The sequence below is a fragment of the Archocentrus centrarchus genome, chromosome 6 (assembly GCF_007364275.1).
Source record: "Archocentrus centrarchus isolate MPI-CPG fArcCen1 chromosome 6, fArcCen1, whole genome shotgun sequence".
NCBI classification, from domain to species: domain Eukaryota; kingdom Metazoa; phylum Chordata; class Actinopteri; order Cichliformes; family Cichlidae; genus Archocentrus; species Archocentrus centrarchus.
The window spans coordinates 26218634-26322542 of NC_044351.1; the positions used below are offsets into that span (position 1 = coordinate 26218634).

General features: G+C 39.8%; 5 protein-coding genes and 1 long non-coding RNA gene across 15 annotated transcripts; 2 read left to right on the forward strand and 4 right to left on the reverse strand.

Moving 5' to 3' along the window:
• Positions 1-7508: 7508 nt before the first annotated feature.
• On the reverse strand, positions 7509-9088 carry ascl1b (achaete-scute family bHLH transcription factor 1b). The gene has a single exon (XM_030732184.1). It carries the CDS (start codon positions 8912-8914, stop codon positions 8303-8305), a length of 612 nt encoding a protein of 203 aa, XP_030588044.1. The 5' UTR covers positions 8915-9088; the 3' UTR covers positions 7509-8302.
• Positions 9089-14695: 5607 nt separating this feature from the next.
• irf7 (interferon regulatory factor 7) lies at positions 14696-19849 on the forward strand. 2 transcript variants are annotated; one of them, XM_030731310.1, is made up of 10 exons: positions 14696-14837; positions 15190-15343; positions 15979-16150; positions 16235-16335; positions 16486-16540; positions 16626-16742; positions 16851-17050; positions 17530-17731; positions 17846-17961; positions 19198-19849. In XM_030731310.1, exons 1-10 carry the CDS (start codon positions 14764-14766, stop codon positions 19378-19380), a joined length of 1374 nt encoding a protein of 457 aa, XP_030587170.1. In that variant the 5' UTR covers positions 14696-14763; the 3' UTR covers positions 19381-19849. The 2 variants fall into 2 exon arrangements, with proteins under 2 accessions (XP_030587170.1, XP_030587171.1); XM_030731311.1 differs by having other exon boundaries at positions 16489-16540; positions 19198-19380.
• Positions 19850-20131: 282 nt separating this feature from the next.
• On the reverse strand, positions 20132-39075 carry phrf1 (PHD and ring finger domains 1). The gene is made up of 19 exons (XM_030731509.1): positions 38980-39075; positions 38147-38267; positions 37921-38034; positions 34233-34429; positions 34007-34090; positions 33756-33889; positions 33547-33638; positions 33133-33311; positions 32275-32407; positions 32021-32139; positions 31692-31885; positions 30114-30236; positions 29512-29666; positions 25696-27595; positions 24415-25601; positions 23829-23905; positions 22907-23053; positions 22062-22190; positions 20132-21954 (listed from the first exon to the last, which is right to left on the reverse strand). Exons 2-19 carry the CDS (start codon positions 38232-38234, stop codon positions 21787-21789), a joined length of 5220 nt encoding a protein of 1739 aa, XP_030587369.1. The 5' UTR covers positions 38235-38267; positions 38980-39075; the 3' UTR covers positions 20132-21786.
• Positions 39076-41901: 2826 nt separating this feature from the next.
• LOC115782138 (uncharacterized) lies at positions 41902-43193 on the forward strand. The gene is made up of 2 exons (XR_004020117.1): positions 41902-42077; positions 42468-43193. It is a non-coding gene; the product is annotated as an uncharacterized LOC115782138 (long non-coding RNA).
• Positions 43194-45147: 1954 nt separating this feature from the next.
• Positions 45148-87286, reverse strand: rassf7a (Ras association domain family member 7a). 6 transcript variants are annotated; one of them, XM_030731616.1, is made up of 7 exons: positions 87165-87286; positions 81064-81193; positions 51862-52054; positions 50256-51175; positions 47108-47264; positions 46913-47020; positions 45148-45306 (listed from the first exon to the last, which is right to left on the reverse strand). In XM_030731616.1, the coding sequence occupies exons 3-7, from the start codon at positions 51962-51964 to the stop codon at positions 45275-45277; spliced, it is 1320 nt and encodes a 439-aa protein (XP_030587476.1). In that variant the 5' UTR covers positions 51965-52054; positions 81064-81193; positions 87165-87286; the 3' UTR covers positions 45148-45274. The 6 variants fall into 6 exon arrangements, with proteins under 6 accessions (XP_030587476.1, XP_030587477.1, XP_030587478.1 ...); XM_030731617.1 differs by lacking the exon at positions 87165-87286 and adding an exon at positions 85806-85824; XM_030731618.1 differs by lacking the exon at positions 87165-87286 and having other exon boundaries at positions 51862-51964; positions 81064-81290.
• Positions 87287-93166: 5880 nt separating this feature from the next.
• On the reverse strand, positions 93167-102797 carry lrrc56 (leucine rich repeat containing 56). 4 transcript variants are annotated; one of them, XM_030732117.1, is made up of 13 exons: positions 102666-102797; positions 102311-102483; positions 101741-101828; positions 99975-100035; positions 98020-98116; positions 97590-97697; positions 96115-96289; positions 95832-96032; positions 95556-95623; positions 94823-94965; positions 94214-94419; positions 93733-94066; positions 93167-93545 (listed from the first exon to the last, which is right to left on the reverse strand). In XM_030732117.1, the coding sequence occupies exons 2-13, from the start codon at positions 102473-102475 to the stop codon at positions 93419-93421; spliced, it is 1773 nt and encodes a 590-aa protein (XP_030587977.1). In that variant the 5' UTR covers positions 102476-102483; positions 102666-102797; the 3' UTR covers positions 93167-93418. The 4 variants fall into 4 exon arrangements, with proteins under 4 accessions (XP_030587977.1, XP_030587974.1, XP_030587976.1 ...); XM_030732114.1 differs by having other exon boundaries at positions 97500-97697; XM_030732116.1 differs by having other exon boundaries at positions 97500-97697; positions 102742-102776.
• Between the last annotated feature and the right edge of the window lie 1112 nt (positions 102798-103909).

Here is a 103909-nt window from a genome sequence, read left to right on the forward strand (position 1 = left end):
TAAGTATTGTGCTTTCCGAGGGGGGCGGTGAGTCAGTCAGGATCATCAAAAGCAGGCCAAGCCTTTGGCCAGATCAAAATAATTAACTGGAGAGGTCACAAGCTAATGAAATGAAATGGAGGGCTGAAAGGAAGCCCTAAATGGTGCACACTAATCCTCCCTCTACCTTGTTTTAGGGAGGGAGGGTGCGGGACTCTAAGCCTGGGCATCTCTGCTGATAATAATGCACGGGGTGCAGGGGGACCTGAGACTATGGATGTGTGTGTGTGTGTGTGTGTGTGTGTGTGTGTGTGTGTGTGTGTGTGTGTGTGTGTGTGTGTGTGTGAGAGAGAGAGAGAGAGAGAGAGAGAGAGAGAGAGAGAGAGAGCTGCAAATAATATTTAACTCAACATACAATCACATTTGTAAAATTATTCTAAAATTTCCAATTTGTATTATATGCATAGTTTATAGACTTATATATTATACCTACAAGGGCTGAAAAACAAGATTAATATAACAATATGAATAAGAGGTAAATGAATAAAATGTGCCATCAGTGCTGTGAAACCAGACAAATCAAACAAAACATCGTTCCTCCACCTGTGCGTAATATCTTCTCTTTTTTTTTTATCCTAATCCTGCATGCACTTTCATGTTTCTATTCAGTCTTTACACACAAACCTTTCATGACTACAAGCAAGGGTACACTTTGCTTTGACACCATAAAGAAGGCACATCTATTGTGTCATGCAGAGATATTCACAAGCCACATAAAGAAAAATATCTAAGTGTCCTACTGTCTGTCTGAATCAAACAATAGAAGAATGAAGCATGTGATCTAAAAAGCTGAGGGCGAAACATGTCAGACACTGATGAAGCCATGGTGTGTCACTGTGAACAAGTTCTCCAGGGGCAGGCTCAAACCTGCCGAGGACCCCGTGGGACATGTCTGCATGCATGTATGCAGTTTCTGCGTTTGTGCGAGCATTTGTGTGAGCAGGGAGGGGAGAGAACTTGTTTAAGTAGAGCGTAGAAAAGTGTTTGTTAGAGCTGGAGGTGCAACCTTTGACAGACACGCAATTGTAAATATTTGCACACCAACCCACACGTAAACAAATGTTAAGACATTACATGTTGCTGAGAGATGGAATGCACCTGATCTCAGTAAACACATAAGCACGCAAACCTTTCTTTTCTCATTCATGACTTACTAAGTTATTATCACAAACGTGAGCACAGAACAAGTGCGGGTGTGGTGCAAAGGAGCTCCCAGCAGATCTCCGTTGGAGGAGATGCATTTGTGGTTATACTGAAATTAATTCATTGAGCACAATGTGCTGAACTGACAGAATGGAAGTATTTAAGGACATTATTTTTTTTTTCTTTTAATCAAGCAGTAATCACTACAACTGTTGAAGCCAGTACTTCCCAAGTTTCTACAATGCAGTTCCACTGTTGGTCACTAGATGCTGCCTCAAAGAAAACTTGCTTTTTTGTCTGTCCTGTGTGCCACTATTTGTCCACTACACGTACCATAAACCTGAGATTGACCAGCCCTGTTCTTCTCTGTCATCAGTTGCAATTTTTGTACCCACATCTGCACTAAAAACTCTCTGATGTTGCATTCTTCTAGTCATCACCAACTTGTTTCTCATGACTTCAAAACACACTTTTCCTTTGTGCCTGTGGTTAAATTAAATTCATCCTGCACTTTACAGGAAACCATGCAATGCCGCTGTTTAATGGAAGCATTTTTAGTGCCTTCATTTGTCAGCCTCTTTCCTTCACCTAACCCTAACATCAGGCTGAGCTCTGCTCTTCATTTCCTATCAGCCCATACAAATCTAAAAGAAAAAAAAGTCTCCCTCTCAAGCTCTATACAAGCAGTCCACTCCAGGCTGTGGGCTGCAGTCTCTCTGAACCATCATTACAGTCATTAGGCAAGAATAAGCTCTGTATCACAGGAGTCCACCAGCATCCAGTTTAACCCAGCACAATTAGCACATCCGTTGGAGTAGAATTACCCTGTAAAATGAGAATGCTCTGGACAAAAGAGGCAGGAGAGTTGGAGCTGAAAAAAGAGGGTAAGTGTGAGGGAAAGGGGGAGAGAGGAGAAGAGGAGAAATAAGGGAGGACAGGGTGAGATTAAAATTGTTTGAATTGAGTCCACGCTCGCCCCATTCATTTGGTATTCTGCTCAAATCAGGGCTTTTGTTCAGCCCGGCGTAAAGTAGTGTCAATCATCTCGACCCGTTTTTGTAGAATGGGGAAATTTATTATGAATTTGCTCCTGCAAATAATGAGGACTACCCCCTGCCTGCTCTCCCTTTCCCTCCTCCTTCTCCCTCTAAGCTACCTCTTCTCTGTCCCCTTTGCCTCCTCCCCCATATCAATGCTGCAGAATAGGCAATAGAGAGTGAAGTTAGCAATCTCAGGGCCACTCGCACTCTGGACCCACATCAAAGTGACAGAGACGTCCAATCAGATTTGTCTTACAGGCATTACATGATGAATATGGTGCGGCCGTAGCACAAAAGCGTCTTTGTGTCTCCTCCAAGCAGAGACTATTCACAGCTCGCCACAGCCAGCCAGAGTGGAAGTAAATGGCCAAAAGGGCCCAAGCCAGAAAAAAAGCACCCAAACTTGTGCAGCACAATGGCCCATGCAAATCACAGCCCCGCCGCCTCCACCCAATCACACATCCCTACCTCCTCCATCCCTCCAACCTTCAGGCCTGAGCTTGGTTCTTCCTCTACTTGGTCGACTGAAGTTTAGGGCCTATTCACACACATACAGACGTGTCAGTTAAAAGTGCTGAGGTGAATGGATGCATGCATTCAAACTTATTTTCTCTGTTCAGTTGGAAAAGAAGACTTCGCTTTCTTTTAGTCTAGAAAGACAGAAGAAAAACATGAGTCAAATGACTGGCTTTTTTTTTGCCAGAAAGTAAAAGTGACTTGGCCACTGTGGGCAAGATTCCTACTAGTTAGACTTTGGGGGTGGAGAAAAGGATTTCCAGCATACTTGTGTGGCCCTGTGATATAAAACATGACAGGCTCATTTTGGCAAAGATGAGGACCTTGTATTATCATGTATATTCAAGTGGCATTTCAATTTTATCTTTAGCACATCTTCCAGCGATATTCAGAAGAATAGGCTACAATGAAGAATTTATAAAAATCAATAGTAACATTTCAGTATGAATCACCAGAACTGTAAAGAACATACACTACTTTACATTTTCTCCTGCAGATTCAGAAGTAGATGGGCAGGCAGAGTTTTAAAGAAATCATAGCCACAAGCAGCAATAAGGAGAAGGCAGGTCAGCTGGGCACTCCATGAAATGTTGATTGGATCATCTTAAAAGCTAGGTTGTAAACACAATTAGCAAAAAATGTGTTGCTTATTTCAGTCCCCCTAGTGGTTACCTGAAGCATATCTGAAGCATACAACCTCAGGAAAGGGTTTGGAGTCCATACACCAAGTTTAGTGTTAGTGAGTTTGGCTGCTTCAGCATCAGGTTAGATTAGAACAACATTGTGGTGTCTGAAAAATTTTAAGCCTCACATCTATGAAGAAGACATGTTTGCCAACTGGGGTTTCCCTCTGTATTAGATCAATAATTATTTAAGAGGAGCATATCAGCTGTTATTAAGCGTTACTGTTTTCTGCAGAACCGTCTGGTCGTCCATTTCTGAAGATGATTTACACCAAATTTCTTAAAGGCTGGGGGAATTCTTAATGTCACTGGGGTGCTTTGACAACAGCTTAATGCAAAGAATCCAAGAAGTAATAAAAATTATAAACACTTCTGTTGCAGCTTCACTGCTTAGACCCCCAAATATGCTTAATGGAGCATACTGCATCATTTCTAAATTATTTCTAACATACAAAGCAAGCTAGCACAGGACAATAAACAGGTCTTTTTGTTGTAATGGAATTTTGGCTTATTATCATACCTGTTAGTGTTTATGGGTTGTTTTGTTGTGTTAGTAATGAGTTACTGTCAAAGTGTTACTTTTGACACAGTGCTGTGAGCGCACTGGTGATGGTACATCACTGATCCTGTGATGTGTGTTTTTTTGGTTGCATCGGTGCTCAAGGGGTGGGAGATTAAGGGCTTTGCTGGCTTGCTTGTTAGCAGAACTGTCTGCAAAGCTTTGGAAAAGTGAACTCTTTTTTTTTTTTCTTTTAAAGCAACAACAATAAACAATCTTTCTACCACCTAGCTCATGTAATAGCCACAGGGTATTTTAACCAGCCTCTTTATTGAAGTGTGTGTGTGTGTGTGTGTGTGTGTGTGTGTGTGTGTGTGTGTGTGTGTGTGTGTGTGTGTGTGTGTGTGTGTGTGTGTGTGTGTGTGTGTGATGTTTCTATGTTAAACAGAAACACATCTGTGCCTCTGCTTAAACATTAACACCTCCATAAGCATTGCTCAAAGTTGCACACCATCTATTCATCTGTCTGCAGCCTATTACACTCATCTCTGATTATATTCTCTTGTCTAATGCTAAAATCCTTATTTTTGGTACTGCTTTTAGATTTGTGCTTTGTTTATCATATCTGTCTTGATTAAAATATTTTACAAAAAGAAAAAATTGGTCTAAAGTAAAGCTTTCAGCCATGTCCTCGGCTCTGAGCCCTGACTGGATGAGCCATGGGTTCACCTCTAATAGACACTAACTATGACTGGGGTATAATTACTTCAAAGCGTGCATCAATCCTCCAAATAAGTTTTTTTTTTTTTTTTTTTTTACTTTCATTTCAACATAGTGAAACAGTATAAACAACCTGCTTATTCATTTGTTTATTGTGTAGTCAACTTAGCTAGTGACCACAATGAGAAAAGTTTCAGAAGTTAAGATGAGAGCTGCTGACTTGAGTTGAATGAAATTCCTGCTTTACTACTACTGAACTCATCAGATTTGGAAATAAAATTTATCAGAGGAAGCCCACGAGGATGGACACTTGCTGTGTGTCTTTTAATTAATCTACGTCAGATGGCAAAAGGTACCAAAAACAACAGCGAAACCATAAATGCCTGTTTTCACTGCAGCCCTTATCCTCACAAACATCTGCGCAAGTCATCACAATAGTAAATCCTGTTGCACAAGATAAACTAAACATCAGACTCCTTTAGAGAGAATTAATGTTACATGAAAAGCAAAAATTTAATCCTGTTTTTTTTTTTCCCCCACATTACTTATTTCAGTTAATTCAATTACAACCGACATGATTAAAAAAAAACAGGACAAACTAAGTTATCTCACATTTTAATGCAGCTGGGCCACTTATTTTGATATGCTGAAATACTATTTCAATAGCCCACATTTTTTTCTCTCTGTTTTGATAAATAGTGATGATTAGTTTTTGTTTGGATTCATCCCTTTTGATTCAAGAGACAGATAATGAAAAAGAAAACTGTTTGGTAAATAGTGTCAGTTAGACTGTAATTGCGTATCGTCTGCCTCTAAAATGATTCATGTTGTGGGATAACAAGGATAAACGTTTTTGCCGAAGGGGTCAAAACATTTGTTGCTGGATACCCGAAGTAGTTCATCAGTGCGCAAGATACGCATGCAAATGGGTCATGGAAAATGAGCCAAAATCCACCAAGTGTTCTCACTGCTGCATTCAGAGCAACAGATGACCTCTCATCACTCTGCTCCTGGCCAGTTTATCCCTATATTATACGTTCGCATTTGGCGTCTCCGTGGCTTAAGCGTAAATCATGGCTTTGCGCACGAAAACGCACGCATAAATGGGCTCCATGTGATTGATATTCAGCAGTGGACTATGCCTAAATTAACATCGCCCTTATGTATTGTCAAAGTGAAAATGAGCCATGGACAAAATGACATGAATAAATCTATTTTCGCCCCCCCCCCCCCCCCCCCCCCCCCCCCGTCCTCCCTATATGACCGAGGAGAAAATTGCATATCAATCTTAGGAGGACATGAAACAAGCGCTTATTTTTACTTTGTGCCGTGGCCTCTGCCTGACACTGAAGGACATAGCAAACGTCATTTCATACGAATAATAATGGACCAGCGGGGTATTTTGCGCGTAACATTGATTTGTGTCTTTGAGTCGTAGTCGTGACGTAGGGGGTTATAATGCAGAGCGTAATTAATGCCATTTATCACTTGTTTGATTTTGTCACTGCCTCCACCGACAGAGATCACATTCGCGAGCCATTAACCAATGGGAGAGCCGGAGCCCTTTGTCACCGAGTACAGGCACGTGGCTTACACCTGCAGGCTCTATTGTGTGTGTGTGTGTGTGTGTGTGTGTGTGTGTGTGTGTGTGTGTGTGTGTGTGTGTGTGTGTGTGTGTGTGCGTGTGTGTGTGTGTGTGTGTGTGTGTGTGTGAGTGAGAGAGAGAGAGAGAGAGAGAGAGAGCGAAAGAGAGAGAGAGAGAGAGAACGCGACATCTCACTCATCTTTGAGTTTGTTACTTTTTAAAGTTTTTTTTTCAGATATAAAAGTTGTTTTGAGCTACAGCTATCTTGTTCACGTTTCTTTCTTTTTTTCAGTAATATGTGGAGTGATAAAAAGTGATGTAAAGTCTTCTCATTTTTGAATTTACTGTAAAGGTAAATTCAAAAGACTATACAAGAGCAGCTTCTCCTATTCCCATTTTCCACACTTTGAAAGAGCGCCAGGTGAGAATAAACTCGTTATATATCGTTCTGCTTCGTTGAATTTGGCAGCAGTGTTTATTTACAATAGAAGATCTTCAATAATTCGCATAATGAGGCGCAAAGGCGCGCACAATAGTGCTCACAATGGGGCGTTGTGCGCCCCATTTTGCAGGAGATGGGCTTTTTGATTGGCCTGTGTGCGCCTTGAAAAACACAGTTGGGGATACAACTAGTCTACAACCCCAGGTTTCATTTAGATTGATCTCAATCGGGCAATAAGAATTTTGACCCCGTCTCATTGTCTTGCTGACTTTCCCCAGGCTGTATTTCAAAGTGTCTATACCCTTTGAGTGAATTGCCACCCCCGCCCCCTCCTTTCCCTTCGCTCCAGGCACTCTGAGCCACTGGGTAAAGGCAGAGTACGCAAAAGAAACAATGCAATGCATGAAACGTAATATTAATCTCCCTGCCCTGAATGCAGACAAAGCGCAGTGGAAAGTGCGCGTTTATAATGGTTAGTGAGTGTTCACCCAGCTGCGCAATTTTCTCCCGTGTGCCCAACCAAGTCGAGAAAAGGTCACGCAGGGGCTTTGAATAAAAGAGAAGCTCCCTCGTTTGCTCAATTAATGCCGCTGCTCACACACACACAGACACACACACACACACACACACACACACACACACACACACACACACACACACACACACACACACAGACACACACACAGACACACACACAGACACACATACACACGCACACACACACACGTGCAATATTAGCTAAAGAACCAAACCACTGCAAAAGCATATAATATAAATAGATTAATCTTTATTTATAAAACTTGTTTTACACAAAATATATCTGTTAAAATCAAATATTTACATTTTAGGCTACGGGAAACTGAGAAGAAGTGCATACATTAATAAATGTCTCCTTGACAACTATTTAAAAAAAACCCAAAAAACTACAGTCTGTCACAGGCAGTAGCCTTGATATTGCTGCCCAGTCACACAACTCATACATGCCAGCTCACCGCCTCGCTGACAGCTGGCTGTCAAAACACTGTCAGAAAAGTGGCAGTGAACGTTCATCTACAACACTGTTTGATTCTATGTACAAAAATATGTCTTCGTGTTAAAACAGTTTGTTGTATGATACAGCTTTGTTATGAAAGGAGAGGACATGTACATCTCGAAAAAAGTCTGTTGACGCATCTTTTAAGTTATACATCTTCAACAGACGTGGCAGCAGAGGAAGGCAGCCCGGGTCTGATGAACTGCTAATCAACAGATCCTATGGACAGCACCGTCCCCGCAGAGCCTGCTGTGTCACATATTAATTGCACTTATTCAAACAGTTTTTTGTTTTCTTTTGTTTTTTGTTTGTTTGTTTGTATTTTACTTCCACGCGTCAACGTGTCAATGAGTCCAATTCCCTCCTTCCTGTGAGGACTACGCTCTATGCAACAAGATGCTCCCTCTCTCACACATACACATTCTCCCTGTTTGTCACTATTGCTTTGCTCCTGCAGAAGCAGCCCGGGTGAGGGAGGCAACAGATCACTTGGAAGCACAAAGGGCAAGACAGATCTGATGCCTTTATCGAGTCTTTGTCGGCATTTCTGGAAGAAGCCAGACACTTTGATGCGCACAAGTGCGATTTATTTACTGGCAGCCTCAGTACCTGTCAAACCAAGTTGTGAAGTCCAATAACTCCTGTTCCTCGGAGCTCAAAGGCTCATAGCCGCCTTCATCTGATGAGTAGGTGGAGTGAGGTGACTCCGGGTCAGCAGAGTAGCTGTTGGAGAGTGTCGGTGATGGCAGTCCACACTGGAAAGCAGCCGACACTGCGTCATGTTCGTCGAGAAGTTGCTGTAAAGCCCTGATGTACTCCACCGCAGACCTCAGTGTCTCCACTTTGCTCATCTTCTTGTTGGCGGCGCCGTTTGGCACATGCTGACGCAGCGTCTGGAAGCCCATGTTGACCTGTTTGACCCGGTTCCTCTCTCTTTCGTTCCGCCTGGCCACGGCCACGGGCTGCTGCTGAGGGATGGAATAGCCGAGGCCATTGAAGCTCAGACGACGCTTGCAGCGCAGGAGCTCCGGCGAGCTGGAGCGCTGTCTCTTCAGCACCTTGGTTTTGCTTTGGTACCCGGCAGCGTTGGTGTTTGGGTGCACAGCGGACACTGAGCAGTCCTGAGCCGGGGCATGCAGACTGATGCTGGCGCGTCTTTCACTAAGTCCAAAGGTGAATGCAGTCTGCGTGGTAGTGATGGTTGCAGTTTCCATCTCGCTGACAGTACTTCTGCCGTGATGGATGCAAAGGACAGCCTCAAACTGTGGCACAGGAAGAAGAGGAAGGGTTGGCAGTGTACAGCTCTCGTGTCCTTCGCGTGGGGACCGTGTGGCTAACTCTAGTCCAAGTCTCTCTTGACTGCTTACTCCACGAGCCGATCTGACCCAAACTTTGGCAGCACTCCTCTTTTTCAACACGCGCCTCCAACACACACCCCACCCACCCCTTTTTTGAGACGCACGCTTCGTCGCGAGGCCCCGCCCCCGCTGTGTGATTCTTCTGCACACCGACTCCCCCGGGCCAGGCGCGTGGCTCCGGGAGCTCAATAAACAATCCCGAGCTTTCACTGCGCCGGGAGCACGCGCTGGGCTCATTTACATTCCAATGTCTCTAACTTGAAGGCCCATTGGTCGATTCAAACGGTCTGCAACCGTGCGAAAAGAAAGAAAGGGAGAAAAAAAGACAGAGAAAGAAGAGAGAATGAAAAAGTGAATGGTTTGGTTCTTTGAAATGCCTTTTGAATTTGACAATGTACCTCTGGCAAGTCTTCAAATTATCAGTCTTCCCCCTCGACCATCTTTCTCCCCAGCTCTTTACAATCACAAATACCAAGGACGATCTCTGCTGTATCCAGGTTACAGCTTTACAGGGCAAAATAAACTGCAAGCGTGTCTCTGAACACAGTTATAAAACTCGCAGGGACGCGATTCATGAAATGCTCTGGGGAAAGAGAATATTACTGTAACCGCGCTGCAGGTGCACTTTGCACTATATCGAGAGGTTATCTCAGAAGAATCTCTCTTCAAATCCAACGCATCTCTTAATTGCCTGTCTGCGTGTGAAAGTAGATTATCGCGTGTTATAAAATAAGCTCCTTTACGGTCTTGAGGCTTGCACAGGCTGGTCAAACCCAAACGTGCTGGTGTACGGACCCAGCAGTTCAGCACCACAGCTTGACTGGGCAGTTTAATGCAACACTATCCATTCTTCATCTAAGTTGAACCTTTTTATTTATTTTTGTTTCATTGGAATTTATCAGCAATGGCACATATATTAGAAATACATTCTGTGCGTGCAAAACTTTCCTTACCAGCAATGTAACACTAATAATTCAGCATGGAAACAGACTGTTGTTGTTTTTACAGTACATTTGCAGCCTCTGGCGGTGAAAGTTAGCAATTACACTATCCAGCTCCAATTTACACTTTAAACGGAGATTCCCTGACAGGTTTTTCCTGTGGACTGAGATTGCGCCTAACTCTTTCATATATAGTTGCATTTACAGTAAGTCATGTGGGGTTTACGAGCTCCTCCTTCAAAGGTTGGCGCAACTCCGAGGCATGGAAAGGTGAAAGTTTGTTTCAATTAGAAAAACACCTTTATCAGCAGTGGGTGTGTTAGCATCGTGGCAAAGTGGATTATTGTTCGAGATTACTGGGAGAGAATCTGAAAGTGTACACAGGTCCTGTTATTACTGCATCACTCCGTCATTTGCATTACATCGTCATAAATGTTTACTCAAAGAGTTTTTTCCCCTCACAAAAACTTAGAGTCAAACCCGATTAGCCGGAGCCTGTTTATTGCCTCACACTTAGCTGGAACGCATCGGTATCAAGATGAATTCACATTTATTTTATTGTAGTTTTTTAAATGAAATTTTATTTAACATGTTCTCATTAATGGCCTATATAAAACGATTAAATGAGTTCCGTCTGAGATCTTTCAAAACAAAAGACCTTGTTTTTGTTTTTTTCCTGAGTGATCCCGAACCTTAAGTTTTGCGCTGTTTATCCCGAAATCCTAAATTGTTTTATGTATTCATACGCATTCCCCAATTCATTAGAACGGGTGGGTATGTATGAATAATAAGTCATATAGTATTGCGTTAGTTATATTTTGGTACAGCCTGCTGCAACAGTGAGCTAATTTTATATGCCTGTTTTCCATGTAATATAATTTAATCGCGTGGTAATAAAGCTAATGACCTGTTTTTTTCCGGCTGAGGGAGTTCTTTGCGTGGCAAACTCGAACTGCTTAGGTTTCACTTGTCCTTATAAACAGCAGGGGGCGCCGAGTGAACACGTTGTGCAGACGCACGGTCATTGCCACAATTGAGCTACAGCATGCAACATGATAACCTCAGCTTAGGGGAAGTCCATGCTGTGTGCTGCATTCTAGTGTCTCTGTATTGTATTGTAAAATAAATGAATAAAAGACTGGCATGTTGCATCACGGCCGTCTAGGATTTTAGTTTCTGTATCAAGTAAACTGCTTTCATATTGTGTCGTGTTTTTTTGTTTGTTTGTTTGTTTGTTGGGGGGTGGGGTGGAACCTACATTGCATGTCGTTATTGCTCAGCAAAAGCCAAAAGACAGGCATTAGGAAAATCTATTTGAAATCACCTTGGAGCAAAACACCAGAATATTAAATATGTTTCAAAAGTCATCATTAAAAGGTCATTCAGTTGGGCAACAAACCAAAAGACACACCGGACCACTGAATATTATTAGAGTATTATCAATTAACCAGCAATGACACATAGGCAGACTTTAAAGCAGATCTGGAAAAAGGTATACAATAAATTAACTACATTAAAAAAAAAGTCATGTAGAAAGAATGGATTGCACTTGCCAGAACTGTGTATATATAATGTAATGCAGCTTAATGAATTGAAAACAATGTTATCAACCCAACTTCAATCAACAAATGTTATCATATCTCAGTCTCAGAATATAAACCCACATTTTTTCAGTTTCAGATGTAACCTGCTGAAACATGAGGACTTCTGATTCACCGGTAAGGGTGTGTCTGTTAATGGGAAAAGCAGCAGGTTTTAAAAAAAATAAAACTGTGACACTACACCCCTATGATTCTGTTTATTATTCTTATTTATAATGGGTTAAGACAGCAGTGCTCCATGATAAAGTTTGTGTGGGTGCGTGAGATGGCATGTGAGATACAGAGAGAGAAAGAATGCAAGATAGAAAGATGAATGAGGAAGAAGAATGTAGACTCTATATTTAGAATTCCCAATAAAAAACCCCCTTTAAAAACATAAGTTTGACTTAAAGTGCACCTGCTCAAGACAAGTTTGCCTTTCAAGGAGAAGCTGAGTGCTTGTTATCTCACTTGTGTGCTGTTTGTCACACGTGGGAATGATCTGCTGTTGTGCTGGGTCTCAAAGTAACCAACAAGTTGAAACTACTAACACTGTCCTTGAATCACAGATAAAACAGGACAATAGGATGTAAACCTCTGTGTGGTGCGTCAATCAAAATGCAAGGTCCTTCCTGAAGAACTGCAGAGAGCCTTGTTTTTGTTCTAAGATTTACAAGGACTGCACACTGAGCAAGTGAGCAAGAAAAGGGAAGTGCTCCATTTAGAGGACAAATCGCTTCCTTATTCTTCACACATATGTTCGGCTGTGTGAGCTATATTCCTTAAAAAATGAAAAACACAATAACGCAGTCTGTGGTTGGAACAAGGTCAGGTGGTCTGATGATATGAAGTATGTAAAGAACACTAATTTAGCACAGAGCACTTGACATTTTGTACTGGGATTTTGTAACTGGAAAGTTACAAAGGGTCCCCAGGAAGACGAGGGGAAGAAAATACCTTTCAGTCATTTTTCCCTGCGCAGTGAAATTCTAAAAACCTAACGGCAGAAAGAGGAATGATGCCTTGGTTGGATCAAGTAGCTCAACGAAGGTCTAGTTTTCAGTAAGGCAGATTAAAATGCATCCAGCTGAGACATCCCCACTGCAGTCTCACTTAATGTCAGGTTATTAATATTCTGTCTGGTGGTTCAACACCTGCAGAGGTTTCACTCAGAAAGTATCAAAAACACAAACGCATCGCTTTTAACACAAACCACGGGGCATTTACTAGAGGATTTATTTTTCTGAACTCACTGGAACTGGGTGGTTTCAAGGGGCACTAATTTAGCAAGCAACAATTTTAAAAAGCAGTGAAACCATTTATTACTCAGAAAAATGTCAGGTGTCATCTGAGTAGAAACTGTTCACAAGATGTTTAGCAATGCCTGCATATTATCATTGATACATGTGGGTTATTAAACCAAAGACAACTCAAATATTCACTCACACAATGTATTAAAACTTCCTTACTGTAATATAATATCAGCTGTGCAATTTGGGTAAGTGTATTTGTTTGGTCATTTACATTACAACACTATGGCTCCTACACTGTGTGAATTATTAAAACCCACATATTGCACTGGATGTACAATAACAGTTGTTGCATTCATTCAGCATCACATGTGTGTACAAATCATTGGATTCTTAATATACCAGATTTTTCATACTGACTGAATTGGCATTTTTATAACCCTGAAATACATGGCTCATAAATCCAAGGGCATAATATATAGAGCATAATATATAGAGTCTGTAATGGATCAGTATACAATTGCTGATCCAATGTATGCAACCAGCCACTTTGTTAGGTGCAACTATTCACTTGCTTGTTAATGTAAATATCTAATTACCCAATTGCATGGCAGTTACTCATTTACAGTAGGCATGTAGACACAGTAAAGACAACCTGCTCAAGTTCAAACTGAATATACGAATGTTGAAGAAAGGTGATTTAAGTGACTTTTAACGTGGTATGGTTGTTGGTGCCAGACGGGCTGGTCTGAGTATTCAGGAAATGCTGATCTTCTGGGATTTTCCACACAATCACCTCTCTGGCTTAGAGAATGGCCCAGAAAAGGAGAAAATATCCAGTGAACAGCGGTTTTCTTGGTGAAAGATAAGCAAAAGAGAATCTCTGAAAACACAGTGCATCAAAACCTTGAAGCAAATGGACAACAGCAGCTGTGTGCATCTGAAACAGGAAACTGAGGCTACAATTTGCATGGGCTCACCAAAACTGGACAATCAAAGAATGGAAGAATGCTGTCTGGTCTGATGAGTCTTAATTTGTCAGAATGTGGCCTAAACAACATGAAAGCATAGATCCATCGTGCCTTGTATCGACAGTTCAGGCTGGTGGTGGCGGAGTAATGGTGTGGGTGATATGCCAACACTTTCTGTCTCTATAATTCATAATTTTTTTTTCATTAGGTGGAAGTAAAAATGCTAAGTTTCTGCTGTAGGTTTTTTTTTTTTTTTTTGCCACAGGGGATTTTATCGGCAGTGGAGGGGGCCAGGAAATGGGGGAAGATACAGGGGAAGACATGAGGGCAAATTGGCGACAGGCCGGGACTCGACCCGGGCCGCCCGCACCGCAGGAGGTTTGTAGTGATATGGAGCTGTTACTACTAAATAAATATGAGGATGTCTTTTTTTTTGTTTGTTTGTTTGTTATTTATGGAATTTTAAAAATAAGGGGGCTACCAGTGCAAAATAAGGGCATGCTTAGAAGTATCCACTACTGAACCAATTTGAACCTCTGACATAGGCCAGCAATGATAACACTTTGAATAAAATGTCATTTTAATGAGATACTTGTGATTTCTCATGAAATCACAAGTATCTCATTATCTAATTATCTAATGAGATATCATTGATAATTATCTAATTATCAATGATATTTTGTGTCTCATTATCTAATTATCTAATTAGTCAATGGGCAAAAGCTTTGCGAGTAAGCATTTAACTCAGATGATGTAATCCCGATGACGAAGTGATGCAATAATAACGCTAAACAAGACCCGGAAAACGACTTTCAGATTCTCTGCCAGTATGAAATTCCACTATGCCAACCCGTTAACACGCCCACGACATCCGGTCGTCGAAGCAAACCCCTCACCCTTCCGCGCCGTGGAATTGCCGCACTGGGTTGCGTCCTCCCTCTGAAGGAGGGACTTGAAGTATAAATGTTCGAAGACATCCTCAGAAACACCAGAGCGTCAACTTCAGAGAGAAAAGCCACGCACGGTGAAATGCAAAGGTAGGAAGAAACACGTCTGGTTTTTCTTCCTTGCACAGTTTAATAGTTCATAATATTGTAGTTTATTGCGATCTAGTTCCTTGCAAAAAAATATATACGTAGAATAAATCTGCTACATCTGTGTAGTGGACTGAAAATGTCTAAGTTTTGCGTGTATGTGTGTGTGTGTGTGGTCGGAATTGTTTGTCCGGAGCTTGCTGAGGATTACAGGCTCCTGCACGGATGTTTGTTCACTTGGGCCGAGTTATACAGGCTGTACGAGTATGCGCTTAAGCCGCTCCTCATTTATCTTCTTGCCTCTCACGAGTGCTGTCGATATAGACCAGCACTGACCTATCCTGTTTCCCGTCAGCCTTCCCAAACCCCAGTTCTCCAGCTGGCTCATAGAGCAGGTGGAAACGGGCCAGTACGCTGGGCTGCGGTATGTGAGTTCAAACAAGTTCAGAGTCCCCTGGAAGCACAACTCCAGAAAAGACTGCAACGACGAGGACAGTAAAATATTCCGGGTAAGTTTATTGGCAGATTAACCCGTGTTATTATAACACAGATGTTATCTGTCACAGCGTGATTACACAAAAGGCTTTGTTGAATAAGTTATTTATAAACTTACATGTCATTAAGTCTGTGCTGCTCACAGTTTTATTTTTGTTTTGGCTTTTTTTTAACTGTCAGACTGGTGTTTGGCTTGTTGCCAACTTATCAGAGGCAATTATGGCACCGCAGCTCCAGTAGTGACGTTTCCACTTATCATGAGTCAAACACTTATGGGCAAAGTGCAAAAAAAAAAAAAAAAACACACACAGCTAAAATGGTTAAAGGTGGTAAAATAGAAATAAATCACTAAAATATACAAATCCTGTACTAAAGTTTTTGATACATTTACTCTGCGAGTTCACTTGTTTTTGTACTCACAGCACAACTATAAGCCAGAACCAGTGTTATACAGATTTCAATTAAGTGTCTTATTTTGATGGACAGCCCCTTTTGTTTAAAGCAGCGCAGGAAAATACAATTTAAAGAGTACAATATATCCACATGAGGTGCAGAAAATATATATGCCTCACAAAATGTAAAGTAAGTCGGTATTTTCTACCCAACTGTTAATATGTTTACACCACTCTGTATTGTATTTGCTTCACAGGCTTGGGCAGTAGCAAGTGGGAAAATTAATGAGTTCCCCAATGACAAAGCCAGGTGGAAAACCAACTTCCGCTGTGCTCTGAACAACCTCTCTGTGCGCTTCAAGATGATAAAAGATAACTCAAAGAATTCTGATGACCCTCATAAAATCTATGAGATTATCAACACTGCACGTGAGCTAATTGTCACTTAAAGCACAATTCAGTCATTTTGAGTTTGAACACAACATAATGTTGATCTTTCTTCTTTCCCTGCAGAAAACCAAGACGGACTCGCAGCACAGGACTCCCTGGAGGACTCTGACATGATTACAGATATCTACAGCTCTTCCACAGAGTACCTCCCCTCAGGACATGAGGTTCGGTATCACACAGCGCACTTTCACTTCTGTTAGTTGTCTTTGTGCTTCTCTCAAAATATTAACTCCTTCACTACCTCCCCCCCCCCCCCCCCCCCCCCCCCCCCCCCCCCCCCCCCCCCCCCCCCCCCCCCCCCCCCCCCCCACAAGCAGCCTGATCTGGTTTCTGATTTAATGGCCTTGGGTCTTGACAGCCAACCAATAGGTAAAGTTTTTGGGTGTCATTTGGTTTTATGTGGTTTATGATGAAGGTGAATTGTAGTTAAATATGATTTTTACTGTCAAAACAGAGGAGCAACAGTGGACAGAGAACTATGCTCAGCAAAATCCAAATGTCCTAGGAAGCTATACTGTTCCAGTTGAAAACAACCCGCAGCTTTTACCAGATCAGCCAGCCTACTATGAGGGTATGATTCAACAGGTTCCTGTACTAAGATCAAAGTTTTACTAGAAATGTTTACATATAGTTACCTGAGAATTACTTCGTAAAATAATTTGAATTTTTTGTTTTACAGTAAATCCTGCACCAGTCCTCGCTTCACCTCAGCCAGGGTTAAATGACCTGGAGGTCTCCATCCACTACAGGAAAAGAGAAATGCTAAAGATGACTTTGACCGCTGCCCATCTCCAGCTCCACTACCACTTTGAGGCCCCCGACTACGATGGCTACAAACTCTGCTTCCCCTCTACAAAGGATCTGCTGGACCACAAACAGGTATATAATTACATTAGCTGGTGGCGGGTTTTACACAGTTGTATCATCCAAGCTGGAAATTAAGTGTATGTGATGTTTACTCAGACAGGAAAGAAAGCATGACTCGAATTGGTTTATATTATACTTCCATTAAATATTAAAAGGTTTGCCTTGCTTTTCTTGCAACCATCTCTGTGTTTGAGATTTATAGGTAAGCAGACAAAAATCATAGCATAAAGCAATGTGTATTAATATATCTAAGTAGGTGTTGACCATCAAAATAGGATGAATGGATTCCCCCCCTAATTTTAGAATTCAGAATCAGAATCAGAATCTTTATTGTCATTGTACACAGAAGTTGCACAACGAAATTTAAAATGCATTCCTTTCTAGGTGCCTCAGACAATAAATAATAAAATAATAAAAATATGAGTGATAAAAATGATTACTAACAGTATATTTAATGTTATTTTTTCTAAACACAACCTTCTTATTACCAGATTGAATACACCAACCGCATACTTAACAGCATCCAGAGAGGTCTGTTCCTGGAGGTGCAAGAAACTGGTATTTATGCCTGGAGGCAGGACAGATGTCATGTGTTTGCCAGCACCAGTGACCCTAGTGTGGCTCATCCAGCCCCGGCAAAGCTTCCTCCGAACACCATGGTGGAGCTCCTAAGTTTTGACAAGTATGTGAATGGTAGGTGTAGATCTCTTGCTCATTTATGCATACACAGCTACAACTTACTGCTGCTCTTATTACTGTTACCTTTTTTTAGCCTTAAATAAATTGCTCCACCTGAATCTGTTTCAGAGTTGAAACAGTTTAAGGAGAACAATGGTAGATCTCCTGAATACACGATCACCATGTGCTTTGGAGAGAAGTTTCCGGATGGAAAACCTCTGGAGAAGAAGCTTATTGTAGTGAAGGTAACACTACTTCCTTTTCTCCCACCTCAAAGACACATTTGGTTTTTCAGTCAGCTATTCAATTTAATTTAGTTATATTTGAATTTTCTAACACATATTCACGAAAAAACCCCACACACGTTTGGGTACTTAAACTGATTATTAAGATTATTATTATTTTTGTTAGGTAAAGACCTAACAAAAATAACCCAAAGATTCTCTTTAATGAAGCACCTGAGAGCACTGTGAGGGCAGCCACCTTTGTCAACAAGTTAGAGAGAAGAGGTTTTAAAATAGAAACTACAAGCAATAAAATAATAAAACACAGCTGGCACGTTGGCAGTAAATGCAGATCAGACCACGAAAAAATGTACCAGAGTGCGCGGTGAGTAAGAACAAGACAAAGTACAGGAGACGCAAGGTGCAAAAAAAAAAAAAAAAAAAAAAAAAAAAATTAATAGTAGAGCAAAGGTGCTCTGTGCATAATGGAATATCAGCAGTTAGGGGGTTTTGTAGTTTACTTGTTTATAGCAATTACCCATAAGTGCTTACAACTGGATAACTAAGACAAAAGTTATCCTGGTCATCCAGACCTTAGTGTCTTGATGACATGCTTGTAGTTTAACTACCCAAATTCTTTCACCGGGTTCATAGATAAATAACTGGGTGTCATCTACATAGAAAAAAGTATATGCAGTGCTTTTTAATAACAAATGAAACAAACGCAATATTAATGTGAAAATATTTTTTGAACTATCTGTAACGAGAGTAGGGAGCTGGTGGAAGAGATGGACAAAGCTCCTTCAGGTGGAGGTATGCTCTGGAGATAAGAGGAATGAAAGTCAGTAAAAGCAAGACAGAATACATGTGTGAACAAGAGGGAGGCAGGTGTAACAGTGAAGATGCAGGAAGTAGAGGCAGCGAAGATAAACAAGTTTAAATACCTGGGGTTGACCATTCAAAGCAACGAACGATGCAGGAGAGGGGTGAAGAAGAGAGTGCAGGTAGGGTAGATTGGGTGGAGGACTGCTCAGGTTTTGGAGACAAAGTTAGAGAGGCAAGGCTGAGATGGTTTGGACATGTACAGAGGAGGGATAGTGGATAAACTGGGCAAAGAATGTTGAATACAGAGCTGCCAGGCAGGAGGAAATGTTTATAGTTATTATTGTTTATCATTAGCCATCAGTTTCAATGTTTACTTTGTCATAAGCAGTTATGCAGCTCTTTAATGTTGTAAATCTCTCTCTATGCCTTCAGGTGGTACCTCTAATCTGTCGACATTTCCATGAGATGGCCCAGATGGAGGGAGCTTCATCTCTTTACAGCTCCAACGTCAGCCTACAGATCTCACACAACAGCCTCTATGATCTCATCAGCTCCATCTTTCCCCCGCCAACAGCTGAAGACCCAATGCGGGAAGCTGCACTTTACCATAACTAGATTTGAAATTTGCCGTTTCACTAGCTTTTATTTGAAAACTCATTTACCATTACCCAATGAATGTGTTATAGCTGCCAATACTGCCATTTGCCTGCTCTTATTTTATGTTCATATTGATGTTAAATATTTTCAATCACTACATGAGCAGAAATGACTCATCCACTGCTGTACTGTTATGTTACTAACCTCAGAGTCCGAAGATTGCTTTAGAACTGTCAAATTGTCATTCAATATAATGTACTTTTAATTGATATTAGTATATATTAACTGAAATTAATGCTCATGATAATGTTCAATCCATTCTGACATGCTGTATATCTTATATTTATAAACTGTTGTACATCTGTGTATATGTATATAATACTGTATGGTAATATTTTTGTGTCATACAGCCACTGGCTATATATGAGAAACTGACCAATTACTCTCCTGTTTGTCTTGCACTTTTCATACTGAATAAACTGCCATTTCCACAACTTTGATGTGTAACTAATACATACAAGGAAGTTATATATAAACTCTAATAGATCAATTTAAACTTTATTGTAGAGTCTAAAATTGTTGTAAGCAAAGTTTGTTTTAATAAGCTTTTAAATAATACCCTATTAACTGTCAAATTTGATCCCAAAAAGATAAACACAAAAATAAACTGGAAAATATGCCTTTCCCTTTCAAAAAAAAAAAAATACAAACATCAAAAGGATCAAGTGCTTGAATTAAACTGAGACAAACCCCTCTTTATCATCAGTGATTTATTTTTGGCATTTCCTCAGAAACACCTGGACTGTTTTGATCAAGTAAATACAGAGGGAAAAAAAAAAACATACATTCAGATAACATGAGCACCTATTTGTTAAATTCTTCCATTCCAAGTCCCTGGCTTTATATAGCACAATTGAAGATGATGACAAGAGTACAAGGCAGGTCCAACAACCCAATTCATCAATGTTTAACAGCTGACAAACTAGTACAGACAACAAAACAGGGAACAACCAATAATTAATTTTTTATGAATGCCTTTGTTAGAGAAAGCAGTATATATAAAAGTATACAGACTAAGCTTTAGGCAGCACTGCTCAAAATTAAAAGGTATGCATTTAACTCTAATATATGTCTATATACTGGAAAATGTTTTGACTTGTGACATTTACACTGTTCTTACTAAACCATAAAAATAATACCCATGAAGTTAGTTTAATACTCTTTTTAGTTAACAAAGCAAACAAAAATGCTTTCTAATTCAAAGGTTGGACATGTTGCACCACATTTTTGAAAGACAGTAGAGGTTTCCACCTTTGCCACTGAGAAATTTGTAGTCCTCACTCCTGAGTAAAAGCTATTATTACTCACTATGGAATTATATCCTTTGTTTAAAAAAACAAAACAAAAAAAAAAACATCATGCTATAACAAATGAAATCTCACCTATTAAAGGAAATAATGTATTTTATATTACTTTTACTCCTTTGGCACAAAAACCTTATGTTCTCTGGTTTTTTTTCCACATTTCTGTCATGGGTTGAAAAGGAATAAAGCAGAAAAAAAAGGGAACTATTCGTTCCAAACTATTGAGCCAGAATTCATCTGCACTACACTGGACTGATCTGAGTTCATTGGACATGGATATTAGAAATGTGACAGAAAGGAAGCAGAATTTAAAATATTAAACGTAATTCAACTCAATGAACAAGAGCAATTTATGTCAGTCATTCAGCAGGCAACATGGATGAAAGGAACATACAGGTGGATGTATCAAATCTATATATTATTTACAACCAAATCTAAAATTATTTAGAAGTCTACTGACAAATTTTCTACAAAAATTGCATAACAATGTGCTCTTAACATGACAAATTTCTTAAATATGCATATTCTGCATATTTTTACCACTTCTCATCTAAGAAATTGAGTTTTGCCAATGATAAATACCCCTTCCCTCCCACCAAAAAACAAAAAACAACAACAAAAAAAATCCATAGAAAACTCAAAACACATTGCATCCTCCTAGTGATACGCCCGTGGAGAAAGCTACCCGATTTGTATCTCCATGGGAGGGTCTCTGAGCTTTGCCTCTTTAAGGCATAGTCTCAAAGTCTCCCATTAGGTTTCTGAGCTGTATCGCACACACAGAATAGTTCTTGGCAGTGACAGTCCAAGCAAGAGACACCAATAGGTACTGTTAAAGTCATCAATGAATAAAGTTTGTCTTCAAAATACTATTAAGATAGAAACCTCAACATTATAGAAAATGTTCCATCTTGAAACTGAGAGCAAAGGTCAGTTTACCATTTACAGTTTGTATGTTTAGAGTTTGATAAGACCCAGTTCAAGGACACAAAAAATAACAGCATAACATATGGATCAGTGTTTATTCTGGGTATGGTTGTCCCTGCCTGTATCTCCTGCCTCATTGCGGACTGTCGGAGGTTTTCACTGCTTCAGTCTGTACGTCTGGGGCTTTTCCTAAATCCTCTCCTTTTTTATGTTTCCTAGCATGTTTATATTTGTCCACATATGCCTTGACCAGATTTCCCACTTTCACTGGGTTGATTTCTCCGCTCTTACTGTGGCACACCTGAGCAAAAGATTATTTTAAACTGTTACCAGAGGCAATGAGAAACTCCTCATCACTCCTAAAGCGAACAATAATAGGCTATTCATCATTTTAGTGTTCCAACTCACCTTCTGGACGGCTTTGCGAAGAATCTCCTTGTATTCGTCCTTGTTGATATCTCTCCTTTGGTAGAAAGGTTTGATAGCTAGCTTAACTTCCTCTATAGCTCTCTCCTGCATGTGCAGCTTTTTCAAATACTGTTGGCAGAAGTAAAGCATTTATGACATGAGATAATTTTTACACACATTCATTTTGAAACTAGAAGTTCCACCTTGGAGTTGCATGCTTTTGCTAGCCATTCAAGTTTCCTATTTACACTCATGTTTGCCCAGAATCATAACATACGTACTGAAGACTGAAGGAATTTACTAAAGTGTATTAAGTTGTCATGTCATTCAGATGATTTTGATAGAAGCTTAAAATTCTTAAACTCATGTTCAGGCCAGCAGCATGGAAAATCTGCGCAACCAATTTTCACACATTTTCCAAGGTGTCATGCAAGCATGTCCAAACATGAAGCATCGTGTCACAATATTCATCTTCCTAATTTAAGGGACTGGCCAGAGAAATGGTTTTGCACAACATAAGGTTAAGCTGAACTTTGGTATTTCTTGCAAATAAAAGGCTACCCTTCCTTCCATTTATTTTGTTGAGCCGTTTTATGAGTTATAAAATTATGACCCCAAAAATGATTTTATGAAGTCACAGGCACCGTCACCTTTTACTATTAGCATCTAATCAGTTCATCCATATGTCCAAGTTAACATCGGAGATTAATCTGAAGAAATTCCCAACAGCTTTCCTAAGATAAAGTTGGGCGCAGACAACCCAAAAACAATGATTTCAGTACAGAGGCATAAAATTAAGGTAAGAGTTATAATCAAATATTTAGTTAATTTTAAATTCTATTAACCTTGTCTTTCCTTGACAAATCTCCTTCTTCTGCCTCTCCTTGTCCAGCAGCTGATAACTCCCCAGGATGAAGGCCATCAGATTTAGAGGTGCTGAGTAGACCATCAGCACCCTTCTTGGAGGGGTCACTATCATCTGCAGTGATATCCTGTAAAAGCCATGAGAGATTATACATTGACCACAACTTCTATCATATAAGACACAGAAAACTGTGGTCATGAATTTACAATTAAGCCAAACTCCAAATATACAACTATCCATATTCTATTATAATTTTCTTTGACTCAGCAGTACATGTTTTATCTATGTGTGCGCACTGTATTTTATATGTTGCTAGCTTCTTGCACCCTGCTGTTATGTGCTGGATTGTCTCAGGGGTATTGCTGCACAGCCTGCATCTGGGGTCTTGCCTTGTGTGGTAGACCCCAGCTTCTATGCTCAGAGCTTATATATATATATATAATATATATATATATATATAATATATATATATAATATATATATATAATATATATATATAATATATATATATAATATATATATATATATATATATATATATATATATATATATATATATATATATATATATATATATATATATATATATATATATATATATATATATATATATATATATATATAGCTAGCTAGCTATATATATAAATGGGTCTAAAAATCAATGATATTTTGTGTCTTACAGACATGGAAAATGTCTGTAGGACATTACTGTTTACCATTACACACAGAGACGTTCTACTTTCATTTATTCTGAAAATGCTTCAGTATCAGTTTCACTTTCTGTCACATGACCGAAAACAGCACACTTGCCTCTTCTGGGTAAATACTGCCACCTTCCTACCAATACTGCCATTGCAGAAGGAATAAATTTAAATACTGCAGTCACAAGTAGCTCAGACCTACCTGACTGAATGCCTGGACTGTCAAAGATGGCCTGCGAGCCCCTTCCTGCTTCAGCTTCAGTTTATACAGTGCAAGCTCTGTGCAAGGAGGAGAGAAGGAGAAAGAAGGGAGGGTAAAGGGGGAAAAAACACACACACACACACACACACACACACACACACACACACACACACACACACACACACACACACACACACACACTTAGCTACGAAAGGTACACAGCAGATGTGTTCTGAAAACTCTGCTCACCGGAAAAAAATAAATAAATAAATAAAAAAAATAGGTGACCTATTATGCACATTTATAGCCATATTTTTATGGCTGGAAATGTAAAGTGTAAATGAATATATTTATGGTTGAAATAAATATTTTTATATTGTTTATTCGCATATTGAAATGCCTTGATCAAAGACTGCAAAACCACTTGTATCCAGAGTATGTTTGACAGAAAATAAGGAAAAGCACAATGTGCTCACTTTATTTGAACTTCAATTTAATTAATCACTTCATAAGACACTTAAAAAATTAAAATGAAATTAAACACATTAGTTAGCATGACAGAGCAATGTAACTGTACACCACTTACTGCTTGCAGATTTCTCTGGTTGACGCCCCTCAGGCTCCTGTATGTTCCAGGTAACCCGTTTCACTTGTGTTTTGGACTTTGCTCCTGCTATCGTTGATGCCTGCTCTGCCTCAATCTTCCCTTCCACCACTTCCTTCTCCTGTTTGACAGCAGCACCACTACTCTCTGTGTGCTCAGATTTCATGTAGTCCAAGCTGTCTAGCATCACGTCAATATTAAAGTCATCGTCAGAGTCTGATGGCTGCTGAACTTCTAGTTTTACAGGGACAGCCAACTCAGTATTTTGATGTTTAGCCACTAACACTGGCTGAGACTGAGAGACTGCGATCTGGTGGCTGTCTGCTGCAACAGGTGTGGTCAGTGTAGAAAATGAGGTATCAGGAGGTGAGCTGCATAGAGAGCCCGGCTCAGATTTAACAATGGGAATTTCGCAAGTCTCTGTCTTAATGGGGTCTTCGAAATCAAGGTTTTCGCTTACTGACAAAGAAGAAGTGTCTGTTTCTTCTTTCTTAATTGATGTACTAACAGGAACATCTTGAAACATATCAAGAGATGCCCGTTTTTCTTTCTTAATGTCTTTTCTAGCCTTTGTTTCTTTTGTCACTTCTGTAATTGTGGACTGACTTCCTGCACCAAGGACTTTGTCCTCCTTTTTGACTTTCGAGGTGAAGGAACAAGAAGCCCCCTCCTTCACTTTAGCTTCCATTTTTGAATCTTCAGTGTAGCTTTGAGTGACATCTTTCGCTTTTTTCTTGTCTTGCAACTGCTTTGTGCCTCTGGAGGATGAAAGAGAGGGCGCCAACGTTTGGTGTGAACTTTTGGATGTTCTTTCTTCTTTCCTTCTCTCTCTTGAGCTGGATCTAGACCTGGGTCTCCTCTTTTCTTTAGATCGTGAGTCCACTTTGTCTCTAGAAGAGAGGGATGAATGTTTGTTGTGCTCTCTCTTCCTTTCCCTGGATCTAGACCGGGATTCTGACTGACCATGCTTACGGTCCCTTGATCTAGATCTAGATCTGGTCCTAGAACGTGACTTGGACTGGGATTTTGAGTGAGACCGGCCACGCCTATTGTCTTTCGAAACACGTTTTCTATCATGGTCTCTCTCTCTTTCATCATTTCTCTCCTTGCTCCTTTGTTTATGCTTCTTCCTCCGTGAATGCTCTCTGCTGCTGGAGCTCGAAGCAGACCTAAAAAAAAACACAACAATTAATAAAGTGAAAGTCAAAATAAAACACTGCATTATTGGTATAAAGTACATCTGAAAAACTGTTACAAATTTACCTGGATCGCCTCCTCCTCGTTTCATCTTTTGATCGTGACTGGGACCGCTGTCTCTTACTATGAGTCCTATCAGGGGACTTGGGTTGAGAACTGCCTGAGCTTGAGCGTGCCCTCCTCCTCTCTCGAGACCGTGATCGTCTGGAACTCCTTTCTTTCTCCTCCCAGTCTCTTTCTTTCTGCTTTCCTCCCTGGCCTGAAGTATGATGATCTCCTCTTCTGCTTCTGTCTGTCTCTGATCCACTAGAGGGCTGATCCTTCAAAGCTTTGGAGCTTTTCTTCTTATGGTCTAGATCTCTTGATGGGGACTTGGAAAAGGATTTCACATGTGATTTAGTTTCTTCCTTTTGTTTTCTTTTGACAGTAGCAGAGTTGATTGCTGATGAATCTTCCTTATCTTTCGGGAGAGATCTATTGGGAGTTCCAGCACACTGTCCAGTCTTTTCTTCTTGAGTCTCTCTCTCAGTCTTAAAACGATCCAGGGTTTGATGAACAGGTGGTGTGGTGCCTAGGGTCTCTGAATTCAAAGAACTTTTTAATTTGTCACCACAGATTTCAGATTCACCTGCTTCATCACAAGGTTCTTTCTTAACTTTAATGTCAAGTAATACAGTTTGATTCTCAGTCTTTATGTCTGTTAATCTTGATTCGTTTTCGACTCTGACACTGTCCTCTGAGAGTCTGACCTCAGATGTGGTTTTCTGAGCTCTCCCTGGTTCTTCCTGTGAGATCTCAATCTCTGGTGTTTCAGTTTTCACCTGTACCAGGTCCTGCTTGTTTTGTGTTGTGGTTTCGTTACTTAAATTAGGAGACTTCCTTTCAAGTGTGACATGCTGAGAACTGCTTTCTAGGCTTGTGCCCTCAGCTTCATCACCTGAGCTGCTAGAATCTGACAGAGTAGGATTAAAGGGATCGTATATATTGTCTTGTTCCTTACTACTCACACTACGTGATGCCAAAAGCATTTGTTTATCCCTGTTCAATTGTCTCTTTTTAGCTTCATCATCCTTTTTCCTCCAGTGTTCCTGCACGGTGCTTCCACTAGAAGAGGATGATGCAATGCCTAGCCGCCTTGATTGCCAGGGGTTCCCACTAGAGTTAATGCGGAAGCTAACTGATGATGATGATGATGATGATGAGGATGATGATGAGGCATATCGTGGCTGGCTGGCAGGACACCCAGTGGAAGAAGATGAAGAAAATGAATTGGAGAAAGTTGATGAAGAGCTACCTCCATCAGGCCTGTGCCTCTGGGCTTGCCCATCAGCCTGGCCCTTTTGTTGGTCTACACTTTGCTGCCTTCCTTTGTCCCCAGAAAGGTTATTCATGCCCGTTTCAAGCGTGCCATAACCATTGCTATTAGGTGTATAACTACTACTATGACCCCTGCTGCTGCTACCTTTATGACTACCACCATGACTAGTGGCATCATTTGTCACACCACTACTTTCCCTTTTTATTTTTGGTATTCTAGGAAGTTCTGACACATCTACCCACATGGGTTTTGTAGGCGCTTTTTTAGGTTGGCTTTGTGATGGAATCATTCCCTTGCTTTTGGAGCTGGACTCTGGGGTGGTACAGACAGATAAGCTTTCCCTAGAGGCTCCAAATCCGTTGGTTCCCCAGTGATTAGAAGAGGGTGTGGGTCTGTTTGGACGAGGTGGATGCAAACCTGGATGCACTCTGAGATCAGGATGGAGAGGTGTTTGTGTGTGACTAATTGACGAAGTTGCGAGGGAAGGTAACCGAGATGAGCTCTGGGACAATGGTGTGCTCACAGAGGTACAGGAGGGTCCTGGTTGAGACGGAGAACTGTCTCCTAGATTGGCTAGAATCTCTGGGTTGTTGGCATCTCCCGAGCTACTGTTTTTGCTACTGCCTGGCATTAATACAGATGGCATCACTGTAACAGAAAAAAATTTCAAACAAAAACAAACTTTAGTTTTCTTGCTATAAATCTGAACATCTTAACATTTTACGTTATCTCAAGAAAATACCATATTATGGAATTATCATGGTACTTTTTATATCAGTTGCTAATAATTATTATCCAACCATCCATTCTTAAATGCTTGTCCAATTCAGGGTAGCGGTGGGGATTGGAGCCTATCCCCACAGTCACAGGGCGAGAGACAAGATAGCCTGCCTGGGTGTACCCTGCCTTATTAATACAAAAAATGTAATGAGAACAGCAACCATACTTTCTATATTACTTAGAAAAAACAAAAAAAAGAAAAAACAAAGGAACACTTTTTAATCAGAGTATAGCATCAAGTCAATTAAACTTTGGGGATATTGATATGGTCGGTTAAATAGTAGAAAGGGTTGTCTGTCAGTTTCACCTGTTTTGGTGTTAATGAAACTAAAAACAGGTGCACTAGAGGGGCAACAATGAGACAACCCCCCCCAAATCCCCCCAACAGGAATGCTTTTACAGGTGGAGGCCACTGATATTTTTTCCATCCTAATCTTTTCTGGGTTTTTTCCCCCTAGTTTTGCATTTGGCTAGGCTCAGTGTCAGAACTGGTAACCACTAATGTGAATGTCTCTGAGCAAGCAATCAGAAACAGACCTCATAAAGGTGGCCTGAGGGCCCAAAATCCTCCAGTGGGCCCTGTGGTCACTGCTCAACACCGTGGAGCCTGACTGCCATTTGCCACAGGATACCAGAATTGGCAGGTGCACCATTGGCACCCTGTGCTTTTCACAGATGAGAAAAGGTTCACCCTGAGCATGTGATAAACATGAAAAAGTCCGGAGAAACTGTGGAGAAAGTTAGCGTCCTGTAACATTGTTCAGCATAAACAGATTGGTGGTGGGTCAGTGGTCTCGGGACGTATATCCATGGAGGGATGCACACACCTCTACAGGCTAGGCAATGGCATTGTGATAGCCATTAAGTATTGCGTTGAAATTCTCGGACCCATTGTCAGACCCTATGCTGGTGCAGTGAGACCTGGGTGTTCCTTTAATTTTTTTTGAGCATATACCAGCCTAACTAAGAACTATGTATGGAAAATGAGAATCTGGAGACAGATACATCTTTGGCAGGTAAGGTCCGCGCTGAATGGGACAGAAAAAAAAAAAAAAAAAAAAAAAATCACTCGCCAAATGGGAGAGCAGTGGACGCAGTGCTCCTGTCTCACTTCAGCATTTATTATTTATTCATCTGAAAGAAGGAAGGCACCTGAGAGAACAAAGGCATCTGCAGTTGATTTACTAGTGGATAATCCCCCTCGCTCCCTTGTTTTGAACGTTTGGCTGCTGCTAACCATCCAAGGCCCTTCCTGTCTTGTGTTTTCCCCCAATGGCTGACTCACTGGCCAGCCTGCTTTTGTGGCAACCCTCAAAATGTCTCCATGGAGGATCTCAGCAGTTGGGACAGAATCTAATGCCACCTTCTTGGACTGCATTTGGCAACATGGTCCACATTCTGTTCTGGAGATCAGCTATGAGGTAGAGGGCTATTCTAACCAGAACCTGTATCTTCTGAACTGGTGTAGATCTGTATCATGTGCTGCTAAGCTCACACAAGGCTGCAGAGCACAACAAGGACTACTATTTTACAGGAGAAGCAGAAAATTGCCTGAAATTGCCTGTTGATTTATCAAAAATAAAATACATAAATTTAAATATAGCAGTAAAACATATAAAAGGCTGTATTTAAGACAATGTGCCCCCCCCCCACACACACACACCCTCCCACAAAGAGAATCAATCTAAATATGTGGGAAAACACTACACACAGGTACAAAGTACATACATTTCATAGTTGAAGAGGCTTTTTTTTGTTTCCAACAATGTGCCATATACACTTACTTGGCTTTGTAGCTTTAAGCGAACCATCTCGATTAATGACAACATCAGAACTGTCCATCAAGAGCATGCTCTGTCCTGACAGGATGCTGCCCAGCAGATCAGGCACAGGAGCTGCCTCCACGACACCTCCTGACTGGTGGACATCCATACCCCTCCTGGTATAGTGTAGCAAACCTTTAATAAGATTTCTGAAGTATTTATGAAACTAAATCTACATCTTCATCATTCATGTACTGAATGTGTATTAGTTTTTTGGTGCACTGGGGTAAATGTGCATTCTTTGACTGTTTTTGATTACTTTGCTTTATATATTAAATATAATTTCTAATGAAATATAATCTATACAATAAATACATAACTTATAAGAAGAGGATTAAGATATATTTATTATTCTGTTAAGTTTTTAATAAACAGCCATTTTTGTCATCTGACTATACACTGACTAACAAAATAAATTAACCATACATGACTGAGCATGTGTAAAGTGGACAAGTACCACAGACCTGGCAAAAACCACCTACAGGGCAGGTTTTTGTTAGTGATTCTGATTTTCGGCCATTTTTAACCCAATCCACCAAACCACAGCAAAAACGAGACGGTACCTGGAAAGGCTTGCAGTGACTGGTCGAGCCACAGGCTGATGAGAGCGAAGTGCCGAGCAAGAGATCCCTCGTCTCTTGGCCTCCAGTAGTGATGAAACGTGAGCCTGCTGTTCATCATCCTCACTGGTCAAATGGAGACCATAATCCCCCCAAAAATTTAATACATAAAAAATGTACTGCTTAATAATTCTTACTGAATTCCAGTGACATACAGGTTTTAGAGTATCATGAAAAGTTAAATATTTCCCATCAGATATTTAAAAAAGTGAAAATTTAACATATTCTAGACTCATGAGGTGGAAACAATAGCGTTTTCGCTTTTAATTTTGATGATTATGGCCAACATCTCAAACATTTTAAATTATTAGAATACTTCATTTCAAGGTTGAGTAAACTGCTGTATTGCTTAGTCTCATTCAGTGCATCCAACCACAGTCTGCTGACTTGACAGTTTCCTGTACAGAAATCCATTGTCATTGCACATTTCCATGCAACAAAATTCTGTTTGACAGCTCTACTTTTTATACAGCAGCATATAAATGAGAAGATATAAATTTCATGGCATGTAAATATAAAGGACATGAATGAGAACAAAAAGAGAAAGAAAATGTCAACAAATAATACAATAAATAACAAATAAGATAATAAAGGCCTAAACCTCCATAAAGTGTGGATGTGGAGTAAGGTGCAGAATGTGAAAAGCAAAGTTCAGCAAGATACAATGTGTAAAGTCCATGCTCTGGTTTACAGCAGAGCATTTATGGCTCTGTAGAAGAACCTTTGTTTAAGTCTCTCTCCGTGCCCTTTTGACCCTGAGCCTGACAGAAGGGAGGGTGTTCGTCAAAGGTGTTTGTAATCTAACCTAATTTTTTTGGGCTTTTTCTCAGCCAGTGGACTTGGTCCAGGGATGAGAGGGGCACAGAGAAAGTTATCCAGCTGATGATCTTTGACACCCTCCACAAGGTGGGTAACCCAAAGAAAGTCACTGCTGGAAAAGCTGTCTGTTCTCAGGGTGCTGTATCAAAGCATATTAATAGAAAATGGTCTGTAAGGGGTGGTAGGAAAAGGTGCTACAAATGTCACACTCCTCTGCCATTCCAGCCAATTTGTCTGACCTGAAATCCATAGAGAACCTATGGCTTATTGCCAATAGGTAGCTGATAAACACCTGACCCAAAATACAGATGAGGCATCTATCAAAGCAACATCTCAGCTGTGCCACAAGCTGACTGCTTCCATACCACACTGCATCGAAGTTTTAATGTGTTTGAATAAACACAATTTTAAGTTGGACACTTTTGTATTGGAAATTCTCTTTTGATTGATCTTAGGAAATACTCCAATACTTTCCATTAGAAATATTCTAATCGTTTTCTGATTTCCATGAACTATGAGACATAATCATCAAAATTAATAAAAAGACTATAAATATTTTACTTTACAAATACTGAATATAAATTTATATGAAAGCTTCCTTTTTTGAATTAAAGTACAAAAAATTTAACTTTTTAATGATATTCAGATCTTTTTATATAGACCTGTATGTAAGTACTATCCAAACTAAAGAAAGCCTCTTACCAATCCACAAATGGATCCAAATCAAATGCATCTCCGTAGATAGAGAGGGATGCAGCTCCTATGTCAGCACGCATGCTGCTTAGTGTGTGCTCTGATGGCCTATAAACTGTCGGAAGTGAAGAGCTCTTCTTGTCTTTTACGATTCCAAGACTATTAGCAATACGGCTTCGTGGAGTGGCAACGTTCTTCGCCATCTAGCAGACAAAGAGAGTTTTGCTTGAAATGTTTCATATGGCTACAAAAGAAAATGTAGTGTTTGAAATGAAAATGAAGAATGATTAAAATCAAATAATTTAAATGTTAATGTTTGATCATGATAATGCTCTCACCATCTTTTGCCTGGCTTTATTCCTCCTTATTTTCCGTCTCCTCCTCTTGGCTCCTGTGCTAGGCACTTTACCATTTTTAGCAGAAGATGTCTTCCTACTTTTCGCCTTTCTCCGCTTTCCTGTTCAACCAAATGAATAAAGTATTTTCTCAACAGAAGCAAGCGCTTCAGTTTCTTCACACGTTATCTGATCATGTGTGTGCTTTTAACTGAAGTAATTCATTCCTTCATATTTGTGAATGTGTCCTTACTTACTAGTCTTGCGTTTACGGCTAGATGGTACACGAGGTGTTAAATCCCGTATATAGACATTAGTGTTGAGCCCAGCAACCACAGCATTAATTGTTTCATCCAGCCAAGTGGACTGCATCAGATATGTGGGGGCCAGCTATTGAGAAAAGGTTTGCATTACTCCACTACTTTGCTTTCACAAACTACTGTTCTGCAAACTTGACTCACAAACACAGACTGCTTCTTAACAAAAGCATATCAGTTAGCATTTAAGATGTTTAGAAGTCAAAAACACATGCCATCATTTCTGCAGTCAGTAGCACTTAAGTACTTTATCCAGATACACAACTTAACAAGAGCAGTTTCAAACTGTATACCTCCACCAAGACTGAAAATTTCCTCTACACCATGCATGAATTTAGTGCCTGGATTTGAAGGAATATCTGCAACCAGACTAGTTTGTGATATTTTTCCAAGATGATTTCACCCAATTTTTCTTTTTTAATCTGAGTTGCATTTGTGAATATATCATGCAATGTGTCCAATTGTGCCCCATCTTACAATAGTAAAGAATTTTTCCAAAAATTTCTTGACTCCAAAAGGTATATACTTCCAAGGTGGACCAAGCCCAATTTGGCATGCGGAAAATTTTCAAGCAAATCGGTCCATAACTTTTTAAGAAATCCTGCTAACAGACAATCATTCTGATCTGATCACATAATCTTCTTGGCGAAGGTAATAAGTGTTTAAAATTAAAAGTAAATGTGGTCCTCACAACAATGAACTTTGACATATTAAGTTGCAAGATTCAACACGGCATGCATGCTGTATAAATGAGTTAGAAAATAAGCCAAGACAGAAGCATCACGCTTCATGCCAAACCTGTGACGTGCGTGCCTGTGTGATCCGATGTCGGTTGACATTGGCTCGAACCCTCTCACTCTGCTGGGTACGGGCAATGGCTCTGGTGGGACCAGCAACATGGGCTCGCAATCGACTGGTGGCAGGACGCGCAGTAGAAGGTAGGCTGTCGGCATCACTGAGTTCCTCAGCTGAACCTCCTGAGATTTAAAAGTTTGATTTGTAAAAGGATGTTTTTGGGTGCTGAAGAATGAATAACATACACATTTTTTTTTTAAATAGGATTGTTTTCTTTTTTTTTTTAAATATATTTTTATTGAAAGAAAGAAAGAAAGAAAGAAATGTATAAACACCAATTACAGAAATAATGGATTTTTAAAAGATAAAAATAAAATATTTAAACCAGTAGAAGATGGCAATAACTGAAAGGTTTACTTGAGTTACGGTTGTTGGCTTCACACTCAGGACAGAACCATTCCTCTACAGGAACAGAGTCAAGAGGTGGCGTGAGGCATTCCATGTGATATCTATGGAACAAAAAACAAAACAAACAAAAAAAAAAAACACTGTACTGATAAGTATGCATAAGTGAGAAAAAAAAATTAAGACAAAGTATGTATTTAGTATGACAATGTCAACCTCACCCTGCATCACAACCATCGCAGAGCAGCAGGCGGTCCTCTCGGTCACTGCCCCCACAAACCTCACAGTTGGTCTGCTCCAGATCCAAATCAACTGTTTCCTCTTGACCTTCCTTCACAGGCTTTTGCACTGTTATCTAAAAGAAGCAATATTCATAATTGCATATGAGCAAACAGCCCACTCAACACAATGTACATAAAGTAAACTGAGTTAATTACTGTTCTACAACTTATTTAAGCATAAACTCACTCACCATTTTCTTCACTTTGCCTCCATAACATTTCCTAAGGTATATGCTGTTAAAGGCAATACGGTCAACAGGACACGAGTTTGCATTCTAAATGGAGAACAAAAAAACACTACAACTGAACAATTCATCTTCCTCCAAAATTGCAGAGTAAATATCAATTATTAAAAATATAAAGCACACTTCAACAGCAAACTTTTTCTTTGTTCATACGCCATAAATTCAGACCCACCTTGGCCCATTCAAGGATGCAGTCGAAACAGAAGTAGTGCTCACAACTCTCTGGAGTTGCAACAGGTTGACTGTTGAGAGTGTTAAGGCAGATGGGGCACTTGTCTGCATCCTCATCTGAGCTTATCATTGCAAGGTCTGCAGAGCTTCCCTCAAAACCTCCATCCTCTGGCTGAGCATCTTCCTCCTCTTCTTCATCTAATAAAAATGTCCAGAAATCCATTATACATAAATTGACAAAACTATGTTTACAGAGTATATTGCAGAAGTGCACAGAGCAGTATGCAAAGTATCAATGTACATTAGACATGTATTATGAATCTAACAAGCTAATTTCATTTTGCACCTTTCATCACAATATCTTTGAGTGAGAACAAATTTAATCATAACAATTTATAAAACTGGATGACAAGTTGAAAGACTGGTAAAATTAATAGAGCACAGAAAAAAAAAAAAAAGAAAGGTCACTGCCTTTCGATGTCTGTACTATGAAGTAAAATTTTAGAGCTTGGTGATGTAACTTCAGGCGTAAGCCTGGGTTTCATGTGTTCTGAAAACAGTTCATTCTGAACTGGCTCCTTTTGACACAAAGGAGCAGCGACTCTACTCGGAGGTTCTTCCTGATGTCTGTACTCCTTAGTGTATCCCTATGGCTGAGCCCAACCAACAGACAGAGGAAACTCATCGCAGCAGCTGCGGGCTCCTGTTCCTGAGCTCATAAACATAGGTGAAAGTTGTAACATAGATTGACTGGTATAGCGAAAGCTTTAGCTTTCAGCTCAGCTCTCTCTTCACCACAATGGTCCAGTACAATGTTCACATAACTGCAAATGCAGCCCAGATCTGCCTGTCAACCTCACTCTCCAATTTTCTCTCACTTATGAGCAAGCGCTCTTTTGCTCTGGGAAACAACTCTCCCCCAACTTGGAGAGATCAGTCTACCATTTTCCAGCAGAGAAAAATGGACTTTGACTTGAAGGTGCTGACTCATATCCCAGCCTTAATATGGCAATTAAATCCAAAAACAGGGCATTTAAGCCTTGTACTTGTTGACCTTAAACTGTTGTTGAAATTTTTCATTACTCTTATTTAAACGCTATTTTTATTAATTTAAGTTTTTCTCTGTTTAACAAAATTAGAGTTAGGGTAAGAAACATGTGAAGAACACATTCATTTAATGTATTAAGAAAGGTATTATATAGTCAGATCTCCCCCTGCCTTAATGATAGTGATCAGTCTGTTAAATTATACAGTCTGTATTTTGGCCAGATTTCCTTCCTGGCTAGATTTTTAACATAGTACTTTCACAGTAAAAGCACTTAAAACGCACATTTATTCATACAGCAATTCTTTTTTAACCTAGGATAAGACTTACATACTGTACAACTCTTCTATCACATACACATTGCAGTGGTATTATGCATTTAAACTCATACCTTTATATTTTTACTAACTTTAGAGTTTCTCTTTGTAAATATGCCACTATGCTGCCAGTGGGCCTGTCCATATTTGTGACGGATCACATAAAAGGTACAATCTTTTTTTTTAAGTTATTTTAAGATATTTAATAGAAAAAATTTTTTACTCATAAATATACATTGATTTATGTGTAATTATGTCTTCAAACAAACTGATCCATTGTCATAAACTTGGAATTAATCCATTAAAAATACATGAGTCGGCACCAGTTTCAAGTTTTTGTCAAAATTTTCCCAAGTGCTTTTTTAACAGAGCCCGGGATTTTCAACATAGCATTTCTAAATATAATAGTTTCCTTTTGAAAGCATAAATTATTTCTGCTGGCACATAACAATTATTTCAGAAAAAACAAAAACTACCAGGGTCAATATTATTAACTTCCTGAAAAATTGACCTTTTTATTGAGTCACAGCATAAACCACTGCTGTGCAATGATTTGCTTTACCTTTGTAATGGTCAAAGTTTGTAAAATCAAGTTAAAACTGAGGGTTATCTTCCAATTTACACATATTATAAAAACTTCAGCAAGGGTTTGAGCTGTTACTTGAGAAAGCATCATGCTAAAAACAAAAAAACAAAACAAAAAAAAAAAATCAGTCAATACCTAGAACCCTGCACAGGAATGGACTGCGAGGTTGAAGTCCAAGAAAAACTTCATTTCTGTAGAAGACAAAGATCTTCATGCCAGACTGAAGTATGCTAAGGACAGCCAGGAGAAAGATTATCTGCACTGGAAGCGCATCTTTTGGTCAGATGAAATGAAACTAGAGCTCTTTGGCTACAAAGACACTGCTTGTGTTTGGAATAAAAAGGAAGAGGCTTACAACCCGAAGAACACCCTCCCCACGGTGAAACACAGTGGTGGGAGTATTATGCTGTGGGGATACTTCAATGCGTCTGGAACTGGACATCTCATCAAGGTGGAAGGAATCATGAAGAAAGGAGGATGTGTGAAGATTTCGAAAGAAAACCTCAAGCAGCCAGCAGCAAAACTGGGTGTGGGTCATTGCTTTGTCTTCTAACATGAGAGCAACCCAAAAAATATGTTGTTCCTGGTGAACACAGCTACCCCCAGAACACTAAAGTGAACATTACTGACTGGCCTGCACAAAGCCCTGACTTGAATCCTGTTGAAAATCCATGGGGTAAACTGAAGATCTCCTCAGGAGACATGTGAGACCCATCGTAAACTACAACAAATGACTGCAGGCTGTTATGCAGCATAAAGAATACACAATTAACTATTAGCATCGGTGTTTAGTTTTTGGTTTTAGTGAAACAATTTTGTTTCTGTGTGCAAAGTAAAATAATATAAGCATCCAAAATAACACTAGGATGTTTAGAAATGTGTTAAAAATTCCTTGCTTTGTTTAACAACCTCTGGGAAATACTTTTTAAAAAATTAATTTTTATAGGGGTGCCTATAAAAAATTCTGTCATGAGGCTGGACCCACTTCAAATAAAGTTTCACTAATTTACACACTGTACCTGTGTCATCTCGCACCTTGATTATTGTAATGCAGTATTAACGGGCCGTCCAGCCTGTGCTATTAAGCCATTACAGATTATCCAGAACGCAGCAGCACGTCTGGTCTTCAACCTTCCAAAACGGGCACATGTCACCCCACTGCTCATTGAGCTTCATTGGCTTCCAGTTGCTGCTTGCATCAAATATAAAGCCTGCACGATTGCCTATAAGGTAATGACAGAACAGGCGCCTTACTACTTTCACTCGCTCCTAAAGGCCTATGTTCCATCTCGGCCTCTGCACTCCTCCACTGAATGTCGCCTTGCTTTACCCAACATCCACCTAAAGCAATCCAGACTGTTCTACTCCACAGTTCCCAGATGGTGGAACAAGCTGCCTACCTCCACCAGAGCAGCAGAGTCCCTCGCCATTTTTAAAAAACTCCTAAAAACGGAGCTTTTTAGAGAACACCTGCACTAAGACAATTACCTCTGATGTGTATAGACATACATTTTTAATGTGCCATTGTTTTTTTAATGTTTAACTCTTTTAATGTTTTATTTTTGTTTTAGCTTTTTGTATTACTGTGTCATCATTGTAAGTCGCTTTGGATAAAGGCGTCTGCTAAATGTAATAAAGTAAAGTACCTTTAAGGTAATCTGCTTATGATATTCAAGGTAAATATCAGACCACACAAATGCTCAGCATCTCCAATATAAATTACACATTGAGTTACTCCTACCATCCTCCTCTTCATTCCCTTCATCGTCCTCTTCATCATCTCCATGTATGTGGCCATCCTGTTCTTCCTCCTCACTGTCAGATTCTCCCTCCTCTTCTGAGTCATCTGAGTCATCTAAAAGTAAAGATTAATCTTAAGATACACAGAAAATGCATGTATGTGTGACAATAAAATGCAATAATGTAACTATTCAATCATGGGCTCCAGGTGGTGGTAAACAGACTACCTGATATGGCCCACAGGGCAGCTCTTTTTCCTCTGCTGTGAGATGTACTGCGATTGATCAGCTCATCTTGGCTGTCATCTTCATCCATGGCTGACCATCAGAAACAGCAGCAGCAACTTCTCTAACATAATTATTTAAAGATTTAACACAAATGCAGACAGTGATTTTTTCCCCCCCATACTAAAAGGGATTGTGATAATTATTTTTTGCTGATAACATGTAAGCGAATCTATCCACTCAAGTATTTCTGGATTTCCACTTTTTCCCAATCAGAAATTGAAAAAAATAATGGTCTCTGAAATGTATTACTACAGTAAGGTGACAAATCACTTTTCTTAAGTGCCGCAAATGGCATATGAGTGTGTATTCAGTTATTTTTGAGACAACATTTTACTGTTTTTTTAACTACATGTACACAAATAGAAAAGGCTTTCCTAACACCAGCTAGCTAACGGACAACCTATGGACTATGCAGAAGGTACATTTGTAAACAAAGAAGAAACTAGTCACCAAACACTGTTTCACCTTTGCCTCGGATAAAATATACATGCAGAGCAAATTCAAACATCCACTTTACAGCTATCCGCTCCGACAAAATACATGTCACTTTTTGTATGGCAGTACTTACTTAACAAATGCCGCTAGCTAGTAACATTAGCTTCAGTGTAGCACGCTAGCTAGCCCTGCAATGCTAAAATTAGCAAATGTCAAGTACAAGATGGTTTGAAGTATTTGCAGAAAGCACTCAGTATGTCCGTAATTTATTCAAACTCTATTTAACCCACACAACTACGGCGTCCTATTGAAACGCTTAGCAGTAATAGCAAACCTACCCTATTCAGTAGTGTGCTGTATATGTTCGGACTGATTTGAAGTCTCCACGATTGTTGACTGACACCGCCGGCTGGCTACAGACGGAAATGGCCGAGTGCACTCAGAAGAAAGTGGTTCTTAAAGAGACAGAGTCCTCTTCTTTGAGATATGCCACACAAAGGTGCAGCGCTAACGGAGCGCAACTGAGCAACGCTCAGCTTAGAGGTAGGTTGTTTTAAGCAAGAAAGTTAATAAAGGCAAAATGAGTGGTCAAAGCTGTCATAATGATATCTACGGCCAGGTTTAGTCATGTCTGTGCCAGCGCATAACCCTCTTTTTGCAATCAAAAAAGCTGCTGTTGAGGTTTACCAACGAGGCGAGTGTCAGTTTGTGACTAAAAGCCAAAGTATCCTTTAAAAAAAAAGCGTACTTAATGTGCAACCCTGTTACTGAAACCAATTTAGCCTGGAAAATGAAGAGACAAAACAGGGAGTGACATGACAAAGAGGAATTGACATGATGGAGTCACGTACCAACACCCTATAGACCAAAGGTCCGTCCTCTTGACATATTTTTTGTATTTTTCCAGTCTTTTCTGACTAGATTGAGTCTGACAACATTTCTGATATCCAGAGCATTTATTTATTACATGTATATCATAATTTACAAATAAAAGTAACATCCGTTCAACCCTGTTATCCTGTGCAACCCTGTTACATCAGAGATGTTTTTCTTAGCTCACAAGGGTTTAATCTATTGCCTTTGTAATAATCTGAATTATTACATGACTGGCAAAAACTTGAAAATAAATGCTAAAATTACTAATAAATAAATAAATAAATCTGTGACTACTGAAAAGCTGGGCAAAGTATTAGAAAGTAGCTTCAATTAATATAAGTTTTATATGAAATTGCATGAATATTAAATATGGCACATTTTGTAATTTAACTTAATGGTCAAGAATTTATTACAGAATATTTTTAAAATGGACTTTTTCAGATTCTGGAGTGTTACAGGGTTGTGTTACAGAGTTGCACCAAGCATAGCACACAGCAACTAAAATATCTCATAAAAAGTGTACCTTTGATGCCCGAGCTGGACAAATTCAAGTTTTTGATAGTTTGGTTTTCTTAAATACACAATGAAAAAACATAAAATAAAGAGTCTTTTTTTTTTTTTTTACAATTTTTTAATTGCAGCACAAAATATTGCTCAGAAATGAACACACCCTATGAGGGAGTGTGAAGGAGCAAGTAACATCCTAACAGAAATAATACAGTGTAAGCACAGATTTTAAATCTTTTTTGTCGCAGTTTCAGGTGGTGGAATAGTTAGTCATATAGCAGCTCTCCTCATATATGCCTGTAATTCTGACTTTAACTCTATGAAAAGTGGTGAAATTAAAATTCACCAGAGAGTATGTGAGGGACAGCGATGGCATCAAAGTTAGAGAGAGTGGGCAACCATCCTGAAAAAGAGAGCAAAGACACATCCAGGGAGAAGTGAGCTTAAAGCAGGGGACTGTCTAGAAGGGGAATGGTGGGGGTGATTTTATGTTCCTAAAATTAAGTCTGAGATTTGATCACTTTTTTATTCATAAATCATGCAAAGATTATGATTAAAATATGTGACAGGATGGCATTTTCCATGGGCACACTGTACCCTGGCAATAATAAATCAGAAGAAATCCCAATAAAACTGTCTCAAGTTTAACAGTACAATTTCAGTAGTTTTAGGTGTACATCACCTTAAGTGGCACGAGGTCATCGAGAGGTCAAGTGCTTTAACTCCGTTTTAAAACTGATTTCTTAATTATATTGATTCACGTCTATGCATTACACAGTAAAGGTGATATTTTAAGGTCACTTGCACTAATTCATCAAAGTGTAGTGGGGTCCACCTGTTGGAAGACGGTGGGGTCTGTGCTGGATTGTATTGAGGCTCCAGACTCTGTCCCCCCCTAGTGGCCAATCAAAATCAAGACAAAATCAGGTGTTACATAATACAATGTGTGTAATCCTGATTTTCTACTCTGTGTCACGGGTTATGTGTATCCTGGCTGTGAATAATCCTATAGGGGCTTTGCCAGTCTAAGGCCAATTACAAGAAAACCGAAAAGTCAGATAATAGTTTAAAAATGGATAAATTCTTTGACGTAATTTTGTGTGGTTAAAAAAAAAAACTATTTTGATAATAATACCATCACAACACTGTAATATTGCTGTTTGATTTGTTTTTTTTATGGGGAGGTAATGTGATGTAATGGGGTAAATTCACATTCGTATATAAACTGTTGCTTTAAATCGCTATGTGCTATGATATTATGTCATTTGTGAGGGAGTCCTCAACTCTCACGGCGTAAATAATTGAGAGTTCATCCTCGTCGTCGTCCTCCTCCGCCTCCCCGTCATCATCAGATCAGGCTGTCATGCAGCATCCTTGGTACGTGCTCAGCCACACTCGGCTCATGGCAACACTGTACACAAGCGAGCCGAGTTCAACCACTTCACATTGTAGGGGTAGGGGTGTCTTTTGTCAAACTGGCTTAAAGTACACGTATGCCACCTCCAACGGCAGCTGTAGCATCACAAGGCGTCTATTTAAGGGCAAAGAAATCTGTTTCGCATTGATGTTTGCAATAAATAATCGGTCAGGGCAGGAAACTGTTAACAACATAATGGTTCGTTCCTAATGTACGACGTGCAAAACTGAACGCGCCGCACCCCAACTATAACCAGAGAACTCAGCCGAACAAGCGCTCCTGCAAAACCCCGCCTCTCTAAGGTCGTGATTTGCCAATTATCTATAAAAGGCGGATCACGCAACACTAACGCGGCAGTCCATTGGCCGAGCGTGATGTCAATTCCTTCCTAATTTGCATAACCAGGTCGGGTTGCAGATGCAGAGGAGTGGGCAGGGTAGGGGTAGTGCAAGTGAACTGAACTTCTGCGTCGGTGTAGGCTACACTATATTCTTCAATGCACCTAACTTTAATCATGTGCAGATATTTCTAATTGAGAAAAAACCAACTGGATGTTTGGATTATTGGTAGACTGCGACTTAGGCGGAAAATTGAAAGATTTCCTAAAAAAATATTCCAAAAGAAAACTTGGGACTGGTAAGTAGCCCTTCTTTATCTGCCACTATTCTTTATTCTGTCTTTATGCTGTGGCGGAATAGGCCACATATATCTAACATATCATTAGATGTTTTATTTGCCCACAAATGTCTTAAGGGTTGCCAGGTATTCAGTTGTAACTGTACGTTAACAGGGAACTTTTTTGATGCCATCCGAAAATAAAAGCATTATTATATATTTCCGTAATCCATAAATTGTAGACAGGAAGCCAAGTGTAATTTCTTATTCTGGAGTAGGCTAGTTTTCAGGGAACAAAAGAGAATTCCAGATATTTGTCAATGTAATCAAATTATTGTCATCTTATGTGTGTAGATTACTGTAAATAATTCACCTGCTTATGACACAGCATTTGTGTTTGTTACTCTACAGATTGAGCGCGCTCTGAGGTTGTCTGTGTAATATCTGCAGTCTAAAAGCAGGTAAGCCACTGACTAACGCACATTGTGCCAGTTTCCAGTTCCACTGTGCGTGTGACAGCGGCTAACCTGGTTTTGGGAACACCTCTCATATTCTTTGACTCGTCCGAGGCCCAGCCAGAGCCGGATCAGACAGACACCTGTTTACGGTCCTTGATCGTGGCCCCGTGAGGACCGCCTGGACATGAATGCCCTCCCAGTGGTCTCCATGTGTACTGTAACCTACTTCCTACTGTGTTCATGCAGTACCTAATTTAGGACCATGTGGCGTTTGCACTCCCTCCTCTTTAATGCCATCATTTGAGACTGCTGGTGAGTGTTTTGTTTCAGTTTCTGTTTCATCTGATGGGTTTGGATCATATTCATGTTCACTGGTTACCAAGTTGAGGTCAGGGGGGCCTCCAGGGGTTCTTCAGGAGGTTCCTTGGGGCCCATAAGCAAAAATGAACACTGCTATAAAGAAACCCAGTTTCAGGACAGAATGTCTAATATTATATAATACAATATAATATAGTGATTCCTCCACCCCATAACTTCATATGACTAGAACCAGTTTATTACTAAATTCTATAGAGCAACACAAATGGTACCATGTAAGAAAATATAAATGGATTGTATAATTACAGTATGTGCAATGTATGCTTGTAAGTATCCAAAGTAAAGTTTCTACTCAAATCAACTGTGTGTTGTGCGTTTTAGTGCATTTCTTGGTATGAGGATGTTTTATTTCCAATCAGTGCATAATGACTCACTGTGACACAAAGGAATAGATAAGTGCAGTATGTCAGACTCATTAACTCATGGCCCCATTCATCATCATAATGTGTGGACGTGCAGATTCTCACTTCCATCCCAAGGAGGTTCTTTCCCAGACAGCTGGTGCCTGCTGCAAGCACACATTGAGTTTTTTTTTTTTTTTTTTTTATCTAAAAATCATCAAATGTCAAGCTTTGCATCGCCTTTTATGTGCATTTGTTTGATGAGAAAAGACTCCCTCAGAATGCCATCCTGAAACATCATTGTAATCTGTTAATGTGCCCTTATGAGATTGGAGCCCTCAGGGTTTAGATATGAAATGGATGGATGCTTCACTTTGCACGTGGGATGTCTGGGGGGAGGATACATGCATAACATTAGCCTGTGATCATTAGCCTAACCCTAGTCTTAAAAGAAAAAGAAGTGAAGGTACCTGAGGTAACAATTTTTTTTTTTTAAACATTATTTGAAATGACTGGAGTATGTATGTGAATGTAGTGACAGGTGGGAAACTAAAGTTTTTACTAGAATAAGATTGAATGTGTAGTATCTCCCAATAGCCACAGGTTGGCATCAGTGTCACACCAGGTTTTATGCTTGTCCAGACACTGGGACCTAAACAAGGATTTGAAGCTTATCTAACTCTTGCAAAGCCAGACAGCTCTAAATCTTCTCAGTATAATCCAATTCCACATAATTGATTGTAATATCAAAACCTGCAGTCTCATCTAACTCTCCATAATTCACAAGTTGACAACATTGGCATGGAACAGAGAAGGCAGATGTTAAAAAATATCGATGTTTTTGATAGATGGACAGTTTCTAACATACACCCAGGTGGACAGAGACAGAAGAAAGAAATATTTGCTTCCCCTGTAATTATACCTGCTGAGTATCAGCACAAGAGAGTATTTATAGATGTCCACAGGGTTTCAGTCTGGGGTTAGCCAGAGAGTGAGAAAAGCTCACGTCACTCAGTGTGTGACAGCCGGTGTATTTATTCTCCAGAGTAAACAAACAGGAAAGGGGTGGAGCACAAATGTGTTGTGCGTTGTTGCACAGAGTGATTCTTATCGCAAATTACATAATACCATTTGGTAAGTCTGTAATTTAACAACACAACATGCACGGACTCACTGCACCTGACGTTGTTGTAGTGAAGTCCAGTGTTTAGCAACGAGATGTCCTCTATTGGCAAGGAAAGCCATCTTATTAAACGGCCAACGTCAAAGCAGCGTCAGCTTTATTTACAGCTAAACAGACTGTCAAGCAGTTCTTGTTCTTGTTCCTATATTTTCAGTTTCTTATAGATGTACTGTGTTACTGCATCCATGACCACACACTTTGTGAACTCTTGATCACCCACCTGTACATACTGGCTTGAAAGTGCCCAGAAATTATTATGTAGTCTCACAGGCTGCAACTGCACCACCTGCTATGAGGAAAGCATGCATATTTCAGTACCTATAATATATTAATAATACATTTCACATGCTTCATGCCACTGTAATTTTTAGAAAGTGAATTCCTGATGGACTGCAGCTTCACTCCAAGTTACTGCACCATTTAAACAAGTGTTATTATAAATCATAAAGTGTTAGAAATCATGAAGAGTATATGAAAACCAATCAGACAATAAAAGATTATCTAAAACACAGTGCACATTTTATTATATTTAAATACATAGGTATAGTAACAATTTTTCTAGGTCAAAGATTCCTAATTATTTTACATTTCATACAGATACTTTGTGGTGTTTACAGTAGGAAAACTCTGTAAATATATTTGTCTTATGTATATATATATATATATATATATATATATATATATATATATATATATATATATATATATATATATATATATATATATATATATATATATATATATATATATATCATGGTAGGTTGAAAAAATAGATGAGTGTTACAAAACAAAGAGTTAAATAAGAGGTGATGGTGACAGAACAGTGAACAACTTTCCCTTGGCCCTGTGGTCCATGTTTTATCTCCATGACGAGTCTCGGGATGTCAGGACTGCAAGACACACAAAAATAAGTGGGGATGATGATCCCTTTGTATTTGGGGGGAAAAAAAAACAAAAACAAAATAATAATAAATTAAAAAAAAAAAAAAAACAACACGAGAGACTTGGCTCAATCACATTATTCACACAACTCTATGAGAAACGCAGATAGACCCAAGACCAATCATTGGGTTATTTCCTGTACCCACAGAACTTGTGCACTATGACTGGAGTTTTGCAATCAGAAGAGCATTTCTGAAACATAAGCAGTTTCAAGCTGTGTCTATAAAAAGCACTGGGATGTATTCTGTTTCCAGAGGAAAAAGAATTTATATAATCCCAAAAATAAAACTTCAGGCAGCAGAAGGTAAAGAGAATGCACACCTCAACACATGTCACTTTGACCTGTCAGCACAGATGCAAACACAATATAATGAAATGTTAAGCGCTAAGACACAATAAATATTGGTTTAAGTTGGTTTATATGGTCATTTATGGATGACAGCTCCCATTATTTGATTGAAGATTGTTATTGGAACCTAGGTGTGTATGTAAGCTCCTAAATCTACAGCACACTGAGGCACAATGCAGATTGTGACAGGTCAAATGCTGTGTGACGAAAGCAAAGGAACCAGGCGCATCCATCCCAGTGGAGGCAAAGAAAAGCATCTTAACAAACCCTGGTCCTGTGGAACTACTTTTGAAATGCATCTCTTCTTTTAGCATGGAGTTTGACAAAAATAGACTTGCAAAAGATATGAGCTCACCAAATACATTTCACCATCTCCAGAAAGAGAGCAGAAAGATTACATTTCTCTGTAGGCACACAGGGACCAAGGCTTCACATGGGAAGAGAATGGGACAGTGCAACACATTTTGCAGAGCCCTCATAAAAGGCTCTTGCTCTTTGGTCAAACATCACCAAAGTACAAGGCATTGTATAGATACACCCCCTGTCATAAATAGTATCTATACATAAAAGGCAAACTGAAATGACATTGGTGCCATATATTTTCATGTCAAGAGTAAAAAACCAACACAATCAAAATGCCTGCCACAGTACTTCCCAGTGTGATTGCTGTGTTATGTGGAGATACTTTGAAAAGCAGCTATTCATAGTCAATTATTGACTTGAGGGTGGAAAGGCCACTCAGTTATTACAGAGTAGGGGAGGGGGGTTAGCAGCAAATCCCTAAATGCATTAAAGTATAACAAAAGCAGCTACTGTTAGTCCAGAAGCAGTAAGAGGGGGAGAACAGGGAATAAGAGAGATATGATAGAATAAACAGACCCACAAAAATTAAAGCATACAGGAATATGCGACAAATTGGATGATGGAACATCTAAGAATATTGTAAAAAGTTTGGGACAGAAATCTAGAGAAGACTGAGAGATAGCCAAAGAGGTCTTTATGTCTTTAAATGTAGAGCAGAGGGAAGCTGCTGAGAAGCAGCAAGGGCAACCACCATAGGGATCCGTCAACTACCCAGTACCAAAAACGACAGGTCTAGCCTGAAACCCAATCAAGCTGGGGTAGAAAATATGGGGGCAAAGAGCAAGGCAGGAGAGGAGCAGGGCAGTAGACTTGGGAAGCAGCAGGGTCTCACACATACACACCCTCAGGGTTGAGACTGGACACCAGAGGGTTTTGAAGATTGCGTGGATGTCCCAGGAACTGCTTTGCAGTAGGACGAGGTGGAAATTCAACCGAAGTTAAGTTGTGGTCTGAGTGAAAGGAAGAAATATCTTTAGAGGACATTAAATAGGTATACCATGTTTAGTTTAAACCAATTTTTTTTGTCTCCATACTACCATTCTTGTATCCATCCTGTAGAAATTGCTCCAGTTGCTCCTGAAGCTCTGTGCGTGAGTTGGTGTGACCAGGCAGGACACCTGTTTGTTGAATAAACTGCTGCAGGTTACACTGCCTCAGCTCCTTATTCAACTCCTCCAGCTCATCCTGCTTCGCCTGAGAGGTAAAGAATATGAATCAGGGAAGAAAATACAAGACAAGTACTTCACAAGTAAAGGAAAATGGGTGCGGCATATGAAAATATTATGACTTGTTAAGTATAGTGGATATAATGCTGCATGATAATTTCCATCCATCCATCCATTCACTTCCGCTTATCCTGGTCAGGGTCGCGGGGGGGCTGGAGCCTATCCCAGCTGTCATAGGGCGAGAGGCAGGGTACACCCTGAACAGGTCGCCAGCCTGTCACAGGGCCAACACAGAGAGACAAACAACCTTGCACACTCACATTCACACCTATGGGCAATTTAGATTAGCCAATTAACCTAACCCCAGTAAGTGCATGTCTTTGGAATGTGGGAGGAAACCGGAGTACCCGGAGGAAACCCACGCAAGCACGGGGAGAACATGCAAACTCCACACAGAGAGAGGGAGAGGCCTGGGCCAAGGTGGAATCGAACCCAGGCCTTCCAGATGGTATTCTATCTGTGAGGCAACAGTGCTAACCCATGCGCCACCGTGCTGCCTGCATGATAATTTATCACTGCATTTATAGAGTTATTTTTCTTGCTTTTACCACAAGGGGGCAGCAGACTCTAAAGGTCTATTTTCAAGTCACTGATTAAGATTACTGCCCACTGGGTCACCATTGGACTCTTTCGGCTGCAATGAATCATCAAATCATCACAAGTACTATAAGACTTTTTCTGATTCAATCAGATTTAAGCAGCCTGAGGAAAACTTATAAATAGATAGAGACCACTGCGTATTTGCTTTATACCCTTTAAAGTTATCTTCACAGATGAGATGCCTGGTGGAAAGATCAATCAGCGACAATTACTGAAAATCTGGTAATTAAGAACATTCCATCGAAGCAGTGGCATCACCTTTAGGGCCACAGACTGAACTCTGATGCACACAAACAGGCTAGTAAATCAGTCTTAATCGACTAACCATTTTGTGCTTAGTCAATGTGTCAAGACACAGTATGGGGAGCAGCATCAGTATGCTATGCCCCCCCCTTCCACAGTGCCTGTGTGTGTGTGTGTGTGTGTGTGTGTGTGTGTGTGTGTGTGTGTGTGTGTGTGTGTGTGTAAGTAATTGATGTTGGACCGAGGCAGCCTGGTGAAGCAGTTCACACCTGCAGGTCTCTCTCCATTAGTCTGATGACAGGAACACTGTGCTCATCATCACCGACACTTTAAACGCTCGGCTGGCTGCCTCAACCGATCAGCTGACTGATGACTGACATAGACCCCCGTTCCATTACTATGAACATAGCTTTATTATACCCTGTCAGGTTAATATTTCATTTACAGGAAATACAGGCTTCTCATTTCCTCCATGCAATTACTGTCTGGGTGGCAAAATGCCTTGGGGGTTACTTTTGGATCATAAACACTCGCAGTACTACTGGTTACCTGTTATAAACCAGTCATTTCACACAGCCAGGTACAAAAAAACAAAAACCTGATCTCTCTGTTCTGCAGCAAGTTGATTTGTGACAGATGCATCTCCACTTTATAGGCAGACATGTTAATGTCTGACTATAAAGTTTCCTATTTCTTGTGGCCTACAGGACAAAGAATAGGACACAATGGGTTTTCAGTCCAATTGAAAAATTGAACTATCATTGTGACTATTGCAAAATTTAAGTCTCACTTCAAACAGGGCTAGGCTTTTACTGATAGAGCCACATCTGTGACAACCAAAAGAAAACTGAAATCACAAAGCACCCAACAACAAGCTGAGGCTGAGTAGTAGATCCAATAATCAACCAACAATACAAGATGTGTGGTGTTCCAACCACTTCTATGGCTGCAGGTATATAAAGCCACCTAGGCATGCAGACTGCTTCTACAAAAATTTCTCAAAGAATGGGTCGGTCTCAGGAGCAACTCAGCCACAAAGTGGTAGGCCATGTAAAATGACAGCGCAAGGTCAGCAGATGCTAAGGGGCATAGTGTGCAGAGGTCGCCAACTTTCTGCACAGTCAATCATTACAGATCTCCAAACTTCATGTGGCCTTCAGATTAGCTGAAGACCAGTGTGTAGAGAGCTTCCTGAAATGGATTTCCATGTCTGAGCTGCTGCATCCAAGTCTTACATAACCAAGCACTGTGCAAAGCATGCCACCACTGGATTTTAGAGCAGTGGAGACGTGTTCTCTTTAGTGACTGTCTGGGGGTGGGGTGGGGTTGTTTTTCAGGAGATGGGCTCAGCTCCTTAGTTCCAACTTTGTGGGAACAGTTTCGGGATGGCCCCTTCCTGTTCCAACATGACTGCACACCAGTGCACAAAGCAAGGTCCATAAAGACATGGATGAGCGAGTTTGGTGTGGAAGAACTTGACTGGCCTGTACAAAGTCCTGACCTCAACCCGACAGAACATCTTTGGGATGAATTAGAGCGGAGACTGCGAGCCAGGCCTTCTCGTCCAACATCAGTGTCTGACCTCACAAATGTGCTTCTGGAAGAATGGTCAAAAATTCCTATAAATATACTCCTAAACTTTGTGGAAAGCCTTCCCAGAAGAGTTGAAGCCGTTAAAGCCACAAAGAGTGGGTCAACATCATATTAAACCCTATTGATTAAGAACTGGATGCCACTCAAGTTCATATGCATGTCAAGGCAGACGAACCAATACTTTCGGCAATGTAGTGTAGGTCAGTGCAATATAATCACAATCAGTAACCACATGTTTAGAAAGTATAATGCATAAAAAATGACACCTGCCAAACCAGTTAAGCTAGGTTGTAAATAGCTCTCCTGACAATGAAACACTTTCAGACATGGTACGACTGAGCATTCAAATTACTGCATCATCAATATACATCAGGTTTCTTGATGTAGTGTTTGCTGTGAGTGTAAAACTTGGATACAGTTTAGAGTAACACAAAAGAGGGTTTGTACTGCACCCCTGAAATGACACCAGAAGGGCTGATGTAGATTTACAGCATTTTTCTAAAACAGAGCCCTCTCTCCTTACCTGCAGCAGAGACTCTGCTTTCTCCAAAGCCCTGTCAGTCTCAGATAGCTGTTCCTCTAGTTCTGTCCCATGTCTCTCTTGACTCCATAGCTCTTCCGTTATAGCATCAAGTGACTCCTCAGGCCCCTTGGCTTTCCCTTGTGCCTGGGTTTCCCGCTGGATCTCTTGCTCTAGTTGAGCAGAGCGAACTGAAAATTCATGGAGTCGCCGTCCACAGTCATCTAGCTTTGCATGGAGCTCCCCAAGTTTCCTTCTCATTCCTCGCTCCCTTTCTACCTCTGCTTTAAGCTCCTCCTCCCAGTACTGCTCATGTGCGAGTTCTGCCTGGTTTCTCCGCATTGCTTGCTCCAAAACACCCATCTCTTCTTGCAAGTGTGCATCAGAGACTGGTGAGGGACATGGAGATGGGTAGGGACGCTCCCAGGTGTGTGATTCCCTCTCTAAGGCTTCTAGCTGGGCCTCAATGGCCCTCAGTCTCTCCTGTTGCTGAAGAACTTTCCTGAAGACCTCATCTTTTGAAGGTAGTGAGGGAGAAGGGGATGACACATGAGGAGACAGAGGGCTGGATGAAGGAGAGGGGGAGGCTCTTTGCTCTGGGGAGTCCCGAGGAGGCCTATTAAATTGTTTGGCCTTGGTTTTAGGAGAAGTGGATGGCCCCAAACTAAAGGTCAGGGCTTTTTTAGGCTGGCTACGTTTTGAAGGCTCTGGTTCAGGATGCTTGGGCAATGGAAGGGGAGTAGCTCTTTCTTGTTTTGAGTTAGGTCCATCACTGCTGCTGGGGCCCGTGCGGCGCAGAAAGAACTGAACTTCATTGCCATGTTGGCCTAACTTTGCCAGAGACTCTAGAGGCCTCTCTGTGGCCAGCAGCTGCCTTTCTGTGTCCCTTAGACGCTGGATAAGAACATAACGGCCTGTCTGACCTGGGACAAAGACAGAGACAAAGAATGATTATAAATAAATCTAAGAACTAAAACAATTTCCTAGCATAAAATATTACATACAAAGCTGAAAAAACAGCATCACACTATTTTTTTCCCTCAAAAATGACATAGTCAAATCTGCTGTATTCTTAGTTACTTTTTTCTTTCAGTGTTAATAAAGCAGTGGGGGTTACTTTCTCATACCAATACTAAGTAATGCTGAGTGAATAAATGACATCAGATGCATTATGATGATGCTGATACCTCTAAATCTCTGCCTCTGTGGACTGGAATAAAAGGCAACTGCGTAAGATCCACACAACATATGAAAAATGTTCAAATAAACTGAAGTTTCCACAAGGACCTTGAAATTAGGACAAACCCTCCCTAATGACTTGGCAAGCAGCTTGCTCATTGAAGGAGGAGAGTGCTAAAACTGGAGTTCTGTTCAATCCTGCTGCAGCGTATAGCTTGAATAAAGCCGGAGGATATAGGGACAGAGCGCCGGCTCAAATCCAAACTGACCTGCTGACAATCTAGCAGCGTACTCAATTTCGGTCAGTGGAGAGCGAAAAGGTTAATAAAGGACAGGATCGGTGCAATTCTGCAATGTATCAGCACATTTGTTTTGTCTGCACCAAAATCTAAATGCCAAACTGTTATCTAAACAAGTCTGAGGTACTTACCAATGGCCTGTGCCAGAGCAATGACCACATCCTGGCAGGAAGTCTCCTCAGATAGACCACATACAACCCGTACAACTCCATCCACCCACACTTTGAGCTCCATCTGGGATCGACAGGTGAGGGATAAGAAGGCCTTCAAAAACAGATCAGTTCAGCTTGGCTTTACTCAGCTTACCACTGCATGGCACTACCTCTGTAAAAAGATTGAACAGCAGACATGAAAGTAAGAGGAGTGCTACTCAAGGTAAAAAAAAAACCAAAAAAAAAAAAACCAGCATACAAAAACTTGAGTTTAGATGTTCTTATGTAATCCAGCACCAACATATGGCACACAACTTGTTGATAACCTAAACATGATGCATTGTAAGCAGTCGTGCAGTACATAATGACCTCACTTGCTGGACATTTTGTCGAAATACCAGTTTACACAACAAACTGACATCAAAAATGTGCTGTGCTGTGCTGAGTCATGGATCAAACAAATGTAAATTTGAAGATTGCCAGCTGACGGTTAGAGCATTGTGACGTTTTATTAAGTTCCCAGTGGTTAGTTAAGAGCCCCACAGTATCGTGTGGACCTGGGAGCATAAATGCCAATCTGTAACCCAATTAAATGCTCTGCTGCCCTCCTTCAAAGCCGTTATGATAGCTTAGTGCCGAGGGGAACAGACAGGGAAAGTGGAGCAACTCAAGTGTGTCTATGTTTTGAAGAGGGTGTTTGGGAGAGTACAAATACAGGGAAACATAGCAGGAGAGATAGAATAAATGTGTGTATGTGTGTTCAGTCTGACGGGCCTCAGCAGGACAAGAAGTGGGTTTCACCAAACTTCCAGAGTTGATCAGCAGGAAGCCTAAAACGTGTTGAGGCAGCAGGTTTTACCTAAAGAAATTTCATTATGTTCAGTCCTCTGGTCTGTCTGTACTTTTACAGCTACACTTCAAAACAAGGTAATAAAATACTGTCATACACATAAAAACTGAAAGGCCTCAGGCAGAGTTATCTGCAGGACTTGGCACAGTAAGTAAAATTTTGTAGCCTAGGTGGGTAAAAGGCAACTCTTCACCCACAGTCTGACAGATGGTGTTCTCTTTCTGCCTGTCTCTGTGTTTCAATGGGAGGTGTTTAATACAGAGCCCCACCATTATCTTGTCCTTCATTCAATGCATGGCTTTGCTCCACTGGGTATTGGGAGCTGCTTTGGAGGAATGCACTGACTTCATCTTCCAGCCAGAAGAATTCCTGCTTTTCTTAACAAAGCCCTTGCCCCACCTTTCCTCTGAACTGGCTTGTCCACACCACCATTACTTCTCCACTGTTTAGATGCCAAAACAAAAACTCTGCTGGGGAGCAACAGCCTATCTGATATGGCAACAGCATCAGTGAGACCAACTCAATGTGGCACCGGAGGGGAGGACGACGGTGCTCCAAGAGTGAACCCGTACAATGAGATCATAGGAAATAAAGTAGCAGATAGTGACAGATGATCACATCAGGTAAAAATTCATTTGAGTGAAACGTGTACGATGATTTCATCTGGAAAGAAACTTGATATGAGAAGGGAGTGCTTATCAAACTCCAACACAGAAATGTTAACCCAACTGGAGATGTCAACATTTTTCTTTGAGAAGGCATACATTGTGCTCTTTTGTAATGCACAATCAAGCCGAACTGGTTGAGTCACAGAATGAATAGACAATCATTTATTTTAGCTGTAAGCCTTTTTTTTTTTTTTTAAACACATAGAGGTGAACAGAAGAAACAATCTTCAAACAACGAAATGCAACGTTAGAGGCTAGAACCAAACTTTCCCAGCTAAAAATGTCACTCTCCCATGATGTTTAGCTCTTGTTCCTCCTGGCTGGTGAAATGTGATAAACTAACAGGAAACAAATGGGCCTGTGAGTTTCAGGTTGCTGTCTATTCTTTTTGTCAAAGGCAGAACAACACTGACAACAAGACATCCACCTGACCCAGCTCATTTTCTTAGAACAGCTCTGGCGTACTGTGTCAGTTCTCATGAAAATACAGGAGGAGAGGCACATAAAGAAACGCACCATCAAAAACATAGACTATAAACACCAAAGATAAGGGCTGGGATAATGCTTAGAATAATCCACAATTCAAAGAAAATGCATTCACCAAAGGAGGATGAGTTTAATGCAGAGCACTTAATTTCAGAGTAAACATGCAAATGCTGTGGACAAACACCAGCTGCAGTTTGCTTTGCACATGTTCGCAGTCACTAAACATATTAGAACCTGATGTTAGCCTATTACAGACATCAACATTTTAAGATTAGGCTTAAAACTTTCCTCTTTGATCAAGCTTATAGTTAGGGCTGGATCAGGTGACCCTGAACCATCCCTTAGTTATGCTGCTATAGGCCTAGGCTGCTGGGGGGGTTCCCACAATAGACTGTTTCTTTTCATTCACCTTATTTACTTTGTTTATATTCCACTCTGCATTTAATCATTAATTGATATTAATCTCTGGCTCTCTTCCCCAGCATGTCTTTTCTCTCCCCTCAGCCCAACCGGTTGCGGCAGATGACTGCCCCTCCCTGAGCCTGGTTCTGCTGGAGGTTTCTTCCTGTTAAAAGGGAGTTTTTCCTTCCCACTGTTGCCAAGTGCTGCTCATAGGGGGTCGTTTTTGACTGCTGGGTTTTCTCTGTATTATTATGGGGTCTTTACCCGCAATACAAAGCGCCTTGAGGCGACTGTTTGTTGTGATTTGGCGCTATATAAATAAAATTGAATTGAATTGAATTGAACTGCCACATACACTGTCTGACATATGCATATAAGAAAATGTTTTTGTTTTATATATAGTACAGAGTAATTGCTGAGGTTATTTAGAAATGTGTCAATAGTTTGGCAGGCAGAGTGACTCCTACTCCATTGTTTCCAATAATCACATGGAGCAGGGTAGCATATCACAACTGAGGAAATGGTGGTATGGAGTCAATCACTCAAAATCATCCTTTATTTATTTCATTTACTTAACTTTATTAATTCAACATTGTCCCTGATAAGGCAAAAAGTACAAAAAACCCCTCCTGGAAATCAGAAATGAAGGGAGGAGCACCGGGAATAAAACACAACAAAACTGCAAATGAAAAAGGATAAATTTACGCAATTACAATCCAACACCTTAAACTCAGATCGACCCAGCCTACCTAACTCTAAGGAAAAAAAAACACATCCCATACCTGACCTCTACTTTACCCATGGCCCACACACCCAAAGTAAATGGGTTGCAATTTTAGCTGAAACTGACTGGTCACAAATCCCCTGAAGAGAAATACATAGTAATCAATAATCTCTCACTCCAAGCTCAGATAAAAACACATTCACAAAAAAGCCACTTGAGGAGCTCATCTGCTGAATTTCACAATGAAAACAGTCAAGTCATTCTTATATGTCTGATGAAAGATAAAGAAAGACAGTGAGGATGACTGACAGTGCATAAATGAGAAAGGCAATGAATAAATAAGAAAAAATGCTGACAAATTAAAAAAAAAAAAAGAGAGAGAGTGGTAGCAAAAATGTGCCATTCCTACCGTTATCATCACTCATCCATCTAGCAAACCGGCTTTGCATCTATCATCACCCGGTATATGCCCCTGTGTTTCTGGAATGAAGGTCTTCCAGCTGCTCTGTGAATTTTACTAAAAGAAAAAGTAGCTACATCACAGCCCTGAAGATACACATGGCATGATCTGATTCAAGCTGTAAACTAATGGGACCCTTAAAAGCTGGCCAAGTGCCAACTGTACAGCTGGTTACCTAAAATAAAAAAAAGTGCAGTACAAACATTTCAGGTTGCTCAGACAAGAATCAAGTGGGATTTTTTGAAAAACACCCAATCTCCAAATGTTTAATTTTTTACCCTTACATATGCAATAATGCCTGCAAAGTCATAAAAGCCGACATTCAAGCACCATGCACATGGTTTAATGCACCCTGGCAGACACACCTCAATTTCCTTTTCAATCGTCTGAACAGGTCATTTCTGTTAGTCATACACAATATTAGGAAACGCGCGGAAACAAAAGCTTTGCAGAAAAATTCCATAAAGGCTTATTAATGTACTAGAGCTACTAAATGCTTGAGGCTACACAAGGGTGTGTAATGAGTATGAGTGTGCATGCAGGGGAAGTACACAAACCTGTGTCATGCAGATGCAATGGTCAAAGGTTGGTAATGCATGCCCGTATGTGTTTGTGAGTTTACAAGAAGACACGCCATGTATTCCTATCTTTATGAGAGGCTGCTCAGGCTCTGAGCAAAGGCAGTACTATCTCTGCAGCAACACAAGTCTGAGGAACAATGGCAGGCGTAAAGGGCACATCACATTTTCAATGGATTGTGGCAACAAATGCATAAGCAAACACAACAAATGCATACAAACACTTATCCCTATCAGTATCTGCAGGGAAAATAAGACCCTGCCCCAGGCTTCTTTACGTGTATATAATGGGATAAATATTGGTGTTACAGGACAATGAAAGGCACTAGGATAAGCTAGGCCCTCAATGCCGCTCTGTTCCAGGTTGACAAAGAAACACTCAAAGAGACAGTAACACACTGGCACAGAACAGCCTGGTCTCATCTAAACTGCAGAGAGACAACTGTTGTTCTGGTTCTACACTCCGCAGACAATGTTGCCACTTTTGTGGCCTCTGGCATCGCTGAGTCGTCTGACACACCAGCTTTTATTGCCATTCTGGAGTGTTACTGCTGATAAGCACTGTTAGCACTAATAAAATGGAAAACAGATATTTTATTTCATCCTGCCATGCATCCCTGTTCCCTGATTCTTTATCACACCACCTCCTTTTTCAGATTCTAGTATCGACCGTGTCAGCACAGGTGATGCTGCACAAACAGATGAGACCAAAAACAAAGAGAAAGTTCCATGACACGATCGCAGTTTCAAATTGCACAAAAATTGTTCATAATGGCAGAAAATTGTACTTTAGCTTCAGCAATTAGAACTGGGTTTGTATGTGGAATATTTTATGATGACTCACATGGGTATTCTCAGTTTCCTCTTATTTATACAGTTGGAGAAATCTCTATTTGCTTGCATACTGGCTGCAAAAGAGTTGCAACGGACACACAAAATAACTGGAAATGTACTTAATGTACACTTTAAACTGTTAATATATTGACTGATAGTGCCAATGTAAAAGCTTATATTCCAACACAAGAAGTGTGATGGGAAAAACAACTGGATTAAAAAAAAGAAAAATTATTAATAGGTAAAACTTTTTGCAGTCCCAATATGTTTCAACCTCTCTTCTTCCACCTGTGCATTTTTGAGTAAAAGTTGCCTCCAGGACTGAACTGTACTGATCCCTGTACAAAACATCTGTGCAATCCTGGACCAACTCAGCCTTCAGGTACATCTAGAAGGTATTTGGGGAGTTGGTTTAAATTAATAACGCTAACAAGCCTAGCCTAGCCTCATGTATTTATTAGCAGTGACTGCATCTTTGACAGATCTTCTTCCAAACCTTCCATGATGAAAGCATGAAAGAAATACTTTCTCCAACAGATACCGGTAGCTCCTTTGCATTAGTTATTATCAGCAGAGACCCAGTGCCAGCGGCAGACAGAGGCACACTGGGTATTGTGAGAAAACAGCTGTAGATGTACTACTGTTCTACTGCACACATTAGAACTTAAGTTTGCATGTAGACGCAACGATCACATGGTGGATGATTAAGTTTGTCTTAAAAACTTAATCAAAAAAAGGGTCAGTTTGTGACACGTGGACAAACTTCTATACTTGCTTGCAAAACCATATTTAATTTTCATGCCAGCATCAGAGTAGCCTTATGTGCAAAAACTGTGTGTGACATTCACTGCGGTGCTTCTTCCTCACAGTCCAGGGCCAGGCTCCAGCAGCCTCTCCAGATACACTGCTTGTTAATTAGACTGAATGATCGTCTGGTTCTCTGCTAGCATAGCTTCAGTGAAGCTCCAACACACCTGATGAATAATGCAGATTTTCACAGTACATTGTTTGGCAAATATTTCTCAGAAAAAGTCCAAGTGCTTGTTACTGGCAGGCTCTTTTGAAAATGTCCCCTATCTGACTGTGTTTCCGCTCTATTGACATGCTAATGACTGAGTGCAAAAGAATCAGAAACAGCACTAATAAGCTTTGGTTGTCATACTTGCATACAGGGATCTGTCACTGCAGCCTTTAGCCTTCTCCATTATAATGATTGCCTAATCCAAGTGTGAAATCTCAGTGAGAGTGGATCAGTGGTTCATTAATACAGGCAGCACCTTTGTCTCCAAATCAAGGGCAAATATAGGGAACAGGGAAGAATTAAGCTAGTTACTGAAAGGTTGCCAGAAAAAAAAGAGCTTCACTAAGGTTGTTATACACCTTTAAATTTTTAGATCTCATGAAAAGTTGTTCCTAACACATATTAGTTATGTTATCAGTTTTGCTCTTGTTTGAACGTTAACCCTAAATGACATAGTGCAACTCAAGCTCTTTACACTATATATAGCAATAGAAAAATTAAAATAAAATACAATCTGTCCTTGCGCTGAGCATGCAACTGATGATCAGTGAAAGTTTACAGCTTAAAGTCAATTACTTCCAGTTGAAGGAAGCCTTGACATGGCTGTTGAGTCTTGCCATCACCTGTGGCAGTCAATACCCCTGCAGTCACACTGTGTAAAAACAGCACTTAGTGTAAAATCCCAGTCATCATGAATCACCAGCAGCACTCACAGTAACAAATGGTAGCCCGGTCATAACCACAAAAGAGAGCATATATAGATGTTACACAATGGACATTTTTTAAAATTCAATTCTTGAAAGTACTGATTCTCACCCAACGCCAGCCTGGATAGGCTCCAGTCCCACAGTGACCACGAATTTGAGAAGGGGTAAAGAAAATGGACTGATGGACCAAGAAAGGTTTTACTCTTATTATTCTACTCCGGCAGTCTAAAGGACTCAACTCACAGGTACATGCCCACAAGCATGTGACCACAATAGTTTACACAAGCTTGGTCAAAATAAAACAATACTGCATTATTCACCGCACCAAGTGAATACTTACTCATACCTGATTTGGCAGTCATCATTCACTCATTTGCTTCAACCCTGGTAACCGAGTAGAGATGAGTACATTAGAGGGGAGGAATTTGTTTGCTCTGACTCATAGATCCACAAAGCCAGCATCTAATTGTGAGAATGATAATAAAGTCCCTTGCACATAGCCAATAAGAGGTCAGGCAGCGCTGACCTCCACTGAGAGCTCAGCTCAGGATGAGTGGTTTGGTTGCCTGCAAGCTGAGCCCTGCAAGCACAGGAGTTTATATTGTTGGGTGAGCCCAAGAAGAAGGCTTTCTGACTGCTGAATGGGTACCCATGTGTAATTATATACTCCCAATCTGACTCAGCAGTCCTTGCCAGGGAAGGAGGATATCACTCTGTTCCCAGCCAAACTTATACAAAACACATAGTAGTGAAAAACACACTTATATAGGTTGTGCAGTAAGTACATGGTCATATATAGTTTATGTACAGACAAACAGAGGAGAACATTCAGTTAAGAGATGGACAAAATAATAGGTTACATGAAAATAAGTACAGACACCAGGCAGCCTGACTCAAAAAATGATTATGCTTGAACCCACTAATTTAAGGAAAGCAATTTACACAGTACATAAGTGGAAGATTTGTAGTCTTTAATTTTCCAGCACAAGTTATTTATAGTTTTTTTTCTTCCAGGTGCATGTGTGCAAGTTCCACACTTACATCCGGCATGTACCCCTGCATGTGTCATTGAGGAGGAATGCTATCCTCCAGTGTCACAAGTTTGAAGCTGAACTCATTAGTAATTTAAAGGTCGCTTCCATGTCTGCTTATATAAATTATTCAATCTTGTTTTTTTGTTTTCTCTTTTGTTTTTCTATGTTCTTGAAACAAATTCAAAAATAAAGCCTCAAATATAAAACAGGAAAACAATAATTAGGGCCAAAGCAATGCAGTCTTTATTGAGACTGACTACAAACTTTTAAACACTTGTCAATAGTTCAGTCTACTTTAATTCACATGGAATTCCTTTAATTCCTTTGACTTTAGAGCTATTCAAGGAAGGCTATTTTGTCAGTGACTGAGAGTGGTGGTGTTTTTTCATCATTCTTTAAGTCCATGCAATCTATGATGCAACATACACTTGTCAGTCCTTATCTGAAGTGAAGAGCTGAAGGGATTGTTGCCATTAGCTCACCCCCCCAAGGTTATTAAAAAATAAATAAATAAATCACACATATACACGTGTGTGTGTGTGTGTGTGTGTAAATCTCAGAAATCTCAAAGCACATCAACATCATCTACACACCTGTCTGTCACAGGTCTGTTTGACTATTAGGTAAGACAGTTATAACTTAAGGACAGGGCAGGTGTGCACTCTTGTACAAGGATGGATAAGTAATAGTACAAGGAAAACACATAACTCCTGCACATATATCTCTCTGTTTAATATGTGTTTTCACAGATGAAAGTGAGGAATTCGACCCAGTCTCCTTCCAGCAGGTGGGCATTTTACATATGACTACTATAGCTAATGCAATCCATTCGCTGCTGGTTTTGATTAGGCTTGACTTTAAAACTGAAGGCTGGGCCCCGACCATGACAATCTTTGAACGACAGCCAGAAAGTTTGAGAGGCAACCACCAGCTGTACACATTAACATGTTATTCCACTTTCAGCTATGCAAAACATCTATGCTGACACCTTTACAGTATTTACCTAGGGAGTTTAAACATGCCTGGCCCTTACTGAGGAATACAGGGCAAAACAGCCACAGAGTGAGAGAGACCAAGGAGACCGTGTGTGTGTGTGTGTGTGTGTGTGTGTGTGTGTGTGTGTGTGTGTGTGTGTGTGTGTGTATACACCTCAAGGTAACATATTGCAGCAGACATTGTTCAATCTTGCTACAGAGATAAGATCGGCCGGAAAGGAGATTCATTCCACAAATGCGCTGTTTGTGTGTGGTAAGATAAGGGATCTGAGGGATTAAACAGGTAAGCACTTTGGTATTTACAATGCGTCACAAAACTACAAACAATGTTCACATGTATGTGGTCTAAATTATGAGAGTCAAACAAACATCAGTGGAGTAAAGAACAATTAAAAGAAAAAAACAGATCTAGAGCAACTTAGGGAGGTCCCCCAAGACACATTTTTGTAAGCCATCCATCCATTTTCTTTCGCTTATACGGGGCTGGGTTGCAGGGGCAGCAGGCTAAGCAGAGAAGCCCAGACCTCCATCTCCCCACCCACCTCCTCCAGCTCATCTGGGTGAACCCCAAGGCGTTCCCAGGCCATCCGAAAGATATACACTCTCCAGCATGTCCTGGGCCTGCCCTGGGGCCTCCTCCCGGTAGGACATTCCTGGAACACCTCACCCAAGAGGCATGCAGGAGGCATGCAGGAGGCCACCTCAACTGGCTCCTTTCAATTCAATTCAATTCAATTCAATTTTATTTATATAGCGCCAAATCACAACAAACAGTCGTCTCAAGGCGCTTTGTATTGTGGGTAAAGACCCTACAATAATACAGAGAAAACCCAACAGTCAAAATGACCCCCTATGAGCAAGCACTTGGCGACAGTGGGAAGGAAAAACTCCCTTTTAACAGGAAGAAACCTCCAGCAGAACCAGGCTCAGGGAGGGGCAGTCATCTGCCGCGACCGGTTGGGCTGAGGGGAGAGAAAAGACATGCTGTGGAAGAGAGCCAGAGATTAATATCAATTAATGATTAAATGCAGAGTGGAGTATAAACAAAGTAAATAAGGTGAATGAGAAGAAACAGTGCATTATGTGAACCCCCCCCCAGCAGACTAGGCCTATAGCAGCATAACTAAGGGATGGTTGAGGGTCACCTGATCCAGCCCTAACTATAAGCTTTATCATAAAGGAAAGTTTTAAGCCTAATCTTAAAAATAGAGAGGGTGTCTGTCTCCCGAATCCAAGCTGGGAGATGGTTCCACAGAAGAGGGGCCTGAAAGCTGAAGGCTCTGCCTCCCATTCTACTCTTAAGTATCCTAGGAACCACAAGTAAGCCAGCAGTCTGACAGCGAAGTGCTCTATTGGGGTGATATGGTACTATGAGGTCTTTGAGATAAGATGGTGCCTGATTATTCAAGACCTTGTATGTGAGGAGAAGAATTTTAAATTCTATACTAGATTTAACAGGGAGCCAATGAAGAGAAGCCAACATGGGAGAAATATGCTCTCTCTTTCTAGTCCCTGTCAGTACTCTAGCTGCAGCATTTTAGATCAGCTGAAGGCTTTTCAGGGAGCTTTTAGGACAGCCTGATAATAATGAATTACAATAGTCCACCCTAGAAGTAATAAATGCATGAATTAGCTTTTCAGCATCACTCTGAGAAAGGATGTTTCTAATTTTAGAAATGCGCAAATGCAAAAAAGCGGTCCTACATATTTGTTTAATATGTGCATTGAAGGACATATCCTGGTCAAAAATGAGTCCAAGATTTCTCACAGTGTTACTGGAGGCCAAAGTATGACCATCCAGAGTAAGTATCTGGTTAGACACCATGTTTCTAAGATTTGTGGGGCCGAGAACAAGAATTTCATTTTTATCTGAATTTAGAAGCAGGAAATTAGAGGTCATCCAGGCCTTAATGTCTTTAAGACATTCCTGCAGTTTCATTAATTGATGTGTGTCATCTGGCTTCATTGATAGGTAAAGCTGAGTATCATCTGCATAACAATGAAAATTGATGCAGTGCTTTCTAATAATACTGCCTAAGGGAAGCATGTATAATGTAAATAAAATTGGTCCTAGCACAGAACCCTGTGGAACTCCATAATTAACCTTAGTGTGTGAAGAAGACTCCCCATTTACATGAACAAATTGGAGTCTATGAGATAAATATGATTCAAACCACTGCAGTGCAGTACCTTTAATACCTATAGCAAGCTCTAATCTCTGTAATAAAATGTTATGGTCAACAGTATCAAAAGCTGCACTGAGGTCCAACAGGACAAGCACAGAGATGAGTCCACTGTCAGAGGCTCTAAGAAGATCATTTGTAACCTTCACTAATGCTGTTTCTGTACTGTGATGAATTCTGAAACCTGACTGAAACTCTTCAAATAAACCGTTCCTCTGCAGATGATCAGTTAGCTGTTTTACAACTACTCTTTCAAGAATCTTTGAGAGAAAAGGAAGGTTGGAGATTGGCCGATAATTAGCTAAGCCAGCTGGGTCAAGTGATGGCTTTTTAAGTAGAGGTTTAATTACAGCCACCTTGAAGGTCTGTGGTACATAGCCAACTAATAAAGACTGATTGATCATTTTTAAGATTGAAGCATCAATAATTGGAAAGACTTCTTTGAACAGTCTAGTAGGAATGGGATCTAATAAACATGTTGCTGGTTTGGAGGAAGTAACTATTGAAGTTAACGCAGAAAGATCAACTGGAGCAAAAGAGTCTAAACAAACACCAGCAGTGCTGAAAGCAGACGAACATGAAGAATAATCTTTGAGATGGTTATGAATAATCTTTTCTCTAATGTCTAAAATTTTATTTGTAAAGAAATCCATGAAGTCACTACTAGTTAACGTGAAAGGAATACTCGGCTCTACAGAGCTCTGACTCTTTGTCAGCCTGGCTACAGTGCTGAAAAGAAACCTGGGGTTGTTCTTATTTTCTTCAATTAATGATTAGTAGTAAGATGTCCTAGCTTTACGGAGGGCTTTTTTATAGAGCAACAAACTCTTTTTCCAGGCTAAATGAGCATCTTCTAATTTAGTGAGACACCATTCCCTCTCCAGCTTTCGGGTTATCTGCTTTAAGCTGTGCGTTTGTGAATTATACCACGGAGTCAGGTACTTCTGATTTCGATGTGGGAGAGCAGCAGCTCTACTTTGAGCCCCTCCCAAATGGCTGTACTTCTCACCATATCTCTAGGGGAGACATCAGCCACCCTTTGGAGGAAGCTCATTTCTGCTGCTTGTATTCGCGATCTCATTTTTTTGGTCACTACCCAAAGCTCATGACCATAGGTAAGGGTAGGGATGCAGATTGACCAGTAAATCGACAGCTTTGCTTTCTCACTCAGCTCCGTGTTTGTTAACTGCTTCACGTGAGAGTGCTTATTTTGATAAGAAATGTGTAAATACATGTGAAAGTGTGACGAGACTTTTCTGACATGTTGTGTTTTATGTCTGTTGTAGTTTTACAATTTGAGTATATGTGGATGAAGTGGCAGTTCAATTAAACTTTCATGAAGGAAAGCCCCGCTCCTCATTTACTCTTGTTAGCTATCTGTCAGTGCTTTGTTTGGACACAACTGCCAGGACAGAATATGAAGGAATATTCAAAGCAGCAAGCAGAAAGACAGAAACACCAAGTATGAGATATATCAAAATAAAACTGAAATAACATTTATAGCATGTTCTACTTTTGAGGGAGCTGCAGGTTTTACCCACATAAGATACTCAGGAAACTTAGTAAACCTGAATCTTGGTGCAGGGCCATAGTCTGAGGGTATTCTGATACTAAAAACATAGATGCATCTCTTTGGGTGAAATAGAGGATCAGTTTTGGTCTCCTTGTCACAGGGTTAAAGAAAGCAGAGTAAACCAAACTGTATGAAACTCACAAGAAAAAATTTCTATGTACCAGCTCACCAGGGATGCACGAAACATTTACTGCTACTGCTTACTGGATCATCAGACTAATTATTTTCTTTAGTTTTGGATCTTTAATGCAGATAAGTTTATGCTTACACCTAACCTGTTTTTCTATTTAAACCTTCAATCAAAACAAAGTAGCAATCTCATATATAATCTGTAATGTTTTCATGTTTAGTGTATTTATAACAGGTTTTATAAGGAAATCCTCCAAGACCAAAATAATTTTTTAGCTACTACATACGCATGACCGATGGTGGTTTGTTCTGCATGTTTTGTGCTTGATCTACCACATCAACATTCAATGACAGGTCTACCGTCAAGCCTCTCAGCATGACAGGCATATCTGTCAGATCCACCTGCCTCTCTCCAGTCCTATATGTTGATTTAGTATCTCTGATCCCAGAGGCAGACATTTTCTCTTTCTTGCTGGAGTCTTGACCCCCCCCATGGACGTTTCCAGGTCCCCTGGCTGAGGCACCATGTTATTTACTGCCCAGAGAGCTCTGTGCGCGGAGAATCAGCACAGCATGGCTGGTTCAGCAAGGGAGTAACTTGCTGCTCCGCTCACACTCACACATATTCACAAATCCACACAAACACAATCAGTCACATGACCATCCTAGTGGGAATAAGATGTTTACCACACTGTAGTGACTATACATGGTAGACTTGAGATGCATTGACAGAGATACAGACAAAGATGTCCATTAAATCTGCAACAGTAACCTGCCACTGGTGTCAAACAGGAAACACGATGCAGTTGGTTTGACGATATCAAAAGAAGTTTATCCTGATCGGACATGAAAGCATCGACTCAGATGAACTTTACAGTCAGCTGGACTTAGGTGGGAACATATCCTGAAGTGGACCAACTCTGCCTAGAGGAGATGGTTTTAGGTAACCTCTGACCTGAACATATAAGATGAATGAAAAGAGATGGAGGCTATGTGTGTCACACAATGACCTCAAATTATTTCAACAGCATGCCCTGAAAGGGATAACTGAGGACAAAAGCAAGTACAATGCAGGAAAGTTGGCCAAAAAAAAAAAAAAAACTGCCTTAGGGATATGCCTCTCCAACTTGAAGGATCAAAAGACTTCAACACTTGTTTATAATCAGTCCACAAATTTCTGTGTCGTTTTACAAGACATGTATAAAAAGTAGGGGGAAAAAAATCCAAGTGCTATTGAAAAGACATGTTTCTAAAAAATCTAAAAACAAAGCCACAGTGAAATTTCCCCTCCAAATTCCTCTCTTCCTCTTGGTAATTATAGCCTCTCTGCTGACAAACTACAGGTCTGTTGTGTTTGTCTTTGCCTCCTCAGATAAAACAGGTGAAGAAAGGCCTGTGCGTGCTGGGCTGGATGCCAGTCCCTCACTGGTTCTGCTAGCAAAGTACATATTACCCTTCCTGGCACAACAAGAACACTAAAGGAGACACTCCAACAGAGCTGTCCCAATTTTTCTTTTTAACAAACACACTGTCAAGAAAATTTCATAAGTGAGAACTTGTAAAGCATGTACAAAAGGCAGAGTACAGCATCCTATGTAAGAACAATAGTGTGTTCTCCTTTATGAAATCCTGTGGGAAAATGTCTGCCATAGTAAACTTGGTAAGGATGATTTATTTAAAGGAGAACAAATGATTTGTTAAATTGAAAACTGGGTTGACTTTGGATAGGAAAGAGGGGTGTGAGGGAGGATAAGGGAGCAAGATGTGAGGGATGTGAATGTGATGCAAGAAGTACCGGATCAATCTTTTATCACTGCAGTGTGCTTTCATCCCTAATGGATCCGACATGAGCAAGGCACAGCATTACCTTCCGTCACATTGCACAGGCAGGGGAAGGACGCACGGAAAAGCACAAGAAAGAGCAAGTGAGGTAGACACAGCAACACGTGATAAAGAAAGGCAGTTTTATTGGAAAAGATGAGAAACTGGCTCAAACCACCTGCCTGAAAATAATCATAGCCTCAAACATGCAAAAATATTATTTTACCGACATGTGGCCACAGAGTTTCCAATTACCTCTGCACCTGAGTGCATTTGCAGGAGTAAGGAAATGCTACTGATAAGAACGGTGAGAAATTCAGTCACTTCACAGCATGAAGAATGACTTAGAAAGTTCCCATCAAGAATCCCAAGAGATATCTTGCTGTGCATGAGCAGGCTTGCTTTCCTTGCCATGTGAGCTGAGTGATAGACACACTGACAGAGACAGACTGACTACTCTAGAAGAGGAGTCCATCTGTGTATTCGAGCAGGAAAAGAGCATTAAAAATAACATTGCAGAGAACAAGGCACAACCACACTCTGAGGACACTCTACTGTCTCCATGCTAAAAAGGCTCATTCATGTGACAGAAAATAAGAAATATCTAAGCAGCAATGGAGACATGAAGGGAAGCAGAGAGAAAAGAAGTGATAACTAAGGCTGGGAAACAAGCTGAAAGTTTTATGACGCATTCCTAGGAATGGGCAGTATATCACCTTTTAAATTATATCAAATATTTTCAAAAGAGATAAAGGATGAGATAATGTCATTTATATAGTTCATAACCCACAGCCCATCTAAGCTCATACATCACTGGGCCTATGCATCAGTGACATTTTTTAATATTAACATTAATATTTTTAAAACTGCTGATCAGCTGGCCTTTATGTTGGTGGTGCTAAATTGGATTCTCTTCCCCTTTAGCCATTTTTGCAAATTAATAAAAATTGCTCTAAAGACTTAGTAAAAAGAAAAAAAAAAGTTGAAATGATCAAGGCAAGTGTTATGGTTTAATATGGTTTCAAACCTTCAGCCAATATGCTTTCACATGACAATAATCATTTTATGTGAACAAGATTAACCATAGTTTGGTGTCACAACTCTCTCTTGCGTCTGCAGCCAAGGCCCAGCCCCACTTGCTCACAAGTTCTCTTCATTGTTGACTTAAAAAAAATAAATAAATGAATAAAAGCACCTAGCAACAAATCTAATGACATTTTTAATGAACTTTAACAACTTCCTTCTTAAAGAAACGCCCTACAAAAATGAGGGCTTGCCTTTTCACGCCAGACAAATGAGCTGTGCATTTACTCTAATGTTCTCTTTTTGAGTGAACATTTTAAATATTTTATGTGTATACAACCAAATTATTCGTATGGTAATTTTTTTCTTCAAATAGTATCGCAGATATAGAAGCATAATTTTATTTGTGAAAAACAGCTGATTGTAAATGGGTTGGCAGTGACTGCAGTAATGCAGTATAATATAATAATTTGGTAATGCAGTTTTAATGGGCTGCATTTCAGTCACCATTTCATAACAGAAAATAAAAACATGCATATGAGAACAGCTTTTCCGAGAAAGGTGAAATAAATGGGTAAAAAAAAAATTTCAGAGCACATGTAAAGGGCTGACGCTAGGCCGAATGCAAATATGATGTGAAGACATCATATTTGATATGCTAAGTGGCACGTGGCATAATTCAAATAGGCTTTAGTCACTTTCTACTGACAGCTGGAAACACTTCTGCACGATAGAAGGATTTTTATTTTAGCCACAATACGTTTAATTAAAAGTGCCTTTGACATCTCGCATGTGGCTTTTACTTATAACTGAACAACTGGTCCATAGCACCCAGCCTTATGCATAATAGCTACTGGCAGTTATTTTCTAGTATATTACATCTTCATACTTCTGGTCTCTTCAAAGATCTCAAGCAAACATGGTTCACTAAATTTACTGAGGATAATAAAAATACTGCACTTGGTAACTGTGACCAAACATCACATGGGAACAATTATTTGAATGAGGGTTACACACTGCAGTATAACAATTACTAATGATTACATGGATAACCTAAAACTAAACTAAACTAAATAAATTAGAGCCAAGTGCTTGAGTCAAAGTCCATATGACTCTCTTTCCTACAACCATCTATTATGCTGACACTATCTGTCTGGAAACAAGTCAACTTTGTGAAACACCCAAACAGAGATAACACATGAGGTGTAACTGTTTGACTCCCACAATCTGACAAAAAAAAAAAAATCCCTTCTGGAGAGAGGGATTTTAAACCAGCAGTCCTGATTGGACGACAAATACAGCCTGCTAATGAGCTTCGCTGTCTAACACAAACCATGCTGAGAATCTTTAACTAAGATACTAACCATGCATAAGGATGAGTCATTTAAATAGGGCTCACTTTGAGTGGTTTTGGTGCATTAGATTTGTGTTTGAGATGTGTAGCACGTTAACAATTAAATGCAGTAGGAACGTGTGGCAAGTGAGCTGAACTCTGAACCGTGACTTTCATAAATTAATCTTTAATCCTGTGGTAGTAAAAAGAGCAGCCTGTGATACAGCAGACCTGTGAACAGAGAGCCTCTATTTGCACATGTAGGTGCGACTGACAAAAAAAGTAAAAAAAAAACAAAAATGGGGGAAGGCATAACTGCACAGTCAGTGAAGTTTCCCCCAAACAGGTTTGAGTCCTTTTGTCTCAAACAAGAATACTTGGGTGGCGGGTCTAGTGTCAACAGGTACATGTAAAGACACAGTTCAATAGTGCACAGACATAACACAAGAGTCTCTTCATTCTTCTGCCATTCACAGAACGATACACAAAGAAACTTATGGTTAATACTAATACTAATAATGGCTCTTTAAATGCATGCTGGAACATATGGCTGAATTCAAAGAAACTTTCTGACATTCAAACAGGCAAAGACACATTCAAACAATCTCCAAAAGAAGTCCTTGCACTCACCGAGTGAAAGAGAAGCTTTTCCTTCTCTCCAGTGATTTCAATCTTTTTCCTCAGTCTGTTTCTTATTCTTTCCGTCTCTGTGAAATCCTTTACTTCTGACAGGGCAGCAGAGCTGGTTGAGCAGCTGGTGTGTGAGGCAGCCAGCGAGTGTCTGTGTGAGAAGCGTGCAAGCCGAGTGGAGGTGAGAGGCAGTCTTATGTGGTCACAAAGAGAATTAAAGGATGTCGCGACTTCTCCTCCACTCCGTCCTGCTGCCTTTTCGTCGCAGGCTGCCTCAGGAATGTGCTTCTACCGGGTGCCCTCACCACAGCTGAGATCTGAGAGTTCTCTCTCTCTCTCTCTGTGTCATTCTACACTCCTCCTCCTCCTCCTCCTCCTCCTCGCTGTCTCTCTCACCCACACAGAAACACACCCTCCCAGTCAGCCCTCTCTCTCTCACTCTTTTTTTTTCCACACCCTTTCTTGCTGTGCTGACAGATCAGATCACCTTCCCCTTTTTCAGGTAGTTGAAAGCATATTTTCTGCATTGCCATACTCTATTAGCATCATTTTTTTTTTCAGTTATTCTGTTCACATTCTACACTTCCCAATGACACACAGGACTACTTATAGGAAAACTCAAAAATGAGAGCAGTATAAACTCAAAACTCTAATCTGTCTCTGCTGTTAGCACAATCAATAACTTGAGGCATTATACGTACACCCAGTGGCCTCCGGTTACAGCTGATTACACAAATGAGTCTGTCAGGTGATTTTCTCTTCCTTTTCCTGGAATGAGGTCATAGTCCAACAGACCAGGTGGAATTGGGCAGCGTGCGTGTGTGTGCATGTGTTTGAGTCTGGCAACGCCCTGTGGGAAAATGAGAGAAAGAAGCAACGACGACTACTGTCCAGAAAAATACAGTCACATCATAAGAAAGTGTAACGACTTGCAAAAGTAGGATAGAAACTGTTCAACATTTTAAAATAATGCAACAATCCTTAGGTGTGCTCCTGCCTCCATAACCTTCTCCCACAAACAGACACAGAGTATGTAGTAGCTGAGACATGTGTGACCAATGGGTCAGGCAGAATGAGTGATGCTGCACTTTCTACTAACATGTACTTTGTCTTTATCTCAACATAAACCATTTTTAGCCCTTTATTTTTCACCAACCATCTTCTCTACACAATTAACTACAAACTGGACACACAGACATCCCTTAAAAACAAGCAAAAATCTTGAGCGTTAAAATATATAAATATATATATAAAACTGAAGCCAGATAATAAAATAAAAACCAGCTAATATATTAGCGCAGAGACTATAACAGCATTTATGCATTATGTTAAATAAAGCGCACATTAAAAGCTTGTTGTTACCAGTTTTTTACAGCAACATAAAACAAAACCCACCAGAAAAAACAAAACAAAACAAAACAAAAAAAAAATATTATATATATATATATATATATATATATATATATATATATATATATATATATATATATATATATACACACACACACAGAACTTTTATGGTGCTTTCAAATGGGTAGTAATCCCTGCTCTCTGTCTCACACCCTTCCACTGTGCCTCACACATGAAAAACAAACTGCCCACAGCTGCGGAAGTAATAAGTTCATATCTAATAAGTCCACCCATACCATACCAACATAATCACAGAGGTAGTCTTGTTATTTGAACTAGTAACAGCCTGATTATAAATTAGAGATATACTTTCAGTTCACAGGCACATTCTTCAGACTTTTCATAATAATGAATTTTCTAAATACATAAAAGAAGAATTTAAAATAATATAGACATTACCCTGAGCCTTGTCTGATACCAATCACCCCACAAATTTGTATGTATTTAACTTTTATCATTCACATTTTACAGCTCCAGGTGTAATGTCAAAAATCTATTTTCCTCCATCTTTTCATTTATTTTCACTTAGAAACAGATGTTTCATGTTGACCAACTAATTTCAATAAAAACAAAAAACAAAACTGGATCTCATAAATTGCTGAATATTTTTCGTCCTGTGGTGGGCGAGCTGTCTCCTCTAAATGCTCATCTGCTTCACATCGTAAATGGACTGAATGGTAGGTGGTGTTACATTGCATGTGAAAAGCATATTACAAGGCACAGACATGCTAAATAAAGTTCTTACATTCCTTGTTAACTGGAGCCATACCGACATTGGCATTACTATTTGGGAGCTCAGGAAACAAAATGTAACCGTTGATATTCTCCTTTTACATGAACACACAACATACACAAATGTTTCTGATAAGAATCCCCAAAATTTGCTTGTATTAATATGACCAAGATAAGTACTGAGCAGCCTGTCCTGTCTTTACCAGGAGTTCTATAAACTATGAAGCAGAGTTTATACATCTATACCCCTTTTTATGGTAACTCATAAGCAAATACATACAGCAATACTAACACATACTAACTAATACTATGTGTGATAAGTGATCTCAATGAATTAGTTCTTATTTAGGCATTGTTACAGCTCTGTTTGGTTAATTTATTACATCTTTTTCCCATGTGACAATCAATATGTCTTCTGTGGCAAGCAAAAGGGAAATAAAAGACCAGTTTGACAACCTACCTTTAATAGCAGTGTCACAAAAAGAATCTCTTACTTCCCCACTGCTTAAAATCATTGTAGTTTTGGAACTCTGACCCAATGATGCAGCAGCAGCAGGCAATCAACAAAACCTTTGTCATCCTTGCCCTTACTTTGCCTCCATCTGACAACAAATTGTATTCTGACCAAACTAATGAGGACATGCAGTCACAGTGCCTAATAACCAGCATGCACATTGTATAAAGCAGATGTTCCAAAAATAGATCTTGGCGATTAACTGCATTAATTTGATGAATTAAATCATGCAAACAAAAGATCCTTGTGAAGAATTCTGTAGCTTTTAGCCAGGCTGAGTCAGAGGTTCACTGAGGGTCAGTTCACATCAGTGTGAAGTGTTTCACTGTTCTGTCTATACAGCAAAGCTTTTGGCACATCTAAGAGCTATGATGTCTGACAAAATTTAAACCACTCTTGAATAAAATAGGGGAGCAGCCTCCAGAGGCAGTCCTTAGGTGCAAAAGGCCACAGTGAGAAAAGGTTAAGGTGCCAAGGAGGAGTGATATTTCAAAAGCTGTATTGAAGTAACTACACTCTTTGGGTCCTGAGGAGTTATTACCTCTCAATGGATCATCTGCTTGTCTGTCCACAGGCCCACATCGGCTTCATTTAAGGGTGAGGGTATTGTGATGTAAAGGATTATCAGTCCAAAGCCTCCCAGACTTTGCTGACACCTTCCAGGCATTCCTGAGGATACTTCCCACTGCTGCGCCCACACCCCTTATCCCACCCTCCCCTGTCAAGCTCTACATATCATCCCTCTTTTCTGTGACTCAAACATTCTTGCAACCCCCTCCCCTTCTCCACTTCCAGCCCTCCCTTGGCATTCAGCAAAGAAACTAAAGAAAACAAAGACGAAAACTTCTCTAGTAGTTTTTTGTCATTTATCCCCATTCAACAAAACTAAAAATGCCACACAGCTGGTTTGATTCACAACCTATAAACTAAGTTAATAACTCAACAAGCAAGTGGGTGCAAATCTGTCTAAAGATTGGTGACCGAACCATAACTTAGCCCAGAAGAGACAAGAAGATGGCTCAGAGAGAGAAATAGACTGGCTGGGTCTGGCAGCAGTTCAACTGGGGAGCAAAGAGAGGGGAATACATGCTGACAGTGTCTTTGTTGACCATTATTCAACAAGAATGAATAGCATGAAGTTGCTGCTAAGGCTCATCCATTCCCATTTTCCCTGTTGAAATCACCACCATTTTCTTCTCTCAGCTCCTTCAGCCTTTCACTAAAAGCACTCTTCAACAAGTGGTCAACAGGTTGGTTAAGACTAAAACCTGGACAATGATTGGAATGATGCAGTTCTATTTTCAGAATGCCAAACAAGTTAAAAAAAAAAAAAAAAATTCTGAACTTTTGTTGACATCAGGTTTCATTCTCAAGCAACACAAGGTAGTAATGCTCTGTTTGTGCCAAAAATGGCTAAGTATAGCATTGCTGTCTCATTATGGTCAGGCCAATGTTGGTGCTCTAGTATTGCAACTATGTCTTGTGTATCATTATGACAGACAAGATGGCTTTTGCCAGTGAAGGTAATTGCCCTGTTGAGATGTAAATATAGCACATCCCACATCAGGAACAGACAAAGACTTTTGTTTTCTTCCCAGAAACTTGGATCACAAGATGATTTGTGGTTTGAAACCAAATACATGTCACTACATTATCTCCTTACAAATAACAGCAGGTGAATTGACAATCAGCCGCCAAGGTGAATCTGAACACAAAGAGATGACAAGTGAGTACAAAGGGAAAATGACAGCAAGACACGGTCAACTGGATCAACCTATACACTGGAGGTAAACAAACTTTGAATTCCTCCAAACAGGATAGAAAAGAGAAAAATGCACACAAAGACATCACATACAAAAAACAGACAGCTTGTTTTGTTTTTTTTTTCCCCCTCTCTGAATACTCTTTTTAAGACCGCCCTAATGAAACACAAGAGATTCTCAGTTGCCTTTAGCAGCTTCCAAGTTGTCAGGACTTTGGCTACACTCTGGCACCCTTTCTCAATCATGTCTTTTTCCTGCTTCTTTATTCAGAACCAGTCTAGACTGGCTCAGGACAAGGTTACCACCATTCAAAAACACTGCTACGTCACACATTGCATCATGTTGCGTTTTGAGCAGCTGAATGAAAAGCTATTTTGAGAGATGAAATACATTTTGGACAGAGATCACACACTCCAGTGTTATGCTTCAATGGCTTCATGCTGGAAGCAGCAAACTAGTGCTTCAAAATATCTCAACTGCTTCCTTCATCCTCTACCTATGCCAGGGTTTTTTTTTAAATCTTGCCTCTAGATATAAAATCAAGCTCTCTGGTAAGACACTGTCTCTTGAGATAAAGCTGTACCATTAGTGTCACACTGTGCTGCCCCGTGCTGTTCCTATCAGTAAATGGATACTACAACCAGCCTCGATGCTATGTGGAGAAAAAGCTGTGACTGTGACACACAAAGTTGGATCGAATGTTCATACCAGGACTAGCAGCTGTTTTCAAATTTTCCTGTCTCTCTTCAATATAAGAGGAAGTGATTAAGGAACAGAAGAAAGACAAAAATCATTCTTAGTCATTCTTAGAAAGGTTTCTGCATCTGAATTTTATAGTCTGTTTACATCCTGTTCAGAGTTCATAGTATAAGCTAATGCATGGAGTGAAGATGTGGAAATTATCACCTCAGCTTGTGCTGAATGGGAATGGTGAAGACACTTCTCGGGTTAACACACTATAGTTGCCTAATGAGAACACTGAATCATTATAATAAAAATATATCAGACATATTATTGCTGTATTGCTATCCTTATTGTATTAAATCTTTTCTGTTTTCTATTTAACTGAGCTCCTTCTTTTGTGTCATTTTTTACCTTTCTAAGCTATTTGGTTTTGTGATATTGTATTATTTTTATTGAGCTAGGTGGTTTTTCTATTTCATCCCAACTTTTAAGGTAAATACAGTGTATCCTATCTATCTTACCTTAACTTTATATACTAAAATCACAAAGACTAGAGGAGTACTTTGTAGATATAGTGTATACACAGTAATGTGTCATCATGTTATAGAAAAACATTAAAGAACCTCAGCTTATGCTTAAAAAACCCATATAGATAAAATATTATGTAGTGGACAAGAATAATGCCAAACGAGAAAAGACAAAATAGAAATAAATAACTAAAAATATATTTTAAGGATATCATGAATGAATGCTCTTTATCATCATTATACATAGTACAATGAAATTCAGTTTGGCTTTTTCATAGAGTAAAAAATAAAATAAATAGAATGAATAAAAAATAGACAAGTAATTAAAGATAAACTTATCATTAACCAGGTAAAATGTGCCATATTGTGTGTGTTTGTATTGACTATTGAGTATATCTGTGCTGTGTCGACAGTCACCTGCATAGTGGCGTGGAAATTGGGGTGTTGGAAGCCACCACTCTATGGTAAACTGTTCCTGATTCTGTTAGTTATTGTTCTTTCTGTTGTGATTCGTTAACTGTTTCAGTTCAAACAGAAAATGTCCAGGGTGTGTACTGTCCTTACCGATACTGTCTCCCTTCTTCCTCATCCTGATGACATAGATGGAGTCTAGATGTGGGAACTCTAGCCAAACAATGTGCTGTTCTGCCCTCACCACGTGGTGTAGATCTTTCCTCTTTGCAGCACAGCAGCTGGTATACAACACTGCTGCGCCATTTGTCAGGGTGGATTCCACTGTACTGCTGTTTAGCAGCAGTTTCTGTGGAAGTTTGGCCTGTTTCAGCTTTCTGAGGAAGAAGAGCCTCAGTTGTACCTTCCTGACTAGCTGGGAGGTGTTAGGGGAACACATCAGCTGCACATAAAGGGTGAATCCCAGGTACTTAAGGTTCTCCACAATCTCAACTATTTCACCATGAATGTAGAGTGGGAGATGTTGTTTCTTTATACTGGACCTCCTGAAGTCAAGAACCATATTTGTGTATACCTGATCGAGCATGTTCCTGTCTCTCATAGGGAAATCCACAGATGAATAGAAACAGTTTGCTGTTGGTTTTTTATATCTGTTGTTTTTATTTGTTACTATTACTCTCTTTCAAAGTTCAATAAAAGCATATTTGGAAAAAAATATCAAGGCATTCTTACCCAAGACTGTGTACAAGCTTAAGGGCCTGACTAAGCCAAAGATTTCTTCAGAAAAAAGAAGGGTGCAACCCATAAGCTACAATTCCAGCCAATGTGCATCATGTGCACTCAGGGAGCGAGGAAACAAAGACAGAGACAAATTAGTGCAAGATGAGATGTTGTCTTCCTTGGGGGGGTTGAAACGCAGATTCACTGGTGATCTCAGGAATAACAAAACCCCAACAAAGTGGGGCAGTGGATAGGCAGGAAATCCAAGTTATAGACAGGGGAGTTATCAGATGGGTGCAGGTTAGGGGTCGGGTCAAATATGAACAAAAGCTTTGTAAACCTCACTCAGTGTGAGGTAGAGACCACACTGAAAAGCCACTGACGCCCTGTCTGTCTAGCTAAACCTCTCTCTCTCAGGCTTTAGTTTGTTGGTTTAAATGATTTTTTACAATTGTTGAGTCTAAATGCTTTTCCATTTGTCCTCCACATGGACTAAGATGTCACACTTGATTTTGAAACCACTCCTTTTTAACATTGTTTACAATACTGGCCTTTGCTGAGAAGTATCTAGGGACTATCCTAACACCTGCAGGAACAACAACATTTAAAAGCTTTCAGTGGACCAGGCCTGTCATCTCTTTCCTTCAGTGGTTTGGCTGAATCAAAGGCAAACTGTAGCTGTACTATAGCAAGAACGTCTTTTGTAGTTACAATCATGCACTATAAGCAAATACCCAAACAGCAAAAAATAAATAAATACGCACACACAAAGAAGTGATGACATTAGTGCATAATCTCTAATCATACCATTTTAAAGACAGACATTTCAGTTTGAAGCACAGAATGAATGCAAAACTGATTCGCCAAAAAATTCAAGTAGAGACACTTAAAGACCTGATGAATTTTAACGAAGCCGATGAGACTTGCCATTACCATCTTTATTCAGCTTGTAGAACATTTGAGTGTGCTGGAGTGGGCATATGCGTGAGACTGAATTAATGACGTGTGTGAGTGCTGGTGTATATGCCAGATTACTAATCAGTGCTTAGACAAAGGCCGTATGTGTGCAAGTCTGTGCATCTCTCTCACATATTGCCCTCCATGTCTGCATAAAACCCCTATCAGCAGGAATGTCAGGATTGTCGGGTCAGCAGTGGTGACATCATGGCAGCCAGTCAGAGGCAACAACAAGGCCTCAGCACCGGTTTCCTCTTGGTTGCATCAGCAATGCAATACCAGACTGTGGATCAATGACACCCACTCCTTTCCTGTTTCCTGCTTCCTGCTTATTGAATCTACAAATGATTAATACAGACAAGAAACTGATATACCTAAAAACATCTTGTTTATAACAGTAAATTGATATCTACATGACCTGACAGTAGACTTTAATTAAATCTAGTGTCCTGTCAGTAACAATAGCCTTGAAATGCTTAATGCCTCAACTTTGGCCTCAATGTAAACTTAACAAGCACTGATAAATGGCTTTATACAAAACATGAGCTCCAATGAGACTCCCAAATCTTAATTAGTTTTAAGAGGTTTAAGGTCGGCAGTGTGAGGGGAAACAAACTTGAAGAAAATAAATCAACACAGGCAACTTAGTTCCATGTTCCTTTTCTTAGAATATATACTTGTAAACCTAAAAAAAACATGTGTAATAGCATTATTCTTACTAAAATCAATCATTTCTAGAACAAACAAAGTCATGTTTCATGCGTCCCCTGTCTATGTGAGGGCCAAGTGTTGTCAAACAAAGTGCTAGTGTGTGTTTCTATATGGGAGTGCAAGTGTGTGTGTATTTGTATGTGCAAAGTATCCTTCAGGTCATCAGATAAAGTACACCTGAGGGAGGGGCAGGGAGCCACTTTTCAGTGTTACCACAGTAACCAAACACAGAAGTAACCACCTGGTTGGTGGAGCCTAAGAAATGAAGCTCAAGGGGAACCACTTCAGGATGGTAACCAATGCTTAAAATCCTCTCAAACTGGCCTAATTCCCAAACACAACCCTTATTGTGCCATGATGATTGGAGCAGAGCTCACGGACAGCTGTTGAATCTTTCATGGAAATTCAAGAACAACCAAGGCTATTGTGCAGTTCTCATTACAAGATAGAAATAAGTTGGCCCAATACTGTTTATATATAAATAAGTTAGGCCAATACTGTTTATATAATCTCCACACAGTTTTAGTTATGGTTGATCCTGTGAGATATTTAAAAAGCCAAGCCAACCATGGCTGCTGTAGCTCAGTGCCTTATCAGAGCCAAGGGTCTACTACCATGACTTGAGACAGAAAGCACTACGGCAATGGCAATTTTATTTATGCAGCACATTTTGTTATACTCAAATTCTATGTGCTTAACACAGAAGATAAAAACATAAAAACCTACGAAGGGTGACAATGAAAACATAAAGAGGTAAACACACACACACACACACACACGCACACACGCACACACGCACACACGCACACACACACACACACACACACACACACACACACACACACACACACACACAGCTATTGAGTGTAAACCTGTGGGATTTTAAAGGTAATTCTGTATTAAACTGAGAGCCAATGAAATGACTTCAGCACTGGGGTAATATAATCAAAAAGCCATGTATATGTAAGGACTCCGGGCTGCTGCATTCTGTACAAACTGAAGTTGACTTATTGATGATTTAGAGAATCCTGCAAATAGCACATCAGAGTATTCTAACAAGCCAGATAGGAATGCATGGACCACTTTTTCAGACTCCGTTTGAGATAAGAATTTTCTAACTTTTAATCATTTTTGAAGTGTTAGTAAGCAGTTCTGGTGACCTTATTAATATGATTATCAAAGCTGAGATCACTGTCCAAAATAATGCCAAGATTCCTGACCTGCTCACTGTGTTTCAGTGAAAGCGATGATAATTATGAACAAATTTTCTGTCTCTGACTATCTCAGTGATGACTGCTAAATGCTGATGCCCAAAATGCCCCGGCTGCAACCAACTACCATTTAAAAAACATTATATAAAATATAAAAATCAGTAATGCATCAGTATAATGCTTTTCATTTGAAATTTGAAGGATTACACTCTGTTGCCTGTTACTGAATGCACTTCCCCGCTCCAAAACTCACCCAACATTGGGCTTCCCAAAAAAAAATGTTTGCATACAGAATGTGAATGAATTCACATTCACTTTAAGTGAAAGTCCCAAGTTGCACAGAGTACTGTGTTCATCTCTACATTCACTACTCTTGTTTCAATTACTCACAAACTCACTGTTGCACACATATGAAATATATATCCCAAGAAAGAGCAGAGACAGGGATCTATGAATGTCTGTCACATAATGGGACACAGTAATCACATACTGAAGATTAAAATTTTGCTAAATAACAGCTGTACTCATTTCTTCACCCATTTCTGCCCTCAGAATTAAGAGCAGATTTTGCCATTTCTGGCAATACTAGTTTTTATAAGATAATGTTTTTTTTTAGTAATCCAGTTTTGAATTTATAGAAAATGTCTCCAACATAGGGCTGGCACATTCTATGAAAAATAAAAACAAGATGATGGATAACTCAGACACCTGTCTTAAAGTTTTTATGTAAAATATGGGTGCCAGTTTAGCTCACAGGGTGAGCAGGTGATCATATGCTGCAAGGCTGAACTGCAGCAGCCCAGGTGCCAGTCCAACCCGAGGCTCTTTGCTGCATGACTTTCCCCACTTTCCTGTCCACTCTCAACCACTACGCTTTCTAATAAAGGCCCAAGAGATTAGTACAAAATTTAATTTAAAGTTGTTTATTAGAAATTACCAAGACAACAGCTTTGGGCTCATATGGTTAATGTTGATACTTCATTACCTGACCTGTTAGCACTAATTACTATCATCCCATGTATGGACCAGGTTTCCCTCAGAGGTATCATAACAGAGAGCCATGGTATGTATAGAATCCTAAATAGAAATCTACAGACACCGGTCAAAGATAGTGTTTTTTCCCATCCCTACCTCGAAAGATCAAATCAACAGCCCAAACAGGAACACTGTTGTTGCAGTGATGCATGCACATGGCAGATATGCACAACAGTTTCACCTTCACAGTACTTCTCTTTTTCATAAAGGTTTGTGCTTTTTTTTTTTTTTTAAACTGTCTCTTGACTTTGTGTATCAATAACATGAATTAACAGATCATTACTTCAGTACTCCCGTAGGACGTTGATTGTATCAGCACTCTGCACCAGACCACTACTGAATGGTAATTCTGTGTAATTATGTGCATGCAGAATAAAAGCATAATTTGCAGAGAAATGCAATTTTTATGTCCTGGGGACCATTAAAAATAATGTTCTTCTTCATTCATTTAGATAGAGGCGTCAAAATTACTGCCCACATAACTGCCTTCAGGCAACAGCAAGATGGCTGATGAGTGGACTTGCCTCTTGATGGACTTTGGTTCTTTGGTCCAAGTTAGTGCAATATTACTATGCACAGCATCACTTTACACTTTTTATGGAAGGTGTAAAACCAGTGGGTTCAATATCAAAATTAATTAGATAAAACTTTGTCTTAGACACATACAAGTTAGCATGAATCACAGTAGAACATAAGGCTAGAGTTAAAAACTATTTCTGCATGATTCATCAGCCAATCTTCCTCATAATGTCACAGATATACATTTTCTTTAATGCATCAAATTATGCTACCACTCTATTATTAACATGGACTGTATAAAAGTAGCTCTCAAATAAGGCCAACTAATATTTAACTTTAAAATTACTGTTACAATTTAATGATTGTTTAATCAATGACTCACTTGTACTGCATGTTCTATTTGCTTAGTAGGTAGTTAGTTTAGTACTTAATATTATAAACAAGTTCAACCATGTGCTCGGCTGGAAAAGAAACAGTGCAAACTCAGTGGGAAAAGCACCTAAATCTAAACAAATAAGGCCATTTGTTTCACTCACCTCCTGTAGTCTAATGATCTCTGCAACTGCCTGCCTGATGAAAAAGGAGACGAAGAAGAGGAGGAAGAGCAAGACAATCCTGCCACTGTTTGTGTGTGTCGTGCTCACAAGATACCTGATCCACCACAGCCTGAGGAAGAGACAGCAACAGAGAGAGACCGGGTCAGAGCAACACAGACGGGAGGGGGCAGCTGGAGAGAAAAGCAAAGTGGTGCCGCCATTCCCCGTCACCCGGGAAACCAACGCTCTTTCAAAGAAAAATGGCCAATGGCAAACACCGGCAATTGTGTTCAGACAAAAAGTCACATGACTGCCCAAACACCACTCCCTATGCACTGAGGGAGAGTGGAAGAGGAAAAAAAAAAAACGATGGATGGCGTTACGGGGTGACAGAGGAGCTATGATAAAGAGACAAGGATAGAAAGGAAAAGAAACTCAAAAAAATCAGAGACCTGAAGATCCCACAAATGAGTGAACAAACTTTTTCCATGGTCTAAACTTCACAGCAAACAAACTGGTAAAAAACCTGAGCAGCACAATGGAATACTAGAAGCAAAGCTGACATACTCTAGCATTTCCCTTCCACTCTGATACTGCTTTTTTAGTAGTGTATGAGTGTATAAAACATTGTGGGTATCACTTCATTAGGAGTGTACATAAGACTGACATGACACCATTATGACCATATGAGACCACCTGTCACACACATAGCAGCTGTAATTATGAACTTTAAAAAAACAGCTGTATGTGTTAATGTTACGTTAAAATTTCATAAGCTGTTGGTTGCAATTTGGCTTTCATTAGTTTACAATAACATGAAATGTCATGAAAATGTTTCTTGTCCTTAAGTAAGGAGGGACAATTTGAATTTTTCATTAAAATGTAATTGTGTGTCACACCATGCTCTCTTGACTAACAATAACAAATGATAAAGAAGGCCCCCCTACCATGTAATATGTAATAAACTACTGGTTTCAGCTGCTCTCTTACAAGAGAAGAGTACAAAAGAAATGAGAATATGGTTAAACAGAGAGTGTGGTGCTAGCAGCAGGGACTGGTGCTGGGGTTATTACTGACTGGTAAGTAGCGCATTTATAACTAATGCTACAGGGGCTGTCCTTTCCCAACTGAAACAATCTAAGAACCCCCTCCCCAAACCAAAAGTGACTTAACACCACAGATGGTACTGGCATCAACAGTGTTTATAGTTGGTACCTGTGTGATAGCAGGAAACAGGGGAAAATAAGTCCCATTACCAGAACAAAATAAACCCAGAAAAAGGCACCACAAGAGGCTCTCAAACACCACAAAAACACACTATTTGTAATTTGTTTTAAAAAGGCAAATAGCATTGAAAAGACAATACTTGACAATGATGAATGCTAAAGCAACATGAATAAATGCCACTAACATAAATATTTCTTCTTAGACAGACAGCAGATATCTGAGCCAAATGAAGCTAGCAAAGCTGCATCATCTGCAAGTAGTAGCGGTGCAGAAATCCTTTTTCAGGTTGATTAATTTGATCCAATATCAACAGATTAATGATGTGCAATCTGAAAATCCATTTGTGCATCAAAATTTATTTACTGATCTTATCTTGCCTCTTATCCTGCCCCTTGGGCTGGATAAGAGCACTGCCCCACAGGTTAGTGTTATCTCAGAGCATAAATGGCCGACAGTTCTTCAGTCAAAATTGATTCAGCTGTTTTAGGCTAAAATCTCAAAGCTACCTTTATATCTGTTTACAATGTTGTAAACAGATATAAAGGTTTTTTTTACTATGCGCTCCCTGGCTAGTTATTTAAACAAATCAGTGAGACAAAATGGTCTACAAGTGATAGGCAGATGCTTTATTATCCCGATGAGATCACACATCCATCACTTTCTCTGCAATATATTGAACACAATCATCTGGCTTTTAATACATTGCTTCAATGACACTAAATTGCCCTGCCTCAGCTGTGTCTGGCAGGTTTCATTCACCCAAAGTATCTACCAAGTAAAAAGGGGTCCAATTACCTATCTACAGTGTGAATGGTGACTCAATAACAGCAAAAAGCCGCTGCAAAAAAAAGTCAGCAAAGCCATCCAGTGCATGGACAGCAATGAAAAGTCTAAGCTTCCACCATTTAAAAAAAAAAAAAGTTATGGCAAGACCTACCAGAGGCTTAACAATCCTGTTATCAGCGTATCAATAGATAACAGACACATTGTGGCTTCAGGCTTATCACAGATTCTTGGGATACGCTTGAAAATGGAGCATCATACCTGAAGATTGACCCAATCATAAAATGACTCCATGTTTAACAAGTTTGACAAATGACTCACAAAGTGTGGCTGACAATCTTAATATAACCTTCGCGTATGACTATTCAGAAGAAATATGAACGCTTGCTCTCTTTTATTGCTTGAGATGTGAGAATCATGAGCTCAGGAACAGATATGAGATCTAAATGAAAGCAATAATTATCAAGTATCCACAAGTGTGTGTATTGTGTGTGTGTGTGTGCTCCTGAGGGTTGAAGACGTGTGTGTGTGTTTTCAGTTTATTTTTTCTCCAATTATACCAACCCATTTCCTGTAAAGCTCAGGAGTAATGCCTAAATAATATTGTTAAATAATGCTGTTTAAAAAATGCCTTATTTAATGGAAAGCTGTATAGATGTGAACAATTTCAGCAATTTTTTTTTATATATACCAATATAAGAAATACATATAATTAAAGAGATGCCAAGATGTGCTGTTGGCCAACAGGGTGCCAGTGGAAGCTGTGTTGTGGACCAAAGACAATGGAAGACGAGGGCGAAGTTGTGTTCAGAGGCGGCGGGAGAGAAAGAAAAGCAGACGCGCGGAGGTGAGAGTAAAGAAATTAAATGTAGGGACTCATGGATTTAGTGAAGGATGGCACACAGAGAGTTGAAATGACAGAAGAGGATGGGATAGGGTGAAGTGAGAAAGATAAGCCGCTATGCCGGCCCCTAAAGGGAGCAGCTGAAAGAAAAAGATGGTTGACACTTGTTTACCAAATAGTCAGAAATGTCCAGATAATGAATATAGCTTTATGTCAAATAAGCTAGCAGACTCAATGAAGTTACAAATAACATTTGTCAATCTAAAATTTAACTGAACTCAGGGAATTTCATTGGATGACAAATGTTGACGATTGCTTATAGGAGAGTACTTTTCAGTGAGTGCTGGTATTCTACTGATGGTCATATTTGTCAGGAGGGAGTACCTGATACACTGTTTAACATTTGCAGTGAAGCATACTGCTGCTTTTTGTTATAAGAGTTGTTAAAGGATGATGTGCTGCCACTGTACGAGGTTCACTGCATTACACTTTTGCATTAATAGTCAGTCTGAGTGGACTTTTGTTTTACGAACATGACAGAATAAGAACATCATTCAGCCTCAGCCTCATTCAGTTATTTATGCCACCATTACCTGATAAAAATCCATCAAGTATTGGCTCACAAATGTCCCACAAATCAGCTTTCATTTTTGCAAACCCACATATAATATTCATGGAAACCTTCTATGTAAGACACGAAGAGGCCACAACAACAGTTTGCAAAGCAGAACAATTCTTTTATGGTAAATAAGTGAAGTGCGAAAGATTAAAAAAAAGGAAGAAGCCTATACAACAGTGGGTAGTGGGAAGCATAAGAGCAGAAGTACAAACAACACATGAGAAATAAAGTACATACAAGAAAACAATAATAGGAAGAATCAAATACATGTGTTCTCAAAATGCCTCATGCTAGCCAAAGAATAGATATAAGGGAAACAACACTGACAAAGTTCTTTGTATACAGTAGGTATACTCTGAATATTTGTTGGAAATAGATGTGAGATATTTATATAATAAATTAATTATGTCAGCCATTCACGTTTTGCTGCTTTTTCTATTTATTGACACATCAAATGCACTGACTGTAAGTGAGCATAAAACATAGATACATTGGTTAGCTGATAAAATTGGCTGATATTGGGATATCACAGATCAGTAATGCATCTAGATTAAAAAAATACAAATGATATATAAAAATCTGACATGCACCAAATACCAACCCCTTCCCCACCAAATTTGGTGGGCTTTTAAAAAAGGAAAGTATTTATTTTGTGTACACAGACACTAAGCCTGTGCCATATCATATCATCCACAATGATAACGGTATAAAGCCCAGACATGCGTGACAGCGAGAGCTGCATGTCAACCTTAGATGACGCTTTAGTATAAAGAGAGCTACTTCACCAACCTCCAACAAAGCACGATGCTCTGAAAAATATGCAAAAAATCTGTTCCTGCTGAAGGTGGAAACAACAAACTTGTTTCACCACTTGAGGCAAAAACATACAATCACATGCAATCAGGCTATAAAGGAGGAGATACGAGCAGCTGATGTGTGGCCCAAAAGTCAACAAATGACTCAACCGAGCATCGCTGAAGCACTCGCTAGTTGCGCTCCATATGACAGAAAGAGCAGACATGGATGGAAATTACTGACATGGTTACACAGTGGAAAACCAGAGGTTTAAGCAGCTGGTTATATAGCTTGAACCAAGTTAGAACATCTCAAGCAAAAAATATTTTTCAATTTCCAATACTGTGCAGCTCCTGAAGATTTAAAAGGTTGAGTTACTACAGTTATTGCTACTGTTATTGTGTTAAGCAATTATGTTATACTTTTACTTAGAATTTCAAGAGAAAACACCACCTAGGCTACTTTTGCACTTACGTTTGACTTATGTTGTGTCACCACTATTTGTACTATAATACTGCTGGCGCTGCTTTTTAGAAGATTCACACTTTGAATTCTGCTGTAAGTCATCAGCGACAGAAGCTCTGTGGAAAAGAGAGACGGAAAATGCCCTTGATTTTGTTTGCACTGATAAATGTTGCCTGCAAGCTGCACTGACTGATGAAACCCTATTCAGTATTTTCTATATCATCATATATATCTTTATCACAAATTTCCTTAAAATATTGTGTTATAACTTTGAGGATATATCACCCACCCCTAACAGACACTAAATAGCAATTATGAGACCTGGACAGATTAAAAATCTTGTTCAGGGAGATTTAAAAAAGTGCTGGAGAACAAATGAGAAGTTTTGCCCATTTCACAAACAACTGAAAGACAGCATTGTGTATTCAGTATGATTTGAAACTAGCAACTGAGCACATAATGTCATCAAGAAATGTTCACTAAGGTCACTCACTAAGGAAACCTAGGGCCAATTTCCCACAGGCTTCAATACAACCGCAACTGTTTTTTGGCAACCAGAGGAGTCTCCCCCTGCTGGTCAACAAGAGGAATGCAGGTTTATTGCACTTATGTCTGTGTAGGTTCTCAGTTATCCAGGTCATAGTCATCTTTGGAGCTTGAAAAATGGTGACTGGACTTCTTAAAATTTCTTGAAGACATTTCACCTCTTCTCTAGTTCTCAAACCAAAAGGTGGAGATACCCAGGTATTTAAGCTCCAGTGGGGTTTGTCCCCTGGAGGTGGTTGTGACCCACTATTGTTCATGTGCATAATCTCGTGTGGGAAGGTGTGAAAGAAGGCGTGGGCCATTACAATCAGTGGTTTTGGGTGAAACCAAAGTGGGACTGCACTTGTTGGCTTCACTTTTCAGAACCGGAGACTACGTCCATCTTTGATATACAGTCTATGAGCATAATGCAGGGTTTTTGTAAACTGATTACGGTCATTGATCAGACGTCTTTTCACTACCAGCAACCTAAATGTACTGTACAAACCAAGGGGTTTTAAACATCATTTAGGCGAGGTTAACAACTATTTGTAAACCTGCACATGATCTACCACTAGTCAATAATAATTATCATAGCAAATAATCTCACTAAACTACCATGCAAGGGCTCCCACCAACATAAGCGCATCGTTAACACAACAGACTGAGTGGGAAAGAACTGTATCCCAGTTTATCGTTAGCCTGTCATCACCCTGCAGGTGTTCTGAGCTCATTTGCCACCACTTGTTGCATCACCACCAAGGGTCGAAAGCATTTCAGCTCAACTTTATCCTGGTAGCAGTAAAGAATTTAAAAAAAAAATACAAGGTGAAAACAACTTACAAGTGAGTTAGCAGGCGTTCTCAATTCGGCGGATGGTCGAGAGCTTCATCCTCCAGCTGCTCGCCGTAGTCAAAAGTCCGCTGCTGTCAAGTGCGAGACCCAGGTAGGCCAAAAGAACACGGCTTCCGGTTTGCACTTTCAAATTAAAGACTGTGCTGAAAGCTGTGTCTGCACAGATGCGTTTCCGGGATTTTTTAAATGGAGTGGTACAGCGGGGTCCAAGAACCAGAAATTAAGTTGTAAGTTTGTTAATGTGATTCATAATGATTTCAATGTCCTGTCTCCTCTAACAGGGGACAAGAGGAAACATAGGCACCCCTTAACAATATGGCAGCATCATTCCTTACAAGGTAAGGAGGTAATAAGTCTGTTTGCAACAGTGAAGAGGTTTAATTTTACTAAGTGGTAGAGGTTAATAATAGTGTCTCATTTTTTTGTTTACGTTTATATTTGACCAAACCACTATGAGGTACACCAGCTCTCAAGGCACAAGAGGCAGGGTACACCCACAGGTCACCAGTCTGACACAGGGCTGACACATATAGACAGATAACATTCATGCTCACATTTATACATACGGCCAATTTAGAATCATCAGTTATCCTAACCCCATTCTTGCCTTTGGACTGTGTGAGGAAGCCAGAGTACCCAGAGAAAACACACAGACACAGAAAGGGCATACAAATCCCACACAGAAAGGCCCCAGACCAGATTCAAACCCAGGTCCTTCTTGCTGTGAAGCCACAGGGCCAACCACTGCACCACCATGCTGCCTATGACATCTTTCAAAATTAAAGGTTTATTGTTTTCCATCTATTGTTTATTGTTTTAAGCCATTAATGTAAGTCATATTATTTACCACTACAGTTATTTATTTCAAGTGATGCACTAAAAAGAACAAAAAATTTTTTTCACAGAAAAGAGGGGGCTAGACTTTCTTATCATGCCCTTTAATTTACACCCAAGCACTGACATGACAACACAATTTTGTAGAGGGGCAACAAGGGGAGGCAATCAAATTTCAAAGGGGGTCACACCAGGCACTCCTGTGTTCATACTGTGTTCATACATTTTCATAGAAATGACTAATGACAAATGATTAACTGTCACTTTCTGAGGAACAGCCTGGGGCTGTAGTTCCATGGCAGCAACAAACACTAATAAGCCTTTCGAAATTGGCTCGCTATTTATTATGATTGAAAGCTAGTTAACCTGTGTCAACACATGGATTAAGGTAGTCACAACAAACAGCTGGACGGGTGCAGCAGAAAAGCCTTTGTATTTTAGGAGAAGAAAATTATTAGATCATTTAATCAACGTGTAATTAACAGCAATTTTAAATGAGTTTGAACTTGAAAATCACCTCTCCAGATTTCTTAACTAAATCTGATTTGATCTGGGAGGCACTTATTAATGGAAATATTTACTCTATTTTTGACTAAATTGACCGTGTTACATTGCGGGTTTTGATAAGCAGGAACTAGAAGCAGGGAGTGGTAATTGTCTCCTCAGTATCCCTTTTATCATATCAGTGTTAATTGTTATGATCATTGATCTTAGATATCATTGTTATGAGCTTGATTAAAAAAAAAAAAAAAACATACTTTTATTTGTTGGATCAAGAATGTGTAGGGCAACAGTATTACTGAGTATATTAAAAAAGTGCTACATTGTTACAGTTATTAACATTTATTGTTTCAAAATTAAGAGAAACTCCTGTTTAAGTTGGTGAATCCTGGCTTAAGTGTTTGACTTATATCTGTTTCAGTTAAAAAAAAAACTCATGAATATACAAATTTGTCTTTAAGACAGCTGAGGTTCCCCTAACATATGAAAAACTAATATAAATGTGGGATTGGTACAACAAATAACAATCATTGCTTTAAAAGAAGACTTCCAGAAGAGGAAGCAACTAAAAAAAGGAACCACTTAGCAGTAAACTACAACTGTTATTATTGCCTTTGATCTTTTAAGATAGATCATTAAACACACTCCCATTGCATTTCTTCTCTCCCTCCTGCACACTAGATAATCCTCATCACCTCTTGCTGCTTAAAGTTACTGAACACATGAGGTTGAAACAGAATGAGTGGAAAATGCTGTGTTAGCTCCAGTATACAAATTTAGAATTGCAAAACAGTGACTCAAAGCAGTACCTTGAGGCATCATTTTCAATATATCCTCTCCATGCAGTGTGAAACTGCACTTTTGAGTCTATATTAGTTTATGTTTTATAATATTAAAAAGCAATAATAATTTTTTTTTAAAATTATGTTCAACAGGTTTGAGTAACATGTCAATACTCAAAGTTGGCGATGTACTTGACCTTTGTAAACATTAACTGCAGAACTTAGGCATAACATGTAATTTGTACTATTACTATGCAACAACTTTATCTATCTCAGAGTGCTACTGAAAAACTTCATTATTATCAGGTTGGTCTAAAAGTTCCCTAAAAAGCCTCCAGGTAATCCAAAACACTGCAGTGAGAATACTAACAGGGGCGAGAAAGAGAGATCATTTTTCTTCCATATTAGCTTCTCTTCATTGGCTCCCTGTTAAATCCAGAATTTAATTTAAAATCCTTCTCTTCACATTATAAAGTCTTGAATGATCAGGCCCTGTCATATCTCAAAGACCTCATAATATCATATTATCCCAACAGAGTACTTTGCTCTTAGACTGCAGGCTTACTTGCAGTTCCTAGAGCTTCTAAAAGTAGAATGGGAGGCAGAGCCTTCAGCTTTCTGGTCCCTCTCCTGTTGAGCCAGCTCCCAGTTTGGATTTGGATTGGATTTAAAATTAAACTCAAAAATTTCCTTTTTAATACTGGATAGGGCTGGATCAGGTGACCATGAACCATCCCCTAGCTATACTGCTATAGGCTCAGACTGCTGCAGGATTTTGTGTGATGCACTGAGCGTTTCTTCTCCACTCACCCCTTTTCAGTCTCCACATGTTTATATACCACTGCAACATGTCATTACATTTTTGCCTTCTCTCTCCCTTACTGTGTGTTTTTGTCCTGTCTCCCTATGCTCCTTTTTTCCTTTTCTCTTCTCTTTCTTCTTTTCTCTTTCCTCTCACCCCCCAACCAGTTGTGGCAGATGGCTGCCCCTCCCTGAGCCTGGTTCTGCCAGAGGTTTCTTTCTAATAAAAGGGAAGTTTTCCTTCCCATTGTTGCAAAGTGCTTGCTCATATGGGCTTGCTTGATTATTCGGGTTTTTTCCAAGGTCATTTTACCTTCACCTGTATGTATACATTACAGTATAAAGCACAGTGAGGTGACTGTTGTTGTGAATTGGCACAATGTAAATAAACCTGAATTGAATATTGTTCTGGCAAACAGATCAAATTAAACTAAATTTAGAAAACTGTAAATATAAAGGAGTAACTATTGTATTTATGCCTTTCGTTTACCATTATGGACAGCATGTCTGCATTTGGTTGTAAAGGTGTCAATGTAAAATTAGTCATGAAGCCTAAATATCTTTGAGTGAATGGAATGTCCCTTGCGGCAGAATCATGTGGTACTGTACAAATGGCGCCTCCCAGGCCTGTCTGAACTCATGTAGGTATTTCCAGTTTGAACGCCTGATAGAAAGACTGACTCACCTCAAGTCAAAACAAGATGATATTATCATAATTTCTTATTTTCACTATCAATTTTCCAGTAATTTAATGAGGCACATTTTGCTTGCTGTAATTACAGCATGAAGGTGCAGCTTTGATAGTATTCTGAAGAATGTACCTACAGCCTGAAGTAGCTGAGTACTATTCACTGCGTCTGTATAGTCTATTTAATCGTGTACACGTGGGCAGACAGGAGTATTTTTCTCAGATTCTAACTGATTACCTATTATAGATTTATAATCTATTTTTTATAATTAATTAATTTATGAGTCAGTTCTATTTGTGCATTGGTACTCTGTATGATAAAAGCATACAGAAAAAAAGAGCTTAATAACAGGAAAGCACCTTTTCTTTTGACATTAATTGAAACTAAATCTGTAGTTTTGTTACATTTCCAAAAAGTTGGGCTGCTGTGTAAAATGTAAGTAAAACCAGATACCAGATTGCAAATCTTATAAACCCATAACAGAACATAGAAAACATATCAAATGTTTAAACTGAGACATTTTACTATTTGATGAAAACATATTAGCTCATTTTGAATCTGAGGGCAGCAACAAATCTATTAAAAATGCTGGAAAAGTAAGTGGTTTTAAAGAGAAACAGCTGAAGGAAATTTTTCCAGTGAATTAGATTAACTGGTAGCAGGTCAGTAACATGAATAGATATATAAAAATAAGAGCATCTTAGAGAGGCAGAGTTTCTCAGAAATAAAGACATAGGTTTTTGCGAGAGGCAGGGTACACCCTGTACACGTCGCTAGCCTGTTAACACAGAGAGACAAAAACCATTCTCACTCACATTCACACCTATGGGCAATTTATTTTTTACAATATTTACCACGCTTAAAGGTTAGATAGAAACCACACATTTATTATTTATTACATCTTTTAGTAATAACTTAGTGAGGGAAGAAGAAGCCAGATTAGGACCCCTGTCATGACAAGCTGAATGATCAGATCAGATAAATTATGAGACTGCTCAGACAGAGTAGATGGACACTATCCCACTTTCCCACCATAAAAGGCACTGCCTTTCATTCTATTCTCCTCCACCTGCGTGCTGAAATGTAACACAGAGAGACCAGAGTGATGAGAGTATGGCTACAAAAGCCTAACAGGGAGTGAGAAAATGAAGCAATCCTACATAAAAAGCAGCTTTGTGAAAAGATGGGGTGGTTCCTTGATGGAAAGTGTTGCTAGAAGATAAGAAAAACACTAACATGTTACATAAGAGGTAGTTACATCTTCAAACATGCACACATTCCTATGTTTAAGAGTGTTTACGTCTTAATCCTGCACTGCAGCAAGGAGTATTAGCAATACTATCCTGTGGTTCTTTTTTTTTTTTCTTTACTTTGAGTCATGTATTTACATCCTGTTTCTGTGGAGAGAACCGATGCACAGCAGACACAAATATGTGCAGTGCTTTCTAATCTCTGTGTCTGGGCGTGTGCGTGCTCATGTTAGATGTTCATACAAAACACTGAGCAAGTTTGGAAACATAACTGTGCTGGTTGTTGTGGTTTCCCTGAAATGAAATTCCATGTTAAAATCATTGTGACAGCTTCAAAAACAAACTTGTCCTAACATAATTTGCCCTTAAGAACTACAAAGGACTCTGGTCCTCATTCACTGAAGTGTAGCGCTGTTAGTTCCAGCTGTTTCCCAGAATAAATGAATCTGAGATTGGCCGTCACGGTGTAAGTGATGGATAATTCTCCATAGCGCTTGGAAAACAAAGGGATATGTCATGGTTAAAACATATAAACTCTGCATGGACTTGATTATTTTTTTCATTGCTTTATAGCAGTAACACATCGTGAAACAGTCACCCTTCTATTAGCAGTGTACAAAGTCTAATGGTTGTATGCTGTACATTTATATGGCATCTACTGTAAGCCACACTTTGATCCAACCCATGCCTTAAGCATAGCCAAACAGGCAAAAAAATGTATTCATTCATTTTAATAAAAATGAATAAATATTATGTGTCAAGGTGGTGAGTCTGAATGATTGTTTGCTCAAGGTGGTTGAAGCAATGGATCCATTTTCTGATTACATATTTACACAGTGCCCTCATGTGACAATATGAGACTATTACAGATTGAATATCAGGGACATCGCTATCACTGCAGGTAGCCTTTGTGGAACTTTACATTTTACATATTTACAGCTAAGCTTTAATGAAAGAGTGTCAAGAGAATGAACACACAACAGCACAAGGTTGCATTTGTAAAAATTCTTTCACCCTGAGAGGTTCACTTGTGAGGTATTAATTACATCCTTTTTAATATTTCATCCTTTTTAAAAGCAGTTCTGGAGAATTAGAGGCATTTTCTCAGTGAAGCAAGACTTCCGACTACTCTGTTAAAGCTGTAAGCTGTGACAAGTTTACTGGATGTTGGGCACTGGTGAGAGTCGACAAAAATACTTCATTTTCAAAGGAGAAAACAAGGAAAGCATAGTGTGAATAAGGAGGAACGAATACAGGGCTGAGTGATGAGTTGAAAAAGGGGAATGATCCCCATTATTGGAGCAGTTAAGAGTAATCATACTGATCCCTATAAGCTAGCCACTCTAGTGTCAGTCTGGCTGTGGGCTCCCTCTGCAGGGCTGTAGTTAGTGGTGCTGGTGATGTTTCTGTAGAGCTGCCCTGGCTGTGTGAGGGCGGGTTATCGCTGGTCTCTTGAGGACTTTGGATACTTCCTGCTTCTGACTTGACTGCACACTGGAGTCCATCTTCATGCTAAAAGATAAAAAAATCTATATTTTTATTTCCACATTTCACTGACCAACAAGTTGATTTACATTGTGCAAATTAACAAGTAACAATCACTATTTAACTATAATATGATTGTCATGGATTTAAACTATAGCAAAGCTGTTTCAACTATGACTACTTGAATATGCAGATACTTTTAATAACCCCATACCGTGAATGCTTGAGCCTTTCACTCATGGTGGCTGATGGAGGTGGGTGCGGTATGGGTGCAGAGATGGCCACTGGAGGCACATTGTTCCTACTTATCTGCTGGTCTGTATCTGCTGCAGTCATAGCTATTTCAGCAGAATACTCTACTCTACTGAATTCAGATAAATCTTGTGAGCTGGCCCGGCTAAAATGAAGCCTGCGTGCACGGATCCCTTGCAGCTTCAGATTGCCAGCAGCTGCAGTGCCTTTGAGAGGAGGAGAAGGGAACAGTGTAGTGTCTGAGGACAGGGACAGTTGAGCCATATCAGGGGATAAGTTTCTTCTGAGAAGCAGATCTAAAAAAAAAATAATAATAATAATAGTAATTGAAACAATTCGATATTTTTTCTCTGTACATCAGAAAAGTATCAGACATTGTTATTACTGTTTGCATAATTTTCACACTACTTGTAATCTGTGCTATTTGTCCACTGAGTTCTCACCTGGAGAAAGAGACTGGAAAGAGGAATCTAGTGAGGCAGCTTCTCGGTTGTCATAGTCTTTCTCCTCTCCATGTTCTTCATCACTGCTGTCACTTCTCAAAGAGCCAAAGCCTTCTTCTTCCTCATTACCATCTTCTTCTTCTTCATTGCAGTGTTGAATGGACAGGATCTGTGGTAGTCTGTCTTTCTCTATGGCCTCAAGACGTCTGAAACAAAGAATGATGATACTTAGTTTTATGCACATACAAGTCTTTAAAGACTGACAGTTTCCAAAATCCTAACTGGCTGTGAAAAGGCTTTATATTTGGCAAATGCTCCACAGCTCTCTGTAAGTATTGTAGTATGAAATCCATCTATTGCATGGCCTGCAATGGCAAGATATAGATTAAAATGTAGCTTTCACTCAACTCTTGCCCTAAACATTTAAGAGTAAAGAATACATATGCCAAAATTTCATGGCTCAACTCCATGTGATTTTGGAATCTATGGACTGGAAAGGTAAAACCTCATAGACAGATGGACAGACAGACTGACAATATGACAACAATATCCTCCTGCTTTATTTTGCACGGGAGGATAAAAAAAAGTGTGTAATTCAGCATTTAGTACCTGCTATGCTGTTCCCTCCAAGCTCTGAGCTCTGCAAAGACATTGGCACGATCTGTAAGATCAGGCTCCTCGAGGTCATATGTGTGTTCTGGTATGTGGATGGGAAAGTCCCGGGGGGTGAAAGTAGACCTGGTGGGTGCTGTCTGTGAGACAGCAGAGAGGGACAATGAGCATGAGTGGTAGGAGAGGATGCTAGGAAACATAACAGAGTAATAAAGGCCTAAGAGCACATCAATTATGAATAGCGAGGACAGAGAGGAAGAGCAAACACAGCAAGGGCAGACTGAATAAGACAGAAAGGTAAGAATAAGACACAGAGTGACAGTGGTGGGGTGTATTTATGTCTGTATGACAGATCGCAGGGTGGTGACATTGAGAGCCCCGTCTGTCAATTTCTTCTGACACTACCCTTTGCACATCTCCATCACCCCTCGCTATGCTTGTCCTCTCAGGTTTCTGTCTGCCTGATGATAATTAGCTGATTCTTTTTATACTGACATGACATTAAAGAGATGAGCTGCTGGTGCCAGGCATTCATAATGGCCTGTCAAAGCCCATAAAGGCTGTTGTTCCTCTCAGTTGACAATGAAGGCTCTGCTTTATGGGGAACAGCAGGACAGAAATAACTCATGTATATGGATCACAGTGTGTGGTGTATGGATTCAGCTCATAATTTATTGAGTGAAATGGAATCATTTTCTCCACTGCATTGCAGGACTTTCTTGCCACCTACCCTTAACTTTTGTCGCTTTGCTCGAATAGCCTGGACTGGGTTTCCACAGAACAGGATCTTGCCTGCTCCTTCAAAAATCGACAGAGTAAACGGGTATCAGTGATTAAAAACGTCATTATTTCATGGCACAATTAAGTCCTCTTGGTGGCACTGTTGAGTAAAGATTGTTGTTACTGCTGCAACAGTTCACTTGCACAGGGTTATGCTAATGAAAATAAAACGGAAATGGCACTAAAACTAATTCAAGTGATGAGATTAACCACAAGAGTGCCAGACCGTGAGTCAGGGCACTGGCTTCAGCTTCCACTACTGCCATATCTGAGTCTGCAGAACCAGGTCTGGATCCACAAGGGGAGAGAACTCCAGGCCGGATTGCTGACATGAGTCTGGAGCCTGATGATGATAGGGGCCAGACTATGGAGAAGCTGGGAGAAGGGCATCTGGCTGAGCTGGGTCGGCTGTAAGGATGTGCACTGTCTGCGGTCAAAGACAAAAGTCAGGTGTTTGTAAAATGTTTATCTAAATATACGTCGAATGATTCAGAACAACACGCACACACCATCTTCACCAGCAGGATGAGAGTTAGAATCTCTAATGGAGTTTTTGAGAATGTCCCAGTCTTCTCCCATGGTGCTACAGCAGCTAAGCCTGTCCTCCTCCACCTTTACATCATCAAGGTAACGCAGCTGAGGGAGCAGCTCCCTCACTGCTTCCCGGTAACTGTATTCTGTCGTCTGGGCAGAAGAAACAAAACAAGAGACAATGACAGAGACAGAGTCAAGGTGTACTACAAGATTCAAGATCACATTAAAATTCTGCACATTAAGTGTTTTTTTGTGGTAGTTTTTTGCATTCAGGATCGACAACAGTGACATTTTTAATAATATGTAGTACCTTTAAGTAGGGGTGGCAGACATCATAAACCAACCCCAGCCCATAATAACTAGTGTTTGTAAGGTCTTGCACTATAAATTCTTAACTTTTATCATCACGGAGAGAGCAGAGAGAGAGAGGCCAGTGAATCACTGGCCTTGCCTTGGTTTCACCAAACCATACAGATGCAGAGAATGAAAAGGAAAGGGTGAGAGGCTGGTAAACAAAACTGAGAAAATAAGATAAAAGAGGAGGAGAATGAATTCTAACTAAGAGGAAGTGAGAGAAAGACAGAGAGCAAGAAGAGTGATCATTTGGCAAGGGAGTGAACCCAAGAACCCCTCAGTCGCTACAAAGCACAGGCCTAATGCATATTCAGCTCAGCATCTCTCCTCATTGCCCTAGTTTCTTAATTAATGCTCTGCTGGTGGGTGTAAATAAACACATTCACAGTGGCCCAAAAAACTCAGCTCACTGCAGCTTCTACCATGTACCCTGCTACAATCACTCTCACTGAATTGGCCCGTGAAAGAATAAGGCATGTGCCATGGCCACAGGATAGTGTGGCAGTTATTTTTAAATAGTCTTATCTGTTGAGTTTAGTACCCACATACAGAGTTTCATGTCCTTGCACAAACTGATTACATATTGGAGATTATTTGTCTTGAGGGCTGCCAGCCAGCCAGCACAGGAGAGACTGTTGAATGATCAGAACCACAAGTTGCATTTGCAAGTTGGCATTTACAACATCAAATGAATACAACACTTCCTTTTCAGGAACTCTGCCCAGCTCCTTGCTCAAGCTCTATTCAGCTGCAACCATTCTTGGTTTCGTTTTATCTTGTGCCAGACTGTCACTCTGAGCATTGCACCACTCTGTAGTGGTTGCATCAAGATGTACTGGGTATGTTAATCGGAATAAGAGCATCCGCTGAAAGTCTAAAGATAAACAACAAAGGACAAACACATTGTATTTGGAAAAGGATAGGCTGTTAACATTTTCTCTCATATGGTGACCACATATATCTATATTTGGCAGTTATTATGAAAAAAAAACAAAAACAAACATACCTGAGATGAAGTGGGGTTTGGGCGTAAACACACAGGGTTTCCCTCCAGGGTAAGTCTCTGCAGTTTGCTACATAAAGCGAGATACTGAACCTGGACTAAATCATCCACGTCATTCCCTTCCAGATCTAACAGCTGCAGGTTATCCAGCATTCCGACCTGACTCAGGTCTGAGACATTGTTATAAGACAAGTACAGCTCCTGAGAAGAGGGACAGGAATCACATGTTAAGTAGTAGAAAATTTGTGGTTAAAGAATAGAACCAGCAGACAGAAAATGCATGTAAGAGAACATGTTGGACCCAGGCCACACAGTGTCATGCAGATGTAGGATCTTCCCATATCACAGACAGTGGGACCTTGTGATCAGTGCAGGTTAGATTAATTAAATCAAATATTACTTAGGAGCATTCACTATTTGCTACAAAAGTATTGAAGTAATTTGGGAGATAATGGGTCACTGTGGTAGCATGACAAACTGCTGAATAGTCTCTAAAAAGCCAGCTGTAACCTATAAAGTCTACCGTAACAGCAGAGAAAGTAGAAATGCCATCTAGGTCATGTAGGCAGCACCGAGACATCCACAGCACCTGCAGGTGGGAGATGGTGGTTCCCAGGTCTCTAGGGAGACAAAATAACAAAAACTTGATTTAGAGGCTGGAAAGGCAGTTACATAATCATGGGAAAGACTATCTAGTTTCTTGGCTATTGAAGGTTACAGCTCCTTTCTCTTCACAAAGCTGGAGTCCCGTCCACTGTTTCCCACTTTCCTCTCCGGTTGAACCCTTCCAGAAGAATTTCAGTCAGTGTACCTTACACTGTAACACCCTCTCCACTACGGCTCCCGCAACCCAGAGCAGGAAATGCTATCAGAGGCAGTGCATGTCCGGCTGACTCAGCTCTGCTCTGGTGCTCTCAGGGTGGAGCAGACAGTTCACTATCTTTCTCTTTGTACAGTACTAAAGAAAAATCTTGGGGTACCCTTAACTTCTTTATATTATGTGTGGGGAAAAAAGAAATAGGTGCAGGGATTTACTGAAATGAGCAACCATAAATACAGTCTGTTTTTGCCTTATATAGAGTATATAGTGGGGAAAAAAACAGAGTTTGTACAGTTCTAACAAGCTTGAAAGTCAATACTAGGTAAGACCACATTCATTCATCATTACAGCCTGAATGATTAAGCAATTTTTCTTTGAATTTCTTTAAACAGTATTTGGGAATAGTTCTCCAGGCTTTGAAGGACATTCCAAAGCTCTTCTTTGGAATTATTTGGCTGCCTTTTCATCTATTCAAGATGATCCCACACTGCTTTAATAATATTGAGGTCCAGGCTCTGGGGAGCCCAATCCATGACTGTTAGTGTTGTATTTACTGGATTTGGGATCATTGTCACACTGAAAAATGAAGCGGTTGCCAACCAGATGCTTTCCAGATGGTATTGTATGTTGGATCAAAATCTGAACATACTTTTCTGCATTTAATTCCATCAATTTTGACAAGCTTCCCAACACCACTCGCCCAAACCATGACAGAGCCTCCAGTGTTTTAGAGGTCTGTGGACACTCACTGTTGCACCTCACTCCTGACCGCCCTCTGTACATACTGATGATGATTTGAATGAAAATTTTTCACATTTGGATTCTAGACCAGTTCTTGTGTAATTTTCTCCCTGTTTCCCTTGCTTAAGAATCATTTGCTGACAGCCACTCTTCTACTGAGACCATTTCTGATGAACAGTAGTTGGAGTTTTTGTGACAAACAAAAACACATCTTTTTCTAGTAAGTGCCTAAAGATACAATTTAAAATTGGTTCTTTGCTAAGCTTTCTGTTAGATATGTAGATACAATACTGGCTCATCCCTGAGTGAAAAAGTAGCCAGTGTCCAAAGAAAAACACTGAAAGGCTCTCAGAAAGCCTGGAGAAGTATTGTTCAAAACCACTTTAAAAATGATAAAGTCTGACTCCTTAGAAGCAAAATATAAAGCAATGAGGGATGGCTCAAGACTTTTGCACAATACTGGTAAACAATTTGTTCCATCCATCTTACTGTGATGACAATTTGCAGCTTTCCTTTTATCTACTTTTGATGACACAGCTGTAACTACAATCAGATTATGAGAAACTTTAGCCATTCTTGTCTTCTTTCCAGGATCAAATGCACGATTTTGAAATCTGACATGACCAGAGCCCCTCTGTGTCGTATTGTGAGAAAGGCAGCTTAACCTGTTCCCCTTATGGGTCTAAGACTATACTCCGTCTCACCTCTCTGCTTGTGTCTGGTTTGCAAGTTGCAGCACGCATCTTCCATACATAAATACTGTTACTGTTTCAAAACCTTGGCTGAAGCAGAAAAAGATGTACCCCTGCACTACAGCCATACTACACTTTTTCAGGTTTCCATCCTTATGACTTATGACTAACCGTAGAGCCACAAAGCACTGTGTTTTTATGGGATTCAATTTTTGTCTTTCTTACCTTACTGACAGGATCCTGCTGTTGTTCATTTTAAGTTGCACTAATCTGGGCAAGTAGACACCTACAAGATTATCAGATAAACAAAAGCATTTCTGTGACTTTCTTGTGACACTGGTGTCATTTTTAATATGTTTTCATTCTTGCCACGTGATTAATCAGCTAATCATTTTAATCAGACATTCAGTCTCAGTTGGTAAAAGAAAGCATGCCTGAAGCCGCAAGTAAGAGATGACGCATACATGTACAGAGTTCTGTCATGTCTGTGTTACTTACACAATCTAGGATTTTTTCTGAAAAGCTGAGTCATGGTCAATACGTCTCCCTACCATTATCTAACCATGGCACACCTGTTAGGTAATCTACTCTGGATATCTTGTGGACATCCATGATTGTCTGCGTGTTCTGCTTTGTGATCATTAAGACTATCTGTAATGAATCATTACTGTAAATTGCGTTAAAACTTTCTCATCATTTGTTAGCTTAATTATATCTGAACTTAAATAAAAATTACTTTAGTTTTTGTAGCATTGGTCACAAGAATGTTGCTGATCAACAGTGAGTGCTAATAAGTACACAAACTAACAGACACCTCTGCAGTACTGTTTGAAATAATCAGCTATGATATACAGTAATGTGCAAAAGTCTTGAGACACTCCTCATTTCTTTTTATTTTGCTTCCAAGGAGACTTTCTTGTAATTTTTTTCAAAGTGGTCTTGAGTAATAGTTCTCCATTACTGAAGGACATTGACTGCTTTTTCACTCATTTTCAGTCCAGTCTTTATACCTGACCATTTTCAGATGAATATTTTTGTTGTTGGTGCTGTTGTTTTTTTTTTTTTAAGCCACTTAACGCTTAACTAAAAGCACTAAAAAGTCACCCAACCCAAGAGATGAACAAGTGTTGCATCGACACACAACAAACAACTTATCGAAGAACCAATTTTAAATTGTATCTTTCACAAAAACACATAATTTGTCCCATTTCTTTAATAGAATCTACAAAAAATGTGAAAGATAAAACAGTTTGACAGGCATAAAATAGTATTTTTGCACTAACAATGTGATTCTGAAAGAGCTGTTAGCTCAACACTTGGCATATCTCTGCATGGTGACCAGTGTGTACTTGAAAAATGTGAGAAAACTGGACAAGTGGAGGATGAAAGAAGTGGCTGGCCTAAAATCACTATCTACAGCAGATTAACAGTATCTCAGATCATGTCCTTAAGAAATAAGAAAAAATACACACAAGAACTGGACTGCAAATTAATGCAAATGGTTCTTATGGAGTGATGAATCCAATTTTGACATTTTTGGTTCAAATCATCATCAATATGTATGGAGGAGGTCAGAAGAGAGGTACAACAGTCCACAGCTTTGTCCACAGACATAGTGGAGGCTCTGTCATGGTTTCGGGCTGCATTTCAGCCAGTGGTGTTGGAGATCTTGTCAAAATTCGTGAAATTATGAACAAAGAAAAGCACCATCCGATTTTGATCCACCATGCAACACCATCTGGAAACTGTCGGATGGGTAGCAACTTCATGTTTCAGCATGACAATTCCCGAGGACTACTTAAGGAAATTAGAAGAAAACCTGCCTAAGAGAGTTCAGACTGTGTTGAAGAATAAAGCTGTTTTTTAATTTATGTTTTCACATGGTTCAATAGATCACAACACATTTTCCCATCAAAATATAAAGAAATGAAAGGTGACTCAAGACTTTTGCACAGTACTGTATTTAATCACTGACATGTTGTATATCTTACCAAAGTTCCCAAGTGTTTTTTCTTGGGTGTCTACACTGATCTCCAGCGAGGTCACATTAGAGAGGTCCCGTGTGCCACACAGCAATTTCTGTAAGTGAAGAATAAGCAGCTGACCTGGACTGAATGTGAGTGTGCCTTTACTCGACTTAGTCAGTAGCATTCAGTAGTTGCCATTAACAAACACCCATGACTTTGATTGAACAAATTATGTTAAATCTTTGATGAGATTTTATTTTCTTCCCAAGTTCAGCTTGAAACAGTAGACTGCCCACTAGGTGCTGCCTTTTTTTCCATTTACTATTCAGAGAGGAGTTTAATGGGCATAGGAGACAACACTCACAGAATTATTTATGTAAAAGGCAAGATGCGTGCAATAGGAGTTAAATCATATCCAGATGCTGAAATTTGGAATTATGCTAAATAAATGTTTCCACTGCTGCTGTAAGGTACACTACAGTTAGTCAGATAATAAAGGATTTTTATTAAGCGAACAGCTAGTTTACCATGAACATAAAAACAACATGACGTGTACAACTGTGATAAATACTGACTGTATTTTTAGGTACTTACCAACTTCTCTGGGGAAAGGTAAAGTTCCACTGGTGTGTCAGACTCCTCATAGGGTTTAGTTGCAGGAGTTGGGTTGATGGAGCCTGAACCACTCAGCTCAGTCACCAGGACCTGTGCGGTACCAGGACGGACCTCCTGGAGCTCAGACCCATGACAGCAACTCATCTCTCACGCTGTGTAAGATGCACAATCATAGAGTCATATTTATAACAAAAAGCCGTATTGCGTGGAAAACAAGAAGGAAGCAGTGAGCAGTACATTCTGTGTAGCGCTAAATAAGCAACAACTGTCTTGGTTACATACTGATATAGACACGGAAATATTATATTGCAATTATGCTAAGAATATGTTTCACCTTTTGCAGAATTGTCGCGTCTAAATCAATAGATAGCCTATACATTTACATACAAACATGCACGCAGAGCGCTTACAACAAAAGTTTGCCTGGCAACCACAGACGACTTCCTGGATACGGCACTAACAGACCCGTGGCTCCCTGGGATATGTAGTACACGCGAGTCAGTTAAATGAAACGCGCCTGCATAATTCTTATGGTTAGAACTCGGTTAACCTGTTAACCTGTTAACCTTTTGCTAATATTATTAATGAGGGTCATGTAAACCTCTGTATCTGGTGCTGCCTTCAAATGCTAGTCATAAGCGACAGTACATTACAAAAGTTTTGAGTCACCCCTCATTTCCTTAAGTTTTGCTAGAACAATTGGAAACAGGCGTCGCAATTTATTGAAACGTGCAAACATACATAGAAATACTTAAATAAATCAATATAAATATATAATGAATAATAAATATAAAAGGCAAAAGCAGACTCTGTAAATTTCTTGTACATTTCTATTGTATTGTTCTATTATTTCTTCTTCAGGAATCGTTCGGGCTTCTTCATTCAACGCTCTTCTTTGAATATTGGCTTCTTTTTTGGTCCATTCTCTGTCAAGATTATCCCACACTGCTTCAATAATGTTGAAGTCTGGGTTCTGGGGAGGCCAATCTATGATTGATAGTGTTCCACTGTGTGTGTGTGTGTGTGTGTGCGTGCGTGCGTGCGTGCGTTTTTTCGCTCCTTTTTGTTTTATTCAAGTATGCTTTACTGTACTGGTAGTGTGTTTGGGATCATGCTGTTGAAATATAAAGCTGCTGCTAATCAGATGCTTTTCAGATGGTATTACACAGTGGATCAAAATCTGACAGTACTTTCCTGCGTTCATAATTCCATCAATTCTAACAAGATCTCCAGCACCACTGGCTGAAGTGCAGCCCCAAACCATTAGCTGTGCAGATTCCCACTGTTGTATTTCTGTCCCGACTTCCGTGCATTTGAACCATAAATTTTGAATTTGGATTCATAACTCCATCAGACATGTTTCCACTGATTTTTAGTCCAGTTCTTGTGTATTGTGGCATACCCCAGCTTTTTCTCCCTGTTTCCCTTCATGACAGCCACCTTTCCACTGAGACCATTTCTGATGAGGCTTCAGCAAACAGTAGATGGGTCAGCTAGAAGGCATGCATGTCTCAGTCTCGTGTCAGGTCTTTAGCGGACTTCTTCCTATTTCTTCATTACATGACGTTGATCGTTAAA

Bases quoted from the DNA above. Each gene is read 5' to 3' on its own strand.
- ascl1b (XM_030732184.1), bottom strand. From the start codon at position 8,914: ATGGAAACTGCAACCATCACTACCACGCAGACTGCATTCACCTTTGGA.
- rassf7a (XM_030731616.1), bottom strand. From the start codon at position 51,964: ATGGAGCTCAAAGTGTGGGTGGATGGAGTTGTACGGGTTGTATGTGGT. The intron at 47,265-50,255 runs GTAAGGAGAGAG...TTTACCTCTCAG, and splicing joins AAGCAGAGTCTCTGCTGCAG to GCGAAGCAGGATGAGCTGGA. The intron at 47,021-47,107 runs GTAGTATGGAGA...CCTTTCACTCAG, and splicing joins ACAGGATGGATACAAGAATG to ACCACAACTTAACTTCGGTT.
- irf7 (XM_030731310.1), top strand. From the start codon at position 14,764: ATGTTCGAAGACATCCTCAGAAACACCAGAGCGTCAACTTCAGAGAGA. The intron at 14,838-15,189 runs GTAGGAAGAAAC...GTTTCCCGTCAG, and splicing joins ACGCACGGTGAAATGCAAAG to CCTTCCCAAACCCCAGTTCT. The intron at 17,732-17,845 runs GTAGGTGTAGAT...AATCTGTTTCAG, and splicing joins TTTTGACAAGTATGTGAATG to AGTTGAAACAGTTTAAGGAG.
- phrf1 (XM_030731509.1), bottom strand. From the start codon at position 38,234: ATGGATGAAGATGACAGCCAAGATGAGCTGATCAATCGCAGTACATCT. The intron at 33,312-33,546 runs GTAAACCTTTCA...TTTAAATCTCAG, and splicing joins AGCCAACAACCGTAACTCAA to GAGGTTCAGCTGAGGAACTC. The intron at 29,667-30,113 runs GTACCGTCTCGT...ACACTATACCAG, and splicing joins GTCACTGCAAGCCTTTCCAG to GAGGGGTATGGATGTCCACC.
- lrrc56 (XM_030732114.1), bottom strand. From the start codon at position 102,475: ATGAGTTGCTGTCATGGGTCTGAGCTCCAGGAGGTCCGTCCTGGTACC. The intron at 101,829-102,310 runs GTAAGTACCTAA...CTTCACTTACAG, and splicing joins ACCTTTCCCCAGAGAAGTTG to AAATTGCTGTGTGGCACACG. The intron at 98,117-99,974 runs GTAAGAAAGACA...TTGTCTCCCTAG, and splicing joins AGCAGGATCCTGTCAGTAAG to AGACCTGGGAACCACCATCT.